The 144179-nt window shown below is 32.6% G+C and overlaps 12 protein-coding genes, 2 long non-coding RNA genes, 1 other non-coding gene and 1 pseudogene across 19 annotated transcripts in view; 8 read left to right on the forward strand and 8 right to left on the reverse strand.

The window, feature by feature from the left end:
• Positions 1–15345: 15345 nt before the first annotated feature.
• On the forward strand, positions 15346–19334 carry LOC107420816 (MDIS1-interacting receptor like kinase 2-like). The gene is made up of 2 exons (XM_025074506.3): positions 15346–18375; positions 18741–19334. The coding sequence occupies exons 1-2, from the start codon at positions 15393–15395 to the stop codon at positions 19115–19117; spliced, it is 3360 nt and encodes a 1119-aa protein (XP_024930274.3). The 5' UTR covers positions 15346–15392; the 3' UTR covers positions 19118–19334.
• Positions 19335–22126: 2792 nt separating this feature from the next.
• Positions 22127–24306, forward strand: LOC132803677 (uncharacterized). Its single transcript, XR_009638891.1, has 3 exons — positions 22127–22478; positions 23422–23569; positions 23895–24306. It is a non-coding gene; the product is annotated as an uncharacterized LOC132803677 (long non-coding RNA).
• Positions 24307–26886: 2580 nt separating this feature from the next.
• LOC132803908 (uncharacterized) lies at positions 26887–27960 on the forward strand. Its single transcript, XR_009639154.1, has 2 exons — positions 26887–27333; positions 27561–27960. It is a non-coding gene; the product is annotated as an uncharacterized LOC132803908 (long non-coding RNA).
• An 18450-nt stretch (positions 27961–46410) lies between these two features.
• Positions 46411–48265, forward strand: LOC125423094 (MDIS1-interacting receptor like kinase 2-like). The gene is made up of 2 exons (XM_048476452.2): positions 46411–47604; positions 47713–48265. Exons 1-2 carry the CDS (start codon positions 47493–47495, stop codon positions 48105–48107), a joined length of 507 nt encoding a protein of 168 aa, XP_048332409.2. The 5' UTR covers positions 46411–47492; the 3' UTR covers positions 48108–48265.
• Positions 48266–48362: 97 nt separating this feature from the next.
• On the reverse strand, positions 48363–54060 carry LOC107420820 (suppressor protein MPT5). Of its 5 annotated transcripts, none has more exons than XM_025074552.3 (6): positions 51918–54060; positions 51667–51829; positions 50559–50722; positions 49149–49205; positions 48974–49074; positions 48363–48681 (listed from the first exon to the last, which is right to left on the reverse strand). In XM_025074552.3, exons 1-5 carry the CDS (start codon positions 53426–53428, stop codon positions 48978–48980), a joined length of 1992 nt encoding a protein of 663 aa, XP_024930320.3. In that variant the 5' UTR covers positions 53429–54060; the 3' UTR covers positions 48363–48681; positions 48974–48977. The 5 variants fall into 5 exon arrangements, with proteins under 5 accessions (XP_024930320.3, XP_024930319.3, XP_015885368.4 ...); XM_025074551.3 differs by having other exon boundaries at positions 48959–49074; XM_016029882.4 differs by having other exon boundaries at positions 48366–48681; positions 49149–49404; positions 51918–54059.
• A 1103-nt stretch (positions 54061–55163) lies between these two features.
• Positions 55164–58680, reverse strand: LOC107420826 (uncharacterized). Its single transcript, XM_016029887.4, has 5 exons — positions 58295–58680; positions 58096–58169; positions 56404–56539; positions 56009–56290; positions 55164–55691 (listed from the first exon to the last, which is right to left on the reverse strand). The coding sequence occupies exons 1-5, from the start codon at positions 58424–58426 to the stop codon at positions 55419–55421; spliced, it is 897 nt and encodes a 298-aa protein (XP_015885373.1). The 5' UTR covers positions 58427–58680; the 3' UTR covers positions 55164–55418.
• Positions 58681–66285: 7605 nt separating this feature from the next.
• TRNAK-CUU (transfer RNA lysine (anticodon CUU)) lies at positions 66286–66358 on the reverse strand. The gene has a single exon. It is a non-coding gene; the product is annotated as a tRNA-Lys (tRNA).
• A 1623-nt stretch (positions 66359–67981) lies between these two features.
• LOC107420825 (uncharacterized methyltransferase At1g78140, chloroplastic) lies at positions 67982–73173 on the forward strand. Its single transcript, XM_016029886.4, has 8 exons — positions 67982–68228; positions 68671–68789; positions 68944–69084; positions 69359–69443; positions 69911–70104; positions 70253–70364; positions 71488–71595; positions 72758–73173. Exons 1-8 carry the CDS (start codon positions 68058–68060, stop codon positions 72896–72898), a joined length of 1071 nt encoding a protein of 356 aa, XP_015885372.3. The 5' UTR covers positions 67982–68057; the 3' UTR covers positions 72899–73173.
• Positions 73174–75068: 1895 nt separating this feature from the next.
• On the reverse strand, positions 75069–79269 carry LOC107420827 (uncharacterized). The gene is made up of 3 exons (XM_016029888.4): positions 78882–79269; positions 76525–77273; positions 75069–76126 (listed from the first exon to the last, which is right to left on the reverse strand). Exons 1-3 carry the CDS (start codon positions 79245–79247, stop codon positions 75610–75612), a joined length of 1632 nt encoding a protein of 543 aa, XP_015885374.2. The 5' UTR covers positions 79248–79269; the 3' UTR covers positions 75069–75609.
• A 9758-nt stretch (positions 79270–89027) lies between these two features.
• LOC107420863 (uncharacterized) lies at positions 89028–91437 on the reverse strand. The gene has a single exon (XM_060816961.1). It carries the CDS (start codon positions 90709–90711, stop codon positions 89374–89376), a length of 1338 nt encoding a protein of 445 aa, XP_060672944.1. The 5' UTR covers positions 90712–91437; the 3' UTR covers positions 89028–89373.
• A 22467-nt stretch (positions 91438–113904) lies between these two features.
• LOC107420860 (TPR repeat-containing thioredoxin TTL1) lies at positions 113905–117415 on the forward strand. Its single transcript, XM_016029923.4, has 8 exons — positions 113905–114012; positions 114256–115199; positions 115317–115512; positions 115613–115785; positions 115916–116249; positions 116358–116562; positions 116664–116764; positions 116954–117415. The coding sequence occupies exons 1-8, from the start codon at positions 114004–114006 to the stop codon at positions 117104–117106; spliced, it is 2115 nt and encodes a 704-aa protein (XP_015885409.3). The 5' UTR covers positions 113905–114003; the 3' UTR covers positions 117107–117415.
• A 2710-nt stretch (positions 117416–120125) lies between these two features.
• LOC107420864 (uncharacterized) lies at positions 120126–121733 on the reverse strand. Its single transcript, XM_016029927.4, has one exon. The coding sequence runs from the start codon at positions 121487–121489 to the stop codon at positions 120425–120427; it is 1065 nt and encodes a 354-aa protein (XP_015885413.3). The 5' UTR covers positions 121490–121733; the 3' UTR covers positions 120126–120424.
• Positions 121734–126032: 4299 nt separating this feature from the next.
• Positions 126033–128354, forward strand: LOC107420828 (uncharacterized; annotated as a pseudogene).
• Positions 128355–128945: 591 nt separating this feature from the next.
• LOC107420821 (F-box protein AUF2) lies at positions 128946–130314 on the reverse strand. Its single transcript, XM_048476043.2, has one exon. The coding sequence runs from the start codon at positions 130150–130152 to the stop codon at positions 129172–129174; it is 981 nt and encodes a 326-aa protein (XP_048332000.2). The 5' UTR covers positions 130153–130314; the 3' UTR covers positions 128946–129171.
• A 4955-nt stretch (positions 130315–135269) lies between these two features.
• Positions 135270–136458, forward strand: LOC107420857 (NDR1/HIN1-like protein 13). Its single transcript, XM_025075224.3, has one exon. It carries the CDS (start codon positions 135369–135371, stop codon positions 136185–136187), a length of 819 nt encoding a protein of 272 aa, XP_024930992.3. The 5' UTR covers positions 135270–135368; the 3' UTR covers positions 136188–136458.
• A 6578-nt stretch (positions 136459–143036) lies between these two features.
• Positions 143037–144179, reverse strand: part of LOC107420859 (probable trehalose-phosphate phosphatase D) — a 2920-nt gene continuing 1777 nt past the window's right edge. The window contains exons 7-12 of the mRNA XM_048476055.2: positions 144146–144179; positions 143920–143997; positions 143763–143832; positions 143563–143633; positions 143363–143455; positions 143037–143250 (exon numbers count right to left, since the gene is read on the reverse strand). The exon at positions 144146–144179 is cut by the window's right edge and continues 68 nt beyond it. Coding sequence (XP_048332012.1) covers positions 143200–143250; positions 143363–143455; positions 143563–143633; positions 143763–143832; positions 143920–143997; positions 144146–144179 — 397 coding nt within the window. The 3' untranslated portion in view covers positions 143037–143199. The remainder of the gene's footprint in view (positions 143251–143362; positions 143456–143562; positions 143634–143762; positions 143833–143919; positions 143998–144145) is intronic.

The raw sequence follows: 144179 nt of genomic DNA on the forward strand, positions 1-144179 counted from the left end.
ATTAATACAATGACAGATGAAACAGCACAAGATGGAGAGGAAAAAGGAAAGGAAATGCTTCTTGGACTTTCGGCAATGAACTAAGACGTCAGGCTCACCCCGGACGATCAACGTCTCCCAACCTGGACCTAGGCGAACGGAATTTAAAAACGTGAGATGCTAATCATCTCAGTGAGTGACCCTATCTACTGTACACTTTTAATATTAATAATATAACAATAAAAGGAATTTAATTAATACCAACAATTAAATAAATAAATAATAATAACAATTGAAGCAATATTTTCTCTCAAAACCCTCACTATTCACTCCGCTGGAAATGTTTCCTTTTTAAAACATTTTCACAAAATCCGATATTCGTATTTCCCGAAAACCAAGGGATCAATTAATTTAATAAACAATAGATAAATACCCCAAATATAAATAAAATGTAATAAAATATAATAAATAATTTTTGAACACTTTGGGGTTTGAAATTTTTATCCGTAAATTTATACTTGACGCACCACACCATATACCAGTGATGCCCTCCGATACCCAACGTCCCGAGCACCGACTGGCGGGGAGGTTAAAGAGAGAAACTTGCATACGACGCTTCGGCGTCCCTACAACGCCGCTGCTGAAACCGTCATCCCGGCCACAGAGGGGGGCGGCTGATGCGCAATATATAAGACTTGCCTGCCCTCGATCCAATGGCAACTCACGGGAGACATAATAACTTGCGCGCTAATCCACATATACAACTAGAACACCAATACTGTATGAGTGCGTCTAAAACCAATTATTACACAACGCACACGTGCTCTTAGAACAACAACATTACACAGTCAAATAAATTAATATTTTATTCGGATAAATAATACCCGGTACCCGGGGGGTCTAACACAAACGTTAACCAAAATTGACAAATTATATGTCTATGGAAAGCTTGTGAGATGAAGATCACATTACCGACCTCCATTGAGCTCAATTCAACCGGCGGTGGCCGGAATTTGGCCGGAAAGCCTCGTCCGAGTTTAAACTTGAGGGATCTCTCAAACGGTGGGGATTTTGGGTAATCTAATCACGGAAATGGACTCAGAGGGGTTGAAAATGGTGTGATAGAGGTATGGGTCGAGCTGGGTTGGCCGGAAACGGCAAGAATTGTCAGAAAAAATTCAACCCGCCGCCACCGACTTCACCGGCCCGATCTGGGCGCGTCCGGTGGCGTTTGGCCGGGAAACTTGGAGGTCGAGGTCGCCGGGAACTGGGCTTCACCGGTGGCCAGCGCGTGTGGCCGTCCGGTGGCCGAAAACGAAGAAACAGCGAGGGCCCGAGAGGAAGAAGGAAAGGAAAGGAAGAAGAAGGAGGAAGAAGAAGGCTTCGGGTCGGGGGCCTGGGTGTTTTCCCACGTGGGGGAAAAGAAAAAAAGAAAAGAAAAAGAAAGAAAAATAAAAATAAAAAGAAAATAAATTAAAAATAATTAAATAATATTAAAAATAATATTATTATATAAAATAACAATAATAAAATAATATGGTATTAAGCATGGTTGACATGTGGCACCTCATCATGGTCACATTTATTAAGTCACACGTGGCACATTGTTACACGTTAAAAAATAATATTAAAATAATACGATATTCGAAAAACTTCACATGTCCATAACTTCTTAACCAGATGTCCAATTTAAGCATGCCGCTAGTCTATGAACTCGTATCGATGAGCACTTTACAACCACACAAAAGTCAAAGCAAAATTCTACAACCATAAAAAGTCAACTCCCGGCACCTTTTGGACAGTTTGAATCCCGACTTGTTTTTTGCCCATAATTTTCAAACCGTAGCTCCGTTTTCGACGTGCTACTAGTCTACGAACTCGTGCCAACGTGTACTTCGTAACGGTACCTCAGTCAACCTAGAATTCCATCCGAGTCAAAAAGTCAACTTTTGACCCTTTCGGTCAACGGTCAACGGTCAAAGCTAGAAAATTTCCGTTGTACTTTGGGACGAAGTGTTACAATCTTCCCCTCTTATAATAATTTCGTCCTTAAAATTTCTTACGTTGCTGAAATGTATAAGAATATTGATTGCGGATTTGTGCCTCAAGCTTCCACGTCGCTTTCCCGACTAGATTAATTCACCACGAGACTTTTGATCTGAGAAAAATAGTCTTATTGACCCATACGCATTCTTCATGACTTAAAATCTGTCTTAGTCTCTCCTTACATGATAGGTCTTCGATGTCCTTTCGTAGCAACAATACGTAAATTTCGGTGCATACCGATATCTGCTTTCCCGAAAATACTAACTTGCATACCACAAAACCAATTCTTCCAATAACCTCGTAGAACTAAGATAATGAGAACTTAGCTCTCTCTATCAACCAAAGCGTACGACTCTCTCCTACGGAGATAATCTCAAAAACTTAATCTCGGGCTTCGAATTCAACATCTTTTCCATGCACGTCGGCTTAACTCATTTGTCGATCTTGAGCAGCTTCCAAACTCTCTCGGATGACTTTCGCCTTATTCGTAGTCATTCGTAGGTGTTTGCATCCAATTCATGTTGGTAGTCGTATGGTGCTTCTCCTCACCTACTTCACTCCAATATAGTGGGGTTCGACGTTGTCTCTTATATAAAATCTCATACGAAGACACCTCGATGCTCGCTTGGTGGCTAATATCGTAACGAATCCTATCGATGGAAATTGCTCAGTCCAGCTTCTTTCGACATTGCATAATGCACGGTCTCAACATAACTTCCAAGTGTGAATTCTGCACTTTGCTTGTACATTGGCCTATGGTGAAAGGCGATACAGTCGTTAAGTCTCGCTTCAAGTGTATCTGTATGCACACAACTGTATAGCTCTTCTTCCGAACCTGAGCAGCTTAACTTAGCAAGTATAATAGAGACCTCATCCACTATCACTACACTACCATCACGCCTAATAGTGAATTTTAACTTCCTCTTATGCAACTTTCCTCCTCATGCCCCCTAATTAAGGATATTCAAACTAGGCCACGAGAACACGATCTACAAGTCTTGGTCATAGTCGAACGCTAACCATAAGGTGCTTCTGAAGCATGCATCCTTAAATCAACAACCAAGTAGAACTTTAATCGCTATCCGAATCTTGTTTGATTCTCTAAACGCTGTCGTACCTTCTCTTTGTGAACAATAGTTTAAGCACGAAATCCATGTTTACATCTCCCCACCCGACGCAGAAATGGGTAAGGATTGAAACTACCTCAAACGTTTCTACTCCCCACTTTTACTTGTCGGTGACTTAAGTACCTTTATTTGAATCCTGCAACTTCCTTTATCGTGCCAAACCATAATGTCATCTAGTGAGCATTCCATACATCTTTGTACCCTTGGGGTATATCGCATACATTGAATCACGTGCTTCCTTTAGGATCTCCTTTTTGAACTCAATGATATCCTACTTTGGACTCTCAATTGGCGATACTTAACCCTTAAATCACTCTTGGAAAAACCATAACATAAAACAAATGATAAAATATATTTTTCAAATATACCACCAACATAAAATATACACAATTTATCAACCCAAATTAAATTTCCAAACTTCTTCAAAAATCAAAATATAATTTATGAAATTTACTAATTAAATCAATGAAATAATAATAAATGCATAAAATAATATCTTAAAATCTATAGCATAAAATGAAATATGCACGCTCGTAATGGAGGTACGTACGATACCTTCTAACATGCTACGTGATCCATGATTCCAGCTGTCGCCGGCACTCTGCTACCAATACAAACCAGAATGGTTGCCTATATTGGCCGTCCGATCCCCTGGACTCATAGGCAACATGATTATGGGGCTAGCTCTACATGGACCACATTGGTTCGCCGCCTCCGTATGGTGCAGTATATGCAGTATAATATCAAACAATATAACATACAAATACATGTACGAACCTAAACAAAAAATACTTGAATAAAATACCTTTAATTTCAAATATCACCTTGAAAAGTATTTAATTTTTTAACAATCGATCGGAAAAAAATATCTTGACACCTTAAGGTTGGTCAACACACATCCATACTCGACAACAAGTATCGATTATGCGTGGTCACCTTTTTTAGTTATTGGTAGCCGATACACACCCTTAGGCAATCATCCTTCTTCCCCATGAATGAAACTAATGCCATTCACGATGATAAGCTTGCCTAGTGAAACCTTTACTCACCAAATCTTGCAGCTAAGCCTTTAAGTCCTTTAACTTTGATAGAGTCGCACGGTATGGCGGTACTAAAATAGATCGACATCCAAAGCCAAATCAATAATGATTCGATATCCTTTTTACAGTCGTAATCCAGGTAACTTGTTGGGAAAACGCTTTCGAATTGCTTCCCACTATTAGCGATTCCAATGCTCACCATCTTCTTTGGCATTAACCACCTGGGTCAAATACCCTTGACAACCATTCTCCGATAGCTCCTTACAACGACGGCAAAAATTAACCTCCGTAAAGGCTTCCTAACTCCTCCACAAAGCACCACTTCAGGTAAGCTGAAACACTTTAACTTTACTCCTTTATGCCAGCGGTCCATAAACATAAGATGCATAACTACTCAATCCATATCTAGGGTTGCTTAAGATCCCAAAAAGATTCAAAGATTGGATCTGCCCCCATTACTTGACCTTCAAAAAGAAAAGGCAATCCTCGACCATTGACTAGGCCATAGGAATTCCCCATTAGGATAGATGATTCTAATTGACACCCTCGAAGATTAGAGTTATTTAAACTCGGGTAACGAATTTGCTTCGAGACAAAGGGAAAGAACACTTTAAGACGGGTAAAACGAGAGATTAGACATGGATGGGATGCACAGTCCCTTAGGAATACTAGAACCTAGAGCTCTGATACCAACTGTCAGGACCCGTCCAAAATTCCTCACCGGAACCCTAGACAAGCCCTGATTCAAGGGAAATCCTACCAGATCCTCCAATCGAAAATCCGGCAGAATCTCCCCTAAGGGTTGGAATTACCACAATTTTCCTGCACCGAAAACACACTTCTATATTCATCCCCTTATTCCTCCCACAATACTACAATTTGATTCCACAAATTACAGCACTTCAAAATAAATAACAGTAAATCAGTGCATAAATAACAACTAAATGTCCAATACAGTATACACAGCATTATACAAATAAATGTCAAATTAATACAATGACAGATGAAACAGTACAAGATGGAGAGGAAAAAGGAAAGGAAATGCTTCTTGGACTTTCGGCAATGAACTGAGACGTCAGGCTCGCCCCGGACGATCAACATCTCCCAACCTGGACCTAGGCGAACGGAATTTAAAAACGTGAGATGCTAATCATCTCAGTGGGTGACCCTATCTACTGTACACTTTTAATATTAATAATATAACAATAAAAGGAATTTAATTAATACCAACAATTAAATAAACAAATAAATAATAACAATTGAAGTAAAATTTTCTCTCAAAACCCTCACTATTCACTCCGTTGGAAATGTTCCCTTTTTAAAACATTTTCACAAAACCCGATATTCGTATTTTCCGAAAACTAAGGGATCAATTAATTTAATAAACAATAGATAAATACCCCAAATATAAATAAAATGTAATAAAATATAATAAATAATTTTTGAACATTTTGGGGTTTGAAATTTTTATCCGAAAATTTATACTTGACTCACCACACCATATACCAGTGATGCCCTCCGATACCCAGTGTCCCGAGCACCGACTGGCAGGAAGGTTAAAGAGAGAAACTTGCATACGGCGCTTCGGCGTCCCGACAACGCCGCTGCTGAAACCGTCATCCCGGCCACGGAGGGGGGCTGCTGATGCGCAATATATAAGACTTGCCTGCCCTCGATCCAATGGCAACTCACGGGAGACATAATAACTTGCGCGCTAATCCACATATACAACCAGAACACCAATACTGTATGAGTGCGTCTAAAACCAATTATTAATTTCTTAATACCGTACCGATTTTTCCAAAAATCACCGTGAGAATTATACCAATCTTCAAACTCACCATCCCACATTTTCCTTTAACATTTCCGGTACGAAACCATCGATAAAAATATAAAAATAATTTTTCTCGTAACATGAGGTTCAACAAATAATATTCCACGGGCATAATTATAAAATTTAAACCACCAATTAAACCAATTATGCCTAACAATAATATAAAAATCCAGATACAATTAATTAATGAAAATACTTTGCTCGTGTGTAATAAATACAATTAAATCACAATACTAATAATAATCGGGAATTTCTTAATAACCCAAAATTCCGTTTAGCACCAACAAACATATACGTACTTATAAAATAATAATTTTCCACAATTGTAATTAAATTTCCACAACATGAGCATAATTCCAGATATCAATTTAACACCAAATAAATATAATTAATTACCCCAAAATATTTTTAAAGGTGGGTCACTCACCTAGAGCACGTAATTAAACCACGATCCACCATAGGATCGATTCCACAACGCACACATGCTCCTAGAACAACAACATTACACAGTCAAATAAATTAATATTTTATTCGGATAAATAATACCCGGTACCCGGAGGGTCTAACACAAACGTTAACCAAAATTAACAAATTATATGTCTATAGAAAGCTTTTGAGATGAGGATCACATTACCGACCTCCATTGAGCTCAATTCAACCGGCGGTGGTCAGAATTTGGCCGGAAAGCTTTGGTCGAGTTTAAACTTGAGGGATCTCTCAAACGGTGGGGATTTTGGGCAATCAAATCACGGAAATGGACTCAGAGGGGTCGAAAATGGTGGGATAGAGGTATGGGTCGAGCTGAATTGGCCGGAAACGGCGAGAATCGCCAAAAAAAATTCAACCCGCCGCCGCCGACTTCACCGGCCCGATCTGGGCAAGTCCGGCGACGTCTGGCTAGGAAACTTGAAGGTCGGGGTCGCCGGGAACTAGGCTTCACCGGTGGCCGGCGCGTGTGGTCGCATGGTGACCGAAAACGAAGAAACAGCGAGGGGCCCGAGAGGAAGAAGGAAAGGAAAGGAAGAAGAAGGCTTCAGGTGGGGGGCCTGGGTGTTTTCCCACGTGGGGGAAAAGAAAAAAAGAAAAAAAAGAAAAGAAAAAGAAATAAAAAGAAAATAAATTAAAAATAATATTATTATATAAAATAACAATAATAAAATAATATGGTATTAAGCATGGTTGACATGTGGCACCTCATCATGGTGACACATGGTCACATTTATTAAGTTACACGTGGCACATTGTTACACGTTAAAAAATAATATTAAAATAATACAGTATTCGAAAAACTTCACATGTCTATAACTTCTTAACCAGATGTCCAATTTAAGCGTGCCGCTAGTCTATGAACTCGTATCGATGAGCACTTTACAACCACACAAAAGTCAAAGCAAAATTCTACAACCATAAAAAGTCAACTCTCGGCACCTTTTGGACAGTTTGAATCCCGACTTGTTTTGCCCATAATTTTCAAACCGTAGCTCCGTTTTCGACGTGCTACTAGTCTACAAACTCGTGCCAACGTGTACTTCGTAACAGTACCTCAGTCAACCTAGAATTCCATCAGAGTCAAAAAGTCAACTTTTGACCCTTTCGATCAACGGTCAACGGTCAAAGCTGGAAAATTTCCGTTGTACTTTGGGACGGGATGTTACATACTGTAAATTGTTGATTTAGGAAGTTTGGATTGGAAAAAAAAAACAAGAAAACGTGCAAACATTAAGCACTAGGTAGCTATTTTCAAAATCTAAGAACTAAATTAAAGGTAACCAATTGTAAGTCAAAATCTAAAACTGAAAACCCAAATAGATTAATCTTTTTTCTTGTGGCTCACTGCTTTGACCCTAGAAATTAATTGATAGAAGGAAGTGTGTAATTAACAAAGATAACGCGTGCCCTTTGCACTGGGTCTTCTTTTTTGGTCTTCTTGGCTGTATTGTGGACTTGGATTCCTTTCTCAATCTTTATCCTAAACGTGCAACTTTCCTAGAAATTTCCTTAATTGAAAAAAAAAATTAAAAACAAATTAAATGTTCTTGGATTCCTTTTTCAGCATTGAACTGTAGACTTTCTAGGTATTTAAAATTTAATATTAAAAAAATTACGTTTAAAATTATTAAAAATAATTATGAAATTAATAAAATATAAATATTTTAATTAATAATAATGTTGGAGATGTCAAAATGTTCACCAAATCTATTAATCAAATGATATAGCAATATTTAATTAGTTCATTTTTCATTCACCTATATTTAACGATTCATTTATCCATATTTATAGATTATGTGAATATATCAAACAATAATATATTAAAACATGTCATTTTATAAATATTTTATGAATATTTGGTGTTACTGTTAAATTAATATATAATACAATATAGGTTTCTAATTTATAATTGTAATCTAAAATTCAAAATAAGGGTAAAATATGTTTTTAAAAAAAATTAAAAAAAATAAATTGTTTTAACTATGCTTTGTGAGGCGTATGTCTCACCCTCATAAATGGTAACGGTATTAATCGGTTTGAAATCAATCAATTTTGGTAATGGTTAATATTTTTAAGTTATTTTCAATTCAGGCATGATTGGACTAAATCTAATAAAATCCAACTCATTACGTGATCCAAACAGCCCTAATAGAATTAGAAGAATCAGAAGAAACGAAGGCACAGAAATACAGAAGCAACAGAACATAGACATACTGTAAATTGTACATTCAGGAAATTTGGACTGGAAAAGAAATAAGAAAACATGCAAAATATTAAAGGCCTGTTTGATCATATGTTTTTCAAGCAGTTTTCTGTTCTATAAAACAGAAAATGATTTCTAAAACAATAGCATTATGTAGCTGTTTTCAAAATCTAAGAACTAAATTAAAGGAAACCAATTATAAGTCAACGTCTAAAACCAAAAACACAAATAGATTGATCTTTTTCTTGTGGCTCACTGCTTTGACCATGGAAATTAACTAATAGAAAGAAGTGTGTAATTGACAAAGATATCATGTGCTCTTGCACCGGTTCTCCTTGATTGTGTCTGGACTTGGATTCCTTTCTCAATCTTCATCATATATGTACAGCTTCTCAGGAATTTGCTTAAATTGAAAAAAAAATTAAAAACAAATTAAATGTTCTTAAATTCCTTAGATTCCTTTTTAGGTGTTGAGACGTAGACTTTTTAGGCATTTAAAATTTAATATTAAAAAAATAGTGTTTAAAATTATTAAAAATAAATATAAAATTAATAAATTATAAATATTTAAATTAACAATAATGCTAGAGATATTGAAACATTTATCAAATCTATTTGGCAAATGATGTAACAATATTTAATTACTTCATTTTTTTTTATTCACTTATATTTAAGATTTCACTTATCGATAATTATAGGATATTTGAATGTATTAAACAATAATATATTACCACGTGTCATTTAGTAAAATATTTTTTAGGAATATTTGGTATTAATGTTAAATTAATATACAATACAACATAGATTTCTAATTAATAAATTGTAACCAAAAAATTCAATTGTGACAAGGGTAATATATGTTTTGAAAAAAATAAAAATAATAAATGGTTTTAGTGAGGCATATGTCTTACCCTCTCGGATGTTAAGGGCATTCATCAGTTCGAAACTGATTAATGGTAATAATTAATATGATCCGGTTACTAATCGATTTTGTAATTTTAAATCCAATCTAAAGTGTTTTGAACTTCAAATTCATTTCCATCCAATCCGATAATGGTCAATTTGCATTGTATTGGATGGTTGTTTTTTTATTAGGTTTGGACTTAGATTTGCAAACATCAGTTCTTATAATTTTAGACATTAGGTAGTTGAAAGTTTAGATGTTAGCACTTTTAAACCTTAGATTTTTGCATTTTTATAATAAAAAATATCCAATAGCCAATTTTTTAAAAATATTTCATAATTTTTGGAATTTAAAATGTTTAATATTAAAATAAGATAAATAAAATAAAATTGGTATTACAACCAATTTTTTAACTAAATAATGCAAACTTATATAAATATTAAATAAAATAAAAACAAAAATAATTTGCTAATTATTTTTTGATATATCTTAATTGATTTGGTTTGAGTCAGTTTCAAATCCAAGCAAGTTGAATTGAATTGAATTATTTAGTTTGACAGAGAAATTATATTAGTCTTCCATGATGCTAGATTTTTGATAGAAATTGCTTAACAATATTAATTTATGCCATCGATAATGCTGCTCCAATGATTTTATTCCATGCAGAACATGCTTATACCATAGAAATGAACCAAAGACGTGATGTTTATAGCTTTGGAGTAGTAACATTGGAAATACTTATGAGGAAGCATCCAGGGGATCTACTCTTCAATTTCATCAACTTCTTCCTTATCATTCCCACTGCACGATGAAGCATCTGTGCGGGAAATTTTGGACCAATGCATATTGCCTCCTACACGTGATGATGAAGTCGCAGAAGAGGTGGTCTCTCTTGCTAAGATAGCACTGACATGCTCAAGCGGCACTTCACAATGTCTTCCAACAATGAAAGAAATTTCAAAGGAGATGTTGACTTAGAAGCTGCATTTGTCAAAGCCATTTCCTCTCGTTACACTTCCTGCTTCCACATCTTAGTTAGAATCTTTATGGTTTAGGGTGTCGGATAATATTTATCTTATATGTATAAGTGTTTATATTTTACTAGTCTTGCAATCGATAATGGTACAAAATGCGAACAATGGCAGTGGTCATTTTTGTCTTAATCAAGGAGTGCTATAAGAATTTTGGATTTTTGTCTTCCATATCATGTGCAACTGCTTTTTATAGCTTACGATGGTATTTTATTGGCTAAAAATAAATGAAGAGGATAGATAAAACTTAATATGACCAAAAATACAGATTCATTGCTTTTTACTTTTTTCTTTTTTTCTTTTTTCTCCTTTTTTGGGTAATACTCAATCACTGTTAGATCCTAAATCACAAAATGAATTTCACTTTGGTCCTCAAATTACTATAAATAGTACTCTGCTAGTCCCTAAATGGTTTTTCGGCCCAATGGAAGCATTCAAAAATAACAAAGGTATGGTAATGCCACTGGTTTGAAGCTTTGCCCAATTACCTCCCAAAAACCAAAAGCCAAACAGAGCAACAAAGTCAACATATTGATTATACTTGTTCGTTTTTCTTGTATCCTGTTTCTTCTATCCATCATTTTTGGAATCCTGTACACTCTTCACAGAAGAGGAAGGAAAATATACAACTTGGCCACTCAGGAAACACAAAGTAATATCTTTTTGACATATGGAGCTACGATGGGAAAATGGTCTACGAGAATATCACCGAAGCAACAGAGGAATTTGACTCCAAATATTGCATTGGAGAGGGAGGAAGTGGAAGTGTTGACAAGGCAGAGTAAATATAATCAGTCAGGTTGTTGCTATGAAGAAGCTTCATGCAAATGCCAAGAGTGAGATGCCTCATCACACAGCTTTTACAAGTGAGTGTGATACTCTAGCACGAATACGACATCATGACATCATGAAGCTATATGGATTCTGTTCTCATCCACAAAACTCACTTTTCGTTTACGGGTTCTAGGAAGGAGGAATTCTGCGAAGTGTACTAAACAATGAGGAAAAGGCAAGAGCTTTTTTGATTGGAGTAAAAGGGCAAATGTTGTGAAAGGTGTCGCAAATGGCCTATTATATATGCACTTCGACTACTGACCACCTATTATCCATCGAGATATATCAAGCTAGAATATTCTTCTACATGAAGAACACAATGAGGATTATATTTCCGACTTCAAAACTGCCGCCATCGAACTGGATTTCATTTGCAGGAACTTTTGGATATGGTGCTCCAAGTCAGTTTTATTTTAGGCATAAATTTAATTTCATGGTTTCCAATATAAGATATAGTTTTAGTTTCTCTAAATTGCATACTTTACTTACAATGATGCTGCTATAAGCTTATTTGAAACAGAGCTTGCCTATACTATGGAAGCGAATGAGAAAATGCAATGTTTATAGTTATGGAGTTGTAACCGTGGAAATACTTTTGGGGGAGCATGCAGGAGATCTGTTGTCATTAATATCATCAACGTTATCATCAGCATCATATGCGTTAGGCCATGATGAAGTGCCACTGAAAGATGTTTCGGACCAATGATTCTCAGCTTCAACAGCTGTTGAAGAAGTTGCAGGAGAAGTGGTTTGCCTTGCCATGGTTGGACTTGCATGCATATCAACTCAAAGTCAAAGCTGTACTACTCAAAGTCATTCCTTCTAATTACATTACGAGAGGTACTTGGTGACCCCTATGCTTCCACTTCCTGAATGCTTTCTTCTGTTGACATGAATTTCATACACAATTTATATGCATTTGGACTTTGGTTTATGTTTATTATCCTTTTAGAGGTAAAACAAACTTATATTGTCAGAGTAATATTGGACTTAGTTGTTTTTAGACTTGTTTCATATATAGCTAAGAATATTTATCAACTGATACAATAGTATCTTTTTTTACTTAAAATAGTGATCATATCGAATAATAAAACTATGAACAGAAATAATAATTTCATCTTCTAATATCAGAAAAGTGGATAAGTAAAATGATTATTTATAAGGACAACCAACTAGTTTGTATTCGTATAATGTATAAAGAATTATCTATTTCCTAGAAAGAAAAAGTTTAAATGTAACGTGCACCAACTTAGTTTTTGAAAATTGACAGTTCAATATTTTCTGAAAAAGATGTGTACATAGAACAACAAGCTATATTTAAACCATATATTCGCTTAGCGAAGATTACCTTTTGAATAGACAATTCAACACAGAGAGATAGATGTAATTTTTAAAGTGGATATCTTGGAAAAATCTCTCCAAATTCGATATGTGCCTACTCGAGATCAGGTTGCTGATGTGTTTACAAAGAGTTTAGGAACTTCCAGGTTTCTCTATCTAAAGAATAAGCTTGGAGTTGTTCAGACTATTAATTCGAGTATTTTGGAGTTTCAATTTATTCTCTGACTTACTTAACACTCAAGCAAAAAGGGAGTTTTTCTGCAACATGGTTCACTTCTTATGTGCTGCAACTTCTGCTGATTTACTATTTTCAAACTCCCATTTTGTTTCATCTGGTTTAACAAAATACGAGTTTGAGGGGGAATGTTGAAGTATATTAGTTAGAGTTAGTGACGTGGCAGTGTTGGTTAATAAAACAGTTGTTTAGTTTTGGCAAGTTGTCAAGTTGTTAGTACAGGTCAGCAGTTGTTAGTTATACTACCTGTATTAATAGTGTTTCATGTGTAATTTTTTTTTAGTGAAAATCAATTACAGTTTTACAATTCTGTTTTTCTTTCTTTCTTCTTTCCTTCGACATTTTCTTTCATTTTCCTTCTATCCAAACACAACTTTTACAATAGGCAACATTATTTATGTTTACAAAACAGAGCATAATCAGAAAACCACATAAAATTGTTGCATATAATAAAAATATCTGATATAACTATTTATAAGGCTAAATAAAGTGAGAGCATAGAGTTCATTACCTAAAAATCAAAAATTAGCATAAAGTAATGATTTGTAAAAGACGAGAATAGAGGCTAAACTATATTAGTCATGAATAGATCCTTCACTCCTTTCTATGTAAAGGTTCCTAGTTTTTAGGTGATCCAATTAAAAAGGTTTAAGGCGACTCAGAATTCACTTGACAATGATCAAATTTGAAGGCCAACTTGAGTATCGAGCATGTACATATAAAAATTGAATTCCTTGCAATGGATGCCTTGTTGAAATCCAAGAATGATATAAAATCAATCATATAGTAGTGAATACCATTAAATAAATAAATCTATTGAATTGGTAGTTCCGTTTGATGCGTCAAGATTAATAGAATTTTTTGTATTTTATGAGAAAAAAATAAAAAATAAAAGCATAAAGTATATACAATATTAATTGTTGAACGTTGACTGTTAAATATTTTCCAAGAAAGATGTGTAGGTCAGGAAAGCTGTATCGAAACTACTTTTAACTGCAGGAATTAATGAGCTGACTAAGAAGTTTTAGAGTGTCTATTGGGAACTGCAATCCGCGCGTTTCTCAATTATGAATATTGTTTCCAGGAATTTCGTCAGGCCCTAGTTGGTTTTGTATCACCCCTTTTGAGAACTTGGGATAAATAATAATAACAATAATAAAAATATGAATAATTTTTTTTAAAAAAGGAAGGATAAATGTGGCATTGCAATATGCAACATATGTAGACCAAAAATTAGGATTGCAAAAAACAAGACAACCTAAAATATGATAAGTATCTGAAATGGTTATGGCAAAGATATTTATAAAGGTTTTTATGGGCTTTTAGTCAACGGACTAATCTATTTTTCAATTTATTAGTGGTTAAAGGTTTTTATTATTGTGGTGAAATAATCTCATACAGGCACAAAGGTATAGAGAAATTTTAAGGTGATCACAAGGTAAAAAGAAGAGCGTAGAGAATGGTATATACCGTGAAAGAAAAGCACAAAATGGGCGTGGCGGGAACGCCACACTGCTATCAAAAAGGTAGTCAGAAAGGTAGATGAGTTCAACCGTTGACGCATGTGGCCCTGATTCAGTAAAGATAGAGGATTCATCCCAAGAAAGACGTATAAACATCAGTTTGACCTGGCTGCTCGATGTTATTCGTCTATTAAGTCAAGCAACGACTTATAGAAGACGAGTGGTAAGTCCTACTGGGCCACCATCAAGCATGCCAATTGATGACTTTAGTCTATTAATTGGAGATTTTAAATAGATATGTGTGTAATTTTTCTCCCACGAAACCTTGACTATTTTTTTTTTTTTTTTTGGGAGGCAATGCAATATCCTTTTAAGAATAAACGTTGAAATAAAAATACATGCGCCTTATTTATCCAAAATGCCCACATGAGAAAATTACCAGGGATATCGCCAGGTCCTGGTGCTTTTGTATCACCCCTTTGGAGAACTTGGGATAAAAAAATACATATATTAATAATTATATTAAAAAAAAAAAAACGAAATAAAACAAAAGGAAGGATAAATATGGAAATTGCAATATACAACATATGTGGGCCAGAAAATAGGATTGGAAAAAACAGGACAACCTAAAATATGCTAAGTATCAGAAATAGTTATTGTAAGGCTAGCTTTTAGTCAATGTAACTCATCTATTTTTTGGACTATTAGTGGTTAAAGGTTTTTATTATAGTGGTGTAATAATCTCATCCAGGCATACAGGTATAGAGAAAGTTTAAAAGCTAAAAAGAAGAGTGCAGAAAATGGTACCATGAAAAAAAGGACATAATGGGCGTGGCAGGAACGCCATATTGCTATCAAAAGGGCAGATGAGGTCAACCGTTAACGAATGTGGCCCTGATTCAGTAAAGATAGAAGGGTTAAGTATTATCGTAGTCATGGCTTCCTTGTTTGCTAATCCAATGCCAAAAAAAATCCTGTTGTTGATCTTGTTCGCGTTTTACATGTGTCTACTGGGACTTTCATCTTCTGGTTACTTCAAAACTGTGTCATTTGTTGTTGCTGCTGCTAAGAATGACAAAACAACACAAGGGAAGGAAGCTGAGGCTCTTATGAAATGGAAACTCAGCCTCGACAACCAAAGTCAGCATCGACTGTCTTCATGGGTCTGGGTCGGAGGCAGCAACCATTGCAACTGGGTTGGAGTTGCCTGCGACGAGTCCAGAAGTGTGACCCATCTCAATCTTCCAAGCACCAGTTTGAACGGTACGCTTCAAAATCTCAGCTTCTCATCCTTTCCCAACATCATTAGCATCAATTTGTCACAAAACCACCTTTATGGAGATATACCCCTTGGCCTTTACAACCTCTCCAAACTCATAAATCTTGACTTGTCAAACAACCGTCTCTCCGGGTTTCTTTCCCGAACCGTTGCAAGTCTTTCTATTATCTCAACTTTCAACGTAAGTGGCAATGGGCTCTCTGGCTCCATTCCTCATGAAATAGGAAAGATGAAGTCTTTGACAGAACTTGATTTACGAGCTAACAACCTCACAGGTCCCATTCCTTCTTCTATTGGAAATTTGACCAATATCGTTCGACTTTACCTTCATCTTAATTCTCTTTCTGGACATATTCCGCCAGAAATCGGAAACTTGGGAAAGTTATTCGATGTTTGGCTTTCTAAAAATGAACTTTCTGGAGAAATTCCTAGAGAAATTGGAAACATGAGAAACATAGGATTCCTTGCCCTTGATACCAACAACCTCTATGGTTCGCTTCCAGCTTCCCTAGGAAACTTGACCAACTTAGTTGGTATTTACATTTATGACAATAGACTTTCTGGGCATATTCCTAGAGAAATTGGAAACTTAACAAATTTGAGCTATCTTGAACTTCTGAGCAACCAATTTTCTGGAAACATTCCTAGAGAAATTGGAATTTTGAAAAAGTTGAGCATTCTTATGCTTCCACAGAACCAACTTTCTGGAAATATTCCAAGAGAAATCGGATATTTGAGCAACTTAGAATGTCTTGACCTTGCTACTAATAATCTCTCTGGCTCACTTCCTGCTTCCATTGGAAACCTGACTAATCTTAAAAGGCTCTTTTTGACATATAACCAACTCAATGGTTCTCTTCCCTTAGAAATGAATGAACTTACCAATTTAACAAGTTTGAAATTATCTTATAATAATTTCAGTGGCCAATTGCCCCAACAAATATGTGGTGCTGGATCACTTGAGAATTTTACCATCGCTGGGAACCATTTTACGGGCCCAGTCCCAAAAAGCCTGAAAAACTGCAGCAGCCTTTTTAGAGTTAGGCTACAAGGAAACCAACTGACAGGAAATTTAATTGAAGATTTCGGTATTTACCCACACTTGAACTACATTGATTTGAGTGGTAATAAATTTCATGGAGAGCTTTCACCAAAGTGGGGGCAGTGCCACAATCTGACATATCTTAACATCTCTAACAACAAAATTTCAGGCTCCATATCGCCTGCGCTTGGGGAGGCAACTCGTCTGCAAGGGCTTGATCTCTCCTCAAATCATCTCTCCGGAAAGATTCCAGAGGAGCTGGGAAACTTGAAGTTGTTGCTCAAACTAATCCTTAGTGATAACCAATTATACGGTGAAATTCCTTCTAGATTTGGAATGCTAGCTGATCTACAGAAACTCAACCTTGCAATAAACAATCTAAATGGCTCGATTCCAAAAGAACTTGGAGGGTGCTTCAATTTATTAGAGTTGAATTTGGGAAAAAACAAACTTGCGGGAAGTGTTCCTTTTGAGATTGCTAGTATGTACGCTCTCGAAATCCTTGATCTCAGTTCAAATTTGCTGACCGGAGAGATACCACCACCGTTTGGACAAATGAAACGTTTAGAAACTTTGAATCTCTCCCACAATTTCCTTTCTAGTTCCATTCCTGTTTTTGATGAAATGTCAAGCTTGATATCGGTTGATATGTCCTACAACCAGCTGGAGGGACCTATTCCTAATTCCAAAGCCTTTCGAGAGGCACCATTTGAAGCATTCAGAAGTAACAAAGGTTTGTGTGGCAATACTGCAGGTTTAAAGCCTTGCCCAAAAATAACTCAAAATCTTCAAGGTAGAAAGGTCAATAAAGTCATTATAGTGCTCCCTCTTTCGTGTTGTCTACTTTTTCTATCTATCATTTACGGATTTTTATACATTCGACATAGAAGAGCGAGGAAAATTGAAAATAGTCCCTATCCTCAAACACAAAATGAGAATCTATTTGCAATATGGAGCTATGACGGAAAAATAGTGTATCAGGACATCATCGAAGCAACGGAGGAATTCGACTCCAAATATTGCGTCGGAGAGGGAGGATATGGGAGTGTTTACAAGGCTGAATTAAGCTCCGGTCAGGTTGTTGCAGTGAAGAAGCTTCAAACAAATGTGGATGGTGGGATGTCTCATCTCAAAGCTTTTACCAGTGAGATTCATGCATTAACTAAGATACAACATCGTAACATTGTGAAGTTATACGGGTTTTGTTCGCATCCACGACACTCATTTTTGGTCTACGAGTTCTTGGAAGGTGGAAGTGTTCGAGATGTACTGAGCAATGAGGAGAAAGCAAGATCTTTTGAATGGAGAAAAAGGGTAAATGTTTTGAAAGGTGTGGCAAATGCGTTGTCATACATGCACCATGACTGTTCACCGCCTATAATACATCAAGATATATCAAGCCAGAATATTCTACTGAATGAACAATACGATGAAGTTCGCGTTTCTGATTTCGGGACGGCCAGGATTCTTAAAACCGAGTCATCGAACTGGACTTCATTTGCAGTAACTTTTGGATATGCTGCTCCAGGTGAGTTTTAATATTTTTGTATGATTAATTTCTAAACTGTTGAGTTGAGGATTATTAGTGATGTTTTATTTACTTATTTGTTTGGAAATGTAACATATTTTTAGTATTCGTATAGGGTGTGTACAAGTTGGTCTTTTCACATGAAATAGAAACTAATTGGATAGTTGACTTATCGTCTATTAAATATTATTACGTAAGCTTTCAGATGATCAAAGCCATGTGACTTCTTTTTTTTTTCTTTTTTCTTTTTTTAACAGCTTAGCTTGACATCAAATAATATTAGCCTTCCACACATGCCAGATTACTTACCGAAATTCTTTTACTATACTGATCCATGATAGTGCCATACACTTTCTTCCATGCAGAACTTGCTTATACCATGGAAGTGAACCAAAAAAGCGACGTTTATAGCTTTGGGGTAGTAACATTGGAAATACTGATGGGGAAGCATCCAGGGGATCTAATCTCCTCAATTTCATCAACTCCTTCCTCATCATCCTCACAGCATGGCGAAGTATCTCTTGTGGATATTTTGGACCAGCGCATATTGGCTCCGACACATGATGATGAAGTCGCAGGGGAGGTGGCGTCTCTTGCTAAGATAGCATTGGCATGTTTAAACGGCTGTGCACAATGTCGGCCAACAATGAAAGAAATTTCTCAGGAGCTAATGTTGACTCGAAAGCTGCATTTGTCAAAAGTGCCATTGCATCTAATTACACTTCCCGCTTCCTCAATTTAGTTAGAAGCTTTAGGGTTTGAATGTGGAATGATATATATTCATATTATATATAAATGTTCACATCGTTGTTAATCCTGCAATAGATAGTGCAAAATGCGAATAAGGGAAGTAGTCTCATAGTTGTCTTGACCAACTATATAAGTATTTTGAATGTTTGTCTTTTTATCATGTGTAGCTTCTTTTTCTAGCCATAATAACATTTATTTACTGTTACAATAGTATTTTATTGGCTAAATAAGGCCGAAAATACTGATTCATTTTTTTTTAAATATATATATATATATATATATGCTAGTTAGTCGTATGTCCGAAATGTTGATAAAAGAAAAAAAAAATGATAACACATATCCTATGATTTGTTCACTAAATAAATCTTATGCATTATTGTTATTTAGGATTAATGCACAAAAAAAATGTTGGATTTGCTGGAAAGAAAAAACACTAAAATAGAAAGTGCCCCAAATTAATTCTTGAAAATTTATGCACTAAATGTAGATCAAGCATGCTGTCACTAAACTATCAAAATGCTGGAATCTATGGGCAGCTGCATGCCGTCCTTTGCTCTTTCGTGAACATTGTCATCACAAATGGTGTTAAAATCCTGGGGCTTTTGCGTTTTACGTGCGTCGTATTTTCGTATTATAACCCGTTTGGATTGCTGCATAATTAGGCCGTATTAAGACTAGAATTGGATATATAATCGTACTATTTTTCGTTTGTTAGCACAAAAAAAGTTGGTATAGGTAGGATAATAAAAGGTTTTATTTAAAATAATTTGTAATATAAATTTAAAATAAAATTAGTTAAAAATATTGAACAAAATATTTAATTCCCAACTTAGCCAAACTCAAACAATATTTGAGTTTCCATCCAAATCCAGTCAATGATAGGTCAACTCCAATTAGGGGTTGGTCAATAAGTCAATATCAGTCAACCATAGCTACTATGAATTTAGAAAATATCCAAATTTTATAAGAAATTAATTTTTAAAATTTAGTTTTATCGGAATTAGTTTTCAAAGATTTAATTTCCTATTAATTATATTTTAAAATGTCTGATCTGTATAAAGATATTTAAGACTTACAAATAATTAATTAATTTATATTTTAAAATTTGAAGATATAATTATCTTTTAATAAAATATATAAAATTAATTTTCCAATAAAATTTAAAATGATACATTTTTTAAAGATTTATGTTCCACATTATTTTCTTATGAGAGATATGATTTCTTCTAAGATCCATAATTTTTTTCCTTTTAAAAATCTTTCAAACAGGAAAAATATATATATATATATTTCCAGAAAAATTTAAAAGAAAAATCCTTTTTTTAAGGAAATCTCAAAATGGCAAATGGGGCCTTAGGAGAAAGTGATTTTAGAATGGCAAAGTTTGTTTGGCAGGTAGGACAAGGATAGAACAGCATTAAAATAGTCCTATGTTCATGTTTGTCACCATTTTTAGGAGATTAAAAAATCCAGGATTCCAAAAATAATTCTAAATACATCTGGTATGGACAACTTCAAAACACGGCCTTTGACAACTTCAAAACACGGCCTTTATTCTTTTTCCTTTTCATTTTAATTCTTTATTTTTTGCCTTTCTTTTTTGTTTTGAACAGTCAGTCTTTTTTCTTCTTCTGCTTCCATTTTCATTCTTTCTTTTTCTAAAATCTTTTTATCTTCATTTATTATTAAATTATTATTTTGTATCAGTTTTTAGTTTCAATTTTTTTTTTCTTCCTATCTTTCATTTTCTTAATTTTCCTTTTTCTTTTTTCTTGTCTTCTTTTTTTTTTTTTTTGGGCTTTTTTATTTTTATCTTTGTGTTTTTTCCTCTAAGTTATTTTTTTCTTTTTTCCCTTTATATTTGTTTTTTCTCCTCTTTCAATTTTTTTGGGCTTTTTTTATTTTAATCTTTGTTTCTTCCTCATATCGGCGGTTGATTTAATTTTTCACTTAGCAATATAGCAATTGTATATGAGAAATTTTTCTTATGTCTTAGTATATACAATTTTGATAAGTAATATTGATAATATAATAAACTAACTAGATAAGCTTTTGAAAAACTTATTGGATAAAGACCTATCTAATTTAAATCATTTTACTTAACCAAAAATCAATATATGATAAATTATTATTTTAGTAATATTATAGATTAAAAAAAGTTCAGTCTAATTGTCACCAAACACAAAATTAAGTTAATTTTTATCCAACCCTATTGTAGTCCTAATTCGAAATATAATTTAGTCATATCGTGTTTACCAGTTAGAGGCGCTTTCTCCGGTGCTTTGTTGAAAACATTTTTTTGTAAGAAAATCACCGATTAGTAATTTTGGAAGAAGCATCTAAAATGTGATTCTTACAAACCGCTTTCTTTGAAAAAAAAAAAAAAAAAAGTGTTGTCTAAAATTCATTTTTTCTTTGATACTAATTAAAAGACTTGGACCTCCATATTTGAAGTAGTTGGACTAACGTAGTCCATCCAAAACAATTATTTTAAATTCTAAGATGTGATTGGACTAAATGTAATACAAGCCCTTTTCCCCCGGTCCAGTCCACGACGTGATCCAAACGGCCCTAATAGAATAAGAAGAAGGGTTGTTTTGAAAATAGCTACAGTACAAATTAAAATATGAAAAATGACAAATTTTTTTTTTTTTTTTTAAAACTAATCAACATTTTACCTATTCAGACCAAAATACCCCTCTTTTATTAATTTTTTTTCTTTTCCTTTTCTTTTTGGGTTTTATCTTTACCAAACACTTTTTTTTTTTTCTTTTATTGCCTTTGGTTTTTTTTTTTTTTTTATCCCCTCTACTTTCCCTTCCAATAGGCAGCTAGGGTTTGCTTTTGGATTTTTTTCGAAAAATAACCACCTTGTAAATCTAAACTTTAAAAATAGCAAAAAAAAATTTTTTTTTTTAAAAAACAGCCCACTTTTTACTCGTCTGGGCGAAAATACCCTTTCATAATGGTTTTTGTTCTTTACTATTATTATTTTTCTCTCTATCAAAACACTTCTTTTTTATTTTCTTGTTTTTGTTTTTTTTTTTTCCCTCTACTTCGAATCCATCGACTCATCTAGGGTTTCTTTCTACTTTCCCTTTCTTTCCCTTTCAAAAACTCGATCGTTGTTGCCACCCAGAGACAGAGGAGAGACACACCATTGTTGGCTCTACTCCGACCTATCCTTTGTTGCCACCACCGTCGTCGCACCACCGTTGTCGCCACAATTATAGGTTGCGTCTGTGCCGGTGCCACTGCAGACTATCTAAATTTCTCAACTTTGACTCAGATCCAACCATCGCCCTGTGTTTTGTTGTTTCCAATTGTTCTCATCGTTCAAGTCTCTCAGTTAAGTAAGCTTTGTAAAACACACTCATGACTTCATTTTTATTTTATTTTTTTTGACACAGTTTACCTTTTTAGTTTAAGTTTCCTTACATGTTATCCCCTTTGAACACAAATTAGGTAGATTTCAGGAACAAAAAAAAAAAAAACACTGAAAACACAAATTCAAAAAGCATCCTTCTTTTTTAAAACATAAAAGTAAAAATAAAAATCTCCATACAAATTGTAAAAACCTTTCACAGAACACTCACCCACTTTTTTTTTTTTAAAAATTAGAATTTAAACCTTGCCCATATTTAGATTACATGTGTACATTCCTCTTGTGGTGCATTATATGTTGGAAAGCCTATGAATATGTTGATCACGTTTACATTTTGGTGTGGTTGCTTTTATTTAGTTCGATTACTGTCAACAGCTAGATTATGTTAGGTATATCCTACAGAATTCCTTAGTAGTTTGATGTTTTATGAGTTTTGGTCGTAGAAAGAAAGGAAATGGTTTTGGCTACATTTTGTGCCGTTTAGTTGGAATAAAGTTTAAGTTTTGCTGGGGACAATTTTCATGATGCTAGTTACAGTTGGATCTAATTGAGTTCTTAAATTATTTTTAGGCATTGGAAGGATAAATGTAAATTGATGCTATGTTAGTTTCTTTTCTTTTTCTTTTCTCCGTCTTGACTTTTGATTTTGATCTCTTGAGGACTCCTCATTCTCCTCAAATCATGTACCATATATGTGTTTACTGATGAAGTTTTGACTTTTGCACAAGAGAAATGTAAAGAGTCTCAAAATATTATATATTCTTCATCTTGCTGTTATTTGACAAATTCTATTCTTGCTGCCATTTTATAAATGCAACCGTTTTACAGATGTATTTTTCTTTTTCTCCCCTTGATAAGAAACACAAATGAAAATTACATACTTGATTCATGTTATATTTGTTTTGTTTCAGCCAAGTTCTTAGAGTTGGGGCAGTTCGATCATGATCCAAGTTTTCTTGCAGATACAACTGGACTTTCTGCTGATAGAACTGGCCAAGTTGGTACTTACTTCTACACTGCACCTGAAATTGAGCAAGGAGGCCTAAAATTGATGAAAAGGTGCATACTTGTTTTCATTTTATTTTTGTTCTTATTTTCTTTTTCTCCAGGTTATATGAAATCTACTGCTTTCTCCAGATAGAAAGGCATATAATATTTTGTTCAAAATATTGTATAAACATTGTTGTCATTTTGGATGGCAAGCTGATATGTACAACTTAGGAATTGTGTTTTTTGAGCTTTGGCACCGATTTGGCACAAAATTGCCCTTAGCAAACTAATGAGTAAAGCCTCTTAATACTTATATATTTGTTGAATAAATTTTAACTATTGAATATGGTTGTAATAATGTTATTGTCTTATTGTAATAATTATTTTGTTGCAGTGGTGACTGTGGCATTTTTGTGCTCAAGTCCATGGAGTTTTTACATGCTAGATTACCATTGAGTTTCACACAAGATGACATAGAGTTCTACATGCTAGATTATCATTGAGTTTCACAAAAGATGACATGGAGTTCTTTAAGAGGAAGTAAGTTCATGAGGCTTACAACAAGGAACTAAGCATATGAGTTGAGTGGTTGATTTATGGACAGCATAATATTATTTTTACTACTTTGTCTTTGTTACTTTCATCATATTTATAAATGCATCCTTTTTCTTATATTAGCCTTTTAAATGTAAAGATAATAATGGCTTATGATGTTCATTTAACAAAGATAATGATGTGTTTTGATGTAAGGATAACTAATTTACTTTATAGAAAATGTACCATGTTTATGTATTAGAATTCCATTATGCACAAACCTCTTACATCTATCTCAATTGTGGCTTCTATAAATTTTTCCGCTTGTGGGAAAAATTTTCCTCCAAGCGGAAACATTTTCCTACTATCAAAAACATTTTCCCCCTGTCAAAAAATAATTTCCTCCAGTTGGAAAATCTAGTTCCAATAGATGAGTAAATTAATATTGGGGTGAAAAAAAGGAGAGTGGAGACAAAATACGTCATAACCTAATGAATGGGAGTCCAATGGATTTAAATGTAAAGATAATGATGAATATTTTGATGTTTATTTATCAAAGATAATGATGGGTTTTTATATAAAGATATCTAATTAACCGTCTACAAAATGTGGCATCTTTATTAGAATTTCATTTTCCAGAAACCCCTTATATGCAGGTCAATTCAAGCTTCTGGATAATTTTTCGCCCATCGAAAAATTTTTCCTCCAAGCAGAAATCATTTTCCTCCAGTTAGAAATTGTCGAAAAATATTTACTCCTATCGGAAACTAATTTCTTCTACTTGGAAAATCAATTTCTAATAGATTATTTAAATTAATATTAGGGTAAAAAAAAATTGAGAGTGGAGATAAATATTATATAAGATGAAGATGGATTTAACAAAAAATGTATTGACTTTTAAAATCAATAACCAATTAAAAGATAAGAAAAAATTATATATATTTGTTTTTCTTTTCAAAATCATTTGGACATTTCATAAAATGATATGTAAACTAAAGATTAAAAATCAACTCCTGAAGGCCTCTTTTCATTTGGGATTAAATTTTTTTTAAAAAAAAAAATTGCTAAATACGTACTACACCATTATCACAACATAAATAAATCATTACCGTCAAGTAGAAAATATAATATATCCAAGATATAAAATAACTATCAAAATCTACATCATTATGATCAACAGCATCCCCTACTGTATTGTAATTCTCATAATGATCAATATTTTGCAACTGCTCATACTCCTCATCGTTAGAAAACCGTTCAGTATAGTCACCTCCAATATCAACTCTTTCATGGATGTTAAATGATGTCCAGGCCCCACGAACATCAACTCGATCTCTAAACTGAGTTTCATGAACCATAATTTCCTGAGATGTAGCCTGAATAGGTTCAATACTGGGAACTTGTGGTAGACGAATGCCAATTAGAGGACGAGCATGAGAATGAAGATTACTCCCACTATTCGAAACAAAGGCTGTTTGATAAACATTTCTATATACATGTTCAATTTTCGAAATCACCTCAACATACAATGGAGGCCACATCATTGTCATCCCTCCATTCCTTACTTCTTGAAGAAAGCATTTCACATCCCTATCACTACGTGTTTATGTAGGATCCAACTTTTTTGCACATCGTCCATATATCCATTTTAGCTTTAGCAAATATTCATTTTGATCTATCTCAACAGAATTGAAAATCTCATTCTCTAACTCTGATCTTGTGCATCTCTTGCCGATGGAAACTATTATATTTTTATCATTTCGATACTCCCAATTACCACCATCATTTTGTACCAATGTTCCATTGTATAAAACCCCAATTACAATATCATCATCTTCCATTTTACTATAAAATTAAATGAATAACGTTAAACTAAATCAATAAATATATAAAAATATGAATAATACTAAACAAATATATTAACTGTCTTAAAAAAATCAATTATATTTTCTTTCAACCAAATATAGCGTTTTCCTACTGGCAAAAAATTAACGGAAAACTGGCAAAAAACTAGTAGAAAATTAGCCGAAAACTTGAAAAAACCGACAAACTGGAGGAAAATGTTGGAAGGCCATCTTTCTCGTCAATTTTCTTCCGATTTTACTGGTTTTCATGATTTTTTATTTCTACATAATTTTCTCCCCCTTTCCACACTATTATCACATAAGTATCTTTAAACTCAAATAGAATAGCTCATAAACTAATTTATTACATACCCATACTAAAAAAAAAAACTTAAAAATTACAAAAGTGAGAAAATATGGGAATAAGAGAAAAAGAGAAAAAAAAAAATTACCTGGCTTTAGCTTCAAAAATGAGAAAATACAAGAAAAAGAGAGTGAGAGCAAATGAAATGCCAAGGAGAACAAGCTCACTAGCAGATGAGATATGCATGGATGAGAGCAGATGAAATGCACGGGTTATTTGAGAAAGGAGGAAAAAAGAAAGGGTAAGAGAAAGGGTATTTCGTAATTTTCAATTTAACTAAGGGCATTTTTGTCCATAGTTGGCTAGTTTTTTTTCTTAAAAAAAAAAATTGCTAGTTTTCAAAAATGTATTTACGAGGTGGCTATTTTTCAAAAAAAACCCTTTGCTTTTTATTTTGCCTTTCAAAAAAACACCATCACCGGCGCCATTGTGACCAAAATTCTCCTCTTGTTCGCCAGCTTGTCCTCATCCATCGTTGTCCCATCAAGAATCATTCGATTGAGAGCCACCCAGAGGCAGAAGAGAGACACCCAAAGGAAAAGCCTTCTCATACCACCGGTGACCCTATTCCGACCTCCCGTTTGTCATCATTGTCATCGCACCACCGTCATCCCACCAGGAGCTACTCGTCGCCGCAGCCGTAGGTTGTTCTTTTTTCTTTTTGATAATATTCAATGTCTTTTAAATGGCTTCACTGTTGGATCAGCAAACTTGCAAGGTCTTTAGAATTTCTAACTACAATAGGTTAAGATGTTGAAAAAATTTCTGACCAATGGATGAACAATGAATATTTCTCCCCCAATTCTGAAAGGTTTTCTTGAGCTATAATTACAGAGCTTGTATAGAGTGCTGTGGAATTCATATAGGTTGCAGCAATTCCTTACACGTGGAATGCATATTCTATTCCTAAAATTTTGGTACTAGCATAGTTTGAATTCTAACATTTTCTTACCCCCTTTAATTCTATAATCTTAGGTTGCTATTTATCCTGGAAATGTTCTCACATTGCATATGTCTAAGCCACCTCAGTTTAAGTACAAAAGTGGACAGTACATGTTTGTGCAATACCCTGCTTTCTCTCCCTTTGTGTGGTAAGTCACTATTTTCTTCATTCTCCTTTTATGGAGAAATCAAAATAAGTTTTTTTTTTTTTTATGTTGATTGAAAATGACAATCTTGTAGCACCAATGGAAACTATAAAAGAGAAAAAAACTAGAAACTTGATTGAAAATAAGTCTTTTGTTGCGTTTGAATATGTTTAAATTTTCTACTTCTAATTCTTGGTGATTGAATATGCATCCTTTTATATGCTTTTTAGGTTGTATTCACCATAATTTTCATGGCAAAAGAAGGTACTTTGAAGAAATTATACAAGGAGTGGACTTTGGTTGGTGCATTGACTGCATCAAGGCAAAGAAGTTACTTCCAAGATCCCAAATGATGAAAACAAGCATCATTTCTTCTGTGAGGTGGTTTTGGCTATAGAGTCTAGATGGGATTTCAGTACAAGATGGATGATTTACATAAATACTTAAATTATTGAGTACTGATATAAGCTTAGATTATTGGCTCGACTTCATTGCAATTTATTTTTTTATTTTTATGTAAGCAACTAGGTGCTATATTGCAAGAAGTGAACTTTTTTTTCTTGATTTATATAAATCTTTTTATTTATATTTTTCATAAACAATATTAAAGCTCATTTACCAATTGAATCAGATTTAATTGCTATTTTTTTTCCCCAGCCTTGGTTTCAAAAAGAGTTGTAGGATAGAAAGTCTAGCATTAGTTCCTAAAAGAATTAGGCGACTATCAAATGATATTTGTTGCTTTTATTTCTGCTTCTTCTTCTCCCTCTCTAACCACATTTATAATATGGTAATTCAGAAACTTAATTCGAAAATGATATTTACTTAAACACAATTCTAACATGTATGATATTTTGTGACTTATCATGATGATTGCTTATTTGTGATCCACAGTTTGAAGGTGGGGACGGTTTTATATTTCTATTATTTATGTATTTATGTTTACTACAAAGAAAATGAAATCCATTGATGCATTTAGTGGCACATACTTCTACATTTAGGCTAATGTTGTTCCTATATTTGTTAGTCATCTTATGGATCTGCTAGTGTCTTGTATTTGTTATGATCCTTTTCCAAACAATTTTATGCCCAATGGGCTTTGCAAACCAATCTCAACAAAGCTAGCATGCAAAATTATTTTTAGAGTTTAAGATTAGAGATAAATAAGTGCTTCCCCTTTAATGAATCATGTGATCCTCTATTAATGATAATCCTATGCTAGACCTACTATGGCTTGGGCTCGCAAAAAAATTTTTCATATCAAAACTGAAAGAAGAATTACTCATTTTAGTCTAATTAAGAAATATATAAATATTTAAGTTTTTTACTAATATTGATTTTATATTTTCTTAGCACTAGAGGAGCAAGTGATGGACCAAGCAGAAAATTGAACCATAAAATTTGAGATCGTATAGTTACAAATGACTGCTGAGAAAATTAAAAAAAAAAATAAGGATTTGAAGCTTTCACAAACACACACACACACACACACACAGATAAGGAAAGAGAGAGAGAGGGAGAGATAAAGAGATAGAGAAGCATTGGTGGCGGTTTATCCTCTATTAATGTAAGTTGCTTTTTTAAACAAAATAGAAAATGTTATCCAAGTTGATGCTGCATTAATGCAAAGAATTTATCATTGAACCTTTATTTGTGCTGCATTGTATGGTTTTTTAGCATTGTCGATAATTTTTATAGTGGATTATTTTAGAGAAGATGATTCATCTCTTTGTAAATTTCTCAATTTTGAATCTTTGTCTTTATGAGCCATGATAATGATGGGTGTTGAATCTTTGTCAATTTTGAATATAAAGATAATGATGGATTTTTCAAGATAATGATGGATTTTGATGTCAGATAACCAATCTACTTTCTTGAAAAGGTAACATTTGTATTATATTTCAATTTTTGCACAATCCCCTTAGGTGCATTTCAATTGTAGCTGCTGGAAAATTTTTCGCTTGTCAGAAAAATTTTCTCCAATCCTAAAAATTTTCCTCTTGTCAAAAAAAATTTCCTCCTGTCGGAAACAATTTTCTCCTGTCGAAAATTAATTTTCGCTAGTCGACAAGGTCTTTTCAATATAAAAATAAATTAAAATTGGGGTAAAAAAAATTGAAAATGAGAGTGAAAACAAAATGTGTCATAGACTCAATGACTGAAAGTTCGATGGATTTAAAATCATTGACTTTTAAAATCCTATAAAATAATGTATTGACTTTTAAAATCATTAACCAATTAAAAAAAAAGGGGTATGATACATTTTATTTTCTTTTTCAGAATAATTGAGGCATTCTAAAAAATCTTTTGCAACCAGCTTCCTTTATTACCAAAATTTCTCCTTTTTCTAGTTTTCCAGTAACGCATCTTTTAATTTAGGATTACATTATTTTTCAAACACATAGCGTTGTATAGTTGACCATGTCACCTTAAACTCTTTATTTCCATGCATTAATAAATATTCAGTTTATTCTATAAGTCATGTCTGTTGCGAAATATCTGTCCAACTACAATGCTCTCACAGCCAGTGAACTTTGGTGAAATATGGCCATAGAACCACTTCTGTTGCTCAATGATAAGTGGTCACTTGTAGCACGATGAATCCTAACATCATCAACTCCTTCATTATTCATTTTAGTATGCATATCATTATTATTGTTGGGTAACTCATGTTCAAAATCTACATCATTATGATCAACATCATCTGACTGAATACTAACATCATCCCCTACTGCATTGTAATTCTCATAATGATTAATATTATTCAACTGCTCATACTCCTCTTGGTTAGGAAACCGTTCAGCACAGACACCTCCAAATTAACTTCTTTATGGATGTTAAATGAAGTCCAAGATCCACGGACATCAACTTGATCTTGATCTCTAATCTGAGTTTCATAAACTATAATGTCATGAAATATAGCCTCAATAGGTTCAGGATCGGGAATTTGTGATAGACGAACACCAATTGGAGGACAAGCAAAAGAATGATGATTACTTCCACAATCCAAAGCAAAGGCTGTTTGATGAACATTTCTAGAAACATGTTCAACTTTCAAAATTACCTCAACATACAATGGAGGTCGCATCATTATCATCCCTCCATTCCTCACTTCTTGAAGAAAATATTTCACATCCCTATCGTTACGTATTTCTGTAGGATCCAACTTTTCTGCACATTGTCCATAGATTGATTTTAGCTTTAGCAAATATTCATTTCGATCTATTTCAATAGAATTGAAAATCTCATCCTCTAATTTTGATTTTGTGCATCTTTTGTCGACGGAAACCATTATATTTTTACCATTTTGACATTTCTGTGAATGCTATTCTGATTTAAGTGATCTTATTCTGTGTCCTGTGCTAGGAAGCATTACTCCTCTTTTCATTCCAAATTCAAGAATACGCCCGATACGATTGATTGGTCTGTGTGCCTCTCTTATTACTTTTTTGTATCCCCCTGTTCCTCAGATACAATTCGATCCTTCTACGGCCAAATCTCAATTTGTGGAAAGCCTTCGATGGCTTCCTTATGAAAACATCAATTTTTATTTGGGTATAGATGGTATCTCTTTATTCTTCGTGATATTGACCACATTTCTGATCCCTATTTGCATTTCAATGGGTTGGTCTGGTATGAGAAGTTATGGGAAAGAGTATATTACAGCATCTCTAATTCGTGAATTTCTAATGATCGCTGTGTTCCACATGCTGGATCCTTTACTATTCTATGTTCTTCCCGAAAGCGTGCTAATCCCTATGTTGTGCGGAGCTGAGCATCTTCTATTCGCTGGGATAAAGCTTTTCCATACTTTCTATTTTACTACAAAATTAAATGAATAACATTAAACTAAATTAATAAATATATAAAAATATGAATAATACTGAATAAGCATATTAACTATCCCAAAAAAATTGCTTCTGTTTTTTTTTTTTTGGGCCAAATATAACTTTTTTCTTCTGGTGGAAAATTAACGGAAAACTGGCGAAAAAGTAGCTGAAAACTAGCGAAAACTGATGAACTGGAGGAAAATGGCGGAAGTTCGTCTTTTTCGCCAATTTTCCTCCATTTAACTGGTTTTCATGATTTTTCATTTCTACACATATTTTTCCCTATTTAAACTAATTTATTACATACCCATATTAAAAACTTTTAAAAAAAAAAAAAGTGAAAAAATCCAAGAATAAGAAAAAAAAAAAAAAAAAGATGAAATGCAAGAATGTGTCATTAATAAGAAAAAAGAGAAACATTTTACCTGAGTTTAGCTTCAAAAGTGAGAAAATACAAGAAAAAGAGAGTGAAAGATATTGATATGTGAGAATGTTTTTTTCTTATTTAGATGAACGGGTTGTTTGAGAAAGGAGAAAAAGAAAAGGGTAAGAGAAAAGCTATTTCATAATTTTCAATTTAACCAAAGGCATTTCTGTCCACACTAGATTTTTAAAAAAAAAAAAATTTGCTATTTTTCAAGAATGGATTAATGGGGTGGCTATTTTTCAAAAAAAACCCTAAGAAGAACCAGAAGAAACGAAGGCATAGAAATACAGAAGCAACAAAACATAGACATACTGTAAGTTGTAGATTCGGGAACGAAACAAGTGAACATTCAAAAAATTAAGCATTAGGTCGCTATTTTCAAAAGTTAAGAACTAAATTAAAGGAAACCAATTATAAGTCAAAATCTAAAACTAAAAACATAAATAGATTGGTCTTTTTCTTGTGGCTCACTGCTTTGACCATGGAAATTAATTGATAGAAGGAAATGCGTAATTGACAGAGATATCATGTGCCCTTGCACTGGGTCTTCTTTTTTGGTCTGCTTGACCATGGTCTGGACTTGGATTCCTTTCTCAATCTTCATCATAGGCGTAAGGCTTCTCGAAAATTTCCTTAAGTTGAAAGAAAAATTCAAAACAAACTAAACGCTCTTGGATTCGTTGGATTCCTTTATTGGTGTTGAGACGTGACGTAGGCGTTTTAGGTATTTAAAATTTAATATTAAAAAAATGTTGAAAATTATTAAAAATAAATATAAAATTAATAAATAATAAATATTTAAATTCACAATAATGCTAGAGATGCTCAAACATTCATCAAATCTATTTAACAAATGATATAGCAACATTTAATAGTTCAATTAATGATATAGCAACATTTAATAGTTCAATTGATTATTCACTTATATTCAAGGATTCACTTATCTATATTTATAAGTTATCTGAATATATCGACCAATAGTATATTAATACGTATCATTGAGTAAATAATTTCTATGAATATTTGATGTTAATGTTAAATTAATATAAAATACAACATAGATTTCTAAGTTATAAATTGTAATCTAAAATTCAATCATTATAAGGGTAAAATATCTTTTTAAAAAGATAAAAATAATAAATGGTTTTAACTATACTTGTGATGCATATGTCTCACCCTCTCGGATACTAAGGGTATTCATCAGTTCAAAACTGATTAATGGTGATAATTAATATGATCTAATTACTAATTAATTTTGTAATTTTCAATCCAATCTAAACCGATTTAAACATCAAATTCATTTTGATCCAATCCGATAATGGTCGATTTGGATTAGATTGGATGGTCTTTTTTTTATTGGGTTTGGACTTGGATTTGCAAACATTGGGTTTTATTATTTTAGATATTAGGTAGTTGAAACCTTAGATTTTAGCACTTTGAAACCTTGGATTTTAGCATTTTCATAATAAAAAAAAATCCAATAGCCAATTTTTTGTTAAAATATTTTATTATTTTAAGAATTTTAAATATTTGATATTAAAATAAGATAAATAAAATAAAATTGGTTAAAATAATGTATCAATTACTACCAATTATTTAACTAAATAATGCAAACTAATATAAACATTAAATAAAATAAAAATTAATTTATTAATTATTTTTAATATATTCTAATTGACACGATTTAATCAGTTTCAAACCCAAGCAAGTTTGAATTGGATTGAATTACTCAATTTGTCGGTTGATCGATTTTTTTATACACAGAACGTATGTCCTATCTCACAAAGCATTTACATTGCTGACATTTTTTACATGAGGTCTCAAGACAAGCCTTAGACACAGCCCCAAAAAACGCCTTTTAAAATACTGGGGAATGCCGCTATTGCTATTAAAAAGGCACACAACAGAAATGCATGTGACCCTGATTTAGTGAAGATTGTGTTAAACAATTATGGTATGGGGCACACAATTACAACTAAAATAGAAATTATAAAAATGAAAATTTTGTGTCTAAAAATAATCAACTAAAATACACACAAAATAATTAGCAATTATAGAAGGATTTTCACAGATTAAAGTTCAACAATTCTAATGCTAGAAGTAAAGCTATCTTAGAGTTGATCCATTTCGATGTTTGGCAAGCACCAACTTTGTCCCAAGGAGGTGCAAGATAATTCGTATCGTTTATTGATGTTTACTCCAAGAGATGTTGGGTGTATCCAATCAAGAGGAAAACAGATGTATTTTTAGTTTTCAAAATATTCAAAATGCGAGTGGAACATGAATCTAAAAAGAAGATCAATTGTTTAAGGATAGACAATAGAGGAGAATATGCTGGTGAAGAATTTCGATAGCTTTTGTCAACAAAAAGATATCAAGAGACAGTTCACGATGGCATACACTTCACAGTAAAATGGAGTAGCAGAGTGGATTTGTGGAGCAAAATGGAGTAGTAGAGTGGATGAACAGAACCTTGTTGGAATGCAAAAGAGCGATGTTAAGAACTTCGGGAATAGCCAAGTCATTTTGGGCAAAAGCAGTTAAGATCGCCTGTTGTATGATTAATCGGTCACCATCAACTGCAACTGATTTGAAAACGCTGATAAAGATGTGGATTGGTAAGCCAGCTTATTATTCTCGCTTACATACATTTGGAAGTCGTGTTTATGTTATGTACAATGCCCAAGAAACATCGAAGCTAAATCCAAAATCCAAAAAATATATTTTCTTAGGGTATACTGATGGAATTAAAGGGTATCACTTATGGGATCCCACTGCCCACAAGGTAATAATCAATATAGATGTGATATTTACAAAAGATAAAATATAAGAAAACAAAAAATGATAGCACTTCAAAAGAGAAACCAGAGACCACTAAAGTTCAATTTAAAAAAAGATAAGGCAAAAAAAGTTCTAAATTCTTCTAAAGCAGCACCAGAGCATGAAGAACAAGAGTAAGCTGATTTACAACTCCATAAGTTCAACGGTCAACTAAGAAGAGAAGAGAATCAGCTTGACACTCAAAATATATTATGGGGGAAAATGTTGCATACTGTCTACTAACAGAAGATGGAGAGCCATCAACTTTCCAGAAGGCTGTAAAAAGGCCAAAAGTTTCTCTGTGGATGGCAACAATGCAAGAAAAAATCAAAGCTCTCCAAAAAAACGAGACATGAGATCTTGTTCCACTACCACAAGGAAGGAAGTCTATCAACAACAAATAGGTTTATAGGATCAAACAAGATAACGTGACCAAGTGGAGCGGTATCGTGCTAGATTGGTGATGAAAGGATGTGCTCAGAAAAAAGGTATTGATTTTAATAAGATATTCTTTCATGTTGTTCAACTTACAACAGTTCACGTAGTCTTATCAATGTGTGCTACATTTGACTTGTATCTAGAGCAGTTGGATATGAAAACTTCATTTCTTCATGGAAAACTTGAAGAAAAGATTTACATGCTATAACCAAGAGGTTTTGAAGAAAAAAGAAAGGAAAACTTGGTTTGCAGGTTGAACAAACCTCTATACGGCCTTAAGCAGGCTCCTAGATGTTGGAATAAAAGAATTGATTCCTTCATCATAAGCCTTGGATACAACAGACTTAATTCAGATCCTTGTGGTTATCACAAGAGATTTGGTGATAGTGATTTCATTATTTTGCTGTTGTATGTTGGCAACATGTTGATAGCAAGCCCCAACAAAGATCGCATTAAAGACTTGAAGGCATAATTGGCTAAGGAGTTTGAAAGAAGGACTTGGGATCTGTAAATAAGATTCTAAGGATGCAAACTTACCGAGACAAAAATATTAGGAAGATTTGACTTTCTCAGAAGAATTACTTGAAGAAAATTTTGCAGCATTTCAACATGCGAAATTGTAAGCCAATTTTTACCCCTTTTCCTATTAATTTCAAGTTAACCTCAAGAGTGAGTCCTAGCAACGAAAAAAAAAAAGATAAAAATGTCATGAGTATCATATGCATCAGTAGTGAATAGCTTAATATTCGCTCTGGTATACACAAAACAAGACATTGCGTAAGCAGTTGAAGCAATCAGTCAATACATGGTGAATTCTGGTAAAGAGCATTAGAATGTTGTGAAGAGGATCTTAAGATATGTGAAGGGTATCTCAAATGCTACATTATATTATCGAAGATCAGAGTTACTGTCAGAGGCTATGTTGATTCAGATTATGCAAGAGATCTTGACAAAAGCAAGTTCACCACAAGGTATGTGTTTATTCTTGCTAGAGGAGCTGTAAGCTGGGTGTCAAAACTACAGTCTGTCGTAGCTACTTCTACAATGGAAGCAGAATATATCGCAGCTTCATAAGCTAGCAAAAAGGCGATCTGGGTACAAATGCCACTGGAGGAGCTTGGACACAAACAAGAGAAGATAACTTTGTTTTGTGATAGCCAAAGCATTATGCATTTAGCAAAGAATCCAGTGTATCACTAAAAGACAAAACACATACGAGTTCCATTTCACTTCATTCATGAGAATGTGGAAAAAGAAAGTGTGGATCTATAGAAAATCCATACGAGAGACAACCTAGCAGATGTTTTGAAAAAGCCAACTAGTACTGGAAAGTTTATGTGGTGTAGATCATTCATTGTCCTAGTAGAAACATGAGCAGTATAGGAATGAGATAGTAAGAAGAAATGATAGAAAGGCTATAGCAAAACGGGCTTTAAGTGGGAGATATGTGGATGTTGAAGCCACTTTTTGGGGGATAAAGCATTTTGAATTTGTCAAAGGCAATGGCATAACATCAAAGCTGTCTACAGCTAGCAGCAATTAAGATTACAACTTCAATTGCAACACTTCATCTTCTCTTTCACCGCCTTATGCATCTAAAAATATGCAAATCTCCTCACTTTGCTATATTAACCCATTTTCTATAGAAACCGATTCCATTTTTTGTGTGAGAAATATAGAAACAGAGAGAAAGAAGATGAATATTAGAGAAAGAAAAAAAAAAGGTTTCTTTTAAATATTTATGTCTTTCCTTTATTAAAAAGAGAATGTGTTTTCTTCTATTATAAGAAAGAAAATATTGTCAATTGTACTCTCCTTATTTTAGAGAAAAATTATTGTATTCTTTTGCTATGATATAATCCTTCTACAATTTCCAATTATTTTGTATGTATTTTATTTGATTATTTTTACACACAAAATTTACATTTTTATAATTTTTACTTCAGCTGTAATTGTATTCCCCATACCATAACTTTCTAACAGATTGAGGATTTTGTTACCCATACATATTCAATGATATTATGTTGTAATTAGGATGGATTTTAATTTATTCTCTTTGTAATAGAATGTGTTAGCTTGTACATATACTCACAATATTATAACACACAGTTACGCAATACAAATGATATACTTGTTTCCATTATTGTTCTATATTTCACAGATTGAATATTTTCCTTATGATAAAGAAAGACATGAAGCAGTTGGAACTTTCAATCTATGTAATTCGTCTTTACATAAGGCAATGACTAATTTACCCAAAAATAAGAATTTAAAAAGCAACGTGTCAGGACCCATCCAAAATTCCTCATTAGAACCCTAAACAAGCCCTGATCCCAAGAAAACACTACCGAATCTCCCAATAAAAAATCCAGCAGCATCTCTTCTAAGGGTAGAACTTACCATAAAATTTTGCACAAAAAATACACTTCTATATACACCACCTTATTCATCCCACTTTACTATAAGTATTACCACAAATTTCAGCACTTCAATAATTAATAGGGAACCAGTGCATAATTAAATAGATAATCGTCCAATAGTATACAGAGCATTATCAGTACAATTGAATAAGAAATTTAATACAATACAAGATAAAAAAAAATAATACAAGATAGAAAGGAAAGGAAAAGTCTTTTGGACCTTCGGTAACGAACCAAGACGTCGAGCTCGCCCCCGGATGATCAATGTCGACTAACCTAGGCCTAAGGGAACGGAATTTAAAAACATGAGTTGCTAATCATCTCAGTGAGTGACCCTAACTACGACATAATAATAATAATAATAATATAATGATCAGATGAACCTGATTAATTAATAATAAATAATCAAATAAATAATAAGTAGTTGAAATATTGATTTCTCTCAAAACCCTCACAGTTCGCTCAGTTGGAAAAGTTTTCCTTTTAAAACATTTTTATAAAACCCAATAATTGTACCCCAAAAATCAAGGAATAATTAATTAAATAAATTATAAATAAAATATATTAAATTAAAGATCTAGAATGTATAATAAGAAATAAGAATAATTTTAATAACGATAATTTAAATTAATTTAGAACATAATTTAAATGGAATACAATAATTTAAAATGCACATAAAATACAAATATTAATTTAGAACTCAATATATACATTGAAAATATTTTTAAAAAATCCAATTGTTAAATTTAGAATAAGATATCATTAGATAAAATAAATAAAATCATAAATAAACTTGGATTGAAGGAATTTGGCAAAAAACAAAAATAACTCAAAATATATATTACAAAATTTATTAGTTAAATCCATGGAATAATCAAAGAAAACTTTTAACTAATTTTAAACTTCAACTTGAAATAGATTATGAAATATAAATAAAATTCATGTTAAAATCTCAAATTAAAACAAATGATAAAAACGTAGTAAAATACATTTAAACAATCAATATAAAATAAGTAGAATAAATCATTTAATTAATAAAGGAAATACTTAAATCAATTTAATCATCTATTTGAAGTAAATGGTAAAAATATAAAAGAATTTATTTTAAAACACCAAATCCATTTAAATAGTAACAATCAAGGTAAAATGCATTTTAGAAACATTGATTTAAAATAATTGATATAAAATATGAATAAACACATTTTAGAAAAATACTAATTAGAAAGAGGTGATAAAACAAATTAAATACGACTTTATTTAAATACGACTTTAAAACTTTAGAATTTGAAATTTATATCTGAAAAATACTTGATGCACCACACCATATACCAGTGATGCCTTACGATATCCAGCATCTCGAGCACCATCTGTCGGGACGTTAAAGAGAAAAACTTGTATATAGTCGCTTTGGCATCCCGACAGCGCCGCTGCTTAAACCGTCATCCCGGCCATGGAGGAGAGCGGCTATGGCCAATATCAAACTTGCCTACCCTCGGTCCGATGGCAACTCACGGGAGACATTACAACTTGTGCGCTCATCCACATATACATTACAGAACACCAATACTGTATGAGTGTGTCTAAAAATCATAAAATCAATCAATACATTTTTAAATCTTCAAATCTCATAGATACCACTTTTCAAATCCAACAATCCACATCACCTTTAAGCCCATAATATTTCCACATTTCTTTTAAAATCATCATCATCATAAATACATCACTTAAAATCCATCAAATTTCAATTCCATCAACTTTCGAATATACCAAATTTCCAAAGGCATAAAGTTAAACCTTTAATATTTCAATGCATAAATATTTTTGAAACGTAATAATTTAAATCAATATTTTTCTCAATTCCATAAAAATCAATTTGATCAAAATAACAATAAAACCACATAAAGTCGACCTATATTTAAATTCATACAATCATGCACAATAAATTTAATAATAAACATAACAATAATTAATAGGATTTAAAAGCGACAATTCCTTTAAATTCCCAAATATATTTTTGCACCAAAATACAGATTAAAAATTATCATAAATTGACAATACAATTCTAGATGGAAATTCTCTTAAATATCAAATACATAAAACATATTTTTCAAATATCTAATTATAAAATATTCCAGCAACAAAATTCAATAATTATTAAATTAAACCTCAAATTCAAGAGAATTCTTAAAACCCAAAATATTTATAATACACAAATAATTTAATTTCCTTCAATTTTGGCATAAAATTTCAATTATAATTTACTAAACGATTAACACATGAAATACTACATTTTCAAATAATCAAGTATCACAAAATACATACAATTAAGCACCCAAAAATTAAGTTTGAAGGTGGGTCACTCACCTCGAGCACCCAATCCAACCAAGATCCTCCATATGATAAATTCTACAACCCACGCGTACTCGTAGAATAACAATATTACACAGGACCAAATAAATTAATATTTTATTCAGATAAATAATACCCCATACCCGGGGGGTTTAACAAAAACGATGTCCAAAATTCGTAAATAAGGTATCAAAGGAAAGCTAAGGGGATGAGGAATACATTACAGAACTCCGTTGGACTCAACTCGACCTGAGGTGGCCGGAAAGTGGACGGAAGATTTCAGTCGAACTTCCCCCTCTTGTATCTCACAAATGGCTAGGAATTTGGGCAAATGGAGGTTATTTTTGGAAGCAGGGGTTGAAATCTAGGGGGACGGACCATTCTCGCAGCCAAAAACCGCCGAAAAAATGGCCGACTAGAGAACCACCGGCCGCCGACTTTGGGGCACCGATCCCGGCGCTTCCACCGGCCATTTGACCAGAAACTTGGCTGTCAAAATTGCCCAGCCATGGGCTGTCACGCTGGCCAGCACGTGCCTCATTTAGATGGCCAGAGAAAACAAAAATGGGAAGGCTCGAGAGGGAGAGGGAGAGGGAGGGAATGATGAATAGTACCCCTTCCCTCCTCTTTTTCACATGCCTGAAAGAAAAGAAAAAGAAAGAAAAAATAAAGGAAAAAGAAAAAGAAAAAAGAAAAGGAAAAGAAATTAATAAAATAATACTAAAATAATGATGTATTAGAAAACTTTGCAGGTCTATAACTTTTAAACCATATATCCGTTTCAGGCGTGCCACTAGTTTATGAACTCGTATCGACGAGTACTTCACAACCATGCAGGAGTCAAAGCTCAACTTTGCATAAACAAAAAGTCAACTTCAGCACCCCTTGGACAGTTTGACCCTCAACTTGTTTTGCTCATATCTTTCAAATTGTAGCTCCGTTTTTTACGTACTACTAGTCTATGGACTCAGATCAATGCATACTTTGAAACGTATCCATGTCAAAAAGAAATTCCATCCAGATCAAAAAGTCAAATTTTGACCATTCTCACTCAACGACAGTCAAACCCGATCAACCTTGGTCAACGTGAAAGAAATTTTCCATGTACTTCGGGACGAGGTATTACACAACAACTTATAGAAGACTAGTACACGGCAAGCCTGAGGTCACCATCAAAAATAGAAAGATTTATTCATGAGAATAAAAAATGTAAAAAGAAATAATAATTTCTATTTATATGTTTGGTAATAATATTGATTTAAAATCAAAGTTTAACCTTTATAAATATTTTTTTTTTCAAAAAATGTTCAAATTTGGTAAAAAAATTAATTAAAAATTAAATTTTATATTTATTTATATATTTTTAAAATGTGATAATAAATATAAATCTAAACGGATATTTCAAAATTTATCCAGATTGAAATTCTAAAGTTTTAAAAAGGAATTGTTATTCCTTTAAATGGAAGAATATCTATTTCTATGGAATAGCTATTGTCAAATTTAAAAAATTATTAAATATAGAAAAAACTAAATATATAGAATAAATATTTTATTCCTATATTTATTTCATAAGCCAAAAATTTAGAAGGGGATCAAGTCTTTAATGGAAAACATATATTCATAGGAATAAAAAAAAAGGAAATGGAATAATGATTTTTATTTATATGTTTGGTAAATTAGATTAAAATTTCTGCCCGCAAAAATACCAAATTTGGTTAAAATCAATAAAAAACCAAATTTATATTTATTTATGTATTTCTTAAATGTAATAAACTATCTAAATTTAAATATATTACAAATACAATAAAAATATATTTAAAACTTATCTAAATAAGAATATGAAAATAGCAATTCTTAGGTTTTAAGAAAGAATAACTATTCTTTTAAATGAAGGATTATTTATCCATTTGAAATAGCTATTTTTTATTTGAAAATGTCTCAAACACAAGAAAATTAATATTGTAAAATAGTTCTTCTATTCGTGCTCTAAGTGGATAAGGTCTTTAATTTATCCAAAAAATGGGTCCTAACTAAAGAAATTAATGGATAGAACATAAGTTTAATTGGCAGAGATACCACATCCCCTTGAATTTTTATAGTCCTTCCATATCGTGGATGTCCTCCTCATTGGGCCTACATGACTATCGACTTCCTTTCTCATTCTTCATCATACATAGCTTCTTGAAAATTTCCTTAATTGGAAAGTCCTTAATAATAATAATAATAATAAAAGTGTCTTAAAAGAAAATTCGTGTGATTTGCAATCAGAGTTCAAGCCAAATTCAAATAGTTGTGAATGAGATTGCTTCACCTTTCATGTATATAAACTTCATTTTAGTTCAAATATACTAGCAGAAAGCATTAATAGCTTGCAATGGCTGGAAGGGAAAATACAGTCACTTACTATAGATAGAAGCCATAGTTTCCAACAGAAAATCGTTGTTGATCTCCTTAACTTTTTATGAGTATATTCCATCTTCCTTTTGCTACTTCTAACAATGACTAAAAAGCATAACAGAGGCTCTTATAAAATGGAAACGGAGTCTTGACAACAAAAGCCAATCTCTGCTGTCTTCATTGGCTCAAGGGAGCAGCCTTTGCGATTGGGTTGGAGTTGCTTGTCACCCATCAACAAGTCGTGTCACACATCTACTTCGTATCTACGGTTTGAATGGTAGCTTCAAAATCTCAGCTTCTCATCCTGTACAAATCTCGTTGCCATTTATTTACCAGACAATAGCCTTTATGGAGCTATTCTCCTCAGCCTTTACAACCTTTTTACATTCACTCATCTTGACTTGGCAACCAATCATCCTTCTGATTTCTTTCGGCGACCGTTGCGAACCTCTTCAGCCTCTCCTTTTTCAATTTATCTGGGAATGAGTTCTCTAGTTTCATTCCTCGCCAAATGGGAAAGATCAAGTCTTTGACGATGCTTGATTTACAAAATAATGAACTCACAGGACAAATTCCTACTTCCATAGACCAAGTTGGTTGGTATTTACATTGGTGACAATCAACTTTCTGGAGGTATTCCTAGAGAAATTGGAAGATTGAGCAGGCTAAGCTATCTTGATCTTCTTGGGAAACATCTTTCCGGAAATATTCCTAAACAAATTGAAAATTTGAAATTGTTGAGCTCTTTCCTACTTTCTTGAGAATCAACTTTCTGGAAATATTCCTAGACAAATTGGATATTTGAGAAATTTAGACCTGACCTTTCTTTCAACAATCTCTTCAGTACAAAAATACAACATCGTAACAATTGTGAAGCTATATAGAATTTGTTCACATCCACGACATTCGCTTCTGGTGTACAAGTTCTTGGAAGGAGGAAGCCTTTAGGATGTACTAAGCAATGAGGAAAAAACAAGAGCATTTGATGGAGTAAAAGGATAAATATTGTGAAATGTGTGGCGAATGCATTATCGTACATGCAACATGACTGCTCATCGCCTAGGATCCATCGAGATACGTCGAGCCAGAATATTCTTCTGAATTTACAACAGGATGAAGCTCATGTTTCTGATTTCGGGGACGGCAAGGATTCTTAAAATAGAGTCATCCAACTGGAGGAACTTTTGGATATGCTGCTCCAGGTTAGTTTATTTTTAAGCATTAACATCGGTTCGTATTTACTTATTTATCCGGAAATGAAAAATCCATTCTTTATTACTTAGTATTATTCAAGTTAGTCTTTATTACTCAAAACTAATCTTCTAAGAAATTGTTTAAAATATTAACTTTGATAATGTTGCTGCATCAATGACTATGCTCTGCTACAAGTAGAACTTGCTTAAACCATGGAAGTGAATGAAAAATGCGATGTTTATAGCTTCAGAGTATCATCCAGAAGATCTCGTCTCTTCAATATCATCAACTTGGTCGTCATCATCATTCCCACCACTTGATGAAGTGTCTGTGGTGGATATTTAATTTGTACCAATGCGTATTGCCTTCCACTAAAAATGATGATGAAGTCGCAGCGAAGGTGTTCTCCGTTGCCAAGATAGCATTCGCACGCTTAAACGGCAATGCACAATGAATGAAATTTCTCAGGAGCTATGTTGACTCAGAGGAAGCCATTCCCCAAGTTACACTTACTGCTTCCACATTTAGTTAGGAGCTTTTGGGATAGTATATGTGGTAATTTATATCTATGCATGATTATATTTTGTTAATCTTGCAATGGCTGGTACAAAAATGCGAATAAAGGGCAGTAGTCAATTTTGTCCTGACCAAGGAGTACCATGAGGATTTTGGATCATATGCAACTTTTTTTATAGCTAATAACATGTATCAGCTGGTACATGAGCATTTTATTGGCTAAAAATAAATGAGGCGGCTAGAGAAAACTAAATATGACCAAAAGTACTAATTCATTGGGTTTTTTTCTTTTTTTATTTCTGTATATCCAAAAAATTGATATATATATATATATATATATATATATATATATATGCGCTGTGATTTGTTTATAAAATAAGACTTATATATTACTGTTATTTAGGATTAATGAATATTCGATTTGCTGGAAAGAAAAAATTAAAAAGTAAGGTATCATTTGTCAACATGTTCAATTTTTGTTTTCAGTTTCTTTTTAAATTGTAAATAGTTTATTTACTTTAATTGTTTGTTAGTATTAGTTGATAATAGTTAAATTTATTAAACATGTCAATTAACTACAAATGTGAAGAGGAGAAAAAAAATGAAAACCAAAACCGATACAATTTTAAGTTGTGTTTAATTTTTTTGTTTATGTTAATCCTTATATATATAGTTAACAAAAACATTTAATTATCATTAACTAATCTTAACAAACCTTTAAAATAAACAAATTACACATAATTTAAAAAAAATAAAAAATAAAAGTTGAACGCGTTAATAAATGGCACTAGCACCTAAAGACTAAAGTGCACCAAATTAATTCTTGAAAATTTAGGTGCTACATGTCAGATCAAGCATGCTGTCAATAAACTATCACAATGCCGGAAGCTATGGGACAGCTGCAGTCCCGTGCTCTTTGGTGAACATCGTTAACACAAATGCTTGGAGAATGAATGACAGCATGATATGGCTAGCCGAAGAATCTCACAACAACCGTCTCTAAAGCAAGAAACTTAGAGCAATTCATGGATATTGATGCTTTTCAAAATGCTCTAGGTACTGATAAATTTCTGAGGGTGAGAGGCGCATAATTAAAGTTCCATTTGAATGGATAAATTAATTAGGCAATTCAATGATAAAATGGTGTCTTTAGCTCTTCGATATTCTGAACAACATTATTTACGCATGCAAAATAGGTATAATCGGAATCCCATATATATACATAGGAAAATTCAGCGATGCGGACAGTCCGGATGTAGACCACATCCAAAGCCAACACTTTTCAGAAGATAGTGTCGGCTTTACTGTACAGTGTACACATCAAAACCGATGCTATCATCCGAAAAGCGTTGACTTTGGATGTGGTTCGCACAGTAGAAAGACTCTATATATATATATATATTTATGGTTGGCTAGAAACCCCTATAAAATTGTATCATTGAATAGAATGTGTACATAATGATTTACAACGAATTTCAAAGGGAAAAAAAAAAAAAAAAAAAAACACTATGAGTATTAAAGAATAGGGATAAATCTAAAATGATCAAATTTTTTTATCAAAATTTTGATATTCATAATTTAGAATCTTTTAAAAGATTTACCTTTCCATGAATATAGGGCAATATCAATTTAACACCACTATTAGAATCTTTTAAAAGATTTACCTTTTCATGAATATAGGGCAATATCAATTTAACACCACTAAAAACTGCTATATAATTGATTATCAAAATTTTGATAAAAAAATTTGATACATGCAATATTGCTCAAAGAATAGTAGCTAGTAACTTGAATTTATATTCTTGTTTGACCTAGTAAAGTTGCTCTATCATGTAAATCATGATGAAAAATATTAGGCACGTGTCCAACTATTTGTGCATTAACAATTTAATTGATTTACGCAAGTCTGAATTACTTCCTCCTTAAACCAGGAGGGGTACTCTAGGTGAAAGTGAATCAAATCTTGCTGAACTTGCGACATAGGCCGGACAATAGGAAAGTTCAAGATGAAAACTCTAATTGTCGCTGGATGCTTCTTTTTTTTTTTTTTTTTTTCTCAATTGCTGCTTCCGGCTTTGGACTAAACACTTTCAGGAGAAAAGAAATTAACCCACCTTCACATCTCAAAATTTCCTCACATATTAATACTAGCTAATTTAACAATATATGATAATTTTCTGAAAGTTTGTTTTAGGTTTACAATTCCTTACTTCACTAATTCACATAACTTTGATTTTTCTTATAAAACCAATATCCCCTTACTAAAAAATTGCATATTTTCTTAAATGGTGACGATAGAGATTTTCTTTTAAGCATCTACTATAAAAATTGGGGTTTAATAGAGATTTTCTTTTCCATCTATCTTTGCCGTGGAAAGTAGTTCAATGTGCATAAGCACACATAAGCAGTGGGCTCTGTACCCCACATTGCCACAAAATCTAATGTAATAATTTATGGAAAAGAAGTGGCATAAGCCAGAGAAGTTTAATATCATAGCGTATCAAAATAAATGTTTTAGTCCAAAAGAAATCGCAAAGAAGTTTACATTTAAAAAATAATATAAGAATAAGAATAAGAATTCAAAATTGTCCATATTTAAAGATGGAGAAATATTCATATAAAAATTAATAATTAAATTTTTAGAATATTAATCCATTTTTCTCATATAATAAGTTCCATTTTAGTTCAATTATGCATGGAGCATTAGTAGTTTGTAAAAGCCCAGAAGGGAAGAAACAGTCATTGCAGAATTATATTGAAACGAAAAGATCGAAACCATGGTTTCCAAAAGTCGATCATTATTGTTAATGTTGTTGTTAACATTTTATCTGTGTGTATTCTAATTTCATCTCCTAGTTTTTGCTGCTAAAAGAGACCAAGCCAGCAGAACAGAGGAAGGCTCTTATAAAATGGAAACAGAGAGCCTTGACAACAAAGGCCAATCTCTCCTGTCTTCATGGTCGGAGGAGGCAGGAGCCATTGCAATTGGGTTGGAGTTGCTTGCGAAAAGTCAACAAGAGTAACCCATCTCAATCTTTCAAGAGCTGGTTTGAGTGGTACGCTTCAAAATCTCAGCTTCTCATCCTTTACCAACCTCATTAGCATCAATTTGGCACAAAACGACTTTCATGGAGACATTCCTCTTGACCTTTATAACCTTTCCAAACCCATTTATCTTGACTTGTCAAACAACCGTATTGAACTCAGAATAAGAATTTGTTTCGTATACATTCTTTTTAGAGGAGTGAGGAAGACAAATCAGAACCTACCTGATCCTGATTGAACTCAGAATAAGAATTTGTTTTCAATATGGAGCTATGATGGGAAAATGGTGTATGAGAACATTGTCCAAGCAACAGAGGAATTCGACCTCAAATATTGCATCAGAGAGGGAGGATATGGGAGTGTTTACAAGGCCGTGTTAAGCCCAAGTCAGGTTGTTGCTGTGAAGAAGCTTCACACAAATGTGGATGGCAGGATGTTTCATCTCAAAAGCTTTTAGGAGTGAAATTCATGCACTAATGCATATACGGCACCGTAACACTGTGAAGCTACATGGATTCTGTTCACATCCACGACACTCTCTGTTGGTATACGAATTCTCGGAAGGAGGAAGCCTTGGAGATGTATCGAGCAACAAGGAAAAAGCAAGAGCATTTGAATGGAGTAAAAATGTTGGTAAAGGTGTGGCGAATGCATTATCTTACATGCACCATGACTGCTCACCTCCTATAATACATCGAGATATATCAAGCCAGAATATTTTACTGAATGCACAATGTGATGAAGCTCATATTTCTGATTTCGGGACTGGCCAGGATTCTTAAAGTTGAGTCATCCAACTGGACTTCATTCGCTGGAACTTTTGGATATGCTGCTCCAGGTCAGTTTTATCCTTAGCCATTAAGCTTTAAATTAATTAATAATGATTATCGGTAATTATGTACTTATTTGGAAATGAAACATCAATTCTTTTGTTTTTCCCAAGCAGAACTTGCTTATACCATGGAGGTGAATGAAAAATGCGATGTTTATAGCTTCGGAGTAGTGACATTGGAAATAATAATGGGGAAACATCCAGGGGATCTCATCTCCACAATATCATCAACTTCATCATTATCATTCTCACTGTCTGATAAGTCGGCTCTGGTGGATCTCATCTCCACAATATCATCAACTTCATCATCATCATTCTCACTGTCTGATAAGTTGGCTCTGGTGGATATTTTAGACCAATGTATATTGCCTACTATATATGATGATGAAGTCGCAGGGGAGGTAGTCTCTCTGGCCAAGATAGCATCCGCATGCTTAAACGGCAGTGCACAATGTCGTCCAACAATGAAAGAAATCTCTCAGGAGCTAATGTTGACTCATAGAGGCTAAACTTGTCATAGCCACTGCTTCTATTTGACAGTTCTTGCTTCTACATTTAGTTAGGTGATTGATGGTTAGAACTTGTTTGTATCATTAATCTTGCAATCAATGGTGTAAAATGCGAATAAGTGCATTAGTCATTTTTGTCTTGATCAAGGAGTATTACAGTATTAACTTCCTTTTTTTTTTTTTTTTCCATGTTTTTGACTAAAATTGAATAGATGAGTAGATAAAACTAAATATGACAAAAAAAACCAATCCATCGTTTTTTTATATAATTTATTTTTAAAATAATAATTAGGCATAACCAAAAAGTTGATAAATATTATACATACATATATATATATATATATATATCCTATGATTTGTTTACAAAATAAAACTTATGTACTATTGTCGCTTAAATTAATGCACAAAGAAATGCTCTGTTTGCTGCAAAGAAAGAATTGAAATGCATGGGCCATGCAATTGCAGTTCCCTGCTCTTTTGTGAATATTTTTATCACAAATGCTGTTGAAGTCCCGGTGCTTTTGGATTCCCCCTCTGTACGTTGTGTTTTTGTACTATAAAATCATCTTCTTGGCTAAAAAGAAAATAAAATAGAATAAGAAGAACCCAGGCACCAAAATACAGAACATACAGTTTGTAGACCCAGCAAGTTTGGATTTGTAAGAAAAAAGATAACAGTATTACAAAACATTCCAGGATAGGCATTAACAGGATCAAAACAATGCTTTTTGTCAATAGAGGCACCTATTTTCAACAAGTAGCGGGTTAACATAGATGGACAAAATAACTTCTTGATATCTTATGCTAACAATTAGTAAACTAGAGTGCACAACAACACTTCTTTTTCTTACTGTAAAACACATTACTTCTTCAGCAAGTTCTGTGAAAAGATCTTCTTGCAGTATGGGCTAGTTCGTAACATCTTATGAGACCGAACCGCTTCAACCAGGGAAGCATGAAGAGGGCCCTGGAATGAATGAAGCGAAAAATTAGAACAAAAATGAGAGAGGGTTACTTGGAGAGGTGGGTTAGAACAAATACCTTTGTAAATGCAAGAGCAGATTGAATGACATAGTTAGCATAAGGATCTTGCAACAACTGTTCAAAGCAAGAAACTGAGATCAATTCATGGATGATTCTTGACCGGCTTTCTTCAAAATGCTCAAGGCATTTTTCAACCACATGACTGCTAAATTTCTGCATTGAAAGCCGTACAAAGTGTCCTCTGAATGGATAAATCAATTCAGCACTGACAGATGGGATCTTTAGCTCTATGATATACTGGACAACATAATTTCTGTTTACAGAACAAAGTATATCCAGAAGGCCATATCAAATTGTGCCACGGAATAAAATGTACATATGATTACTTATGAGGAATTTTAGGACATAAATATTCTCATGTAGATTCTTAAATATCCAGAGATAATGTTAAATATCATCTATAAGGAACATTTTTATATTAACAATTTTAGTCTTCAACCTATCTTTTGTATTGCGATACCAGGATTATGTGCACTCCCCTCTTTCAAATCTTACAAAACATTTTGGAAAAATATATATCTTTGGTAAGTACCATAAGCACACACCAATATTATCAAATCTTGAACCAAAAAAATAGCACATCCCCATAACAGATGTCAGACTACCAATGCAGCAACTTCCATACTACCAATTCATCAAAACCTTCCAGTAAGCATTTCTCACTAAAAGACTAATTCTATCCATCAAAAAACAAGCTGCTCTTCGAGGAGCTCTCTCATATACCTGATGAAGCTAGTAACCACTTAGGTTGTGGCCGAATTACAAGACAAAACTAAAATACAGAACCAACAATTCCTGTTACAATCCCATACATCTGCATAAATAGCCAACAAATACAGAGCAACAAAAATATAATAACAACATTAGTATGTATTGTTTTAGAGTCAAGTCGAGTGCATTATCATCTAAGCTTGGAGACAGCAGTTCAACCACTTCAATGGGTAAAACACTGGAGAGTTTCATTGAATGAATTAGTTTGGTGCCTTTCTGACTTGTTATGGAAACAAGAAGTCATGGCTCAAGGATTTTGTGATTGTAATCAATACGTTTTAATTAACTCCCAACAGTTAGCTAAATATTTTCCAGTAAGCTTTCTAATTATTTAGTTCAAAATATAATGATTATGTAGTATGATAAATTAACATATGACTGAATAGTTTTAATACAATGATTGTAGTATGATAAACTAACATTTGACTGAATAGTTCTGTGTTCATTTACTTAGGCTTGCATTTGCATATAAGATTTATCAAAGGAACATATAGCTGAGAAATATTTTGGTTCCCAAAAGCACAATAATTAATCATATATTAATTTTTATTGAATTAGATTTTAAAGATTTTGTTGTCAGCAAAAGGAAAGGAAAAATAAACTAGTATTAACTTTTGACACTTAGTAAATGCTTACCCAAAAGGATCTTGAGCAAGGGTTAGCCCATTTCTGCAAACTTCAGTCACCAGTTTACGTCGAAATCTTCCACCAGAATATGCAATGCAGTTTTGCATTACACAACATCCATGCTTATGAGTCGCAACATCAATGCAAAACTTCGCAGCAGCATCAAAAATGAACTGCCAATAACAAATGGTTAAGGACAGAACAAATAACAATCTGTTTCAAAAGAACAAAGTTGTAACATCTCCTACACGGATCACATTATGAGACTATGGACAGAATGTGAAGCATGTAGATGATGCCTGCTAATCTCTAGCATGCAAGTAGATGTAGGTAGAAGTGAACACTTAAGTAGAAAAATCATGCTAATTAAATCCACTCGAATATATAAGAGCACTTGTATGTGTAAGTGTTCTTTTCTTTGGGGTTGGATATAAGCCATCCCTCAAATGATTTTGAGATTTCTATAATATTTATCCAAGTCAAGGTTTCTGAAAGCTCGTTCTTATAAGTATAAGCTCATCTCTGTTAGCATTTCAAGCATCAAATACTGCAGAAACAAAATCAATATTTTGAAATATCATGAAAACTGAATTATATGCCAAGTACTAATAAATTGGTATACTATGATGACAAGATTGATGTGCCCTTGATCAAATGTTTATCAGTAGCCACATCCATCAAATGAACCTTCCTTTAGTCTGATGCCTTCAAATATGCTTTCAAAGTAAAAATGCATCAAGAAATTTATTGAGCTTAACCCAAGTATCTAGTGGCTTTTAAATTGAGTTGGCATGATTAATTGCATTTGCAATAAATTTCATCATAGCGTTTATGTAAAAACATACAGGTTTTGATACTTGGTGGTGAACAACTGACAAGAAAACATTTTATGAAAATACGGAAATTGCATTATAATAATCCGAAATTTATATTGAATTTTTCACAAGAGGAGCTCCATTTTGGAAAGATCTAACTTCTAGATTATCACAAACTGAAGAAATCCCAAGAACATCAAAAGAAACAGGATGAAATAAAGGACATCCATTGCAGAAGATATGCAATTTTTTAAGAACATTGAATACTCAGGCTAAAAAGAAAAGGGAAAAAAAGAGCTTACTCTGTTGTCTTCATTGCTAAGGCATTGCAAGCAACGCTTTATGACATGATTTCCACTTAGATCCTTAACAAGTTCAAGAAAACCAGGTTCAAGAGCAGCCATAACTAATGCTATATGTCTCCTAGCATTTAAAGTCTCAATCAACTTCTGTACAACACGCGTCCTGACACAGCAGTATCAATTAAATGATGAAAAAGAGTTAGAAAGTGAAAGATACCACCTAGAAGCGAGCAGAATAATGGAGGATTTACCCATGTGTGTTCAAAGAAATTTGAACAAGTTTTCCTGGTTCTTTGGTCACCATGAGCACAATCTGCAATCTCTGTTCTTCACTGCATATATCCAAGAGCTTCTGCACAAGGTAATTACCGAATGGGTTCACCATCATTTCCCCAACATAACCAATTATAATGTTGCATATTATCTTCACATCTCGACTGTTTCCCTCAGCTAACATCCTTTGTAAGAACCGACAACCATACTGATCCTTAGCTAAGAAGTATACATATCCCTGCACCTCAGCCATTGAACGAACTGTTGAAGGGCAATCACTACTCATACGGCCGCCATTTTCACAAACACCTCCAAAGGTAGAGCTCTTCTCCTGTTCGTTCGGCACTCTCATAACCCCATGACAATTCTTCTGACTCCTCGAAGATTTACGCCCTTTTCTCATGCCAGGATTCACACAACTTTCTTCTATGATAAAACCATCCTCGCAACTAGAACCCTCGGCAAACTTCATATGCTTTAAGGCTTGAGTGACCCCGCCAGCACTGTTTACTTTTGTCCTTTCTTTCATCATTGAAGGATTGTGTGATGGGTTACTGTTCACATTCAGAGCCACCTCTGGTCGCAATGACCGAGGGGAGCCAAATGGACCCATCAGACAGTTATCTCCATTAGAATCCATTCCATATAACTTTGAGCAACCAAACTCATCGTTAAGGTTAATCCTATCAGTATATTGGTCAAGTAATTCGACATTCTTACAATTACAGCCGCCATCTTGTTCAGTTTTTTGCCCCAATAAATAACTCATCTGGTTCTTGTTGTAAATGGGGTTGGAATTCAATGCATTAACCTGGAAATGAGTGCGAGGAGACCTCATTGAATCTCCCATATTACATCCATGTCGCAATCCGAGAAACGCTGACCTCTTAGACTCATCAAAATCCAGTGGAAGAGAGGATTGAAAAGCTTCATAATCAGAGAGATTATTGTTGAAACCTTCATATTCACCAGGATTTACAAAATCCCAAGAGGTGACGCCGCCAATATAACCATCACGGAGTCGAAATTCATCAGGGTCTATCCCAAAACCCTTCATTTGGGTCCCATCTTTTTGTTTATCACTGATATGCATCCTATAGAAATTTTTAGACAATCCCAGATCATTAACCAGCTCTTCATCATTGATATGGAACTCAGGTGGCTTGGAGTCCAAACCCATTTTGTCCAAGTGATGAGAACTCGGTCTTTGATGATACTTTCTCGTCCCTTCATGTGGGATAGAAAATGGGAAGCTATCCACAGAAGAAGAAGAAGAAGACATATCTGAAAAAGAGAACTCTGGTTGCAGAGAAGCTCTTCCAATGGCTAAACCAGTTATGGACTGATTATCATCATGAAGACAACGAAGACGAAGAGGGTGAGGGTTTAGATATGGACTGCTAATCCCATTCAACAAGTTCCCATGCTCATCATCCTTCTTCGTCTTCTCTATTACCCTCTTTTCTTCCTCCGCCATTTTATACATCATAAACAAATAATATATATATATATATATATATAATATATACAATACTAATATTCAGAGGGAAAAAAAAATAAAAATAAAAAATAAAAAAACCCAGATTCAAAACATCAACAGAAATCGAATCGGAGGCGGCAAAGACAACGGATTACAAAAGAGCGAGTATTTTCTTCAGACTACGGACCTTTCTTTTTGGGGTGGCTTTTTTTTGTCTGTTGCATTTAAACCTCATTTTTTGGCAAGGAATTTACGACAAAAAGGAAGATAATGAGACAGGGTTTTTAAATTTTTACTTTTTTTAATTATTTTCTTGGTTTTCTCTGGCAGTACGAGAGTACGTTCTGTTTGTTGTGGCTCGGCGCACCATGAAATGACGAGGGACAGAGTATCAGACTGGCACTCAAAAACAGAAGAAGAGAGAGAGAGAGAGAGAGATTTCAGTCTCTGACTTTGTGGAATTTTCTTCGTAATTTAAAATTCAATAAATTCTCAATCAGGATTTGAGCTTCAAACTTTTTTTTTTTTAAATCATATTTATTATTGAACTAATAATGAATTTATTCGATTATCTTTATCATAACTCTGTTGGCTGTTGTCCAAGTTTATCTTTTAGTTTTTTTCTAATTTGTAACACTAGCAATGAACTTTGAATTTTTTTTGTTTAAAAGGTAATATCAACTTCCATATTAGATTTCCAATTGCAATAGTATATTTTTATTTTTTTTTTATACATAGAAAAAGTCATTTTTATGCATGTTTTCTTTACTATAAGTCTATAATGAGTAATTTTATCAAATTTAAATTTAAAAAATCCAATATGACACATTTTATGTTATATTGTAGTTCTTATATGACATTACGTAAAAGTGTATATTAGAAACAATATCACAACACGACAACTGAAAAAACAAAAATTTGAGATTGTATTTTCTTTATTTATTGATATTGCTTAGCCTCCTATATTTTTATATATAAAGAAAACTTCTTTTAAAAGAGAAGTGGTAGATATCAGGGCACTGATGTGGTTGGTTATAGCAGTACCTTAATGCTATCAAATTACTTTTCGAAACGGTCAATAAATAATCAAAAGAATAACATAGATTTTTTTTTTTGTTAATATTAAATATGATACTTTTAGGTTTTTTTTGTTTTTATTTTATTTTTTTTTTCTCCTTTCTTTATCTTTGTTTTTGAAGATTGTCTGAGGTTTTATGTCATAAGAAACAACCATAGAACAATGAATTAAGACAATAAAACTTTTTTATTGAAAGATATTTTTTTTAACCTTACTTATTTTGATCAATTTAGATTACCGACCACCAAAAGAATAGGAAAAAATTTACTTCCTAACCCGAGACTTGAGATTTCTTTGTTGAATTAAAACAAACGGCATGAAATCATCCATAACAAAATTTCATAATTCAAAACTAAAAAGAAAATTGCTTTTTATAAATGAGTTAAATATCTTCAAATCGGACGCATAGCAATCAACTACTGTGGAGCCCATCCTACAACCGTCTAACTGATAGTCCTATTAATCCTCGTTTTCTCTGAGAACCGTGGAATTTATTTTTATTTTTTTTATTTTTTTTTTATATTTTATTTTGGGGGCATTGTAAAGCAAACAGTGGATTTGCTGTCATAAAACAATCTCCAAAGTTGATCCCTAGGAAACAAACAGAAAAATGAAAAATGAAAACAAAAGCTTAATGTTAATAAACAGAGACAAGTGAAAGATTAAACCCCGTGAAACAGCCCACGCACTTCATTAAGACAAGCACATCAAAAGAACACAGATTATGGACATACAACCCAATTAGCAATATAGTCCATAGCTGAGGCCGACACGTTAAAACCTAAAAAACAATTCCCAAAACCCACCACCACAATTGAAAGGTCAAATGATATATATAGTAATATCACATCCCCACTAGGAGAAGAAACAAACCAAAATGACTCCAAGTAATAAAAATAACCAAAGTTAGGTCCTAGCATGTTAAACCAAGGCAATGCTACTCTCGCCGCCCGGTGGTTTGCGTACACCGCCTAGATAATCTCGGGACTCTGCCTTCCCATCAGCAAAGATATCATTTCCGCTAATCTCTCGCAATTTTGCCGAACTAAGTGATTTCTCTGTGGATGATGGAGGAGCATCACCCTTGAATATATCGTTTCCTGAGAGCTCAGAGAATTTCTGGTTGTATATCTTCTTCGCCGTCTTCAGCACAGGTTCCTCAGAAGATGTGATATTGCTTTGTCCTCCAGCAGGCTTCAGTTTAAAAAGAAAGTCCAGAGAAAGTTAAGACCCTTCACTTTCGTGAAGCACACATAGAACAACCAAGCATATGTACAATGCATGTGAGGAAATCTAGCAGACTTGACCATCGAATATTTGTGACAATGCAATGCTTCCTACTCCTGATCTCCTAACTAATACATGTGAAACTCAAAAATGAATCATGTTACCAAATGGGTATAGACAGCTTTAATAATCTTTTGACTTAAACCCATGATGTAGAGAATTCTATATGCATGCATGCATCCACACAATGCACTGACATAAGAAACTTCGACAGAAGTGCATACATTTCTTGAAACCGGTTCTCCAATGTCTATGCTTCCCTTCAAATCCAATGCACGTGCACTAGTTGGTCTAGGTAAAATTTCAGGAGGGGGTGCAAATATGTCATGTCCACTAAGCTCCTTGCATTTAGCATCAGAAAGCTGCTTCTTCAACTTCTCATCCTCACTTTCCAGGGTCCCACTTAATTCACGCTGCTTCGCCACCTCAGGCAGAGAAGTAGGCTTCTTCGGAGAAATACTCTCTTCTTCACCAAATGAGATATGACTAATTCCAGCAACTGCTTGCTGGCAATTCAAATAAAAAAAAAAAAAGAGTTAAAACATGGTTTTCGACAACGTTGACATGGTGCATAACTTTGCTTTTATTGATTTCAAATCTGTGGAAAATTTATTGATACCTGGTACATACGTAATCCAGTTTTGTTATTTGGTGTAGGGTTGGCACTGCCAGATTCCAATTCATCATCTTCTCCCCTTTCTGCAAAAATGCCACTACCAGTCATCTCTTTCATCTTATACCCTGAACAAGGTTTCCTGGCCATTGGAAAATTAACAGCATCAGAGGCCAAAGAAAAGTGATATTTTAAGTAGACCTATCACATTTAGAGGCATTCCATTTTCACAGTAACATTAGGATAACACACCATAGCGAAAAGACACCTACAAAAATTACCACCCTAAGCAGCAAGGGAAAAGAAAAAAGAATGGAACAACAGATGATGTTCTGAGCAACAACCCAAAAGACAAAAACCTAAACTTATTTCTTGCGCAGCATACTCCATAACCAAGTATGTCACCATTAATAATTTAATTTTCAAGCCTCAACATTTCTTAACAAAAATCTTATGGAATTCATAGTATCAGCAATGATGATAACCCGTACTTTTATAACGGTCCACTCTACAACAAAAGCGACCTCTTTTTTCTTTTTCTTTTTTTTGGGGGGGAGGGAATAAGAAGACAATGAAAGTGTCTTCAAATGATAATAAGAAAAGATTAAGATGTTCCAAAATAAAGAATATCCAGACACACTGTAAGTGCCAAATTTAAGGAGAAGGCAATAACAAAAACCAAATTCTGAATTAACAGCATCTTCATGCATAACTGAGATTCAACAAAGATTTGCAGCCCAAGTCCAAATTTCTGTACAAACAACTTTGATGTTTGGCATTGTTTAATTTGCAAATTTTTCTTCAACCACCAAATCTATTAAGCCTGACATAGGTTTTCATAAAATAGCCTGACAATCGCACACACGTTTCAAACTGATACCAATTCCATGTTTGCGAAGATTAAAGATCCAAAAGGTTCAATTTTAAATATGGTAGGTTATCAATCCTTATGCTAATCACAATCCAATCTTTCCTTAGATAAGCTTTTAAACTTATTTTAAGTTTCTTCTAACCCAAAAATTAAAGAAAAATGTCCCGCACTAGGACAATGAAGCAAGAAAATACATTAGAACTATCATTTTATTTTTTTTATTTTTTTTTGGTTGGGGGGGGTGGCTCTGGTTGACTTAAAAACAAAGCAATATAATTACGAATTATGATATACGTCAAATCTAAATTTGGATGGAATCATTCATAACCAGAAGACCTTACTAGGTAATTTGACACGTATAGACAATTCCCATTTCATTTTTTTAAGCAATGACACAGAAGGGCGAGAGATGGATTTGAAATTAATTTTTGAATTCATAGGTCGATAAGGTAGATCGACCGCATATCACCTAATAGATCAAAAGCTTAAACCATAAACGCTATCAACCAAGAAAATACAGAGTCAACCTCCACTAGAATTTCAAAAAACTGCTACCAAAAAAAAGAAAAAAATTGCAAGCCAAAGAAAAGAGAGAGAGAAGAGTGATGCAAAAATAGTGGAAAATCCGAGAAATATGCAGAAACAAGTTACAGCCAGAAAAAGAAAAAATCTGATTTTAATCAACAGAAAAAAAAAAAAATTGTATGAAGCAGCTGAACTTGTAGCGCACTTTATTGCCCACAAAATCAAGAACCCAGATCTTTAAAAGCTAAAAATTAAGAGAAAGTCCAATAAAAAAAGAAGCTTGAGGCAGCAGCAGATCTCACCGTTTGTTTAAGTTCTCGGCTTCCTCATCCGTTACCTGCCCTCCAAACACCACCTTACGGATCCCATCGGACGGCTATCATTATCCCCAAAAACCCATCAAAACCCCAAAAAATTTCAATCAATTTAAACCCCAAAATCACCCAACCAAAAAAAAAAAAAAAAAAAAAAAAACTTTTTTTTTTATTTCCAAAATGTCACCTGGTGAGAACGTGCTGCGGAGCGAGAAGCTGAAGTAGGAACGGCGGGAGAATCGGCTGGAGGAGTTTCAGACCAAGTGAGCAGATCTGCGGTGGATGTGTGGGGCTTCCTCACCGGAGTGCTTCTCTCCATTGTTTTTTTTTTTTTTTTTTCCTGAACTGTAACTTCTTCTGCTTTTAGACACTACCACAAACAAATCAGTAGCTAGCTAGATTTGGAAACAAATGGTTTGGGAAAATGGGGAAAAAGATAAGAGAGTGACTGATAAGAGCTGTCGTGGAGACCAAGTCTCTGCACTGCGAAAAGGCACTGTGTTTGTTGAGCAGGAGATGAAGAAAGGTTTTGGGGGTTGGGTTTGGATTTGGTTTTGGGTTTGGGTTTGGGTTTTTTTTTTGGGGGGGGGGGGGGGGGGGTGTGTGTGGGGTGGTGTGGTGTGTGATCTACTGGAAAATGACGATGATGACCTTGGTTTGGGGAGTGTGATCTCGAACTTTCTCTTTGCTTTCTGGGAATTGTGAGAGTTGGTTTTTTATTGGTGGTGTGTGTCCTGTGCTGCTTTTGGTTTTTTTTCTTTTTTTTTTTTATGTTTTTTTGGGAGTGGATTTGAAGGGAGACAAAACAATAGAGGAGTGCAGTAGTAGCTACACCACTACTGACTCTTTCTGTTTTTCAAAACAAAGTAAAGAATTTTCCATTTTTTTTTTTTTAAATTCCTTTATTATTAAAAAAAGTTTTAAAAAAATTTGAACTTTATATATATATATATATAACCGTTGAATATCTATATCCTATTTTTTTAGGATGCGAATTTTGAAATCCTGTTTCCCAACTCAAAAAAGAAAAACAAAAAAATTTGAAATCTTGTACCGCTATCTTCCTCCCCTTTGGCTTGCGTTTTTTTATTCTTTCTTTTTGCAATGCATGTGCACCGAATCTACCGCCACATGTCGGTCCTTTAAAACGGATCAACCGGCTAATTTATTGTTCCTAAATTACTAAAACGACCATTCTTGATTTGTTTGCCAAAGTTACCCTCTCACCCATCAAATTTATATTGTGAAATCTTGGATTCCATATATTTCTTTTAAACATTGATTCAAATAATTAATAATTTTGGTATAATAATTAGAGAAGCGTGGAGTGATTGTCAATTAATCAAATTCTTTATCCAATTCTAAAACAGATTTTGTGGGCTATTAACTCAAGAATATTTTCATTTTTAAAAAGGTGCAAGGTAATTATTAAGTGTGTAAGAAAACTAAGTGGGTTCTACTTCTACATTCCTCTTGAAAAGCATCCTCGTGATTTCCATGTCCATGTGTGACGAAGTCAAAAGCTTTGCTTGGTGATAATTGTGATTTGGGATAACCATAGAATTTTTTTTTTTTTTTTTTGTGTGTTGCCCAATTGGTTTTCTTTTCCATTTTGATTTCTTTCTTTTATAAGATATGCAATGTTTACCATTTGCTTCCTCAAAGGAAATGCATCATTTGCAGTCCCCCCATGTGACCACCCAAATTACAATCTCTCTTATATGCTTTCATTCGTGGGTCATGTTGCTAAAAGTTTCACGTGTGGTGTATGGGCAACCTGAATATGCTCGTTCTCATGTGTTTCGTATAAAATAATAAATAAAGAGGCTTTTGATTCTTTCTGGCTTTTTCTCAAATTTTTTCACTCATAATCATTGGGAGGAAAAATAAGGATGGATGGTTGCCGCAATCCTAAAGGGGCATTTTCGTCATTCAAATACGAGTTTGTAATTTGGGTCCTCTGATTACATGACGTAATAATAAAGTTATCCAGTAGACAATGAAATCTCCACCGGTCGCCTGTAGCACACATTACGGTAAAGGAAACAATTTTTGAAGTTTTGATGCCCATGAAATTACCAAATAGTTATCCCCGAAAAACAGAATTACCAAAAGACACTCGGTACTCATCCTCTGCAACGCAGAGGGCAAAATTGTGCTCATGATTAAGGCCATTAGGCACGCCCCCAGCAGAGTAGGCATCTTGCACATGCCCAAGGTACTTGGTGTACATTTTGCTCAACATCAGGGTCACTGACTTTCTTTCTTTTTTTTATTTTTCTTTTTTCTGATTTTTTTTTTCTCCTTTTTGGTGTTATTACCCATCAAAAACTCAACAGTTTTATTATAATTTAGGAAACTAAAAAGGAGAAACAGATTTGACTTGGCAACTTTTATGCTAGTGCTTTACTAATCAAAACTTAAAAAAGCATATGCATTTTTGAAAGACATCCAAAAAAATTGAGAATGATGCCCGGTACTACTTCATTTTTTGCATTTTTTTTTTTTTTTTTTTTTGGGTATGATGGAGTTGTTTATCAATTATAAAGGGACTAGGATTGACTAATCTTTTCTAAAGGGCTAAGTATTTTTTTTATATTTACTTATTTATTTTTGCATTCTTATTGAGCAAGTATTTGGAAGTTTAAAATTTTTATAGATTTAATAAGTTTTTAAAGTAGAATGATTTAAATAGGATGTATTCAATTTAGAATTTAATGAATTTAAAATTAATTATAGATTTTAAAGAATTTGATAGATTGTACTGGAATTTCATAGATTTCATAAAAAGTTTATAAGAATCCAACGAAATTTTTAAAATTAAAGCTGGATTTCATATTAATAATTTTTTTTTCATAATTTCACTATTAAAATCTTTTTAAATCCATTAAAATTTATTATTTTTTAAAATCTTTTAAAATTAATAACTTTTTAAATGCTATTAAATTTTAATAGAATTCAAAATCAAAATTGAATACATCTAGATTTTAATAAAAATCTGAATTGAATATTATTGAATTTGTATAGATTTCTTTAAAATTTAAAATCGAATCCTTTTAAATTTTAAAACACTTTTAAAATCTAAAACATTGTAGGTTTAATAAATCTTTAAAGTAGAATGACTTAGCTTTTTCTTTTCTATGGTGCAAAGGGTCAACGAGGATCAAGTTTGTCTGCCAAGTTATTTACCATTACCAACTATATGTTAAAAGAGATAAATATTATTGGATAAAAAAATTAATATAAAATATTTGATAATTTAATTCTTAAAAAGATTAAAAAAAAAATTCAATACCAACCAATGAAATAGTATTACAATTCTTTATCACATCATTGCAAAACGTCTTGGTTTCCGTGATGTTATTGTTTTTTGTAATGTGCTAGCTACTTTATTTCTTCATCGTATTGGTTTTTTATATTATCATGTTGGAGCAAGTTGAATTTACCAAAAGTTAAAGAGTAAGTTGTAGGAGGTATATACCCAAACAAGAAAAAAAAAAATGGAACTTTTTTTTCTTTTGGTGAATAAAAAAATGGCGACTGAAAAAAGTATCAAGAAATAATGATATGCCCCACCTTCCAATGCAAACCTAACTTGGGACATACCCAACATAAAAAAAATTAGAGACACCTTTCTTCCTTTTCCTTTTTCTTTCGGATAAATAAAAAAATAAAAAAAATGGATACCTTAAAGAAGCTACAACGTCAGCCCTTTCCTAGGTTATATGATTTCTGTGTATCAACTTCCCCTATATTAAAATTAATATTTTAATGTTTTTTGGTAACTAAAATAATATTTAATGTTGCTATTCAACTGTTACTCATATCATCATCATTAGTTAATAAGTTACATACATTGACAAATAAGTAGCACAACACTGCTGTAGCTCATCACTCTAATCCATATTAAAATTCCTAAATTTCACATATATATACATTTATATATGAAAATGGTATTATGAAAGAAATCACCCAAAATGGTAGAAGAAACTATCTATTATATAAATTATACAGATTTATCAACTGTATAGGGTAATCAATTTTGCCCACAGTTTATATATATATTTATATATATACACATATATATTTGACAAAGAAAATATAAACTCTAAATATTATTATATTAAATGGTATGGAATAGATCAGCTAATAAAGCCTCGCACGCGGCCACATGATGGCAGCCATATATTTGAGCCTATTTAAGCAATTTAACGGAAAATATATATTACAACAAATTTCGCAAAACAAATATTTACCAAGGGATTTGATGTGCTGTTTCATTACTTTGGTATCAACTACTTTTAAGAGATTGACATTTTTCTAACAACTCAAATTATACAATTAACTTTTTGTATATTGAAGAAACTTTTTTTTTTTTTTTGGGTAATATATTGAAGGCACCTATATATTTGACATGAGTATTAGACTCATATTAACACGTGGGTTGGTCCCATTATTGTTAAATAATCCAACAAAGAACTAACCACTTTCCTAATTTTGTATGCGAAACCTAAATTTTCTAATTTAGCAATACTAAGCTTTTTAGGGGTGACTTAGTCCTAGGAAGGTGAATTATATAATGCAAGAAAAGTTTATTTTTGACCACAAAAGTTTTAATACGTTGCTAAAGATAATTAAAAATTTGACGGGAAAAGAACTATTTTCTTGTGCTGTTACGGAAGCTGATAGGTGTAGACAGTTTTGTCAACATACTGCCAGATTCATATGCCAGAGGAATGGTGTTGGCATTAATTGTTCTAACTTGTAGTCTTTTTGTTACAACTCGCATTGCACAGCCCAAGAATAGTAGGAGGTCGGAGTTTTCCATCGACAGGGCCGAAAGGGTCCTCAGAACTGGGTTTTAGTACATCATAGTATCAGAATTCAGGAGCAAATAAATAGTCATTGTCACTAATATTTTTTTGTTTTATTGGTAAATATAGTCATTGTCACTAAATGGTACCTCATCCATTCAGGTAAAAGCAAAGGGGACCAACATTAATATTATTATAGGGATATTTGCATTTTTAATCCTTTAATTTTAGGGTGTTCGGCAGTTATATCCCTGTTTTTCTTTTCTGGTATTTTTGTCCATTTAGGTATGATATTTGTTGCACTTCTATTGTTTTAGCACTTTTAATAATATTTTTAAATATATAATTCATTACACAAATGTGTTTTAAACTCCAATTATATAAGAAAAAGAAAAATGTCTAAACAAAAGACAAGCAACAAACAATATAGATAAGGAAAAAAACATGTCAAAAAAAAATAATAAATGTTTCAATTAAGTCTTGTAAAATCAATTTTGATATACCGATATTTCTATTTTAAAAATTATTTCAATATGATTCAATTACATTAACTTTAATATATTCCGTCAAATTGGGATCACGTGCTCCTCATGTGATCCCTCAAAAATTAGTTTTTATTATTTTTTAAATTTCACTTGTTTATTTTGTAGGATAAAAAAAAAACATATTTTAATATCTTTTAAAATCATTAAATTTTATTTTGGGTCTTTAAAATCAATTTTTTTACATTGATAAAAAAATATTAAATGTTTAGCAAAATCTAAGTGCTTTAAAAACAAATTAGATGCTAAAAAAATTTAAAAATATGATAAAAATATAAAATATTAAAAAAAATTTGGATAGCCTAAAAAAAAAAGGCCAGATGCTCAAAAAATTTTGGAAACCCAAAAAAGTACTTGATGGTAAAAAAATTTTATAAACATAATAAAAAATAATAGATATTAAAAAAATATTCCAAAAGCTAAATAAAAGTATCAAATTTTGAAACATCTAGTATTTTTTAAAATCTGATTTTTTCTATACTCCCACATTTTTTTAACATCTAGTTTATCTTTTTTTTTGGGTTCTCAGTTTTTTTTTTAATATTTGATATTCTTTTTTAACGCTCGGATTTTTTTAAAGAGCTAGTAATTTTTTTGACTTTCCAAATTGTTTAAATATTTTGTATTTTTATTAGGTTCTCGGAATTTTTTTGAATATGTAATATTTTTTATCATACTTTTAATTTTTTTTTTACTATTTGGTATCTTTTTTGGACTTTTCATATTTTTTGAATATCTGATATTTTTTTTAGGCTGCCAAAATTTTTTTACTATCTGGTATTTTTATTATGTTTTTTATTTTATTTTAGTTCTTAGATTTTGTTAAATATCTATTATTTTTTATTAATGTGAGAAAATTAATTTTAGAAACCCAAAATGAAATTCAGTAATTTTAAAAGATATTAAAATATTTTTTTCTTTTACTTCTATAAAATAAACAAATAAAATTTAAAAAATAAATTTTAAAGGGTCATGTGAGATGCAATGATTTCAATTTGATGGAATCCGTTAAAGTTAACATAATTAGATCATATTAAAATAATTTTAAAAATAAAAAATATTGGTATATTAAAATTAATTTTAAAAAATTTAATTGAAACATTTATGATTATAGAGTATTTGGATAATTATAAAAGATATTAAAATATATTTATTTAAAAAAAAATGAAATATAAGTGTATAGTTAATTAATAACAAAAAATGCAGATAACATTTATGTACGTATAAAATTCAAATGACCTATTATTAAATACAATACTCCATTTAAATTAGAACCAATGATGCTGCTTGAACAGAAAAAAAAAAAAAAAAAAAAAGTAGAAAATTTGAGAATCAATGATGTTGCAATATATTCACCCAAAAAAAACAAAAGAAAAAAAGAAAGATGATGTTGCACTGTTAGCGTCAATGATGACGAATTTGATAGAATAAAAAGTTTGATTTGTATATGTGATGGAACAAGGTAGATATGTCGGCAGGTGGAGCCCAGGGACATATGAAATTAATATAAAAACCAAAACAGGGCAAACGTCGCACCATTTGTATATACGACTTGCCGTTCGGGGACTCACATGCGAATATATTGATAAATATTTTTATTAATCATTCAGTTTTGGCGGTTAATATTATAAATAAGTCATTGTTTGGGGAAGAGTAGGTAATTGATTTGCAACATGATTTCTACTTCCTAGTCTTACATGATCTGTTGAATTTATAAATGTGGATATGAAAACAACAACATCACTGAGAGTAAGTTGGTTAAATGGGCAATATGATTCTCATCATCGATATACCCTTACTCTTGGTCTAATCTGACTTTACAAGTTCATATTCCATCATCTTTTAATAGCAATCAATAATTGTCTTTTTAGTTACATTTATCAAAATTGTCTTTCTAGTTACATTATTTAATTATATTCAACTTTTGTGAAGCTATACATGATCCTTAGTTTTAGTTCATAGCTTTTAAAACTTTTAAAAAACATAGGAAAAAATTTATTTACCTCTATGAAGTTTGTTAAAAGCACACTTAATATCTAGAAGTTAGAAAAATCATTATTCTTCTCTTTTAAATTTTTTAAAAAAATTATCATTTAATACTTTTCAAATTAAATTATAAAATGTTTATTTTACCCCTATATATATATTTATGTATATAGTTTTTTTCCTTTTAAGTAATGCGTGTTGTTTGTTTTTTTTTTTTTTTTGCTTAAAATTTTTGGGCTTAGTATAGTCATTTAACTACCCCAATCAGGTTTAATCCTAATTGTTAGATACTTACCACTAAAAAAAAAAAAATGGAAAAAGAAAAAATCTATTAGCATTTTTTTGCTACTAAACAGTATAATTGTAAAAGAACTAATAATCAATTTCTACTTTCTACTAGATAGTAAATATTAATTTTCTTACAAACAAAAAAGTTCAAAACCTTTCAATTGTGAAACAACAAAAGCTTTTGTTAGAGTGTAGTATGTTTTGCTTGGCTAACATTTTTTTGTGCCTCTTTAGGGTGATTAAGATAACAATGACTATTCTCATTTAATTATCCCAATTGGATTAAATTTAATTGTAATTGTTGGATGCTTACCAATCAACCAAAAAAAAAAAAAAAAAAAAAACCTATTAGCATTTTTTTCTACCAAATAGTATACTTTTAAAAGGAGTAAAAATTAGTTTCCACTAGACAGTAAATATAAATTTTTTTACAAACAAAAAATTTCAAAACTTTATCCACTTTTGTTAGAGAGTTGTATGCTACAACCCAAAAAGATGGAAGAGAGGAATATAAAACAAATTCAGAACATAAGACAAATTCATCTAAACGCCCACCGTGGGGCTCGAACCCACGACCACAAGGTTAAGAGCCTTGCGCTCTACCGACTGAGCTAGACGGGCTTTGTTGGTAATCAAACTTTCATTAAGTACTAAAATTATTCTCATGACCTCATTCCTGCACACTTTTCATTCATTTTTTTTTTTTGGGGTTTTATTTATTATTTTTGTTCAGATGCGTAACACGCTGCTAACTGACACATTAACCCTACTTGTTTCACCATTTTAAATTGTTTACAGACATTTAAAAATGATAAAAGTAGAAGGAGTTCTATTTGAACAGGTGTTGTTATACTATGAAACTTCCAAGGCCCATGACAAACGAGTGAGCTGAAAATGTTAGGAGATGTTATAAAAATGAGCCCAAAGACTAACTCACCAAACAAAGAGGAATGGAAACCTTGGTTACAGTAAGGACCGCCCTAGTTGCAAGCTGCAAAAGGATGAGAAGTGTGAGAGGAAGGAAGATACCAATAAAAGTGCAGCATAAGCTCAGTCAGGGTAGCCTGCAACGCATACCACAAATGAGGAAAACAGAAGAAACAGCATGTGTCCCTCAATAGAGCAAAAAATCAAATAGATTATATAAGCCAATTATAAGGTGACACGGCGGAAGCCAAAAATACAATCTAAATAGAGGAGAAGAAACAGCATGTTTCCCTCAATAGAGCAAAAAATCAAATAGATTATATAAGCCAATTATAAGGTGACACGGCGGAAGCCAAAAATACAATCTAAATAGAGGAGCCATGGAGAAACTTGAGAGGCAAGGCAAAGACTCTATCTGATGGTCAATAGGCTACTCTGTCCAATCTGGAAAACGGATTGGATGGTATTCTATTGGGTTGGAGATAAGAGCCCACTGTTCTCTATGGTTCCATATTTGTTACAAACATTCGGTAGGTATTTGGATTTGAATTCTTAAACGTAACTACTTAATGAGTGTTTAAAAGTTTGAATTTTACTTATTATCAATAAAAAATAAAAAATAAGTTTGAATTTTTTTATTTTGATGACTCAAGAAACTTTGTAATGGAAGTAAATTTTATTTTCCTTCTAACTAATTGAGATTTTGAAAGAAAGAAGCGTAAGAAGAACATCCTTAATTTAGACATTTTCCTTCTAACTAATTGAGATTTTGAAAGAAAGAAGCGTGAGAAGAACATCCTTATTTTACAGAAATTTCTGCCTATGGATGTTTCACAAAGTTGGCAGCCCTTAACTAATTCATTTATGCCACTCCCCTGGCCCATCGCTGTAGGACCTTACATTTTAAAAAATTGGACAATTATGAAAAGGTGTATTATAAAATATGGACTTCTTTAACTAATAATTATAAAATATGGACTTCTTTAACTAATAATATCAGATAAATTAAAATAACTCCAAATTGATGTATATTTTCTTTGAAAACCATTATAGTGGTAAAATCCCCCAAGTCTCCATGTGAAAAGTCTTACATTTTAAACTACAAATGTTTTGCAATAAATTTAATTTACTATTTTAAATAAAATGATATAAGAAGAAAGGTATTTTTTTCATAAACAAAGCCAGACGAAAAAATTTGGACACACTTAATTGTACGAGTGTGTAGTTTCCAAATTTAACATAAAAATTTCCCGGTAAGTATTAATCCACGTCCTCACACTCCTCTAATATATATATATATATATATATATGTAAATGTGCTATTTTGAAATAGCTGAGGATTACAGAGAAAAAAGAAAGTGAGAAACATACAAAAAAGAGACAGATAGAGGTTATGGCCACGGTGATTGGCAATCTCTCACCGATTTTGCTTCCTATTCGACTCGGTAACTCGGGGCGTTGCCTGGTGAAGACCTATAAGCCGATTTTCAAACGCAATCTCGCCGTTAACGTTCGAGCTTCTTCTACTTCTTCTACCGCTTTCGTTGAAACCAAGCCTCCTACCGTACGGAACACTTTTTTTTTTTGGGTTATTAAATTCTTATTGACGTAATTTTTAATTGGCTTCTAGTCTCACTCTTTTGGATTTCTCCATTCGAATCCTGAGAAGCTTCAGTGGATACGAAATTGGAAATGTTATTTTTAATTTTCTTTTTTTCCCTCCTTTTTTATTTTTTATTTTTTATTTTTTTTATTTTTTTTTAATTTTTCCCGGTTAACCAAATATAGTCCATACGATTTTGTACGCCGTCGAATTCCTGAATATCTAACGATTTGACTAACAAAATTCACGTTATTATATCTGTATGTTGTAAAGAAGTGAAAAAAAATTGTTTCTTGAACACTACTGTTTTTTATATAATGCATTGGAGGATTATAGTGATGGGTTTTAGCTTGTTTTATAATCGGGGGGTTGATATTTCTTGCATATTTGTTTACAATAATAGGGTCCTGTCTTAGTGGAAAACGAGGTCAGCAGCAGCAGCAGCAGCAAGAAGAAGCATATTTTAGCTTGTCCTATATGTTTTGACCTCTTGTCGTGGAGAAGTGATCCGGTCGTATCAGTGTATGTTATTATTATTATTATTATTTTTTTGCTTTGCAAAACTTAATTTTGCACTTGTATTTTGATATTTTAATATTGCATTTGTTGCTAATAATTTTTGGAGCTGCTTTGTATCACACTAAACTTTGTGTTTGCTGAATTTATTTTGGTGCAGAGATTCCATATCTGGGTCTAGTTTACAATGTAGCACTTGCAAGAAGACTTACTTTGGCAACGAGACCCATCTTGATCTGACAGCTGCAAGTGGAGCTAAGAACTATGGCGAATCAATGCCAGCTTCCACAGAACTTTTCAGGTATCCAATTTTGTAGCAGCCTTTCGTTCATTTAAAAAAAAAAAATTTCATTTTCTGTGAATTTCTGAAAATGGGGCTCTGGATCAGGATATATTCTTTATAGCTAGGCTAGCCTTTACTATTCTTGGCTTGCATGGCATGGATTAAGCATGGATGTTTTTGGTTTAATAGTTCATCTTCAACTCTTTTTGTTGCGCAATCTGATGGCTCAACTGGCATGAACATGATTCAATTTGCATATTGTAATCGTGCCTATTGCTTTCTGTTGGATCAGGACCCCATTGGTATCATTTCTCTATGAGAGGGGATGGCGCCAAAGCTTTTCTGTATGGGGTGGTTTTCCTGGCCCAGAGGGAGAGGTTATATGATATTGTTTTGTCTTCCATTTATATTTCGTAATTACTACTTTAGTTATTAGTATTTTATAGGCTGCACTGTTATGACTTTTATAATCTTTGGAAGTTGGAAATGGTAATAGATGTTCTGTTTTCTATTCTTTATTTCATGCAAACTATATCATTCTTCTTATCTTATGTATGTAGTGGATATCAGTAGTAAGGGATTTGGGAAAAAACACCAGTACCAATGAAAGTAAACTAATGAAAAGAGAAGTTTAACTGAAAGATGCTATATCGTCGTCCATCAGTAGAAAATGAGATAGACTAGTTCTAATTTTGCACTTGACATGAAAGACTTCTTTTGCATGCTATTGATAAATCACGTCATTTTCATTGTATATGTTATATGAAACTGCAAAGTGATGATGTAAAATTGTAATTGACTACCTTAGTGTATCTGAATTGCCATGTAACAATTCTGTCTGCAGTTTGAGCTGACTAAGGATTTCCTAAAGCCGGTCTTAGGTGGAAACATTGTTGATGCAAGTTGTGCGAGTGGGTTGTTCTCAAGACTTTTTGCCAAGAGTGGACTTTTTTCTCTTGTTGTTGCTCTCGATTACTCAGAAAGCATGCTGCAGCAGTGCTATGAATTCATTAAGCAGGAAGACGACTTTCCAAAAGAGTATATAATTTAACTCTAATCTAAATGTAAATCATGAATCATTTTTAAAGTTTCATTTGCTTGTATTTTTTAGGGATCTTTCTTAATAATAAGTCTTTGTTTAAGTTGAAAACTTATATCTGATTGAGTTTTATTTTTTATCTTTTAGGAGCATAGTTTTGGTCAGGGCTGATATATCTAGGCTTCCATTTGTTTCAAGTTCTATTGATGCTGTGCATGCTGGTGCTGCTTTACACTGTTGGCCTTCACCATCAGCAGCTGTGAGTGTTTCCTTTACATGTTGTTAAAAGTACTTGATCTGCTACACAACCCTTACTCCATTAGACTCTTATCTTTATGTATAAAGGATAGATGAAGTACAGGCATCATGCTTCAATTGAATGTATAATCTTTCTTGATGTAGACATTTAACCACACAGTTCTACTAAGATTTTTGAGTGACATATGAACATTACAAATTTTTGCTTACTCCGTTCCTTTGTTCTTTAATCAGTTCATAAATGGTGAGCCTATATGTTGTGTGCTTTAGCTTTTGCGCTGCAGGACAAGAGCTTCAATCTGAAATGTGTCTTTCAATCTATTAATGGATTTCATATTTTTGATGCAAAATATATACTTAAAATGAAGAACTTTTGTAAAGATGTAGCTTTATTTGATTTGTCAAAATCAAGTTGACAAGGTTAAAGTATCATGCCAGTTCTTACATGAGAAGACAAGCTGAACATGAGGAGTGTGCGTGTGATGCTGGCAACATGTTAGCATCCAGAATTATACTAATTATCCTCTCCAAAACAGATAAAAATAACTGTTGTTACTTTTCCATTTGACTTCCTGAGATGGAAAGACCTCTGAAATTGATCATTTTCTTAGCCTTTTAAGATTACATTGTGAAAATATGACTGTCTGGAAAAGATTGCTGACTGAATCCTTTTATTTTATATATTTTTAATCAAATGGATTTGATAGGAAGCTAGTATTTAGATAAAAGTTGCTATTTAAAAAAACATGGCTTTCTGTATCAACGATGGAGAAATTTTTTTTTTTTTTTTTATGTTGCTGGATAAAATATTTAGCAAGGGCTTAACACAATTAGAAGTCATTGGCATTGTGCAAAGTAATTTTTCTGAAGGTCAACAGTTCTCTGTATGGTTTTCTCGTTAAAGGTCACCTTATGGAAACCCCATTTCAGTGATGAAATCTTATATAATATCTTTCTATGTGTAATTTATCCTCCCAGTCGGCTCCTTTAGGTTTTTAGCTCCTATTTCCCCTCCCCTACCAAGAAAGAAAAGAAAAATAAAAATAAATAAAAAGGAAGCTTCATTTATTGGCCAACCTTAGCTGGTATATGTTCCCCTGAATTTGTCAGCTATTGTTTTGTAGGTGGCTGAAATTAGTCGAGTTTTGCGGCCTGGTGGAGTGTTTGTTGCAACTACCTACATACTTGATGGACCTTTTGCTTTTGTCCCATTTTTGAGAACTGCACGCCAGGTATGTTTTTCCTACTTGAAACTTACATGATGCAGTTCCTGGGTTTGTTTCAACATGTTAATGCTTTTTGATGTATGTAATCGTTTACTTTCATGGTTTCTTTTCCATACCCATTGTTGTCCCTAGAGTCTCCGTGATTTTAATTGTAGGACTCTATAGCGGGGCAATGAACTTTTCTATCCATGTGATGAATAGTGATAATACTCAAAAATCACTGACCCTCTATGATATGTCTGGATTACACATTATCATCAGGTGTTCTAAAATTGCCCCCATTTTTAAAAAAAAAAAAATATATATATATATATATATATTTATTACGACTTAGGTATTAGGTCGGAAGGATGTAACACATAAGCGAAACTCGTTGAGGGTTGCTTTCTCAAAACATGCCTGAGTTTCTGCAAAACACTCAGTCATCCTATTTGCTGCCAAATTAATGCTAGTGATGGTGGCAGTTAAGCACTTTGTTTTGTTGCTTGAAGTTATAGAACAACCACTTTATGATGATATACACTTATGCAACAACCACTTCTGAGTTTCTGAGCAACCACTGCTACCATCACAAAGATTTCACCATACAAAACTACCACATAGCTGCTTCAATCTGCATAAACCGCCTAAAACTCATTTCAAGTCACCACCCCGTAATCTTCTAAGTGGGCAGTGACCTCCTAGTCGCCACCATCATTGCCAAATTAAGTCACCTCCCCCTAAAAACACTTCACTTATGTAATCAAGTCCAGTATATAAATTATCTGTTTTTATGATGTATTAAATCCTTCTTAAGTAGATATCGGACAATAAGAAATTCTGTTTGATCTTTATTTTTAGTAAGTTCAATATTCCAGCCTACATTGATGAGCAAAAAGAAGGATACTTAGGGATTGCGTGGTGGGAAAGTTTATCTGGGTTAATAGTGATGCTCATCATCTTCCTTTGTAATTCCATAGATTCTAATTTTGTAGTAAAACATATATATATATATATATATATATATATATAGAAGTGGAGTATTTGTAGGGATAAAAATGATTTCCTTCATCGAAATAATATTTCACAAAATGCTGTAAATTTATTGAAGCTTTACTTAAAAGGGTCTGACTTTCTTTGATCATTATACTTGTCCCATATATGATAGTTAATATGTTTGTCATCACAGAATATAAGGCAAATATCAGGGAGTAAAATCTTCCTCTCTGAACGTGAATTGGAAGATCTTTGCAGGGCTGGTGGGCTAGTTGGTTTCAAATGTGTAAGGAATAGGGCTTTTGTGATGATTTCTGCTACAAAGCCCAGTTAAAGCACATGTTGTATTTAACATATAAGCTACATTCATAGAGGATGCATCGGAGGTTGCATCTAACAAAGAAGTTCATATTGAATGTATAAAGGGAATAGCATCCAATATTGTATGTGCTATTTCCAAATGTTGCAATATAGGGAAAGGTAAAGGCTCGTCGTATATGTGAATGAAATTCACACATACACACAAACATCTAGATCCAAGTTAACAGAATCGATTTGGACAATTTCTCTTTTTATAATAAAATACTTTTTAAAAGGCCATTAGGAATTTCTTGCTCTGTTATGTTCTTTGAAATGGATTTTTTTTTTTTAAATTTTAATTTTAATTGATTAATTTTTTTATTATCATGTTCTTTGAGAGGTTGATGGAGTGTTTTTCTTTCTTTTTCTTTTTCCAAAAGGAAAATAAACATTATGACCAACCTAATAGGGATGTGGCAGCATTTTTATCCTTTTTAATGAGTGAGAGGTTTGGGGTGTACAATTTAACAACACAATGGCTATGTAAGTGTGACAAATGCAAAATTTTAAAGCAAACACTATACTGGCCGAAGGTTCACAACTTCGAATAGAGGATTAGTGAGGCCCCGCCCAGATGACAACCGTTTGATTGGACTAGGACTCTTGACTAAAAATTTTTCTCCCCTGATCTAAAATGGTTTGGTGATCATCATCAAAGACATTTCAAGCCAACTGAAAAGTTTGGCAATTGCCTTGTTTTATAATATTTCACTTACATCTGAATTTTAGGGTAAATATCAAAATAATCTTTAAATTTCTAATAGTGTCAGCTACATTTTTGGAGGAGACTAAATTACTCTTAAATTCTTATGTTAAATTACTTTCAAAATCCCTTTTATTTTTATTTTTGATTTTTTGCAATAATTAATTTAAAAACTTTAAAGTTTTTTTCTCTATATTTTTAATCAATTTTTATGTAAACTATGTGATAATTTTTCCCTTTTTTTAATAAAAAACCATATGATAATTTTAATTAGAAAAACTTTTTTAAGTAAGTTATATATTTGATAAATATAGTTAGTTAAATATATTTGAAAATTTGAAATTACATTTCGTTGAATCAAATTTGACAAATTATAATATATTTGGTAAAATATATTTGACAAATTATCACTTGGTTAAAAAAATTTATCTGATTAAAATCATCATATAGATTTATTTTTTTTATTTTTTTCAAATTGAAAACTTATCACTTAGTTTGAATAAAATTAATTAAAATATAGACTAACAAAACTTTGAAATATTCAAATTAATTATTGTAAAAAAATAAATAAATAAAAGAAGTTTAAGTTTTGAAAATAAAAAAGTTTAAGTTTTGAAAATAATTTAACTTAGGTAAGATTATAAGGATAATTTAGGCTCCTCCAAGAGGTGTAGATGATGTTATTAAAAAACCTAACAGGAATGTTTTTGTATTCAATGAGTGTAACACTATGTTTGGATTGATGGAATAAAAGAAAGCAGGAAAAAAGGGTTTCAATCTTTTGCCTTGATGTTTAAAATAAGATGGAAAGAAAAGAAAAGGGAAGGAAAAGTAAGGCGTTAGTTTTTTTAATTTTAATCAAGTTTGTTTCCTTCCAAAAATTGATATTGATACGAAATGGATATGAAAAAGAAAAAAACTTGTAATGAATTCTTAATATTTCAAAATTATCTTTATTATTGCTGTACAAAAATATATATTGTCTTTCATATCATTTCTTTTCCTTTCCATTCCATTCATTAATCATTCAAATAATAATTATAAACAAATAATTTCCTTTCCTTTCTTCTCTTTTCCTTGCCTGTTTAAACATTTGATTTCTTTTCCTTTCCACTTTTAAACCCTTAAACCCAAACATAGTGTAAATGAAATACTACTTTTATTTAATATAGAAATATAATAAAATATATCTCAAGCAGTGCCACATATTCAAATTGTTTATAAAGTACGTAGTAAATGATTTCAATATTAGTTACAAAATTAATATAAACTGAATATAGATAAATAAATCTTTCAAATTTCACCCATTAAAGAGCGAAGAGAGGATCAGTACATAGGAGACACTTAAAAACTTTTTCTCCCAAATCGATGAGAAAACACTCCTTGGTTATCCACATAAAGCTTTGATTCATTTTATTCATAAAAAGAAAAAAAAAATTGATTAATTTTGAATTTGGTACTTCTATTCTGAATGTATTCTTTTCATGCTTTATAAGCCAAATTATACAGGAGATGTCAAAAAAAATTGGGATCATAATCTCTTTTGTTCAGACTCTTTTCACCGTATCTCACCAAACCTGCTTCCGAAACTCTGAACGCTGATAAGGTAATATTAGGCTATAGGAGACCTCCAAGTACTGGGAAAAATCTTTGGAAAGAAACAAATCCAATACAAGGACGCATAGAGTACGAACAACAAAAAGGAGGTCACTAAACTATGAAGTTGGCTAAGGAAAAGATCTGTCACTTTCTTCCAAGTGCAGCAACACTTTCTTGTTGAAGGTCAAGAATTTTGACGGATATATGGCTTGTGTACATGTATACCCTAATGTGCTTGCATATAGTTTTATCGATCTGTGCAACTCTGAAAGTTTCCAGGTGCTTGATAAAAAACAAAAGCTCCTGAGTTGAAATACTCTTCAACATAATGCAGATTCAAGGAAATTAAGCCAAGCTCTGCCTTCATGAGACTACTGTGGGCTTCAATTGGCAAATGTCACCTGGCGATACAACAATGTCTTTTCATCGTCATCATCAAGATCAAGAACATCCTCCCCATCGTAGTCAACGTCAATAACAGTTCTGTCCTCAACATATAGTTCTTCCGACTCCGAGAGCTGAACTTGAGGAGATACATCTGCAGGAGAATTTTCTGATTCAATCTGAAGCATCTCTGATTCTATTAAAGCTACCATCCGAGCTCTCTCCTTGTCCCTTGGGTAGGTAAAATACAAAAATGAGTAGAAAAAGCAACAGAGGGCCATTGGAACTCCTATTGCTGTGTACAGTGCCTTGGCCAATGATGCAGCATTTTCCCTATCTGTGGCAATCTCCTCAGATGCACTGGATCCTTTAGGAATTGGCTTATAACCATAAACATGCTGTGCCAATAACCCAACTACAGGAGGAGCAAATGATGATAGTATGGACTCAAAAGATCTGTCCAACGCATAGACACTCGTTCGCGATTTTTCAGGAACTATCTCTGCAAAAATGGGACTGCATGGACGATGTCATCATTGTTAGTTTCTTCTTTATATATATATATATCTTCAATGTGTTTTTGGTGTTGGAGGTAGTTCTGTTTGTGTATTTTTTATTTTTATTTTTTCTTTTTTTGTCCTCTTATTTGTTCCCTCATACTAAGGAATAGACTGTTCAAGGATTCTAACAAATAGCCTAGTTGCTTTTACCATAATTTTTTATCGCTTTTGGTGATACTGTTGATACTGTTATTTTTTATGACGAACTCGCAGAGGAAATGCTTCAGATATAGTACTGAATGCTCAACGCCTCTACCTTTAATGAAGAGTTCAAAGCCTAGTGATCATTAAAATTTAACGAGGATTTTATGGAGATTGAAGGGGGGAAAAAGAAAGTTGGTTTCAGGTACGTACTTGTTTGTAGCTGGAGCATTCCAGGATATGCAGAATCCAACAATTACCAAGACCAAACCATGGAGGAATGCTGATGATGGATCATCAGGTAATGCCAGTAGAAGAATTGCTGCTAGAGGGATGGCAGATCCTGAACTTATCTGTGCTAGAATGATCCTTCCTGCATTTGGCAGACGCACAGAAAGTATATCCCCCATTCGACCTCCAAACAGACCCCCAAGAGAAGTAGCAATCACAAACAAAGCCATGAGGAAACCAGTTTTCTCATGGGAGAAGCCAATAAGCTCCAACCACATGGCCGAAAATGACAGTGCTGACCAAGGGAATGAACCAGTGACACCTTGTGCCACAACAATCTGGAAAGATGGAATTCTAATAACTGCCTTAGCTTCTTTTGCCAGCTCCTTCACTTCTGACCAAAAGGAATTACTAGAAACCTGATTGCTAGCTTTTGTTTCACTAGGAAAGTGTGGATCATTGGCATAGAGACGGACTAAAACCCCAACTATAACACTGATTATTCCAACAATATGAAAGGAAATTCTCCAACCAGGGATTCCCATGAATGTTATTGGAGCTATTAATATAGCACAGAGCCCACCTATAATAGAACCAAGATTTCCAGTTAGTTGAAGCCATCCAAAAGCTGTACCACGACAATTGTCATCAGTTGAGTCGGCCACAAGGGACTGGATTGCAGGAGCAACTAGAGCAAGGCCAATCCCATTCAAAGCTCTTGATATAGCCACCTGTTCATTAAAAGTTGAACCACTTTAAAGCCTATATAATCAGCTGCTATGGGACAAGGACAATAATCCTTCTCTAATTAACTAGCTTAATCACATGTCTTGAGAAGTGAAAAAAATTAACTTAAATGAAACTATATTTAACTATCAAAACTTATCCAAAAGGTCATATTTAATCACCCATTCATGATCTCTTTGTTGGTTTTGTTACTGCCTGATTTGACAATGAGCAATTAGAAATTGGATATTCAAGTCTGTTATTCATAACAGCATGTCAAACTAATAACTTCTGATTAGAGAGAGAGAGAGAGAGAGAGAGAGAGAGAGAGAGAGAAAGAGAGAGAGAAATTTAATTCTATCTTTTACAGAATCCTGGAAATGAACCCACTCCATGTATATGCCATCAAATGCTCGCATAATCTTCACCAAATTATCATTTCTCTTATGATTTGAAAATTTTATATTCTATATTATTTAAACTTTTATGTCGACGATTTGGTATGGAAGATATAGACTTCTCATTTCAGTAGCAACCCAGAAGTACTGAAAGAAAATAAATAAACAAAAAAGAAGAAGTATAAATTGTAATTCTGTCATGTGTCTAGTAGACTATACTAAAACTATAAAGTTCTCAAAATATTTAGTTTTTGAAGTTTGAGTTGTGCTAGGTCACATGAATCCTTCTCATTATATTAGTCATACCCGTATCTGTACAACATGATTATATATCCATATTTTGAGATACACCAATATATAGAAAAAAAAAAAAATTGAAAATAAAGGAATCTGACACTGGATATAAAACAATATGAGTAGAGATAAGCTGTAATATATGAAGGTTCTCTTAGATGAGATTATTTAAACAAGAAAGGCTATGAGCAAATGCATCAACCATTTTCTTTTACTATTTTTGCTAGAAAATACCCATATTAGACCCTTTGGAGATTTAGATATGCCTAAATAACGGACAACGAAATTCATAAAGCATTGTATATTCCAGAACATTCCTTTTCTCAATCATTTTTTCCTAAATCCATCTTATGCCAACTAGGAAACCACATTAGTAATTATTGTGAATAAAGGATTCGTTCAATTATCAAAAACTAAATTAAGAAAGGAATCCAAAATATGCTATCTGAGCATAGCAAATGACAACTGGAAAAATCCTATAACTTTAATTGGAAACTCAATTAAAAGTTGCAAACTAATTATCGGGAATTAAGAATTACCAAAACACTAAATCTTCCGTTTGGTTGCTGAGAAAACACATGAAAATGAAGAAAGAAAAAGTAAAACTCCAAAAATTTAAAATTATTTAATAATGATAATAAAAAATCCTGCACCAAACTACAATCAACTCCGACCATTTTGACTGAGCTATAACTTTGACTTTATCATTAAGTTGTTAAACCAAAACAACGAAAAATTCAAGACCCAAGACCCAAAACTCCATAGTCCATAAACCAAATTCCAGTTTTTTTTTAATAATTGTTTTCTTCCGAATCCCAATTCTTCAGCTTGGTTGCAAAAGCATAAATAAGATCATAAAAGCATATTCGTGGTTAACAAAAAAAAAACAAAAAAAAGAAAGAAGAAAAAAGAAAGAAATACCTGAAAGAAAGTGGAAGAGAAGGCGACGAGGAAAGTAGCAGCGGCCCAAAGAAAAGCGCCGAGCGCTATTACATGAGCTCGGTTATGGTGGACGGCGAGATAAGCGGCTATAGGATAGCACATCGACTGAACAATGGACCTGAACAAAGTGAGAGATCCAAGCCCAGTAGGCCCAGTATGGAGAGCTGCACCAACCTCCTTGTACACGCCCGGTAACAAGGACTCGTCTGCTTTCTCCATAATCCCTGCTAAGTTGACCAAAACCAGAGTCATCGTCTCCGCCTTCATATTCATCTTCATCTTCATTTTGATTCTGATTCTCTCTGTTTTCTTCAACTCCACGGCTTTGTTTTTGCTTTGCAACATTCTTTGTGTGTTTTGGAAATTTCTTTTATTAGACTATTACCAAGCGGTTGGAATTCCTTGTTGGGTACGTGTAACAAATACAGAGACCCACAAGCCTCCGATGGTCTACTGCCTTTGACTGTTGACCTTTTTTTTATTTTTTTAATCATTCATTGATTATATGGGCCGACCATTGGGACTTGGTCTTAAAACATTGCCCGCCCAATTGTGTTTCACAGAAGAAAGTTCAAGTGGATCTGAATACTAGCCCATTATCAAATATTTATGACTTCTCTCGCATTTTTATTTACGTAGTCCATTAATTTGGATATAATTTACCAGTAACATATGCAGCTTAATTTTTTAGTGTATATTTTTTTTACAAGAATAGGCTTCAGAATTTGTAAACATTAATATGACAAATTGTATTTTACAAGATTGAGGTCACTCAATAATTATCAATTTTCCATATTCCAATTCCACTTTTATATGTTTCTCGAGGAACCAACTAAATGACAAAAATCTTTAGACAATAATTCTAAATTCTCATTGAAATAAAAGGCGGTGGGAATCTATCAATGTAGTCTGTACAAGTATATACAAGTTTTTTTTATTCCTTTATTACGTCGCACCAGAAAATCTTGTTCACAAACACACTCCCTATCTATCTACCCCCGACTTTTTTTTTTTTATATAAATATTTAAAGACCTGATTGTGATTTAGTATCCATATCATCATACTCATGGCGCCGTGATGTTTTACTTCCAGCTAGTTTCAACAAAGATCGCTGCCATTTTTGTACTTGTTAGTTGTTACATTGAAATATCTCTACCCTTTTACATCATCTTCACGTTTGGAGTTAGGATTTTATTAGGGAGAAAAAAAAAAAAAACAAAAAAACAAAGAAGAAGATATTTTAAAAAAAATATATGATATTTGATACTATTCCATTACGTATCAAATCATAATTCAAATGTTTATCAACAGAGGATACATTTTTAATTTTAAAATAAAAAATAATAAAATTAAATATCCAATTAAAATTTATCATATAAATTATTTATTATTTATCAATGATAACAAATAACAAAATTTATATATAGATACATATATATATATATGTATGTATCATAAAAAAAACATCATTTATTTTGCATGGTAAAATAAGGCTCATATCATGAAAATCTGATAGTTTCAACTTCAGTTATTTTTTTATTAGTTTTTTCATTACATAAATGATTATTAATTAAAATTCAAAATAAATTAAATATAGATTTAATAATATATTAAAATTTAATTTAGAGTAAATCAACCATGTTGGAACCTGATGATTTACATATATAATTTCAATTTTAAAAGTTAAAAAAAAATCTTGATATTAATCCTTACTAAAGTTTAAAATTTCGATAGCGATAAAAAATATCAAAAGTTAAAATATAAAAATATCTATAGAAATATCAGAAATTATCAAATATCCATAAAAATTCATAAAAATATGAAAAAAATTGATAAAATTTATTTTAAAAATAAAATTTTTTATTGAGATTTTATGATTTACTTATTTAATTAATTAATTAACATCAATTGACTATAAAAATTGCAAAAATATTAAATGGATATTATGTTTTTATTAATCATTTGATTAATAGATAGTCATAAATATGTTTGTTATTAATAAAAATATACCAAAAAATACATATTCGATAAAATTAGTTATCAGTTAAAATATGTAAAAAATTATTACAATTATATTATATTTCATAAATATTATCACAATATTATATAGAATTTCTAGGTGGCTAAGAATTAATAATCTCTTCCTTATTTTCATTTTGAAAAGTAAAATGTGAAAAATAATAATTAAAAAATATATCTCTTTAATCATTTATATGTAATTTTTAATATGTAAACCATATAATATTATATTAAACATAGTTGTTCTTAATGATTATCATTATATGATATTTGTTAATTCTATGTATAATCATTATTTTTTAATGGTTCAGTTTGCAAAGACTATATTCTATACATATTCTTCAATTTTCATATATATTTTAATTTTTATCTATTTTATAATATTTAGATTTGTGACTTATCACATCAATTTTTCTCTAAAAATAAAATAGGTAAATTCATCTAATATAATTTTAAACATTATTTGTTAAATATGAATTATTTTATTTTTATTTACTTAACTTTAGGAAGATAATTAAAAAGTAGAAAAAACATATCAGTAAGGTTGAGCCGATCAAAAAGTTTTACTAAAAATTAATAATATTTATACATTTTTTAATAGAAAAAATACAAAAAAAAAATTTAAATTTAATAGGTATTTTTAAGTAGAAATTATAAATATTTTTAACCAAATTATAAAAGAATTGATATAAATATTGTAACATAAATTTTAATGAAAATTAAAAAATATATATTGAAATTTTTTATAAATATTATGCAAATCATATTCACTTTTATTCTGAAGGAAAATTCTTTTATCAAAATGATAAAAAACAAATCAAAATTGTACAAAAATTTTAAATTTATTTTCGATATTCTTAAATCATGATTCTAATATTAAAATTCTAATGCGAATCTAATCAAGTATGTTAAACTAAATTAGAAATAACTGCCTACTGACAATTAATTACCATGTACTTTTTTTTTTTTTTTTTTGTGGCTGTAAGTCAGTTAATTGCTATGTACTTTTTTATTTTGGCTGGAAATTACCATGTACTTGTTAAGATAAAGATATATTCCCCAGAATCTCACTAATTTTACACATACCAAAAAGAAAAAAAAAAAAAACATAAATAATGTTCAAATTAAAGAAACAAAAATATATAAATATAAATTTATAGAGGGAAAAATAAAAATAATAATAATAATAACAATAATAAATGGTGGTGTAGGAGAGGAGGCAAATAGGATTGAAAAGGACGAGAGGGTGTCGCTGTCATACATAATCCCCTTGGGGACTAGAAAGGAGGCCCAGCATAATATCAATTACTATCATTGCCTTTCCTTACAACTTGCTCTCTCTGCTCTGCCTATGTGTGTTTTGTGTTTGTGTTTGTGTTTGTGTATGTGTGTGTGTGTGAGTGACTCACCACCGGTGCACCGCCCCCACTGGGTCCCACCATCTTCCCGTAGCTAGCAAAATCATTCTTATCTCCCACGTGGGATTCCCATCCTACCCTACACGTGTTTCCCCCTCCTTAATTCCCGCCCATTTGCCTCGTACGGCCCTGCCTCCTGCTTTTTTTTTTGGCAAGCTGTGTGCGTGAAGTGGCTCTGACGTCGTTTTGTGCGTCACATGTCTGTGACTAACAGTCCGTCGTTTTATTTTTCCGTTAATTACCTAAGCTGTTATGATGGTCTATAAATCTTTAGTTATATAAAATTTATCTGTAAAATTGATTTGATTTGACGATTTTTCACTCGCCAAAGAAAAAAAAAATTTAATTTAAGAATTTTGCCCTATCTATTAGGATTTTCAACATACGAAGCTAAAATTTTGCTCCCAAAAAAATAAGAAGCTAAAAAGCATCCGTCTAAAAATACAAAAGAATAAAATGAAATTTCTTTTTGTTGTTTATGGAAATTACATTTCCTTTTACAATTTTATAAATCAGAAGAATAAAATGTATTATGATTATTATTATTTTTGATAATAAAAAAAAAATTCTTTTGAATTATGAACATACCAAATCTACAGTTATAAAAATTACATGAAGATTGCTATTTATAATATGTTAATAGTGGACGTGACAAAAGTAATTAGAAATCCGACCTCCCCTTGGTTCTTCTATTTGAAGGGAGAAGAAAAAAAAAAAAGTTTTCATTATCTAAATTACATTTATAACCGTATTTATTTTTCAAAATTTAAATAAAAAGTTTTTTTGCAAAATTTGGTATTCATTTGCTATACGCAGCTAGCCAACAAATCAGCAACACAATCTCCACATTGAAACTTGAGTTTTAGCTTCATGACAAAAACTATCATGATCCCTACAAATTATCATTCAGTACTTGTCTTGTGAATAAAAACACTGTTGCCCTTCTTTGTTTGTTTAAATAACTTAAAAAAAAAAAAAATCATCTTTTGCCCTCGATTTTTTTATTTAGAAAAATAAACACGGCTTGCTAGTTTTTATTTAACAACAATGAAGTTAATCTTAGTTTTCTAAGAATAATGCTTCTTAAATAAATTAGCCTACAAAAAATGTCTCTTATATTTAACTTCCAAATGGTACTTTTTAAATATATATTACCTTGAAATCCCCCTAACCCCCTCCCTCAAATTGTAATAAAAAAAAGTAAATAATAAAATTCTAATTTAATATTTCTTTTGATATACAAGAGTAAAGTAGATTTTTTTTTTTTTTAAGTCCTTGACAAATAAATAACTTATTTTAACTATAGTTAATTCCAAATCTGCTCATGATAAATTTTCAAACAAGTGCAGGGGATTAATAGTGCATTTTTATCAAATCTTTAGAGAAATGAATAAATTTTCATCTATTATCATTCATTATCAACCTTAAACTTTTGAATTATTATAGTAAATTAATGGCATTTCATTCGCAAAACGTTAAACTAATAATTGCTCATTAAATTAATTGGATGCAATATAATTGAGTGGGCGTGTGAGCCTTCTACATATCTACCTACTAGCTGATATTAATTGGACATTTATATTTTAAGGATTTTGTAGCTGTTTAATTGATTACACTAGCCAGGATTATATTTTATGTAATTTAATTATAATTACTTCATAGCATATAACTAATTCGACCAGTTGGTAAAATAATAATAATAATAAATTAACTAGCAGATGTATTTATAGGTCACATGCATGCTATAAGCACGTAATTATAAGGCTTTCGTTGAATATTGCATTTGAGAGAGTTGGACGGAGTTCACGAGGAAAAAATACTAGGACAAAAAAAATCGTTAATTAATTATATATAATAATCCTGATTACTCAGTAGTCAGTACACATCGTGCACAGAATATATACAAGAAAAAAAATAAATAAACAAAAAATATATATATATAGAAAGAGGTAAAAATATTCTTATGGCCAATCATAATCATCTATAATGATTGTTAAAACGCAAAAGAATGTTACAAGATTTGGTTCGGTTCTGAAAGACAGAGGTCTGATTTTAGATTTGAGTTTAAAATCGGTTAAATGATTAGACAGATATTTATCTTTTTGCCTTCCAAAAGTTACAAAATTAGCCTACTGGCTAGACATTTTCACCGTCTTCGAGAAATTCACCAAAGGGAATATTTTATATTAATTAACCATTTATCTAAATTCTGACCAATTAAATGATATTTTAGCGCAATTATGTGTGTGTGTGTATATACAATATATAATACAATACGCATGTATATGTATGCGTTAGGGAAAACAATTTTTGTTATGTAGCTTCATAAGAAAACACAAACGGCTAGCGACTGAAAAATATATGTAGTGGGGAACATGTGGGGTTGATGAAAACTACTTGGACATCCATTTAAGCAACCATAGATAAGGTGTCCGTGTCTGAAAATCCCAAATTTTGTGAAATAATAAGAATAGAAGAATTTTATCAATCGCATATACAATTAAACATAATTCAATTTTGTCTCTATAAACGTAAGAGAGACACAATAAGAATGCTATAGATAAAGATAAAAGAGACAAAAAAAAAAAAAAAAACTGTTAAAACAGTTTCAAATTTTCTTTAAAATTTTCTTTATGGTTATCAATTTTCAGGTGCATTCTATGCGTTAGTAAATATATTTTTTGTATATTATTTATTACATAATATATTTTTTGCCCTTAATGTGTAGATTATGAATATAGTTGGTTCAACAACTTAAACAATGGAAACAATGACTTTGATGATTTTTCGCCTGCCCAGTAATAGATGCCGTGCAAATCAGGGGAGTAGGAAGACTCTGTAAGTTATGTTATTAAACTGCCCATATATATATATATATATATATATATATATATTATATAAGCACGTGCGTTATTTAATTTGGCTTTATGTCTCAGGTTCATAGATACATCATGCACCTTATTGTTTGATTCATAAGTAAATTGATAAGAATGATTAATGCTAATTGAAGAATTGATAAAACGAACACTTTATACCTAAATGTAATTAATAACTATTTTCTTACAAAACAGATAATAAATTAGCAAAACATACCCTTATTTTAATAATGAACACTTTAAACCATTCCATCTCTTTCAATACTCTACACTTTATTCTTATAAATGAGATGTTTTAAGTCTAAATTTTATTACTCACCTATTAATTAAACACATATATATTGGTATAGAAAGTGGGGGATTTTGAACTCGATGCAAGAACTAGTAACTAAAAATGTTAAACATTTCATTTAATTTATAAAAAAAAGTAACATGCCAAAGCTAGTAGAGTGAGTTTAGGAGGGCAAAATTAAAACACTATAAATAAAGCCAAACGGAACATCTTATCTAATGTACCAGTACTCATAAAGAGCTTTTGGCATAAAAAAGAAAAGATGCCCTTGTATTCAGGCTTTTGGAACTTGATATATGTAGTGCCAAGCAAAGGGTATCCCCTAGCCAATAGGCTACCACTACTAGCAATGTAGGTGTACATATATAAAATTGGAAGAATGTAAAAGAAAAAAGATAAAAAAGGGAATAGAACAATGTCACTCTTGTCTCTCATATTGGGAATAATAATAATGAGCAATACATGGTCACTCTGTACACAAAACACAAATGTCCCTGTCCCTGTCTTAGTTTAGCGCACCCTGTTTTTTTTTTTTTTTTTTTGCCCCTTTCCTCTGCCTCCGAATTCTACATATCCATCTATCTTTCTCTACTTGATGTGGGAGTCCTAGGTTTACTCGTATTTTGGAAAGTTCAAACCCTTCTAGATACCGCTGGAATAGTCCACGTGGCACAGGTGGAGGAGGCTCCACACTGTGTGGGGGGTGGTGTATATTATTTTCTTCATTGGATTTCTTCCATCAGTTGGCAACTTGGACCTTATTTTAATTGAACGAAATGGAAAATTAGTTTTGCAATTCGTGGCTTTTAGTTTTGGTGTTGTTTCCAAGGGCAGACTTTTTCCATATAGTGGGCTACCTAACTACACTAAAACGATAAAGACATGACTAAGAACCCAACCCTTTATGAAAATCTCTCCAATGCATACATATAGATAATATCAACATCCTACGCTATTGTGAACTCTGTCGTTGGATCATATAATATAAATGTGGTCAGTATGTGCGTATGTATAATATAAAATATCGATGCTGTTATTAATCCCATTAATGATTAATTGGGGTTTTAGTTAATTTTACCCCCTATAATAAGCAGGGACATAGTTTTCAACCCCCTGGCCTATTAGAATTTTGTCAAAAAACAATCTATAAATGTGAATCCGAACCTTCTGTTCCCTGTAGTTTTAACTAAGTATAATAGTCTAACCACGAGATCTTGGTTTCCAATCCCCATTTGCATCATATCGCAATCTTTTTTCCGTCATGGCTTACGTATATTGATTTACACTGTAGGTAATATGAAATTAGTAGTTTAAAAAAAGGAAAAAAGAGGAAATTAAATTGATTGAATAATGTGAAAAAAAGTAACATCTACGAAACAACCGAGTAATAAAAAGTCACTATTTTCTTGCTAATGATTTCGAATTGGCAAATGAAAAAGTAACACCTCTGATAATATGTGTATATGAGCTAAACTTGGAATCGAGTAAATGATTATAATATATTTTTATTTATTTGTCGCATCCTAGCTAGAATATGAAGGAAAATAGTTTCTACTCTCTAGAGAGAGAGAGAGAGAGAGAGGATTTGGAATTTTATTTTATTATTATTATTATTTTCTTTTCAGGTGAAGATCAGAGAGGAAATATGAGAAGGATGGTTATGCATTGAGTATGATATGGGTGAGTCAGAGGAGGGAGAGAAGGACAATTGAGTGAAAGGCGGATAGATAGATGAAAGGAAACATGATTGCTAAATACCATATTATTCTCTGGCATGGGCCATGACTCACCATTATTATTATTATTATTTATAAAAAGAAAACACTCACATGTCACCCTATATATCCTCTCAATCCCCATGGTTTAATCATCTCCCTTTATCATCAATCTCATCATCATCGCTATTATTTTCAATATTCATTTATTTTATTATTATTTATTATTATTTTTCCTGTCCGCACTATATAAATATATATATATTCCTAATTCTCATGCTTTACATTTACTGTACATTCCTTCTACTAGCTGTCAAGATGATTCTCTTCTGATTATTCATACAAATTCTCTCTCTCACCCTCTCTTTTTCTCTCTGTCCGATTCAATGTTAGATTAGAATAATCTAATAAATGCATCATTGACTTTTAGGCAGATGTTGTGATTATCTATTATTATTATCCATCTACTTATTTAACAAATATGCTTTGGCGTTTCCCAGCAATTTGATCAATTTTTTTGAATTTTTTTTGTACCAAAATCGTTTTTTATATACTACGATTCTACTCTCTCAGAATCTTTCTCTTTGACGAATTTATTGAATATATGGCGTGTGTGGTTCACATGCTCATTATTTCTTTTAAATACAAACAACTAATGAATACTTATTTTGTTTTGTGCATGCTATGTTAATTTGGAGGAAAGATCTTATATAAATTTAAAAAAATTCAATAAAACGTACGTGATTACGTCTTGAGAGATCCATTGAAAGATGAAATTCTCTAAGCATTACAATACAAAGAATTTATTTGCAATAAAAATAATGAAAAAGTGAGATTAGAAAATCATATATAGGATAAAATGAGATTAATGCCTTCCACCAAATATATTTAAAAAAAAAAAGAAAAAAAAAATAGAGATTAGTGTGGGGCTCTTTACATTCTATTTCATATAGTTGCGGCAGGTAGAGATTCCCCAAATTTTGCCATCAATGGCTCAAAAAGTAACATTTATATGGAATTATCAAACAAAAGTAGACACAACCACATCGATGAAAAGCATCAGTCCCATGATCTTTAGTAACGGCTATCATAACTTCTAAACAGCTTCAAAGATTAAAATTAAAAAAAAAAAAAAAAAAGGGAAAAAAAAGCAGTGAGAGTTAAACAAAAAAACAAAACCCAAAACTTTACATGATTCGTACAATAAACTAATTAAGTTTTACAGTGAAAGTACAACTTTGCAAGATGTCCCAAAAAACATAAAATAAAAATAAAAATAAATAAAAAGAGTACAAGATCGGAAAGCCATGGATTAAGCGAAAAAAAACAGACCCAGAAAAAGAATTTAAAGCATGTGGACACAGCGCCAAAGGACGATGTGCTTTGTTAACTTATTGCAGCACCGAAAATAAACAAGCTATCAGGACCATAAGTTTTCTGCTCAAAAGGACCTGTAAATGGCGGTGGCTTATATAAATGTAAATAAATTACCCATTCAAGGAAAAATTTAAAGGCCGAGAGGTCATTAATTGTCACAGCACCGACCCAGTTAATTTTTTCTTCATTGGAAAAGGTACGAGGATGGAAATTTTTTGGTCTATATATATAATATGGTACACACATTATATTTTATATTTTATAGATTCCTTTTCTATTTATGAACAAAATGAAATTAGCTAGCATTGAACTTAAAACACAGAACAGAAAGTAAAACTACAAATTAATATTCTGTAATTAATCATACTCTATAATTAATTAGTCCCAACTACAAAAAAAGAAAGGCAATAAATATTTGATATCTTGATATCTACAAAATACATATATATTCAATATAAACAGAACTGATGATACTTTCTAATATATATATATATATATATATATTTAGGTTCAGTGAGTAAAATCATTATTCATTTCATAACCCCCAAAAATTTTATAATCAATCAGAATAATCATCATGATGTTGCAAAATAATTAAGGAGTGATGACTAAGTTTTTAAGAACCCACAATCTTTCTTCATCATCATCACCTGAAGATATTCCACCATTATCAGCATCACCACCACCACCACCACAATAGCCACTATCTCCGCCATGTTCATTTGTCTCAAAAAGCCAGCAAAGACAAGCCCTCCATTATATAAAATACTTACTTAGTCTGAAGGACAGATCCACGAATCAACCGTACCTTCACCTCTCGTTGAAACATTCATCTCCAGTCCCTTTTCCGGGTGAAACTCCGACGAAGAAGCCGCCGTGTAGTTCAACTTGCAGCTACTGGTATTGCTGACCCGGATGGGAGAATTCCCGTCCAAAGCCCTGAAAAGTTCATGTCTTCCATGATCCGGATCAACACCGCGGTTGGCGGTGTTGATGTATCCACGGCCTCCGCCGCCGCTCATGTCGAGTTCATCCAACGAAGCAGCCATAGATAGACTTGCTTGAGGTGGTCTCGTCCCGAAACCGGGCACATTGAGAGAAGTGTGCAGAGGGAGAGACTGGAATGGAAGATTAATTGGGTTGGTTTGCATGTTCAACACATGATGTTGATGATGATGATGTTTGGGAAATACTTGATCAGACGTCGATGGAGGTGGATGCTGTTGGTAGTTGCTACTACTGGAAAGGAAATTGTTATTACTAGTAGTGGCAACATTTGTAGCTTCGATCATGTTATTGTTGTGCAACAATGGAGAAGAAGAAGATGAAGATGATAGAAATGGGGATTGATGATGAACCTTTTGAGGTGAAGGACGTAGAGGGTAGAGAGGTCCCAATGTATCCATATTACCAGACCTCATAGCTGAACCACCGCCTGCTGTTCCGAAGAGATCGAATCTTCTAGAATACGAAGAGCCAGAAAATGGCGGTGCTGGGATCCCTGTAAATTCTTGAACCATTGCTCTGAAATTCGATGTGTCTGTTGTGAGAACAGTGGTGGGTGCTCGCCTTGAAGCTCTGGTTCGTTTCTTGGAGTTTCGTCCTCCTTGGTTGTTGTTGGTCTGTGATGCTGTTCCTCGACCAGGATGACCAGCAGCTTCATTGTTAACTGATCGTAATTGTATAACTGATGGACCGGGACCATGACTAGGACTAAGGCCTGGTCCCAGTCCTGGTCCTGATCCTTGAGAAGCTAATAATGATGAAGCGCCACCGACAGCTAGGTTTCCAAGTTCAGTGCAGTTGAGGGGTTCAGATCTTTGGGGTCTAGACCTTACAGTGTCAAGGTTGAGCAAGAAATTGGGATTTGAATTAGGTTGAGATTGAGACAATGCTTGGAAATAATTGGATGAAATGTCAAAGAAACCAGCAGATTGGTGGTTTTGGAAATGAGAAAGAAGAGAAGGTTCTGGATTTGAATCGGAGGAACCAAAATGGGTAGGAGGAGGAGGTGGAGGATTCAAGAAAGATGGGATCGATTCGGGTCGAGAATCGTACTCTTCATCACCTCCACTGGAAGATTGCATACTTCCACTATTACCAGAATCCATAGCTCTATAGCTAGAAAGCTAAAAGTAAAAGTGAAAAAAAAAGGAAACGAGGACGGTTGTAGGGGAATAAAGGAAAAGGAAAACAAACAGAGAAAAAGAGATAGACCTGCAAATTGTTATGCTTAATTAAATGATCAAGAACCCAATGAAATAAGTGAAAATGAAAAAGTACTACTTTAGAAGAAGAAGAAGTTCTCCAAATCTTTTAAGCGAACGAGCTCCCGATCTCGAATATCTGAAAGCAAATCTTTCCCTTGTCTTTCACTGTTTGGAGAGAGCTATCAAAAGAAGAGAAAATAAATCTAAATACGTAAAATCTCAATTATGGCTATGGGGAAAGCTAGAAGAGATACGGAGGGTGGTCTTCTTTTTGGTTTTCAGAGAAAAGGGTTTTGTTTTCTTTCTTTTTCTTTCTCTCTTTTGATGGTTAGAGAGAGAGAGAGAGAGAGAGAGAGAGAGAGAGAGAGAGAGAGAAAGCTATTAACTAGGGTTTCAGAGAAAGGGAAAAAGAGAAAAGGAAGAGAAGGAAAGGTTTATTTATTAAAGGACTTTATGCTCAGACAAAGAGGGTCTCCAAGTTAGAAGATCCTCTTGAGAGTGCAGCTGAGTGGGGTCGCCATTGGAGTAGAGAAAAAAAGAGAGGTTGCCGGTGGCAGGCAACGGGTCAAACTCAAAGTGAATGAGAGAGAGAGAGAGAGAAAGAGAAAAGGGTTGGCCAATATGTTATATGAATGTGAAAGTAAGAAAGGGATTGAAAGTTAAAAGTTTGGAAATGCAAGATACCCCAAATATATATATATATATATATAATTAAATTAAATACGTAAAATAAAATAAATGAATGTGAATTTAAAAAGAGGAAACAAAGAATAACAAGTGAAGAGCATAAAAAAGGAACAAGATAGGCAGACAATTACTATATTGGGTAAAGCCACTAGTTTTTATAAACTTCTATTTTATCACCACTATTACTATTTAAATTGGAGTTTCTTTTTTTCTTTTCGTGTCCATACTAATAGCCAACAATTGATTTTTAAGAGAAATGCTATTATAAAGTTATAAAAAGATATTAGAATATAAATGAATAACATTGGTCACTTCTTGTTGGAGAATTCTTTGCTTTTTGCATACCTGGTTCTTCTGTATTTTGTCTCACCATGAGAGAAGATGCATAGCTCGGTTTTTATAATCTCCTGCCACATATAATAATAGGATAAAATTGTAAGATACATTTTTTTATACATTGTTCCTGTTAATATTACATGTTTATATACATGCCTATATATTTTTAAAACCGTATATAATTAATAAAATATATATTATTAAATATTTTTAACATATATATATATATACATATATATTTGCATTGAATTTCTTTCAATTCTATGTTATATTCCATTCAAGTATCAAGGTATAAATCTGTTAAAAGAAAAGTATGAAGATATACAAAGATAATAAACTTAAAAATGAATTATGCAATATAGAAATAATATAAAAATATGGGCTAATTGCACTTTTGTGTTTTTTAGTTTGGAAAAAATTACACTTTAAATCTTCAAATTCAAAATGTATAATAGTTTAGGATTTTAGATTTCAATTTGTTACATTTTAATTCAACATATTTGAATTTATTATATTTTGATTCAATCATATCTCCTTCCTAATTAGCAATTGAAAAGTATTAAAAATATAAATATGTAAAATTAGAGAATTTAAATTACAATAAATTCGGATCAATTTGTATTTTAATATTATTAATATAAGAGTCATATGGGATGAAGCCTTTTTACATATAAAAGTCATATGGGAAGGAAACCATTTTAACTACAAATTGCAATATTTAAAATTTAAAAATTGAAAAATGCAACTTCTCAAAATTAAGATACCAAAATGGAAAAATACAATTTCTCAAAATTAATAAGTATCAAAATACAATTAACCTTAAAAAATATCAAATCAAAGTATATTTGATAAACAAATTAGTCCAATCATAATCAATGATAATATATTTAACTTCATAGTCAATAATTAGAAAAACTTATGTTGTTTGCATTGCCGAAATGGTTATGTTGAATATAAATGTAGAACTATACATCAACTTCAAAAGTATATAATTGATATAAATTTGGAAAATTTTCAATTTGTTTCTTCAAAATAGTTGCAACAGTTAGTAAACGTGAAGATTATTTTTAAAGTTAAGCTGTCCATCAACAAACTCAAATAAAAGTAAAATAAAATAATTTTCTTCTAAAAAGTTTATGTAATTAGTATTTGTGTTGTGAATAAAATCTCATAACCAATAAGAATAGTCCACGCAACCGATAAAATATTGGTAGAGAATAAAGCACGTAGAGATTTGGAACTGTGTGTGAAAAGTAAATGTACGAAAGGATCAAAGGAGTCGCAAGTAAAAGAAGGCATTAACCGTGCGAAACATGGGTTTATCTTGATGACTTCGACTTTTCTAGCCTCATTAGAGCTTTTGAGCAGTCTTTTTTTCTTTTTTTTTTGGAACTTGTTTTTATCTTTCCTTTGATGCAGGTAAAAATAATTTTGAGCCCTTTTTTTTTTTTTTTTGAAAGAACCATATCAATACAGCCAAAAACTACCTTCAAACTAGTACATACGATCAGATATTTCAAACATATTAATTGATTAAAGATTTATGTTATAGATTCCAGTTTTCTTACAATAGGTACTGAATCATAACTTCCTTTCAATTATGATGGAAAATGAAGAAATATTTCAAGAGTAAAACGTCCTAATATTTAACTTTTTGTTATTTTGCGACTGATTTGTATCAACTAATGTATCGTATTTTATGAGTTTATGATGAGAATATTGACTTGAAGGAAACAAACCTCCATCAAGGTTTTTTGTTTGTTTGATTGCATATCTGCAGGTACATTAGTCTTTTCAATTTACTCAATTTTTTTTTTTATTTTCTTTATTTTGTTTTATTTTTTTCAAAAAAGCGATATAAATCTTTAAAAGGAAGCTAGCTAAAGTGTAGGGTGCGCAAAAAGACTCTATTAAGAAGATGATAAAACACCAGAACAAAATAATATTCTGCACCAAAAACAAAAACTCTATGAAAAGAGACAAATATTAGAGAGAAAAAGAAGAAGAAGACAAATATAGAAAAGTATATGAAAAGCAAGAGAGCGAAGCTATGTATATAGATACTCATGGTCTCTCCCTTTCTTTGCTCTCTCAAAACCATTTCTTCGTCTGTTTTTCAGAAAAAAAAAAAAAAAAATTGGTTCTTCTATTTCTTTTCTCTTTGCATCCAAAATTGAGTTGAGTTGAGTAACAATGGGTATGCACGTTGGACTCTTACATCTTCGGTTCTTGGAAACATGGCAGAGATCAATAGAAATTAACAAAATCTAACAACCAGATCCGTCTACTACAATATTGGAACAATAAAATGCTAGAGCCATTAAATTTTATTTATTAAAATGAGGTGACAATTGTTAGTGGGTTCATTTTGAGTAAAGTCGGTAAAATGAAATATTGATTTCAACCACTTTTAGTTTAGCTTCAACCATTAATTAAAGCTAAGACCTATGATTATTGAACCATATTTTTTCTTAGAGAATTATTTGAAACACGAGGTAGATATATATTATCAAATCTCAATATAACCAAAAGCACCAAACCTACGAATGTGCTCATCTAATTTTCAATTACCCAATCACATGTGGGAAAAATATCATATATATATATATATATATATATATATATGTATATGTGGTGGAGATTTGTTCTTCAATCTTTTGGGGTTCAAAATTAAAGGCCACATATTGGGCTGGGCTGACGTTCACATATAGAAAAGAAAAAAATGTGGGCCGTCTTCTATGGCAACACGGAAAATATTAGATTAGAGGATGTATTTTTAATTTTATTGAAAATGGGGTTCGTTTTGTACCAATCAAACTGATTGCCGCATTTTTAACAAAAATCAAAATGTCGTTCTCGTTCTCCTTCACGTTCACAATCAGCCTGGATGGGCATGACTGATCAAATGGCTGTTTTTGAATTGCTCTTTGCTTCGGCGGCTTCATTATTGCTAACAATTTTTTTCCTCTTTTTTTTTTTTTTTTTTCTTCAAATCTTGAACTGTCGGTGTGCATTAGCTTGCATATATGAGGTTGTTTTTTTTTTTTTTTTTTTTTTTTTTTTAAATTGTAAAGGTTTTAGTTTCAAAATTGCAAAGTCAAACGGACTCTCTTCTGAATCTCTGCTGGATACTAATTTTACAAGAAAATACAAAGAAACTTATCATTTTTTGTTTGGACTTTGATGGATTATCAACTAAAAGAGATCATAAAATTCTTCTTTTCCATTTTATCTTCCTTTTTTTCTTCTCTCTCTCTCTCTCTCTCTCTCTCTTTCTCTTTTGAAGAACAAACTTCCTCTTTTTCTTTATTCAACAAACTCACAAAGGACAATATTTATAGGCTACATATAATACATGTCTAAGTTCAAGGTTTAAACTTTGATCTAGATGAAAAATTTTCATTTCTCAAATTGCTAAAAAAAAAAAAAAAATTTTCACAAGGAACCCATTAATCTTTTAATATTACTTCTATTTCCACCTAAAGTTCAGCCAAATTCATGACCAAATAGAATTTAGGACAAATGAGCAAGACCAATGTTAAGCTTGTTACATTTACAACCTTAAAGCGTCATACCCCATCTATTTTCTGTTTAGAAAATATTATAATCATGATTTAAATATATAAAAAAGTTCTTGATTTAATTAAATTATGATGCTTATGTTATAAATGTTAAACATTGAATAAAATGATAATTAATTATTTTTAAAAAACATTTAAATTGAAATTTAAAAACCATAAATAGGACGTGACAAACTTTAACATTTACCATGTAAGAATTTTTTTATTTAATAAAGTTAGTTTATTACTTATTATGTAATTTTTGTATATATATATATATATATATATAACCAAACTCAAATCAGATTAAACTGATAGTTTTATTATTTGGACTTACTTTATTAACCATTGAATTACTTCAACAATTGAAATTTAAAAATATATGTATGGTTTATCATGTTGCTATAGAGTTTACTTTTCTCAAATAGTCATTAAATTTATCTTAGATCATTATAGCAATTTTTAAATTCTAACTATTAAAACAATTCAAATTTTAATAAAAAAAGATTTAATGTTAAAACTAGATTATCAAATGAGTTAGACAGATTATCAAATGAGATAGGCTATTTCTATAGTCAAGCTCATCATATTTGATATGATAGTTTTGATAGTATTGTTAGTTTTTGAATAGTACCAATAGCTAGTATTTAAAATTTGATTGTTCGACCAAATATGATTGCGGACCATCAAGATAGTAGAATTATCATTTATATATGTGTATATATATATATATACATGTAGTTTAGCAATAATGGCAGCTAAATTTAATTGGGCTTCCAACCAATCCATTTATAAATGATCTAATTGGTACTCCAAGTCCCAATGGACCTCCTAAAAGAAGAATCGGGACTTTCGGCTGAGGTTGAACTTGAAAAGGCCAGTTGAAAGAAGAATACAGATAAAAAAAAAAAAAATGAAAAACGATGATTTTTAAAAAAACTATCCTCTTTTCTTTTGGTATATACACATGCAGTTTAGAACAGTGGCAGCTAAATTTAACTGGGTTTCCAACCAATCCCTGTATAAATGATCTAGTTGGTACTCCAAAGCCCAGTGGACCCCCTGAAAGAAGAATTGGGAGAAGAAGGGACTTTGGGCTGGGGCTGAACTTGAAAAGGCCAGTTGTTTGGTGGTGCAGCTGTTGCTCATCCATTTTAGTCCATTGGACTAATTCCACCGTTAGATGTATTTTTATTTTGGGTTTTTTCGAAAAGTAGCCATCTCGTAAATGATTTTTTAAAGAATAGTAATTTTTTTTTAAAAAAAAAACTAGCCACCTTGGGACAAAAATACCCTTGACAAAATTGAAAATTACACAATATGTTTTTTTTACCCATTCCTTCTTCCTCTACACAGCCGTTCATGTTTTGCGCAAAGGTTTCTCTAACAGGCTACAAACACTCTTTGCATCTCATCTCCTCTCACTCTCATTTTCTTGTATTTTTTATATCTGAAACTAAACTCAGGTAAAAATTTTACCTTTTTTTTTATTAGATAAAACTGAGGAAATATGTGTTTTTTCTCTTTTTTCTTGTATTTTTTGTTAGGTTTGGAATTTTTAAGCTTTTTATTTAATATGGGTATGCAAGAAATTAATTTATGAGCTGTTATATGTGAGTTTAAAGATATTTAGGTGGCATATGGTTTGAAAATAGGGAAAAATTTGTGTAAAACTGAAAAATTACGAAAAACAGTAAAAACGGAAGAAATTAGTCGAAAAAGATGAACTTCCGCCATTTTTCTCCAGTTTGTCAGTTTTCGCAAGTTTTCCACTAATTTTGCGCCAATTCTACGCCAGTTTTCCGTCAGTAGGAAAAAGCTATATTTGGCGGAAAAAAAAAAATAGAATCAACTTTTTTAATACAGTTAATATATTTGTTTAGTATTATTCAAAATTTTTTATATATTTATTGATTTAGTTTAACATTATTCATTTAATTTTATCGTAAAATGGAAGATAATGATATTGTAATTGCGGTTTTATACAATGGAATATTGGTACAAAATGATGGTGGTAATTGGAAATATCGAAATGGTAAAAATATAATGGTTTCCGTTGGCAAGAGATGCACAAAATCAGACTTAGAGGATGAGGTTTTCAATTCTATTGAGATAGATCGAAATGAATATTTTCTAAAGCTAAAATGGATATATGGACGATGTGCAGAAAAGTTGGATTCTATAGAAATACGTTGTGATAGGGATGTGAAATGCTTTCTTCAAGAAGTGAGGAATGGAGGGATGACAATGATGCGGCCTCTATTGTATGTTGAGATGATTTGGAAAGTTGAACATGTATCTAGAAATGCTCATCAAACAGCCTTTGCTTCGGATAGTGGGAGTAATCTTCATTCTTTTTCTTGTCCTCCAATTGGCGTTTGTCTACCACAAGATTTCGGTATTGAACCTATTCAGGCTACATCTAAGGAAATTATGGTTCAAGAAACTCAGTTTAGAGATCAAGTTGATGTTTGTGGGGCCTGAACATCATTTCACATCCACGAAGGAGTTGATGTTGGAGGTGACTATGCTGAACGGTTTCCTAACAATGAAGAGTATGAGCAATTGCATAATATTGATCATGATGAGAATTACAACGCAGTAGGGGATGATGTTGATCATAATGATGTAGATTTTGATCATGAGTTGCCGGACAATGATAATGATATGCATCCTGAAATGAACAATGAAGGAGTTGATGATGTTAGGGTTCATCGTGCTACAAGTGACCACATATCATTGAGTAACAGAAGTGGTTATATGGCCATATTTTTGTCAAAGTTCATTGGCTGTGAGAGCATAGTAGTTAGACAATTATTTCGCAACAAACGTGACTTACAGAATAAACTGAGTATTTATTGCATGTGTGAAAATAAGGAGTTCAAGGTGACACGGTCAACTACTCAACGGTATGAGGTTGTATGCTTTGAAAATACTTGTAAATGGAGACTACGTGCAACCACATTTAAAAATGGAGATGTGAAGTCCCACATCGGTTGGAAAGGGGAACGAAGCACGACTTATATGGTGATATGGATACCTTTCCCGTGTGACAGTACCTGGATCGGTGTGCTAGCGATGACGCTGGGCCCCAAAGGGGGAGGATTGTGAGATCCCACATCGGTTGGAAAAGGAAACGAAGCATGCCTTAAAAGAGGGTGTGGATACCTTTCCCTTACAATGCGTTTTGACAAAACCGTGCGGACTGGGCTGTTACAGTTGGTATCAGAGCCAGTACCCGGATCGGTGTGTCAGCGAGGACGCTGGACCTTAAGGGGGGAGGATTGTGAGATCCGATATCGGTTGGAAAGGGGAATGAAGCATGCCTTAAAAGAGGGTGTGGATACCTTTTCCTTGCGATGCGTTTTGACAAAACCGTGCTGGCTGGGTCCAAAATGGACAATATCACATGCGGGTGGACTGGGTTGTTACAGGAAAAATATTTGTTGTGAGAATTTTTGATGATGTACACATTTGCTCGTTAGATATCGTGTATCGAGAACATAAGCAGGCCAGTAGCCGGGTTATCGGGCAATGTATCAAATTTAAATATGAAGATATTGCACGTGTTTATAAACCCAAAGAAATTCAACATGATTTTTTTGCAGAATTATGGGGTAAATATAAGCTACAAGAAAGCATGGAGAGGTAAAAAGTATGCACTTAATAGTGTTACGGGATCTCCAGAGGAGAATTTTGCTAAGTTGCCTGCCTACTGTTATGAGTTAGTGCGGGCTGGGCAAGTCGTATTATTCTTCCACCAAGATGGACACGTAGGCAAGCCGGTAGGCCGAGGATGCAACGCATACCATCCCAAGGTGAAGATGTTATTGGACATAGATATAGCCGATGCAGTGATGTTGGACATTATAGGCAGAGATGTACGAATCCATTGTCTTATGCTTCGAATTAGAAAGTTTTAATTTAGTGTTATGGTTTAATATGTTTTGATAATTATTTCATATCTTGGATATTATATTTTCTACGCGACGGTGGAAGATTTATTAGCAATCTTTGTTTTTTTTTAATTTAATCCAAAATGAAAAGAGGCTTTCTAGAGTTGATTTTAAATCTTTAGTTTACATCTCATTTTATAAAATGTCCAAATGATTTTGAAAAGAAAAATAAATATATATCATTTTTTCTTTTATTTAAAATGGTTATTGATTTTAAATGTCAATGCATTTTTTGTTAAATCCATCTTCATCTTATATAATATTTGTCTCCACTTTCAATTTTTTTACCCCACTATTAACTTAAATAATCTATTAGAAATTGATTTTGCAAGTGGAGGAAATTAGTTTCTGATAGGAGTAAAAATTATTCAACAATTTCTGCTTGGAGGAAAAATTTTCTGCCTGGCGGAAAATTATCCTGAGGCTTCAATTGATTTCCATATGGGATTTTTGACTGAAGAAAAATTTTTCCTCCAGCAGGAAAATTTTTCCGCCTAGAGGAAATATTTTCTAACAAGCGGAAAATTTTTTAGAATATGCAATTGAGCTCGTAAGACGTTTGTGCATAATGAAATTCTAATAAATAAACATGGCACATTTTCTATAAGGTCAATTAGTTATCCTTACATCAATAACACATCGTTATCTTTGTTAAATGAACATTATAAGCCACCATTATCTTTATAATTAAAAGTCTAATATAAGAAAGAATATGCATCTATAAACATGACCAAAGGAAAGAAAAATGCATCACCACCCAGCTCATATGCTTAGTTCTTTGTTGTAAGCCTCATATGCATACTTCTTCCTAAAGAACTCTATGTCATCTTGTGTGAATATCACTGATAATCTAGTATGTAAAAACTCAATGGTCTTGAGTGTAAACATGCTATAGTCATCACTACAAAAAATTATTATAACATATATTAGTATTATTAGAACCATATTAAATAGGTAATATTTATTCAACAAACATGTACGTATTAAGGGGCTTTACCCATTACTTTGCGAAGGAAAATTTTGTGCCAATTCACATGTAAACTCATCAATAAAGTCTACAAGATCTGTCCGCTGCTCATAAAAGGATGTAGACTGCAGTAAATAAGGTAATATAATGCATAATTTCTGAAAATAAATTTCTCCCATGTTTCGGTTGCCAGCCTTATCTGAGTTATATATAGTCATACAACGCTCTTTCAAGTCCACGTGCCCTAGAAGCCAATGTATGTTGTGCTTGTTTAGTGGAATCAACAACTGTCAATACATTACAATATTTCAGTTAGCACAACAAATAAAGGAAGGCACATAAATAAATAGATAGTTAACATTACACAATTTGGACATGTATATTGAACATGATTTATACATTTCCATGGCTTCGACTCCTTCATTCGAATCCCCAATACATATTCTTGCATTGCATATGAGAATTGGAAATTAGATGGATTGGCGAGGAACTTTCCATAACACTGCTCAATGTATACCTACAACAAAATAAATTATTAGTTACCCAAAATCACAATAGCCACATATAGGACACCTGGCCTTTAAAACTTCTTTACTTACCCAAAATCCTCCATCTATCATCTTAAAACTAAGATAAAAAACACCAGGAAATCGATTGGCACGTACACGAAATAAGTAAGGTAGGACTACCATATGCTGCATTGAAAGATGAGTTAATTTTAAATTACATCCATGCAGTTGAACGACTATCTATGGAATTTATCAAATTATAAAATAAAAATCTTGATCGAAAAATATTTACATCGTGATTCAGCCACCTCTCACTGGTTATAAGCAACTGAAAAAAGTCTTTACCCGCAGACAAAATGTCAATATCAACCTTTGTTGCCCAACCGGACTTCATAAATTGGTCAAAAATTTTTTACAAGTCAAGTGGGTATTGGTGTGTATAGGTCGAACTTCAAAGTAGAAGATGCACCAGGTAAAGTGCGTTGTAGTTTTTTCCGCAAGCCTCCAACACTGTAAGGAGTTGTAATAGCTGCTGCCGCTTTCCTATCCCGCCTCCCAATATCTATACTTTGCTTAGCAACTACTACCTTTCTTGCACGTCTCCCGGTCGGAAACTTTGATTGAGACACTTTCTCGATAATCTTAACACTTGGTCCTGCATCGTCTATAACGGATGGCGTGACTATCTATCAACAGGGGTCGCATCGGGACCAAACTCTTTTTTATTTTTATCCCCTTCAACGTCTGCTTCCATCCCATCTCCTAACCCGTCAGCACCAATTCACACTCCTTGGTGCTTCCTTAACTTATCAAGCTTGGTTTCCAAACTTGCAAACTATCTAAGCATGGTGATTCTTAAATCCTTAACGTCTTGCCGTACATTAGCCACTTCACCTTCAAGGATAGTTAATCTCTCTCTCAAAGGTACCTAAAAGAAACAATAATAATTAGTACTTGCAATAATAAAAAAGATAAACATTCATACAATTTATTCAAACCTCATCATGGGATGGAGTCGTTGGAGGTTAGGATGGAGTCGATGGTTTAACACGAACATGAGCAGCAACTCCTGCAATCAATGATGAAGGCTGGTCTGTCGGCTTATCTCTCATTCGTCGCCTCCCTCATTTACCCTTACTTTCCACAGATGCCTGTTTTCGTTTCTTACTTCTTCCACTACTTATAAGTGGAACACCTTCATCTTTTTCACCATGGCTTCCCTGTGGTGGCTTGTCTTGGACAGCAGGTGCAACACTGTATGGAGTAGTGTCATGATGTACATCCCATACAATTTTGCCAATATATGCACACTCAAATTCAGTTACATTCGTTAAGCCATGAACGGGATGCTGCAAAAGACAAAAGGGATTATCATCAAATGATTATTAGGTAATACCAATATTATTACAAATACTGCAAAAGTCTATAAATAATATTACTATGTTGGAATGTATATATATATTTGTACATATAAGTGGAAGAACTCATATACTTACATCACGATGATCGAAGAGTTCAGTGGCCTTCTCAAATCTTGGCACTTGTGAAATATGCCAATTAAGAATTCGAGGGAATGCCATGTCCGGCAACTTCTTTCCAAATGCTTGACCTAACAAAGGAATTGTCTCAAAATTCCAAATCTATCAAACAATAAATTAATAATGAATAAGTAAAGAAATACACACCATAAATACAAGTGTAACAAACTTTAAATAATAGTGTAATAAACTTACCATGAAAGCCAAAGGAAACCCACAAACACTATAACTCTTTGACTTGTTTAAAGCCATGGACTCTCTATGCTCAAAAGCACTCTTCAACGATCTAATGGTGGTGGTATATGATAAAGTACCCCATGGATAGTTATTGAAGTACTCTAAATCGTCCACCATCTCCAAGTGATTATGGGGTGCGGTGGCCATGCTTTCTTTGCCTAGAAGAACCATCTCTAGGAAATATAATAAAGCCAACTTCAATCTATCATCATCAGCTTCATCATCGTCTTGATACTATGTGGTCATGAAAGGTTCGATTATCTCCGAGTTAGTGACTTTTTGCTTTCCACCAAAATACATGTCATTAATATGAGTAGAGATGTTAACCCGCCTATTGGGTTCGTAATCAAACCATAGACCTGTAATTATGGTGAAGTCTCTTTGCATAAATCTAGCACCACGCCCTCCAAAATTGAATACCATAGAATCCTTGTCGTCGTAAACACACTGCCTATACAGCATGCTGTTGACGATGTGGCCACTAAATTGTATCTCGTTGGCCTTCAAAAAGTGGCCAAAACAGCTATCCTCGAACTTCTTTATTTGAGCTGGAATTAGCTTAAACTTAATATCCGACACGGCTTTCTAGAAGTTCGATCTACAATTAACCTTTGCCCTCGATATCTCCGAGTCCCAAAACCTTCGTTGGTAATTTGAATCCATTTATCTACAAATCAAATACAACAAAGCATAACATATGTAGGAAACATTTTTTCCGACACGAGGAAAGCCTGGAGGGAAAAATTTTCCGCTAGGAGGAAAAAGTTTTCCACCTGGAGGAAAAAATTTCCGCTTAGAGGAAAAAATTTTCCACCTGGAGGAAAAATTTCCCGTCTGGAGGAAAAAGTTGTCCACCTGGAGGAAAAAATTTCCGCCAAGCGGAAAATTTTCCAGAACCTAAATGACATACACCTAACAGGATTTGTGCAAAAATATAATGAAAATGGCTAAAGAATCTTTTCGAACCAGCGCATATGTGGATTTAAAAGCTACAATATCTTCTATATATTAGTGTACATTGTACATTAGGTAACAAACCAACCATGGGCATGTGACATTGCTTCCTAAGGATAACCTATGGTTCTAACACATATATTATGGTTTCACATTCAAACCTCCCATTAAATTCAAACAAAAACACAACTTCATAATAGTTTTAATTTCACATTTCACATTTTAACCATACAACACAAACATTTCCGTCACACCAAATAACACAATATTATAAGCATAGCTCATAATGACAAAGGTTCAAAATTGAGCAATTTATAAAGAGATGACTTATCATCTCTGAAATAATCCATCATGAAAATTATAAACAATTTTGAAAAACCATTCAATACAACACAAATAAAGGTTCTCAGATTAGTTCGTTATATTAAAGCGAATTAGTTTGCAACATTTTTCTGTTTTGTTCAGAGAAGCAACTTACATTAATAGGGGACAAACCGCCACCAATGCTTCTCTATCTATTTATATATATATATATATATATATATCTCTCTCTATCACTGTAAGTGTGTGTGTAATTTTCTCAGCAAACACTTGTAACTCTAACGATGGCAAATTTTGTGCTTCAATTTTCTGCTCAGTCCATCACTTGCTCCTCCAATGCTGAAAAATATAGAAAATCTGTGAGATCCCACATCGGTTGGAAAGGGGAACGAAGCATGCCTTATAAGAGGGTGTGGATACCTTTCCCTTGAGAGGCCTTTTAAAACCGTGCGGGCTGGATCCAAAGCCGACAATATCTCATGTTGGTGGACTGGGCTGTTACAGATGGTATCAGAGCTGGGCCCGGAGCGGTGTGCAAGCAAGGACGCTGGGCCCCTTTTAAAACCGTGTGAGCTGGGCCCAAAGCGGACAATATCTCATGCGGGTGGACTGGGCTGTTACAAAATCAATATTAGGAAGGATTCCAACAAATCTTTCCTTCGACAACTACTAAAGATGAAAAGGAAATTCCAGCACCTGAAGACAAATTACAACAACCTCTATATAAGATCAACAAAGGTAGAAAAATAAATGTAATACATAATTCATACATATTTCCAGTTGAAAAAATGCATATGTGAAAAGGAAATCCAACAAGTTATATGTTTTTCAACGTATGCTCAATGAATCCCAGAAAAGTAAAGAAGGAAACGTGTAGGCTAGACCCCAGAGGTATTGACCACAACAATGACAAGCAATTTCAATGATATAATACACCTACAATTCACGAATTGAATTAGAACAAGTTACTAATTCAGAAAAACCAATTAGAATTACAGGATCAACAATCCCATATACAAACAGTTTTCTAAGAGCAAAAACCATATTTGTAACTTATGTAGGATCTTTTTTCTATACATGTATTTTTAAACAACATCTGAATTTAAGCCACAAAAACATAAAGAGGTTAATTTCTAAACGACATCCTGTTTGCATAGCCTCTTAAGTTTATAAAAGACATGCATATTATAATTGCAGATACACAGCAAGAGGTTATTCATTCAAAAAATCAGTAAACAACTAGATCTTCCTTGCATTGTTAAACCAGAAAGTTTACATGCTTAAGCAAGCAGAAATAATTTTCTATAAGATACTCTTATGGTGATTTTAGCAATCAAAATCTTCTCATTCTCAAGAAAATATCTCATTAATAGCTATAGGTGTTTGCTTTGTCTCCCACAAAAATCAAGAAAAGGTTTCCTGGAACTAGAAATAAAGAAATCCATGGACCAAGAATAATATTATGCATATCAAGCTTTTAAAATCAGGATATGGTATTTGCTAAGGGCCTGTAGAGAGTAAAAGAATGATTTCTTCACCTATATGCTTCAATTATAAATGATGAGTTGCACATCTAAAAACTTATTAGGTACTTGGAGAAGAACATGCCAAATGCCTATAGAACACCTTAACCATTTCAATTTCACACTACTTCCCAGATATATTTGCGTAGCACTGATGAATTCCCTTCCTCAAATCATCACCATGTGGGCTAGACTAGAAAGAGTAATTGGCACCAACTTACACAATAAAATGAAATAGTCAACATCAAATATTTAGGCATGTTATCCAAAACAAAATGCCCTTAGAACCATATCAGACACAAACACAACCACTCTCATCGTTGTCTTCATCACCATCATCACCTCCACACCCACCACCACCTTCACCACCACCACCACTAATGCCGATGCTGGAGATCTTCTTGTCAAACATAGACATCAACGTCTATTTATCTATTATATGTAGAAAACTTTTTTCCTTATCAAACCTATAAAACCCCCAAAAAAAAAAATCTACCAAAAAAAACCCACTTTTTTGGTACATAATGTATAAAAATGAAGAGGGAATAATAAGGAAAACAAAAATGCAATTGAGAAGCAGAATCAAATTGAAAGTTTTTACAGGGAATAGGTGGAGATGTTAAAGTGAAGGTAAAAAAAAAATAATAATAAGAGAGAGAAACTAACCTTTGAAGAAGTTGGACTGTACATCATAAACAACGGAAAAGGAGGAAGATTTCTGGGTCCTAAGCTTCCTAGTTTGGACTTGTGAAAGCGGAGTTTGCTTCTTCAACCTCAATAACAAATCGGAAGAAAGGAACTGTGAGTAGAGTCGAATGGTGTGTTTCGAAAGGGAAAGGCTAAAAGAAAAAGGGAGCCAAACTAACCTTTGAAGACGTTGGACTGTGCAGCATCAACAATAGAAAAGGAGGAAGATTTTTGGGTCTCAGCTTTGTAGTTTGGACTTGTGAAAGTAGAGGTTGCTTCTTCAACCTCAATAATGGATAGGAGGAAAGAAATTGTGAGTAGGGTCAAATGGTCTATTTCAAAAGGGAAAGGAAAGCCCTAGCTGTGTTTGAATGGTATGTTTCGAAAGGGAAAGGTAAAGGCCTAGTGTGTTCGAAGGCCTTACTGTGTTTCAAAAAGGAAAGCAGAGAAAATAAGTGTTTTGGTAGGGAAAAAAGATTAAACAAAAAAAAATAGTAATAAAGGATATTTTAGGCCGGATGTCCTAAAAAGTGGCTAGTTTTTTTTTTTTTTTTTTTTTTAAAATTTTGCTATTCTTCAAAAAACCATTTACGAGATAGCTACTTTTCGAAAAAAAACCCTTTTATTTTTATTATTATATTATTTCAGTTTAGTTTACAATACAACGTTGTAGAGTGTGTGTGTGTGTGTGTGTGTTTTTTTTTTTTTTTCCCTAAGTCCTAACCCTTTTAATGATTCTCGTTCAGCTTATAGGTAAATTTATATAGATATTATTTTTACTTTTAAGTTGTTATCATATATTTTAATTTATTATGTAAATTTAAAATTTATTTTTCCGTACACTGACACAACAAAAAATGTTTGTTAAGAAATCGTTTTAAGTGAAGCTTGGCGTTGAATAACATTATTATAATGTTTATCTAGTTTGTGATGTCCAGCGTGGAACTAAATTTTGTCCTTGGGAATCTAGTTTTATATTGGCAAGATATTTTTCATTTGAAAGCTTCTTTTATGGACTGTTTGTAGATTTATGCTTAATTTCTAGTCACCTAATAAAGATGCTGATTGGATAGCAAAGGATGCTTTAAGTAGATCTCTCCCTTTTGTTTGGGAGGTTAATATTCCTAGGATTGAATAATTTGCTTACTGATGATGTAAATTCTTCTTCTTGATCGAAATCTTTTATTCCCCAAAAATAAAAAATAAAAAGAAAATTTTTTAAGTGACAAACATATTTATTCTATAACTTCTTCATGTTGTATAAAATGTCATTTTATTCAATATTACATTCATCATAAGATACCTCAACTAAGCACACTGAATATTACAATACATTTTGAAACAAGAATATGGCATGGATAATTTTTTTATATGGAAAATATATCTATATATATAGGTCCATAATTTTTATTTTTATTTTCCTGATAATTGAATACACAATGCAGCATATATGATATCCAGAAAGTTATATTGTTATAAACTAAACTAATATAATATGCAATAAAAATTTAAACCATAGAATTCGTTTGCAATTCAATAAAAAAAAAAAAAAGAAGAATATTTTTGTAATTTACATGATTTTAGTACCGTGAGTTTGGTTTCTGTTTTGATCCTTTAGGCTATCAAAAAATTGGGCGTTAGTCGGGGTCCATGTGTGAGTCGAGCAGATCACTTAGCCCAGGATGAGATTTTTTTTATTTTTTTTATTATTATTTTTTGGGCTATGAAAATATGAGCTAATATGTTAACAACTCATATACCATCCATTTACTATCTCGCGGATAGTAGAGCAATCATAGAATTTTAATTTTATACTTAAATAATGTGTCCATAATAAAGTATGGATAGTAGAGCAATCATAGAATTTTAATTTTTTATACATAAATAATGTGTCCATAATAAAGTAGAGGTAAAGAGATGGAAAAAGAGACAAATGATTGAAGAGTTCATACCAATTCAAAAATTTTTGGATGTAGAATAACACATTTCGGATCTCGTTAAAGCTGTTAGTTTGCTTGTGTTGGTATGTTTGTAAAAACCCCATCATATATTAACTATATAAAAAATTGTTTCACTTCGAACTTCAAAAATTAAGTGGATAAATCATATAAGAAGCATATATAAATCAAATAGTGACAAAACTCGATCGGGAATGTCTTGTTTAAGGTTGATCCCAATGTGGACCACAGGCAACAACGAAGAACAAAGCCATTGATATAAATGGATATTCTTAAAACTAAAGCTTTGGCCAGCTTTCAATGGTCTTGGATCATGTGAAACCACCTATATATTCTATTCTTTACGTAAAATGAACATGCCACAATCTTTCCACACCTCTATACGTACGTATCACTTTCTCTGCTTCATCCCCAAGCCTTAGCTCGCACACAAAAATTCATGTGCCATGGCTTTCCGACCTCTATTCACTTTTGAGCCTTGCATTCCAAGCCTCTTAAAACTCAGATCCATCTCTAGCTCTCCATTTCTTTTTTAGAGATTCCAACGTACAAAAGAAGTTCATTGGATAATAAGGAACATTTATTTTTCCCTTTTATTTTTTTTTTTAAACCAAAGAAAAACCAATTAAACAAAAATTGAATATATGTTTCTCTTCTTTAACATAAGATATTTTAGCGGTTCTGCATGGGTCCTTACCCCCTGACCCACCCCCGCACTATAATGTTGATGTGCCTTTATAATGCATTTGTTGTTGGATGCTCAATTTTATTTAAAAAAAAAAAAATGGATTAATCCATCTAAATAATAAGAATTCAAATTCAGAATTATAATCCGAATAAGAAAGAGAAGTATGATGGATCTAGCTAGCTCAACGTTTCCCCAAAGGCCAAAATATGAGTTCGGCGGTCATTAATTTCCTACTTCCTAGCAAAAGTGTTGAATGCTAGCCCTTCACACCCAACCCAACTTTGGCTTAAGTAGCATACCCATGTTGATTTTTTTTTTTCCCGAATGATTACCAGAGTTGAAGTCTGTGTTTAGAAATATTAGTTCTTTTTTTTTTTTCCCCTGCCCCCTGCACACATTACTACTTATTATAATGACTTAAATATAACAATAATAATAATAATAATAAAATAATAATTATGGGACTTCATTCATCATTTAGGAGTTGAAAATAATATTTGGCACGTGCGGTTGAGGTTAGATGTCCATCTATGATATATATATATATATATATTTATACATATATATAATCAACCACTTTGAGAAAGCGTTTCTCAATATCTTACAAAAGTCTCTGTCATTGAATCTATTGGAGCTCTTTTTGTTATTGGTTACCAGTGGTTACCCGGGTCCCCCATTCTCTCTCTCTCTCCCGGGTCCCCCATTCTATCTCTCTCTATCTCTTTAATAAAAAATTAATATTTTGACAAATATTATCTTTTTAAAGGTCAGTTCTTGGATTGGATCTACTGATCAGATCGTCAGAATATCATCTAAATTTCAAAATTGCGTACGAAATAATTTTTTTTTTTTTAAAAAAAAGAAAGGTAAAAGTTTTAGGCAATGACCCGCAAAGCTGAGTAAGGTGCAATCGAGCATATATAATTGAGAAGTTCCGAGTCTGAAAGAGGCTTCTAATAAAAGATCTGTTGTATGTATTCCATAAAATTTGAATTTCTGGCGCTTGTGATTAAAACTATAAATACGTGGCTCAATTTACAAAAGGTTGTGTGAGGGACACGGTATATATGATTATTGGTGCAGAAAACAATTATAATAAACGATGTTATTTCAACTTTCATGTGTGTCATGGAAATCTGTAATTTTTGTTTGCATGTGAATTGGCTTCTTCTTCCATTTTAGCTTGTAACCCAAATTGTGGATCAAAATCTATTCCGTGCCTTTCATGTCTGCCATTTTGTCTGGACCCAAAGACAATGAATTTGGAACCTAGCTAGATATTTAACAATTTTTGCAAACGCTTAATTGGACGCCATACATTTGCTATGAATTTAATTTCCAAGTTAGGAGTAGTAGTAAGTATAACCTCTTAATTTAAGACAACATAAAAAAAAAAAAAAAAAAAAAAAAAAAAAAAAAAAACCGAAAAAAAAGAGAGACAATTAAATAGAGACCCTGGAAGGTGATCATAAAAAAGGAAAAAATCAGAATGAATCTGATTCTTTTTGCTGCCAAGGCGTCAACTTTGACTACATCCTTAACTTTTGGGAAGGCGATCAAAAAAGTTTGATTCTGCAGGGATTTTTAATGCGTGTTGCCCATTTAAGATTGTTTGTGTTCAATGTGTGTGTTCTCGTATCTTAAAAGAGAGCATGAGGGAATTTCTCTATTGTCGGCAAATAGAGTGTTTTACAAACTTACCTGCGTTAAGGATAATGAGGAACAGAATGAGAAACACATGCTTCAACATGGCCTTCATCACTGGATATTTTGACATAGAATATGATTGATTTTAGATTTGAACTCTTTTCCGACTCTTTTTTTTTTTTTTTTTGGGGTATAGTTCTAGTTACTATTATTGTTGAACGCATGTGTAAAGCGCCTAGCCATTCATTTGGATCACTCTAAAAATCCATCAATATTTCATTGGTGTAGGCAATTTCCGTACACTTTCCCTCAATAGGTCAAAAATATTTGCTCCATATTTTTTTCCCTTCAAGTTTTCTGTCCATTTCCTTTTCTCTTCATACGAGAACATTAATTAGGCCAAGTAGTAGTACCATTTATAAGCATAACCCAAGCTAATTCTGATCATAATTACCCTTAAATTCTGGCCAATCGATGGGTTGTACCTAGGAAGCCCTTTGGATACCAAGTCAATGCTTGTTAGTTGGTGGAACACAAATAATCATACAAATTTGAAATTTTTCTCAAAAACCAATTATTCCCCTTGATCTTATATTTGTAGGCAAAAAAAATATTTTTTTTTAAATAGGAATAAGGTAAAAAATCTTCCAAACATACTATGCAAGATTTTTATTTTATTTTATTATTCGTAATAAAAATACTATGCATGATAGATGCGCTTATGGGGACTAAACTGATAAAAAAAAAAAAAAAAAAAACCTATTTTCTTAAGAAATTAAAGGTACAAAGTTCAAATCATTCCCCAAAGAAAAAAAATTTAAACTTGATTATATCTATATATTTAAATATTTCCTTTTTTGTAAGGCAAAGTCGTTCAATTTATGCTGGATATATGTACCTGAATACATATAATATGTGAAGAATTTTATCTGAATTATAAGTAATTGTGGTTTACTCATCCACCATAAATAAAATAAAATTATTTGATCAGATTATTAGAAATGTTTATCATCATATGTTCGCTGACAATATAATCATCTCTCACTGTTTGATAACGTGGTTATATGTGGTTGAATGATCGTTCACCATCAATGGATAACATCCCTCACATGTAATTAGATTGCAATTACATATAATCTCGCTTTGACCATCGTCTCCACTAAATGGTCGTCGACAAACATTTGCATCCAAATTACATGTAATTTGCTATCTAATTTCTTATAATTATAATTATATGTATATCTAATTTCTTGTAATTATAATTATATGCAAAACGCAGCAGATTAAATCTAATCATATATTATATGTATTTGCAATTTTGTAACAAAATTTTATATAAGATATAAACGTTTTCTACTAAACTATATCAACTATGTTACCATGTCAAGTATGTTATGTTACTGACAACTCATAAATTACATGTCAATTACATGCAATTAATAAGTTACAGGATAATATAACTTTCCAGATATATGATGGATGGGATGTCAAATATTCCTTCAAAATTATGTAATGTTTGAGATGGGGGTCGGTTGGGATGGATACTGTTCTATCTATTTGAAATAATTGGGTTTACTCATCTTCAGCCAATCAACTCAAAAAAGGGTCACTATAATGAAATTTCTTGGTCTGTCTATTGATTAAATGCTGCCGTCTGAAAAAGGGTGATTTGTTTGGTGAAAACTGTGAACTTCCTGTTGGGGTCACAAGCCGGCACCGACTTAGCAATGTTATGCTGCAGACAACTAATGTAGTCAGATTCAAAGACACATAGTCTTCGACGGTTCTATATAAGCATCGTATTCACTCCAAGTATGAAAGAAAAGTTACAAATTAAGCAAATTTCCCTGCTAATAGCCACCCAAAAATAAAATTGTGCCAACAAAATTTAAATAATTAAGCTTAAAAAAAAAGAAAAAGAAAAAGAAAGGTAGATAAGGTAAAGAGAAACGGAGAAAGAAGGTTGTCTAAAGAAAAGGTTTTTAGTTTACAGCTGGTTTATTATTCGATGTGGTCCAGAGCCAAACATTCCCTTAATTGGCGTCTTTTAAGTTATCCTAATCATCCATATTATTTGGACAAGACAGTGGTTGTTCTTGACAATAATATTAACCAAAGTCCCAATTGATTCACGAGATTCCAATTAGGGCAGTGGTTAGAAACACTTTTTATAATCATGTTAATCATTTCTTACTTTTTTATAACACTAATTATTGTTATTGGTTTTTATTTATTTATTTATTTATTTATTTTTTCCTTCTTCTTCTTTTTTGTTTTAAAGTCAATATGGCTGTTAGTGCCTGAGTTTAATGATCTTGTTCCTGTTTTCAAATTCCATTTGTCAAATTTACTGCCTGATATCTAATGGAAGAAGGAAAATTGATATTTAAGCCAGGCTAACCACATCTTTGACTCTGTTCTTCTCTTCCCGTAATTAAAGAATTCATGTCTAAGTTGAAAATTAAAGTCTTTTAGCATGAAATAAGGAATGAAACAAGACCAATCTAACCAATCCTGGCAATTCTCTTCCACATGCAATTATTACCGTCTACCTCAAGTTTCTTCAACTTTGAGGAATTTTTATATTCAATATAAAAGTGTGTATGGATTACAACTAGCTATCCTTCTTTGCTTTTTGGATTTTCCTTTTGGTTAAACTTTAAGGGGTAAAAACTCCACTTTTTCAAATCCTTGATTTAATTTGTTCAAAATCATGCATCTACCTTTTTTTTTTTTTTTAAAAAAAAAAAAAAAAGAAAAAGGGAAAAAAAAGTATTATTTTACAGGTGAAGGGTTTTCCCATGTAGATTATTTTATTATTTAAAGAACAAAGTAAATTTAAAATAACATAAGAAATAGATATTGGCTAATTAATTAAAAAGAAACAATTTAAAAAAAATTTAAAGGACGAGATATCTAGATTCTAGATCTTATAATTAATTATAAGAGAAAGTTCGAATTAACTACAGCATGGTTTTAAGCTTTTGGAGTTATTGTATTCATATTGTTAACTCTTCAACTACATTTTTGTGACTATAAGTAAATAAAGGGTTTTATTACCATAAAACAGAAATGTAAATAAAGGGTTTGTTGTTTGAATTAATAAAAGATTTCGCAAGCCACCGGCATAAAAATAGGTAAGCAGGTTTTGTTAGATTCATATTGTCTCATATGTCGCAAGTAGCTAGAAATTATCCAAACGTCATTTTAATGAATCTCATTGTCTTATTAACAGACTGGGGAACATTTATGTTTAATCAAACCTGAGGCCACCAAAATTGGGCTTATCAATAATTATAGGTCTCTTTTATCAATAATTATATCGGCTAAAATCACACCCTTTTTACATGTAAATTTTGAATAATTTATCCCATTCCATATATGTCCTATCAAGTACTCATTACTAAAGGGTGAGGAGAGAACAAAACACTTTCATAATTGTTTTTTTAATTAAAAAAAAAAAAAGAAAAAGATTCCCACGAATTAATCTTGTAATTAGCCATGACCCTACCTATCTCTAAACCCCCCCCCCCCCCCCCAAAAAAAAAAAAAAAAAAAAAAAGATAAAAGTTGTTTCCTTGCAAGCCACTCTAGGACTAGGAGCATATGGGTTTATAAATTACACATGGAGAGAGTATGTTGCCTCATAAACCCTTCACTTTCAAGCTATCTCTTCGTTGTTTGAACAATTTATTTATTTATTTTTAGTTATGTTCAGCAATTCTTTAATTAAATATTTTTCCTCTTTGTATTTGCATTCCTCATGTTGTAATACACTTCGATATTGTTCTGATTTCTCCTGGTGATTACAAGGACAAATTCAGAAAACAATTCCCACCTCTTTCATCATATTCTTCTTCTTCTTCTTCTTCTTCAGATAACAGAAAATATCATGGCAGAGATGGTGAGCTATAGTGTGGAAAAAGAACTGGGTTGTGGTTTTATGGGTAAGTTTTTTCAACGTTATTGGCCAAGAAAACCATCTGTTCATTCACTACCTTCAAATCTCAGAAATGGTTTGAAGGAGCAGAGCATAGAAAAAAAGTCTCAGAAATCTCCAACTCAAAATTCAACAAGGAGAAGAAGCCACTCTGAAGAGACTAAACCTTGTCCAAAACTGGACCAAAAACCCACCAGACAACCTGCTTTAATTCATCCCAGAAATTCAGTTTCACAGCTAAAAGTTCAAGGTAGAAGACCTTCCGATGCTGCAAGAAGCTCAACATCATCCTCCAGTGGCTTAGCTCTGATCAAGGTATCATCAGAGAACCAGGGCTTGGCAGAAGAGAGAAAACAGAGAAGGGATTCCATTGATCACCAACAACAACAACCTGATGAGAGCAAAGCTCTGGTAAGAGCCACTTCCAATAATGCAATGCTCTTAGGGAACTTGAAGCAGCAAGGAACGAGAAATTCACTCTCCAGCAACAGCCCAAATAGTACACCTAAGACTCTGGATTTGAACTCCATTGTCAATGGAAGACACGGTTATGGGAAAATTGGAGGAAATATTGTGATGGGAAACATTGTGAGGAAGAACAGCGACGAGTTGAGGGGTATTGTTGTGAATAAGTTAGAGCCTGAGGTGTTGAAAAGAATGGGAAATGAGGCGTACAAACAGGGGAGATTTGGTGAGGCTTTGGGTTTATATGATAGAGCAATTGCTTTAGATCCATATAAAGCAGCTTACCATAGCAATAAAAGTGCTGCTTTGATCAGTTTAGGCCGTATTGTCGAGGCGGTTTCGGAAAGCAAAGAAGCTATTCGAATTGAACCTTCTTATCACAGAGCTCATCATAGATTGGCAACACTATATATCAGGTATTATATGATATGTTTGCACAGATTATGTTTTGTGTTTTGTGTTTTTCCAAACTGTTTGTCAATTTTTTTTTTTTTTTCTTTGAGCATTTAAAATTTGAATTATGGTCCAAGCAGCTTGGGAGATGCAGAGAAAGCGTTCTGTCACTTCAAAAACTCTGGTCCTTATACCGACTCAAAAGGTGTTGACCAAGCTCTGGCGCTTAAGAAAAGCCTCACCAGGTGCACAGAGGCTCAGAAAATACAAGACTGGAATATTTTGCTGAAAGAGACCCAATTTGCTATGTCTTCTGGTGCCAACTCAGCTCTACATGTAAACTTTCTCACTTCTTCCAAAAGCTCCTATTCCCTAATAATCCTCAACAAGAATAATCTCACCTTAGTTCTGTTTTACTTTTCTTTTGCCTGTGCAGCTCTTTGCTCAACAAGCCGAGGCCTTGCTGAATCTTGGCAAAACTCAAGAGGCTTATAACACCTACCAAAAACGACCCAATTTCAGCATTGATATTTCTACCAAGTTCTTTGGCTTGCCTAGTACAGTATATCAGCTAATGATTGGTTCACTAGTTTACTTAGCTGTTGGCAGGTTTGTTTACTAATTTTCAGAAACTTGAAAAATGGATCAAAAACTTGAAAGCTTATATAAATCAACATGTATATATATATATATATATAAACATAAACTTATACAGAGGTGTTCATGGGGATGGCATCAGGTTTGAGGATGCTGTATCGGCAGCTCAACAAGCAGCAAAACTCGATCCGAATAACGCAGAGTTAACCATGACATTGAAAAGGGCTAGAGCCGTTTCGGCAGCTCGATCAAACGGCAACCTTCTTTTCAAAGCATCGAGGTTTGCTCAAGCGTGTGTCGTTTACAGCCACGGTCTAGAGCATGACCCCAACAATTCAGTTTTATTATGCAACAGAGCAGCTTGTCGTTCTAAGCTCGGACAATTCGAGAAGGCCATTGAAGATTGCAATGCAGCTCTTAACGGTAACCCTTCTTATAGCAAAGCCAGGCTACGCAGAGCAGATTGTAATGCCAAAGTGAGTGTTTGTCATTAAAAAAAAAAAAAAAAAAAAAATCCTAGGCCATAGTAAAACTTGAAAAATGAGTAGTTAATGATTTTGTTTTTCCGAATTTTGTGGGAATAGTTGGAGAGGTGGGCAGCTTCTGTTCAAGATTACGAGGTTCTAATTAGGGAAACACCAGGAGATGAAGAAGTTGGTCGGGCTTTGTTTGAGGCACAGCTTCAGCTCAAAAAACAAAGAGGTGAAGATATCAAGGACATGAAATTTGGATCCAATTTGGTTTATATCTCTAGCAATGAGCGTTTCAGACACATTGTAACGTCACCTGGTAAACCCTTTTAAAAGTCTTTATGACCAACAACCCAATTCACTTGGTTGGTTAGGGATACAAACTAATAACATTTTTTTTTTTTAATTATTTGAATGCAGGGATGTCGGTGGTTCTGTTTTGCAACAAAGCCAAACACAAACGAGTTTTGCAAGTGCTTGAACAAGTTTGCAAAAGATTCCCATCTGTCAATTTCCTCAAGGTTTGTTAGGACCTAAGTGATATGATAACAAATTTGATAGTATACTATTATCCTTGCACTTTTTTAAACTACAATTTCACTACGATGGAATAGGAAGAGAAAAAGATTGTTAGGGAAACTATTATAATACCGTAGTAGACAATGGGTTTTGTGAAATTGGACTCATTTTCTTTGTGATGACAAATTCAGGTGGAGGTGGAAGACTATCCCTACTTGGTCAAAACAGAGGGTGTGAAGAATATTCCAACGTTCAAGATTTATAAAAATGGATCAAGGGTCATAGAAATTCCAGGAAGCAACCATGAATTGTTGGAGAGCTCAGTCAAACTGTACAGTAGTTAAAAAAATTATAAAAAAAAATTGCGGAAGATAGTAACAGAAAGAAGGAAATGTAGAGAGCCCACTAGCCCCGCATGATAAAGATAAAAAAAATTGGGCTAAACACACTTCCTTGGTGGATTTGCTGGTTTTAGACCTACACAAGCACCTAAAAAATAGTGGGCTATTCATAGTTTCATACACTTTGCTTTGCTTTAATTATTTAATTATTTTGTGTTTAGATTTGTGCAGTTCATTGTCTAAATCATCTTACGATTCATTCAAAGAATTTGATGAATTTTTGTAATAAAAATTAAAATGAAAGTTGGCCAAGCGTGGGACAAATATTTTCTCCATTTTCTCTAAAATGGAGAGGATCAATTTGAGTTAAGGATGTTATGGCACCTCATTTAAAATAATCTAAGTTATAAATAATGTTATAATATTATAAGTATCAAAATATTTATTAAATTTTTTTATTAAATAACACATATCAATATATTATTAATTGATCATATAAATTAATTAAATATTAGTCTATTATTAGTTATATTATTTGCTATATAAATTTAATAAATATTTTGATAACTTTAAAATTATTAATTTAAATTTTCTCTTTTCCTCTTCCAGTGAGTGGGTTCTCATGATAACCCCTAATTTGGTTGAAAACTAGAAATGATCAATTTTGAAAGTGAAAAATAATTAAATGAATGCCACTAAAAATTCCAAGATGGGATTAAAATCACTTCCCCAATTTATCAAAAAAAAAAAAAAAAAAAAAAAGAGAGAAACAAAAAAACAAAACAAAAGATTTGGTCCAGTATTTGCTGTGTCATCACAGAAATTTATATAGAATCAGAAGAAATCCCCGGAGATCATGGACTGGAAGGTCAAATCTTGAAGTATAACCCACATGGGTGGACATATACAATTTTTGTCAGGCAGAAAATTTGTTACGAGGATATAAGAGGAGGAAGTTGAATGAATTATCATATTCTTCGTCATATTAAAATTTGAAAAAGAAAAAGGAAACCACACCATTTGGGAACCCTATTATGTGAAGTTCAAGTATAAACCACATGGGTAGCATTTACAATCTTCAGGTATAACCTACATGGGTAGACATGTACACCTCGTTTTGCCTCTAATTTTGTTTTTTTTTGTTTTTGTTCTTCATCTTCTTCTTCTTCTTAATGGGAACCTTATTAGGTTATATTGAACAGTAATAATTGACATAAAACTAAAAAATAACAAAAGAATCGTTTAAACTTGAAAATAAAAAACTCTGGAAACTTGAATATTGACATAAAAAAAAAAATTAATTCATCCTACAATAGTAATTTCCACCCAAACAAAGGCATTTTGTAGGATTGATATAAAAGGATGACAATTTGTCCTGAATTATTATCATCCCTTAATGCCTTGTTTCTAATGGAATAAAAATTAGGACAAATTGCTTTTCCACGAATTGAAGTTGGCATAGGAATGTGGAGTACAATCTCCACCTTGAGCCGATCCTATGTATAATTATACATATATGATTAAATTAAAAATTATTTTTATAATTTTTTTAATACAGTTTAATTTTTTTTTTCTTTTGTTTTCAAAGGAAAATAACAATATAAAAACAACAAAAAAAAAAGTAAAATAACAATTTAACCAAGTTTCAAAACATTGTTTTTGAAAAATCAATATATATATATATATTAAATAAAAGAGCAGATAATGCAAATTTTCGCTCCAATACGGAGAATCCCCATCTCACTCTGCCTTATAACAGGGGAGGCTAACTGGGCCCATTTTGCGCTGTTGCTATAATTGTAGAGAAATAAATGAACAATACTTAGCATGACAAGTGACACTATGACAATTTATGAATCATTATATGTTAGAAGTTTGTCAGAAAAATAGAAGAAAGTTCATTCAAAGCTAGACCATATTTTTGAGTTAATTTCAATATTAGAATTTAGGGGGCACGCGTTTTGCTCTTGGGTTGGATTTCCATCCGTGCGAAATGGAAAGCGACTATCTATTGGCAATTCAAATGATTAATGACGAGAGGGACAGCCTAGCTGTTGAAAGAAAAATCTAGTTAAGGACTTAAAAAGGGCGCTGAGCGTTTAGCTTCTTATTAAATTGTGGTATTGTGGCTTTACTCCCAAGAACCACCAATACAGTAGCCCATAGCTTAGAGAAATCTGCATTTGTTGCAATGACCAAGTTATTTGATTGGAAGATGGCCTTCCTTGGCAATCAGGTTCACTACCTACAAGATGTGTCTCTTCCATTATTCAATGAAGTAAACCATTTTTATTGGCCAAAACAAAAAAAATCTAGACCATATTCTATACTAATATATATATATTTTTTTTGAAATTCTATTTGAAGTAGTGCAAGCTTAATTAAACATAATGTTATTGGTCATCCATAATAGACTCAACGGTATAGATACCAAGGAAATAAAAATCTAAAATCATGAGTTGTCTTTAATTCTTAAAAAAAAAATTTAAAAATGAAAAACAAATAATGAGTTTTACATCTTCTTCTAAAACATAGGAAACAATGAAACCCCTTAATTGAGAAAAAAAAAATAAAAAGAAAATAAAGAAGGACAGAGAGACACCAGGACATACACCAAGACACAAGAAATAAATTCCCTGTAGATTTCAGTCCAAAAAATTGCGGCAGAGGGAGAAATATATACCTATATATATATATATATATGTAATGATGGTCCACTAGACTCCATCTGCATGTGGAAGGAGAAAACCAGATTAGGATAATTTATATCTTAATAATTTTATTATACACGACAGGCATACGTGTGTTTTATGTATATTTTTTATGCCTACTCTGGAAGCATTACACAATTCGATGATCATAAAGCTTTTGCAGCGCTAAGTAGTAAGCCAGCATTTTATGCTAATAAGCTGCGACAAAAATTTATTTCACACTTCATTACAAAATCAACAAGCTAGCCACTTCTGAGTATTGGATATTTTCAAAAAATAAAAAAAAAAGGATTCTGATTTATGAAAATATATAAGAAAAAGGCAATGTTGTCCACATATACATCACCGCAAAGTGTACATGGCAGCAAAATTTTTTAATTTCCAAGAGAAAAAAGAAAGAGAGAAAGAAAGAAAAGCTGTACAAGTTCTACCTAATTAATACTGATACAGTTTATGCATTCTGATTGGATTTCCCCAAAAAAAGAAAAAGAAAAAAAAGCCTTCAAAGACAACCAAAATGCAAAATATGGAAGAGCAAAAAGAAAAAAGATGAAACAGAAATGGTGCATAAGTAAAGGAACAAAGAAATCAAAGGCCGGAAGATTAATCATCATCTTTTCCAACTTCGACTCTTGGATAATGCATCTTTCATTCCACCGACAACCCATGTCTCTTTTGCGATATCAGATGAAATATTGTACAGATCTGGGTCATATCTCATCACCACCAGGCTCTCCGTTTTGTTCTTTCTCCTCTCTTCCTCCATTAAACACTTCAAGCTCTTTGCTTTTTTCAATTCCTTTTCTCTTTCTCCAGCACCATCTTCATCCTCATCATCTTCATTTTCTTCTTTTTCTTCTTCTTCTTCTTCTTCTTCTTCTTTCTTTTTCCCTTCCAACCAGCTTTTTGCCGGAGCAGACCTGCAACGCATCAGCAGCAGAGCATTTGGTGGAGGAACAGAGGGTACACCACCAGTGGCAGCAGCAGGTCGATCTTCATCACTCTGCTTTTCTCTCTCTTTCTTATCTAATTCTCTGCAAAACCCATTATTCTGATCTTCTTGCAGAACCATGAACCATTTCGAAAACACAGTTCTTGAAGTTTCAGAACTATCCTCGCTAGCCTCAACCACCACGTGGTTTTCATGATATTGATCTTCGTCTTCTTCTTCATCCTCATCATCACTGGTAATATCCGATTCATGGAAAGACCCAAAACACCGAAAATCGAACCGAATGCTTCGAAGACAAGTGAGGAATTGCATTATTTCTTTCTTGAATCCGAGTGCCTCGACCCAACTGGGTTTCTTTTTGTGTTGCTGTCTGTTGGTGTGAATCTTCTCGATTTCCTCCATGACTGATTGCCAGCTCTTGCAAGAACTCGTTTTATGCCTCACTTTGATCTGACCAGCACAGGTCACTTTCGGGGAAGTTGGTTCAGAGATCTCCGAGCCCATTGACTTGCTTTTAGACCATAAAAGTGGGCTGGCTTGGCCAGGACCTCTGGTAGTAGATTTCTTTAGGTGGTGGTGGTGGTGGTGGTGGTGGCGCTTGTTGGGCTCAGAAGGCCTAGCTGGACTGCAAATTGGCTTAGGCATTAGTGTTAGACGAGCTCGAGAAGGAAAACATACTAAAAGATCTGCTGAAGGAGCTCCTTTTGCCTCTCTTCCTTTCATTGTGCTGCACAATTCCAACTTGTGTGTATGTGTGTGTCCTCCGTTTTTCTGTTTGTTTCTCTGTTTTGTGTTTGCTCTAGATCTTGGTGAAGTGTATGGCTATTTGGGTTTCGGGTTTTTGGAGGGGTGTTTTTTTGGGATGGTTTTTAAAAGAAAGGAAGGGAGGGGGCTGACAGCTTTCCTTTGCTTTTTCTTTTCATGCCCTTATTTTATATATATATATATATATATATATATATATATTCCCTCTTTACCATCTGTTTGGTTTATTTTTCTAACACTCCTTTTTGCTGCTTTGGAATGGGGTCACAGGCTCACAGGATAGAGCTTCTTTCTTGGCCTTTACTTTCTTTCTTTTTCTCTGTATTGCTTCCCAAACATTACTTAAAACAAAAAATAAAAGAAAAGAAAAGAAAAGAAAAGAAATGGGAAAGTTAAAAGCCCACGAGCTCTGTTTCATGATCCAATCATACCATCAAGTTGTGAGCCCATGCCAGTTATTAGTCATGCCCACCTTCTTTAGTGCCCACAAGGACAACTACCAAGCCGCCCCCCCACCCCTTTCCATGGAATCCCCCACGTATTATCTTATCAGTCAAAACACCTCCTCCTCTCCTATCCTGGATCCTATTGCCTATATCCATTTTCTTGATTTTATTTTATTTTACTTTTTTATAAAAAAAATAAAATAAAATTGGATGAATAATAGTTGCTTCTTGATTAGTATATAGAAAATTCTGGTTTTGATTTTCATGAGGAAAGAAGAATATTAATTACAATGATCCCAATCTTTCGAGATTTAAACTTTATATATGTAAATTTCAAATCTCCATATTAAGAAATTGAGAGAAAGTACTTGAATTAAGGTAAAAGCTAATCACAGAAATAATAAAAAAAAAAAAATCCAAAAATTTCAAACTTACAGAAACATTTTTCCCATATAAATAATTCCGAACTCGAATCTTTACTATTCCAATATCAACTAACGAAGAGGACTTACAATAACAAAATGATGATAATAAATAATAATAATAATAATAATAATAAAGAAACGACAGAGAAGTAAAAGCAGACCGAAAGTGTTTGAAAAGAAAAGGATTAAGAAAAGCGAGGTTGTGGCATAATGATGGGAGTTAACGCAGCACTTGAGAGCATGCGAGAGGGAATGGCCCCCATAAAACCCACTAAGTCACCACACAAAAGAAAACACCTTGTATTACAAGTTACAAGTAGAGATACATGTGGCTAATTTGTTTGCCACCTTCCGTCCACCAATAGTCACTGCTCATAGTCCGCTTTATTATTTATTATTATTATTCATATCCATTTTCATTTCTCATCATGAGATTGAGACAGATACAAGTTTGGTTGAGGACCAGTTCTGAGATTGAACTAGGTTACTTATTTTCTTGTCTAGTGGTAGTAGGTACTTTCATAAATATGGCATTATTTTTACAACAGTTTATTGTTGGGATTATTTGAATAAGCTTGGTGAACATTCTAGCTTTTTCCAAAACACCATTAGTTTGCTGAAGATTCTAGAGACCCAAAAAAAAAAAAAACAAAAAAGCATACACACACAACATTAATTTTAGAATTGCCCAAGCTATTTTCTGCATTTTGAAATATTTCATTTTTCCTTTTTAACGGCAAGCTTTTTGCCTAGACATAAGCAGAAGGCCTTTCAAGCTGCAGAGGCTTGCAATGGCAGGACAAAATAGGAGTTTGATAAATAAAAAAAAAAAAAAGCGTTGATGCCCCTAGTTGGTTGACAAATTTCTGTCCATGCAACTTTTTAAGAGAAAAAGGCCCAAAAGCAACCTAATTTAACCTAAAGTTGCGAAATAACCAACATTTATTTAATCAATTGGTTGGTGTCTGTCTTATTGTTTAATCTAACATTTATTATCATTGGCACCGTGTAGGGCTGGAAGGATGGAAGAAATAACAGATGTTTGAGTTCTAAAAGATTTTTCTTTTCTTTTTTATTTTTTATTGGAGATTTCTAAAAGAGAGTTTAATTATTCATCTACGCGAAGTGACCAGTGGGTGATGTCAAAAAAGTAGAGAGGTGGGGGAAGAAAAATCTCTCCCACCTCTACTTTATACAACCCCAGTCCCCTATGTTTTTGTCAAAAGGGGATTCCTTCATCATGAAGAGCAGCACACCTAGTCACCTACTGAGTAAATAGACCTCTTTCACATAATTTATGTTTCTATAGGCCCCAAGTTTTGTCAAAAGGGTCCGATCATATAAAAAGCTAATGCTGGAATATGACCTAACTATTCACTTAATTTTAGTCCAAATTCCTACGCTTTTAAGCTTCTTAGTAGACTTGAAGCTAAAGCAAGGGGAGCAAATTTCGTCAAAAGAGAGTTAATCTAACATATATCCCCGTAGGCCTTTCTTTTTTCTTTTTCCTTTTTTGTTGTTGTTGTTGTTGTTGGGAAATTTACCATCTATGCCTGTAGGCTTTTACAAAGAAAGAAGTAGACTATAATTTATAAAAGATACTATCAAAAATTCAGAATTCTGTTCCCACTGATTCATGTGTCCTCCATCATTTATACGAGTCTAAAAATGATTATTTTGGTTTGAACCTTGAAGCCGGGGTTTCAGACTATAGCATTTTCTGAAAGGTGGCAGATAAAAGTTGAAAATTCAAATCCAGGATTAAAATTCATCAAATTAGTAACAATCAACTTAAACATTTACGAGGTACAAAGGTGAGGTAAAAGGATTTTTTTTTTTTTTTTTTCTTTCTCTGAGTTGATGTATAAGAATTTCTTGAGAATAATTGGCGGTAATCATGAGACTTTCCTCTTGAATAGTATATCAACTATTTATTAAAGGATACCAAAGTTCCACATATTTATTATAATTACAAATATTCATGTCATATAAGCAGGTTTATGTTCCATTTTTTTTTTTTTGCAGTTACATTATAATACAGGCAGAAAGTTATGTGAAAAATATCATAAAGGCTTTATTGTCAAGTATTCAAATGTTTTTGTGAATAAGCACTTATTATTAGCTTACTAAGTACAAGGTTCTATTCCTCCTTATATATGAAAGAATTAATTAATTATTCCACCAAAATTTTGTCAACTAAAAATTTAGTTATATGTTATTATTCATTTATATTCATGTGATAGATTATAAATAATCCTATAGTTATTTCTACGTGGAACATTGAACTTATTGTTCTTATTTCTCAACAATACAGATCAACTCTGCAAGATCAGTACTCCAATACAGTTCAAGTGCATACATATGAATATCTGTGATCAAAAATAGGGAGCAACAACAGAGCTTAATTATCTACAATCCCTTATAACTCATCATCAAATTTTACTTTGAATTTGGCATTTTGAAATTCAACTTAGAAAAAAAGTTGAACCCACAGAATCAGGGCAGTCAAATTTTGAGCCAAAAAATATGATGTGTTATAACTGCTGTCACACGTACTAGAAGCACAAGGATATCTAATTAACATATTCGTACAAATATTTTATGCAACAAATAATTAAAAAAAAAAAATCAATCAATTGCGTCAATTACAATTAAGTACTCATTATTCAGCTTTCTTTTTTTTTTCTTTTTTTTTTAACCATTATTCACCCTGTTTAATGCTTTCAGTAGCTTTTGAATATGAACTTGGGAGAAATTAGTACATGATGATTTCAAATTAATTGGACAAAATAACAATTGATTTTGTTTTTACTAATAATTGCTAAGAAATGATGGCATATTATGAACATCATAAGTGGATGACTCATTAACATATTTAAGCAAATATCACAATCATAGCATGTTTAAAGGAAAGCTAAAGGAAAGCAAGCCACTTACTCGATTAGATAGAAATAGTCATGTGCCAATTATGTGGTTCATAAGCAAACATTACAAGCAAATTCTCTTCCAACTAAGCAAATAAACAATTCAATAAAAATTACTAGAATATTGTTCAAATCAATATTAAAGAAATTAGCAAGTAAGCATATACGTTTTTAAAAGAAAATTGTTATTTATAATCATTGGTGATCCATTACCAATAGACTTTATGCGATGATATGGCAATTTAATAATCTATCAAAAAGATTCACTTTTGATATCAAATTTTTAGTTTTAAATAAATAAATATATATATATATATATATATATATATTAAATACAATCAATTAACATTATGAATTATCGATAATAATAAATAGCAAAATTTGTAATTAAATTAATTTTTATTTTTTATTTAAATATTATTTGTCACCGTATCAATGAAAATCATATATTACGTGGTAATTTAAGTAGTTGCTCCAAAAAGATTTATTTTCTAGTTTTAAGTTTAAGATTTTAATATAAAAAATGAATAAATAATTTAATTCATGGAATTAGCATTTATTAATTGTGCAAGAGTTTCACCCATACTAATCACCAACAAATAGGGAAAAAATTTATTTAGTTGCCAAGAGGCTGAGTCCAACTATTCTGACCCATTTGGGCTCACCTTTTATTTATGGGCTTGAAAGGTAAGCCAGTAAAAGATTTAGGCTACAAACTCAGGCCTAGACCAGCCCAACTCAGCACCTCATCGTCAACACAGAGAGAGAGAGAGAATGGGGAAATTGGAAAGTTCCTAGAACCATAATCATGGGTAAAGCTGAACCGAAATACGAAGGGAGAATAGAATACTGGAAGTATAGAGTCGCGGAGGGTGGAGCTTGTTATCAGCAATCTGTGAGTCTCTCTAACATTTCCAATCAATGATGATCAAAATTTCTTATTTTCCAATTCACGGTGAACCATATGCTAATAATCTTTGATGGTTGATGAAAAACCCACGGAACATTGATTTTTCAAATGTGTAAATATGCTGTTTCACTCTCTCAAAGGAGCAATTCCCAGCTCCACAAACCCCCTCTTTACTATTCAACCTCGGCCTTATCTTTCTCCTCTTCTATCCCATCCAGAAGATCAAAATCAAAACCCACAATCTCCGTCTCTTAATGCTTAATCAATCAGCACCAGTTCTCCCAAGAGGCCGCTTTGGAGGCCTCGCTGACAGTTGCATATCTCAAAGTACCCCAATAGTGTGATTCGGTGATTTATTTCCGTAAAAGAGAGTGGTTTCTCCAAATCCCAAATCGAGAAAGTGATTAAAAAGTTCTCTCGTGTTCTCTCTGCCAGTCTGGAGAAAACCATAAAACCCAAAATCAAGATTTTCCAGGAGTTGCGCTTCACTTCCTCTGACATTGCCGAAATTATATCAGCCGACCCGTGGATTTTAACTCGGAGTGCCAATAATCGGCTTGTACCGTCCATTTCGGTGTTGAAGAGCATAATTTGTTCAAATGCTGATGTAGTTATGCTCTTGACGTTATCTGGGTGATTTCTGAAGCGTGATTTGGAGAAGACTATGTTGCCCAATATAGAGTTTTTGAAAAGCTGTGGTACAAGTTCTTCGCAGATTGTCAATTTTTTTTTTTCAGTTTTTCAAGGTTTTTTCTGCACAAGCTAGACAGCATTGTAGATTATGTTAAGAGGATTGAAGAATTGGGTTTCGAGAGGAATTCTAAGATGTTTCTGCCCGCAATTCGGACGTTGAGGTCGATGTCCTTGGAGAATTGGGAACTAAAGTTGAGCTTTTCAAGAGTTTGGGGTTTTCGGAGAATGATATACTGCTAGTGTTCAGGAGGGTGCCCCAAGTGTTTGCTGTATCTGAGAGGAAAATTAAGAAGGTAACGGAGACGCTGCTTAGTTGTAGCAACCATGATATCTCCTTTGTAGTTAATCACCCTGAGTTGCTTATTTGCACTGTCGAGTTCAGGCTAAAACCCTGACTGCGGATTTTGGAGATTCTGAAAAAGAAAAATCATCTTCACAAGTTACCTAGTTTGACGACAACAATTTTGCAAGATCTCTGATAAGCAGTTCTCAGAAAAATATCTAGTTCGTCATTTTAAATGAACTTGAGGGGAAACATGTGGAAAATGGAAACTAAGCATTCATAGGGAACTAGATATGTATAATCAGTTGAAAACTTTAAAACCATCCACATGGTTTTAGTTTTTATGCTCCTGGAGAATTCCCGAACAGCGCTTATTGATATCAATTGAAAAGTTCAATTTCAGAGAAGCAATGAGCATCTTAAAGTGTACCAAGGTACTTCCCTCTCCCTGATTTCTTTATTATTATTACTATTTTTTTTTTATCAAAATAATTTTGTTAGGTGGTTGTTGAATCTGTCTTAGAAAACAAAGAGAAAAACATCCATCAGGCATGAACTGTTTTTGCTGGCTGAGTTATAAAATCTGCTCTATGCCATGGTGGTCTTTGGTCTGGAGGCCCATTTTCCATGTCTTGGAATATACCAGTGAAGTAGCATATGTGGACTGAAATGAACAAAGCCTTATTTTAGAAGCGTTAGAATTGGAAGGAATTTTTTTTTAAAAATATTAACAGCTTTTGCCTTGGGAAGTAGCATATGTTGCGGACTGAAATGAACAAAGCCTTATTTCAGAAGTGTTAGAATTGGAAGGAAATTTTTTTTTTCTTTTTTTTTTTTTTTAATATTAACAGCTTTTGTCTTGGGAATGCAAGACCTTTCAGCTTCTAGGCTTTTAAGCTAGGCAATTTTAAGGGGAAACTATACCATTTGAGTTCAACCGGAAGATGGGTTCCTGATTTTGTTTGGACTACAAAGCAACGGTGTCCTAGCAAGACAAAGCCCTTCTTAAACTCATTTTGAAAGGTTTGGACTAAAGCCTATGAATATGTACCTTTTTTGGGATCGTTAACCTAGTGGCCATCGGTGAGATTGTATGGATGTTGAGGCATAGATTATTTACATTATTGATCCCTTTGTAAGTAGTGAATTTCATATTTGCAGTAATTGCTCCACAAAATTTGAAATTCCGTTAAAAAAAAAAAATATCATTGTAAAAATAAATGACTTGACTTGGTTGTAGTATCATAAATGATCCGTTCTATGATTGAATCACTCACCTCCAAAGGATTATGGTATTAAACATTAAGCCACCTGCCCCCTCAGTTCGATTTTGTGACTTCTATTGTTGGAACCAACAGTGGCGCTGCTTAATGCGTCAGTGAATACCCCAACCCCTCATTTTAACCTTTCCAATTCAACTACCGGTGCCGACACCCTCCAATTTCTTCCCTTGAACTACTATAAATGCACTCACAGTAATCTTCTTGCAACCAGAAAGGAAAACAGAAAGAATAATATTTTGGCCCAATGTTAGTATTTATGGTGGTAACAATGGTAGTATTTATGGTGGTAACAAAAAGTAATACACCTCTGGTTTTCTGTCTCTTCAGTCACGTTTCATTTTTTCTTAAAGTTTTATATTTTTACATTAACATTGATATCATATAAGATACTCCTAATTGTATACACGTATCTTTCAATTCATTTTTTTTCCTTACTGAGACATGGAAAGAAACAGAAACCGAGAACATAGGCTTTGAATTCTTTTTCGTTGTTGAATCAAAAAGAAACAACATAAAATTTTACTGAAAAAAGAAAATAAAAAAAAGTTCCCTAACCAATCTGCAGTTAATATCAAATTTACAGAGAACAAAAAAGAAAGCCAAAAAAAAAAAAAAAAAAAGCGACCAAACATTACAATTACCATAAATAGCAAGCAGAGAAGCAGTAGCACAGCAACTAGAAAGAGTTCATTTCCAGTACATAACTCCAGCCCTTTAGCAAAGCCTGCACTGCCTCTCCACACACTCCTCCTCCGAATGCTTCCCTCGCCATTTCACCGTCTTCTCTCACTTCCTCCTCCACCTCACCGTGTGCACTGCTCGGCCTCACCACCACCAGCGTCGCACCCTCCGCCCAAACCCCACCGCTCAGCTCCACTCTGGGCTCGTGCCTCATCCTCATTCTCACACTCGGCACTCTCGTCCTGTTCCTCTCCCACCCTTCTTCTTCCTCCTCCTCCTCTTCTTCTTCCTCCTCCTCTTCCTCCCCATTTCTCCCCCACCACTCTTTCAACCCTGACTCCGTCATTACCAGCGTCCCTTCTCCTTCTCTATCCCTCAGAACCAACCTCTCCAGCCCTCTCTGTTCCCTCACCACTTCCTTTAACAAATAGTGCCTCGCCGATGCCGCAATCAGTGCGCTTATCGTCCACACCACCCTCATCTTCAACCCTCCCGCCAAATCCACTTCTCCTCCTACTCCACCCTCACCGGAATCCCTGATCCGGCGGAATCCGAGAATCACGCAGCTCCGCAAGGTTTTGCCGAACTCCGCTCTCCATTTGACGACGGCGCCTTTCTCCAATTTGAGGTCGCCGGAGGGCAATTCGATCTCGAGGTTACGGACTTTGTCGAAGCCGTGGAGGATCTGAGCCGGGGAGTTCTGGGAAGGGCTTGGGAGCGACGGAAGGGGTTTCGGGGAGACGAGGTCGTGTAGGGATTTGATTACGGATTTGATGAAAGCCACCAGGAAGGAATCGTCGTCGCTTGACTCGGAGGAGATGACGCAGTCCACCTTCAGGAGTAGCGATTCCGACTGAGGCACCAGCGAGTTGAATCGCTTGCACACGGCTCGGCATCGAATTAAGGTTTTGATATCTGAGACTGAGTTGAAGATCTGGAGGATCAACGAGTCTGGAAGTCGATCAAAGCCGTCCATTTTCGTTTCGGTAAAGGACCATGGAAAGTGGGCAATTTGAGCTTTATGTGATATGAGAGTGTCAGAGAGAGAAAGAGAGAGAGAGAGAGCGAGAGAGCGTTAGATATTTTTTTTTTTTTCATTTTTTTTATTAATATTTTATTCTTTATTATTTAAATTTTTTGGGGGTAATACTTATTATTTAATTTGTTAGGATAGGAGATAAAGATTTTGACCGTTGACGTAGAGTGAGTTGGGCCCTACAGTTTCCTTAATGCCGGCTTTGCATTTAAGGGGACGCTGTCCACTTCTTTTGCCAATTAAGGAACGAAATATTTCCAACGTCCAATTTTAATCACAGTCGCGGCTGTCATTGAACCTTGCATTTAATTTTTTTTTTCCTAAATAAGATTAATTAATTTAACTATTTATTTCCTCAACTTTCAGTTTACAATAATTATCAATCCTATATTTTGTGTATATCATGTAAAAAAAAAATAATAACATATATATTTTTGTGCTTGTATCAAAAATTCAATTACCATTTCATTGATTAAAATTTTGTAATTCCAACCAACTTTCATAGCATGACAGACATGAAAACTTACTTGCTGCTTATTTTATTTCTTCGTCTGGTCAAGACTGCAGGGATATCTTTAGGATGAAATCTTTCTGTCGTGTATGGTTCTATTTCAAAATTATAAAAGACAAAATGATGAAAATATTAATGTTTTAAATGTTGATAATTAGAGATAGAAAAATAAAATAATGTCGAGAAAGCGCGTTGTCTCTTAGGGCCCTTATTTTAATTAGGAGAGTTCAGATATTTTCTTTTCTAAAAGAGAAAGGCATATATATATATATATATATATATGAACACACACACGCACACGCAACAACAAAAATATTCATATAACATAACCGTAATGTTTTTGTTTTCTATTATGAAATGGATTTGCAGGAATTATAATTTAAAATTTTATTATTTAAATATTAAATAAAATTTAGTTTCTAAACGAAAACAAATATAATTTTCATAATATCCATATAAATTTTTAATATTTTTTATAATTTTTATGAAAATTAAAATTATAATATTTATACAAAATTTTTCACAGTTTAATTAAAAAATTCATACTTTTCATAGAAATTTTTATAAAATTTTCACAAGAATTTTATAAATATGTATGATTTTTTTTGGGTTAAATTTAAGTATCAATTATATGAAAACTTGCACAGTTAGTCCTTTTGGTATTTTCTGTTAAAATAGTTAACAAATTACTCATGTGTACCGCACATGATACGAAAGGCAGGGGCAATTAGGTCTTTTTATTTTCCCTTTCTTAGTTCGCCTACTTTAGGAATGCAATAAAAAATAAAAAGAAAAAAGGGTATTGTCCGAGAGACATTATGAAAATCCGCTTAAAACAGTAGCAGATGGTTGCATACTTTATATGTGCATAATTAGCTCACAGAACTTCGGTTTCTATGTTTGAATCCCAATTTAAATTCTTCATCCGCCCAAGTTAATCTGTCCAAAAAAGAGAAAATAAATTAGTAAGATTCACTCTAAATTATGCACAATGAGATTGGGCTTGGTTTTACACTTAATGGGAGTGTTTTTCTTTGGAATAATCAAAAAGAATTTGTGTTCACTCCGTTTTTTATTTGTATATACGTAAATAAACTTTTGCTGGAATTAATAAATTTCTAGAATTTCACTTATATAAATATATATATATATATATATATATATATATATATATATATGGAACTGGAATTAAACTTGGAAAAAAAAAACATTTGGTGAGAGTGGAGCCGATTCACCAAGTCAACATGTGGCCCTTACGGCAGTTGGCGAAGATTGCAGGAGAACAGAGGAAAAAGCTCTAATGGTGGGTGCGGAGAAGATACATGGGAATAAAGTCGAGAAATCAAACCCATATGATATGGATTCGTCAGCTAGGCCCTTTTTTTTTGGAATTAATCCCTAAATTAAGTCAATTAAGAGAGGGAAAACAAAAAGACCCAAATGCCCTTGCTTTCAATCTCATGTGCACCGCTGCAAGTTTTTGTTTGGTTTGGGGTGAAAATTCTAAAAAAAATAATTCAAATTGCAAACCACAAGGATTTGTATAATTTGAAATGCAACAGTGTCAGTATGCCTGTAATCAAACCAATGAATTCGTGACTTTGCGAGGTATGTTATCTTATGGGGTTTGTGTTATCCCATTGACCTAACACAGTTGACCTGAGATTCTTTTCACAATTTGCATTTTGTTTTTCATTTTTGGTATAAAATGAAATTGCAACTTGCAATTTCTTTGAATGGAGTGGTGCAACATTCCTAAAGTTGTAATATGATATTTCATTAAATGAATGGTGGAACATTCTTAATAAATTCTAATATCTTCCTTCTTATTCTTAATCTTATTAAGTTGTTGGGCTAAAATTTGGATCAGAAACTGTTGTTGGGCTCTCAACTCTCAAGCATATCTCAGTCTCAGTCTCGCTTCCTTATGCTTGTCTTCGGTTATTTTGGGCTATCAGTGAGCCTTATACATCATTGTTGTGTGGTTTCCAAGCCATTAAATAATGATAAGAAAATGGACAAATTAAATAATATAAACAAGAGTGTTAGAACCGATGCTTTCAACTTCCCATACCGAATTGATTTATGTTGGGGTTTTTTTGGGTTCTTCTCCCTCATATTCTCTCCTCTTGTGTAAGAGATTCTCTCTCTATTCCTTCTTCCAACTTTGTCTAGCTGGCTATTTCTCTTCTGCCAAATAGAGCATTTCGATTCATTAACTTAAAATTTGATCCTTAATTAAAAATGAGCAAATAGCCAAAACTTTATGCATATTTACCAATGGAAAAGAAATTTTTTTTTTTTTTAATTATCATCGTTAGTGATTATTACCGAAACTCATCAGACTAGTCAATTAAATCATAGTACATAATGCTACTAAAATTGCTCAAATATATCCTCGATCAGAGCTTGAATCGTAGTTTGGGATCTTTTGAGGTACTCACATGTAGTTCCTACTTGGTAACCCCATTTGAAATTCGGTGATGAATTTTGGACCTTTTCAGAAGCAGAGGAGAATTTTTATGCGGATTGCATTACTTTCTACAAAAATTGTGTACTTTAGTTTTGATTCCATATCCGAAGAACTTTTTTTCAGTGGATATAATTTGTTCTTCTAATTGGTCTTCTCGAAGCATTAAGTTTGAAAAAATTGCGGCAGCAGGCTTTAAACAAGCTGGGCTCGTATACTCCCAACTCATATTGACAGTGGACTCCATTGTAGACCCATTGTGGGTCCAACTTCAAAATAGAAATTCCCTGCGGTTCTCTAACTTGTGAAAGAAAATTACACTGTTTTGTTTGACAACGAGATGAAATAGCACCACACCTTTTTCTCGGTATTAAATTTGACTATATTGGTTTCGAAGGCTCGCCTTTTCTGATTATTTGAATAATAAGAATTTTGGTTTTGGTTTACAGAAAATAATAAATATTTGTTACAATGAAAAATGTATGGGTCATATATTGTTCTTCTGATTGAAAGACAAATATAGTAGACAGCCTAATCATCCAGCCAAAAAATAATAAATATATATATATATATATATTATTTGTTCCAGAAAGAACATCAACTAATTCATAAAAAAAAAAAATTAATTCATAATTAATCCATAATATTTTTGGTTACAAAAGTCATACTATTAAAACATATAGATAAGCTAGGGAAAGTTCTAAAACAAGAAACTATAATCAATTAATTCAAGCAGAAGCAGCAATAAAGCCAAATTCCAAGAGTTCCAAGTCCATAGCTTGATCGTCTATGTTGAAAGTAACCTTTTTCTTGTTGCCCAAGAAACTAGGAACAGGGAGCGAACTCGGACCCGGCGGCTAAGAAGCCATAAAATTAGAGTAGGTACTGAAAAGCTTCGACTCTCCACACATCTTTAACGATTCAGGCAAACCCTCGCCACGCTTTATTATTAGTATCTTGGGCCCCACGCTTAGCTGCTTGGTACAAAAAGCACGAGGTAGTAAGGGATGACGACGTCGTTGAGATGTTGTGGCATTGAAATTCTTGAGGCGATCAGGGATTGGAGACGAAGTTCTTCTCCAACTGCCATTGCAATTCTTGAGGAAATAATTAGGGATTGATGACGAAGACGAAGACGGAGTTGATGATGATGTTCTTTGCCACTTGCCTGTGCAGTTCAAACGAGGGTCATAAGGAGACAAATTTTTGGTGTAACGGCGAGAGATTAATGGGTGTACTGCCAAATCCATCTTCTTCTTCTTCAATATGTGCGGACAAATTAGAAGGTTGAGAGAAAAGCTTAATTTGATCGGGATGAGCAAGAACTAAACTAGCTAGTGTATTCGGAGAATGGAGTAGCATGAAAGACTATGTGGATGTATATAAATGCATGGATTTCCAAATCCAAATACCAAAAGAAATAGAGTTATAGCCGTTGTAGCTTACTTAGGTTAACCATGATTCGTAAACCAATAAATTTCTTACTCTACAAGTAACTTAATTAATTCAAATAAAATTAATTACTATTATTTTTTTTCTCCTCGTCATTGCTTATATTGATTCATTAGAGTATCAATTTTGATAATGTTGTTTGTGATTCATCTCCCTCGTATCCTCTCCTCTTATGTAAGAGATTCTTTCTCTATCCCTTCTTCCATCTTTGTCTAGCTGGGTGGTTCTCTTCTACCAAATCGAACATATAAAATATGGTATTATTATTATTATTATTATTATTATTTATCACCATTAATAAGTATTACTGAAACTCTATAACACTGATCAATTAAATCATGGTGCATAATGCTACTAAAATTGCTCAAAGATATCCGAGATGAGAGCTTTAATAAGCTCATGGTAACTAATTTTCCAAGTGATTAAAAAATTGTTAGGTAAAAAGCAAGCGATCCAAATACCATATAAATTTAGTATATAACCAAAAAATCCATCTTCTAATGACCATTGGGTTGTGGTATTGTTGACCCATTAGAATAGGACTTCGACCAAAATAAAAAAAATAAAAATAAAAGTCTCTTTTGAATCAAATCATTTCTCACCTCTCCATGGTCACATGCTTTCCTTTCCTTCCGGGGGTCCCATGCGTACCACCACCTTTCATTCCTCAATCCCCCACATACACCACCTTCCTTTCTCCTCACCACCGCTCCCCATCTTCCCATGGCGGAGCGGGTATTACCACCTTCCGGCGACGACGACGACAACAACAACAACAACAACAACAACAACAACATCAATTCCGGCCAGATTCAACCACTATCACAACAATCTCAACAACAGCAACAAACTACATTATGTTCAGGCACATACGTCGTCCAGGTGCCCAAAGATCAAGTGTATCGTGTTCCGACTCCCCAGCAGGCCGAGATTGCCGATCGACATCGCAACAATGCTCAAAGGAGCAAAAACAAGACATGCTGTTCATGCTGCTGTTGTTTTTCAGTTCTGGTTGTGGTTCTCGTCGTTCTTGGCATTGCATCAATTGTTTTCTCCGTTTTTCTCAAGCATAAAGACCCTGTGTTTTACGTCGAAAGCCTCACCGCCGTCAACGGCTCAAGATCCGACACCAAGAATCTCCGGCAGGATTACAGGATGAGATTGAAAGTTGTAAATTCGAATAAGAAAATAGATATTTTGTACAAAGAAGGAGGTGAAGCTTCCCTCTGTTTTAGGAAACAAGAAATCGCCCTGGGAAAATACCCAACGTTTTTCCAACACCATAAAAATACTACGACGTTCGATCTAGTGCTTCATGGGTCTGACGTCGTTTTGCCAAAGGAAATGGAGAAGAGCATGAAGAATGGGAGCCAAAAAGTTCATGTTTTCTTATCTCTAAATATGAAAATCCCAGTGAGAATGAAACTTTGGAAGTTGAAAACTGGAAGCAAAAAATTCGGGGTTGCATGCGATGTCATGGTGGATACGTTGGCAAAAGGTACTCGGATTCTGTCTCAGGAATGCAATACGAAACGTCTTTAGGCAGACCAAATAAGGAAATATCTATTTATACATACACAGTATACCCAGTTATATATATGAATTTGGCAGCCATTGTAGCGATTCGATGGTAGTTTTTTTATTTTTTAATTTTTTTGGTGGAAAGTTAGGAAATTTAACGAAAACATTTTTGTTTTTATCTGCTTTTTCATTTTCTGATCCCAGGTTTTGTAGATTTTTGATTTTTTTAATTTTTCGTTTTTGTTTATGGAGATTCTCCAAATTTAATTTTCCAGATTATATGTATATTTGATCAGGCGCTTTTTCTCTCACTTTTTTATCTGTAGATTGGTATGTTTGGCTTTTGTCTATCTAATAATTAACCATTGAAATATAGCTCGAAATGATTTAGAAGCATGCAAATTGATTATAAAGTTTTTTTTTTTTTAATATATTTCAATTCTTTAGATGAAAGCTAATTTTAATGTGTATGATTTAACTATTTAAGTGGTTAAGGATTATGAAGGTGTTTATAAATGTTTTCTTTTTCTTCGTCTTAGGAATTATTATTGTTGAAAGAAAAACGGGTAATCATCAACTTTAAAGCCATAAGGCCATCTCAATAGTCAGGTAAAATTTTTTTTTTTTAAAACAAAAAAGGGTTTTCAGAAACTGAAAAACAAAGAATTTAGAATTCAAAATTCATTTTCATAACAAATTAGGGACAAAAACAACAACAACAACAATAACAACGGCATATTCTCTTATTTCAAGTTTCATCAACATTGTCTCGATCCATTTGTCCCTTTTTCATGGTTATTATCACCATCATCGACTGAAATTTGAAAAAATAAAATATCCAAACTATATACATGTATACCAATATTATTGATCTTATGTGCAATTCGAACTTTCTTTCTTTTTCTCTTTTTTTTTTTAGAAGATTTATAATTTTCTTCTCACAATATGTATATATATATACATATTTTTGTCACTTTTCAAACATAAATAAATGGATAAACAAGAGAAGTAACTCTCAAATTGAGCCGACAAATTAGAAATCTTGGGCCATGTGGCCACTACAGGCCTTGAAAGTAATGAGATTTTAGACCCAGGCTTTGCAATCCGGAGCTCCTGTTTGGGCTTGTTACAACTAAGGCGTACCGAGAGAGTATTATTTATTTATTTTTATTTTTTAATGTGCATTAATAGAAGAAGAGAAAACTAATTGTCAATATGATCATATGAAGAAGAATGACCGACTTTTTTTTCTATTCTTTTCTCTTTTCTTTTTTTTTCCTTTTTTTTAATAGAAAAAAGGAATTTTTGGTCACATGTGGCATCCTTACTCATCAGCCCTGCTAGTTGCTCTTTAGGGGTAAATATTGAAAACTATTTATAACTCAAAAACTTTCATTGAAAGTGAAAATAAGGTTCTTTATCGTTTCCTTTACGACTTCAATTCTACAAAATATTGATTTGGATTTAGACTTGTGAGAGTGAGACCGACGCAGGACTATGAAGATTTGTGGGTGTATATTAAAAAAGTTACGTGCATATAACGGAAATTCCATCCCCAACATATATAATGGGCCACTGCTCCATTAATGTTACATCAAATCATCAAAATTCTAATTTGGTTTTTAAACTGTTCAATAAAATATGTTTTTAATGTTTATTTCATTTTGTATTGATTTTTCATCTAGTACTCCAATTTTATTTCTCTACTAGCTAGCCTGCATAAACATAGAAGATAAAGATAGAGAAGATAAAAATTAAAAAATAAATAAATGAAAAGGTAGCTTATATATTTATATATATAGTTAGAAGAAGATAAGATTAAATTTTAATATCAATAAAGATTTTAAATTTCGAAAATGATTAACAATATATATATATATATATATATATATATATATATATATATATATATATGTATATATATATATTTTCAATAGAAAAAGGAAACAAAAATATCCCAATAAAAACGGCAATGCCGATGGACTATTGGCTGAGGGCTAAACAACCTAATGAATCAAATTGTTTTCTGATTAGTCTGTCTTAGAGAAACAGACTTCTATGAAACGCTATGCCCATCTAGAACGTCGGAGGGATAGAGACAAATATATGTTTGTCTCTCTTAGTCAGCTTTAAAGAGAATTTAGACTCGCTGATTAGGACAATTGGTATTCCAAGTCAGCAGTTACCTTGTTTCGAAGAAAAATATAATCACAGAGACTTTGTGTACGAAATCTGCAATTGCTTCCAAATTCCAAGCCATGGAAAACCTCTTCTTCTTTTGAGTACACGTTAAAAAAATTATGCAGGGTGTACATGGAAACTTTTTTTGGTCATGAACTGCTACAATTTTCATCAGTGTCGACAACCCGAAATATATTTTCAAAATAAAATATAACATGTGAACTACATTATTTGTGACTAAATTATATATAATTTTCCCAATATTTCTTTTAATGGTTAAAATCACATTTGAAACAATTACATACATATATACGTATATATAAATTGTTTTTTTCTTTTCTAACTTTGGCACTAAAGAGAAGTTGGTTTTGCCAAGTCTAAAAAATAATTCAACTTGAAATTGTTTAAAAGCCCCACTTAAAAAAAATAAAATAAAATGTCAGGGCAATAATGATACGGACATAGAGGGGTTAGATTGAAACAATTATTAACCTAAAATGCAAACACCTTAAGGACTCGTTCCCTCTAGGCTCTAGGAGGATCATCCAAGGCATGGTTCATAGCCATCAATTAAAAAACAAAAAATGATATATATCCGACTGCAAATGTTTAAAACGCAACGAAAAGCTGACCATTTCCGTACCAACATGTTCAATTTTCCTTCGACAAGATGCACTACCCTCCATGAGGGGACCAATTTCTTATTATTTATTTTTTTATTTTATTTTTCTTTCTGGTTAGGACCAATTCCTTATTCATGCTTACTAACCCAAGAGTACTATATTCGCAGCACAAAAACATGTTGTAAATTAATTAAAAAAACATGCGGAGCTTGATTAAAAGAACCAAAAAATAATAAAATAAAATAAGTGGTTTATAAACTTACAAAATATAAATTGTTCACTTTAACAATTATTTCTGAATTGTCTAGGATGGCAGACTTTTCGAACATATAATTTATACATGATGGCCGATTTGAGTGAAAGCTGCTCAAATGTGAAACAGCAAGTCATATATATATTGCTAGTTTAGTAGTGTTCATGGAGATGGTGGCCCTTTTTTTTTTTCTCTTTGATATCCATCAATAATTGGAGCTTCGAAGGACTAAATTTATTTGTGTTTAAGGTACCAATAATGTTTATTGAAATTCCTAGTGGGAGAAAAGTTTTCTTTACACGTTTGAAAAGAGAAGCCAAGGTTTTCCATGGCTTGGAAGCATGCTGGGTGTCCCAAACAATTTTTTTTTGTTCGGTTATAGGTAAATATATATATATATATATATAATAAAATAAAAACTTCCATGTCTATTTCATATCAAGCACTTAAAGTGGATTCCAACACCACTTCAACCCATATAGATCCATTCCCCAAAATTCTCAACTACTAGTGGGTTTCCTTTTCACCACCTAACCCTCTCTTAAGATTTTAATAATTTCATTATAAACTCGAAACTGGATCCATTAAAATACAGCTTTTAGATTCACTTAAATCTTTGGATGTGGGTCTCTCCCAAATCTAGGTGCCCAATGGTGTAGGTCTCCATCTCTGTTTGTGAGCAATGGCTTCGTTTCACTCATTGAAAGACTTTTGTTAATATCTCTCTCTCTTTATTAATCTCTCTTTTTGGGATCTAATATTTGTTTTAAGTCCTTTTTGAGATATGGGGATCATCTATCATCCAATGGCCTTGTTTTTGTTCCTTGATATTAAACCCCCACTTCAGTTGGTCAGATAAATAAATAATCTGTGTTCCATACCCATATGATGGTGGAATTTAATCAATTAATAGTAATTGTGCCAGTTCTGATCCCTTTCTCTCACTCTCTCAAAGCTAATTAACAAGCTTAATTATAATAAAAAACTTTTAGGGGGTTTTCCTTCTTTTTCAATACTTTGTTGTCCGAATAAAGGGTGAAATTAGATAGATGGGATATGTTAGAAAGAAAGAAACAAAAGTAGGGTTAGGAGGATGGATCCCGCAGTTAGGTTTATCTTTGGATACATGTTGACTTGAAAACAGATCATCAAAAATCACGAGTACTACTCCTTCTACTTTAAACATGTATGTTCTTTTCAATAGTTAAAATTATATTTCACCAGGCGCTATCAATATTTTAAATCCATGTTTGGCAATGATAAAGATGTATAAGTTACGACAAAATAGTCAAATAGTATTGATTTAATTAGTAAACTATTTATATTCATATTTTAAAATATCATAGATTTAAAATACTACAATCAAAGCAAAATATTGTAAATGATAAAAAAGAAAATTAATTTTAAAAAAAAAAGGTTCCCACTGTATATATGCTATCCATAATGATTAAATCAATTAATCAATTAATATATATATATATATATATAGCTTGAAATGGATTATTATTGTTCATGATGAAGGTAGAAAATTAACCATGCCAAATTTCTCATCTCTCAATAGAAGAAATAACAAGTGAAGACATGATAATTAGCTAAAATGTAAAGCAGTTAGTTTTCTCAAACAATGATGTCAAATTCTAAAGTTAGTTTTCTCAAACAATGATGTCAAATTCTAATTCTCTCACCCCGGTATCATAATAAAATAAAATAAAAACCAATAAAAATTTGAAAACTATTGAATAAAATCCATCAATGTTATTGATGGCCATTAATAAAAGACCTGTGTCTTATACGACCCAACTCGAAATGTGCTTTCTGTTGTCTAATCACCAAGGCTTTCAATGAAGGTTCTATGGCATGATGATGGGACCTTGAATGTTGATTTGCCCTGAATATACAATAATTAATAATCTAAATCTTAAATTTATATTGCCATAGATAAGATATGCATGTGCTCATAGATACATAAATCATCATATAGTAGACTTCGCCGTTTCTACAATTTCATGATTAATATTGATAAATGTTGGACAAGCTGTCAATATTTTAGTATCCAGTTTCCACCACAATTTAACAAGTCTCTATACATAAGAGCAAATGTTAGTCTTCCAAACCCATATCCATATTAGTGGCCACTACATTTATGACCATATGATTTTATAAAATTCACGTCAAACCCAATATATCATATTACTATAACCATTTTTTCAGCATTATTTACGTCATATATATTTTTTTTGAGAAATATGCGTCATCATTTTTACAGATTCTAACCGATAAATCCCTTATCCTAATTTGGCATTAGCCTTTTTTTTTTTTTTTTTTTTTTTTTTTTTGGTTCGGGTTGCCTTGAAAGAGGAGCTTAGTTTATAATAATTGAAACAACAAGTTTCAACGTTAAACTGAAAGAAGAAATTGTATTTTACTGTCTATGAGTGGCATGGTGCTTTATAATTATTTAGATAGATGCTCTCCATTATTGAGATTTTAACACAGCCAGATAAGGATGGTGCGGCAAGCAAATTAAAAGAAAAAATAAAATAAAATAGGATCGGAAACACTCGCTTACTTAAACAGATCACAATTAATTGTGATCTCTGACTGAATATTATTCAACTAATTAACTTTTTTTTAGAAGTTAACACAAACAAGTACGAACATATACATATAAAAACACAACCCTCATAGCGCTGCATTCCATAATCAAATTTTAAGCAAATCAAACGAAACACTCAGGATTAATTTTATAAATGCAATTTGCATGAAATTTGGTCCCCAGAGGTTGCTCTAATTTTATTAAATAAATTTTCTCAGACTTCTTGGATACCCCAACCACTACTACGTGTCTTGAATACACAAACTGTAAGTCATTTCCAAATCTATATAAAAATATTGAGTTAATAAATAAAATGCTTATTTCTCATATGATCATGAGCCTCCACTTCCTTCAATAAATATTTTGGTTATGGATATGCTTTGTGTGCCACATGTAAATTATTGTAAGTAATAAATTGAAAATATGTAGGAAGGACAACTATGATCAACAGGGCTCTAGTATTAAGGAAATATTAGCAAGAATTTGGTCATAAACTCGATATTATTAATTATATTTGTCCATACTTATTTAGGCAAACTGCTCATCAGCTTTAATGAAGATCACAAAAAATTAATAATTTATTTACTTTTACAAATAGGGAAAGCTATATTTAACATGAAAAACCTATGTTAACCCTTATTATTTATTTTGTTTGTTTTAATGGTCAAGATATGTTAGGACTGAAAATACATTTTCGATAAAAATGTTTGGATTACTTTATGCACACATTGACTAATTCTTCTCGAACCATTTTAGCTTCTATCAAATAATGTAATTAAACTGGTGTTAATGTGATAACTTGTTGTCGAGTTTATGAAATTGGTTATTCAAATTTAACTGTATATCTCAAAAAGAAATATGTTATATATCACACAAGAACAGTTCTCTCCATATATTATCTTTAATGGATATTAATATTTGATATGACGTGAATCATTTTGATCCGAATAAATAAAACAAATATTAAGCCACGCCTATTAGCTTAGCTTTAGTCGATGATCAAAAAAATGTATTGAGTAACTTAATTTAAATAATTTATTTATGTATGATCTTATTGATTATTCTTAACTACGAATTTAATTAGCTAGTTTTCCTTTATATCAGGTAGCCGATTTTTTTTTTTTTTGGTAGCTGTTAAATGATTGCTAATGCCCATGCAGAAGCACGTTGTGTTTAAGGGATCCAGCGAGCAAGGGAAAGGGACTTCTCGTCAAATATACATTTTCCAAAATTTTAGGAATTTTTTTTAATCATTTAATTAACATTAAAAAATTACAATAATTAACCCACCCTTGACAAAATTTTGGGGTGGGGTTCATTTTCTTCTGTGTTTTTACACCCCTCACTTCTCTCCCTCTCTCTTTCTTTCTAATATTTCCTTCACATTGACAATCTTTTCCACTTTACCAACCGCCGCAAAAAGTCCTTAACCTATAAAGAGTAGTTACAAAACTATTTAGTCACGGCACTCCTAGTAAAAAAAAAAAAATTAATGCATCAAAATTATTGGCAAAAACCGATCAAATTGCAGTATATTCTTTACCTCAGATGGTTCTTTCAAAGTATAAGTAGCACTTGTTTCCTTTGGAACTTTAGAAACAAGGATTCCAAATCCTTGTCCTCTATCTTTCAGAACCTGCATTATTAATTTGAATATAATCTGTTAAAACAAAAAAAACTTATAAAAGTAGAGATTTGGTGCAGCAAAAGATATATAAAATACAATGAAAAAGCATCTGATACCTTGAACGCATCCTCATCGGTCCGATCATCTCCAATATATACTGGTAATACTTCATTAGAATTGGCATATCCTAAAAAAGGATCAGCAAGGTTTAAAAGTTAATTAGTACTAATTGGATATTATTTAATTATATATAAATTTTTGTGTTATTAATTAAAACTTTATATTAATTTCTGAAAAGATAAAAAGGTACACTCACCTAGTGACTCTAGCAAGAACTCCAGGGCTTTGCCCTTGTCCCATTTAATTGTGGGTCTGATCTCTAATACCTGTTTCCAACCAAATAGACGGTCAGGATAATTTTTAGATATTGACCAAGAAAAAAAAACTTTAATAAAATTAAACATGATTATTACCTTCCTTCCTTGAGTGTATCTGAGTTTTGGATACTCATTGAGCACTACACTAACTAGATCTGCCAAAGCATCCCAACTCTGAAAAAGTAATTACCCAAAAAAATAAATAAATATTTTAGATATATGCTAATTAATCAAGAATATAAGCCATTATATGAGGGGAGAAAAAATAATAAGAAAATAAAAAATAGAAAATTGACTGGCGGGGTTGATATTTATTTTTCACCTTCTCATCAACGCAACGGAAGTGTACAGAGCAA

The sequence above is a fragment of the Ziziphus jujuba genome, chromosome 5 (assembly GCF_031755915.1).
Source record: "Ziziphus jujuba cultivar Dongzao chromosome 5, ASM3175591v1".
Lineage (NCBI taxonomy): Eukaryota > Viridiplantae > Streptophyta > Magnoliopsida > Rosales > Rhamnaceae > Ziziphus > Ziziphus jujuba.

Excerpts from the sequence above, each read along its gene's own strand:
- LOC107420827 (XM_016029888.4), bottom strand. The coding sequence starts at position 79,247 with ATGTTGCAAAGCAAAAACAAAGCCGTGGAGTTGAAGAAAACAGAGAGA. Across the intron at positions 77,274-78,881 it reads TCTCTTCCACTTTCTTTCAG|GTGGCTATATCAAGAGCTTT; the intron begins GTATTTCTTTCT and ends TTTAATGAACAG. Across the intron at positions 76,127-76,524 it reads AATGCTCCAGCTACAAACAA|TCCCATTTTTGCAGAGATAG; the intron begins GTACGTACCTGA and ends TCGTCCATGCAG.
- LOC107420863 (XM_060816961.1), bottom strand. The coding sequence starts at position 90,711 with ATGGATTCTGGTAATAGTGGAAGTATGCAATCTTCCAGTGGAGGTGAT.
- LOC107420857 (XM_025075224.3), top strand. The coding sequence starts at position 135,369 with ATGGCGGAGCGGGTATTACCACCTTCCGGCGACGACGACGACAACAAC.
- LOC107420821 (XM_048476043.2), bottom strand. The coding sequence starts at position 130,152 with ATGGACGGCTTTGATCGACTTCCAGACTCGTTGATCCTCCAGATCTTC.
- LOC107420816 (XM_025074506.3), top strand. The coding sequence starts at position 15,393 with ATGAGGTCAACCGTTAACGAATGTGGCCCTGATTCAGTAAAGATAGAA. Across the intron at positions 18,376-18,740 it reads TTTTGGATATGCTGCTCCAG|AACTTGCTTATACCATGGAA; the intron begins GTGAGTTTTAAT and ends TCTTCCATGCAG.
- LOC107420860 (XM_016029923.4), top strand. Across the intron at positions 115,786-115,915 it reads GTTTACTTAGCTGTTGGCAG|GTTTGAGGATGCTGTATCGG; the intron begins GTTTGTTTACTA and ends GGATGGCATCAG. Across the intron at positions 116,250-116,357 it reads GAGCAGATTGTAATGCCAAA|TTGGAGAGGTGGGCAGCTTC; the intron begins GTGAGTGTTTGT and ends TTGTGGGAATAG.
- LOC107420826 (XM_016029887.4), bottom strand. The coding sequence starts at position 58,426 with ATGGAGAGAAGCACTCCGGTGAGGAAGCCCCACACATCCACCGCAGAT. Across the intron at positions 58,170-58,294 it reads CCGCAGCACGTTCTCACCAG|CCGTCCGATGGGATCCGTAA; the intron begins GTGACATTTTGG and ends GGATAATGATAG. Across the intron at positions 55,692-56,008 it reads GAGAACCGGTTTCAAGAAAT|CCTGCTGGAGGACAAAGCAA; the intron begins GTATGCACTTCT and ends TTTAAACTGAAG.
- LOC125423094 (XM_048476452.2), top strand. The coding sequence starts at position 47,493 with ATGCACAATGTGATGAAGCTCATATTTCTGATTTCGGGACTGGCCAGG. Across the intron at positions 47,605-47,712 it reads TTTTGGATATGCTGCTCCAG|AACTTGCTTATACCATGGAG; the intron begins GTCAGTTTTATC and ends TTTCCCAAGCAG.
- LOC107420825 (XM_016029886.4), top strand. The coding sequence starts at position 68,058 with ATGGCCACGGTGATTGGCAATCTCTCACCGATTTTGCTTCCTATTCGA. Across the intron at positions 68,229-68,670 it reads TTGAAACCAAGCCTCCTACC|GGTCCTGTCTTAGTGGAAAA; the intron begins GTACGGAACACT and ends TTACAATAATAG. Across the intron at positions 70,365-71,487 it reads GGCCTTCACCATCAGCAGCT|GTGGCTGAAATTAGTCGAGT; the intron begins GTGAGTGTTTCC and ends ATTGTTTTGTAG.
- LOC107420864 (XM_016029927.4), bottom strand. The coding sequence starts at position 121,489 with ATGAAAGGAAGAGAGGCAAAAGGAGCTCCTTCAGCAGATCTTTTAGTA.
- LOC107420820 (XM_016029882.4), bottom strand. The coding sequence starts at position 53,428 with ATGATGTATAAAATGGCGGAGGAAGAAAAGAGGGTAATAGAGAAGACG. Across the intron at positions 51,830-51,917 it reads ATTTCTTTGAACACACATGG|GACGCGTGTTGTACAGAAGT; the intron begins GTAAATCCTCCA and ends CTGCTGTGTCAG. Across the intron at positions 49,075-49,148 it reads CTGCTCTTGCATTTACAAAG|GGCCCTCTTCATGCTTCCCT; the intron begins GTATTTGTTCTA and ends CATTCATTCCAG.